The sequence below is a fragment of the Athene noctua genome, chromosome Z (assembly GCF_965140245.1).
Source record: "Athene noctua chromosome Z, bAthNoc1.hap1.1, whole genome shotgun sequence".
NCBI classification, from domain to species: domain Eukaryota; kingdom Metazoa; phylum Chordata; class Aves; order Strigiformes; family Strigidae; genus Athene; species Athene noctua.
Window position 1 is genome coordinate 80,374,098 of NC_134077.1, and position 144,179 is coordinate 80,518,276.

A 144,179-nucleotide genomic window follows, 5' to 3' on the forward strand; every position below is an offset into this window, starting at 1 on the left:
TTATTCTTTAAGACTGTTCTAATATGCCAAACAAGCATTCAAAATGCCAACAAGAAACAAGGTTCACACCACCTCTGAAAGGCAATTAACGTTCCTGAAACTTGCATCACACTCTTCCATTAAAGCATTTTCATTAAAAAGTTCAAAGGGAGTGGTTCTACAAGATGGAATGAGCTGATCCAAAGAGCTCCTCACCACTTTGGTGGAAGGATAGTTTCCCATTGCCCTTGCCTCAGTATTTCTACCTATCATGGTCATGAGCTGCTTATCTTGCACCAGCTCTGGTGCCCATGAGATTTTCCATGTGAAGACTCAATCCTTCAACCTGCCAGCACTCTATGCTAAGTTAAATCAACCAGCTGAAAGAGGGGTTGAAAAGTGCCAGGATCCAGCGCAAAGAAACACATACCTCCTTGAAGAGGAGACAGGACTAAGCAAGCATCCTTTTGACAGCAGCAAGTCATCATGCTGGCTTGTACTGGCTGTGAAAGCACCAGACTCTTTATAAACTGCCTGTGCTTAAAGGAGCAGCTTGGTTCTTTTCATCCTTGCAATAAACTATGTGTTCCTGCTGCTTCCCCAGTGTTGGGAAGGTCATTCACAAGAGAAGGCTGTGACCAGGTTACGACACTGAAAAACCTTTTCAGCCAATTTAGTTGCTCATGAAGTTGCACAGGTGTTAGTGTGGGATGGAAAGAAACATGCCTGCGCTCATTCCTCTCTGGTAGCAGTACAGATGTATTATGGTTACCCACGAAACTGCATCTTAACAGTATATTTAAGTGAAACATCTAATTGTGGCAAACACTACCAAATTATTTTTACATTAGAAAAACATATAAAAACATATTTTAAAGAAAAGTCTAATTGTTTTCAATTGCCAATTAATTTGCAATAAAAATATAGGTCAATATAAAGAGCAGCTTATTCAGTTGAGCAATAGAGTACACCAGACATTATATATTCCAAATTATGCTTCTTTAGATGGTCATCTAAATGAGATAAATTAATCTCATTAAACTTTGTCAATAAAATGGTTATTAAATGTCTAATACATATGACACTATTTCAACAGATACTGTAATGTAACTAACATCCAAAATCAGTATTAATTTTTTGTTACTAGAAATACCTTGAATATGCCAGTATCCAGGTATTGAATGTCTAAAGAGCGCATTTTGATTCCAAAATGCATTCCCTGGTAATTAAACAAAAGCAGCAACATGTGCAGCTACTAAGTGGTAGAAAGTATTAAGGATGGTCTTCTACTAAGCCAACCCTTCCTTTTATTTACAGGACAGAAGTAAAAAAAACACTACTGCTGTAACTCCAGTTGTGGAGAATTTTAGCTTGTTTTCTAACTTAGCATTTATTCAACAGAAGATATCTCTGCATTTTTCAAGAAGGCTGTGAAAAAACTTGGTGTTTTAGAATGTCCAACACTGACTGGCAGCAGGTGCCTTTTTTGGCAACTTGTAGCTAATTTATGGTTTCATTATAAAACCTGGTCCTAAATACATCTATTAGTATTTTGACAGATAAGTTAACTTCAAGGACTTAACATGTATTCTCACTATTTCATATTTAAGTTTATATGCACTGATATAAAAAACCCACAACTGACTTCTTCAGAAAAAAAATAAATTCCAACCTCTTCTGTTTTCAGAAGCTGTCCTAGCTGATTCAGCTCAGGATTCAAATAGGCATCTTAGTGCAGAAGCCAGAGTCTACTATTTTGACAAGCTATGTACTTACAGTTTTTGAAGAAGTTAAGAAAATGTATAACGGCAAGATTTTTACAAATTAGTGTAAATAGTCTGAGTCTACAAATGAGAAAAAACTGTAAATTATGAAATGTTAGACATACGTATTTAATGAAATTTATGATTGACAACAAAAATTTTTTGCTTTCAACTTAAATTTTACTGTCTGCAACAATAACTTACAGCACTAGATAGTTTGTAGGTTTGGCACATGAAAATGCAACTGGTAAGTTTGATGATGATTTCCAGGCAAAATTCTTAGAGGGTACTGCAGAAAATATTTACTAATTGTAAGGATTTACAGCAGCACACCATGGTGAGTGGCATAGATCTTAAGAACAGATTGCGAAGACCAGAATTTACTATCAAAGATAATACAAAAAAAGTATATAAATCAACCATAACCTGAAAGATAATTCAGGTGTCTCAGAACAAGTTCTAGCATATTCAAAAAAAAAGTAAGTATGTGACCTTCTCAAGAAGTATTCATCCTTTCTACCTGACATCACTACAGTTTCATCCAGTAATAATATTGCTTGTGGGATTGAGCTGTAAACTAATGTAGCAATTTCAGGTTAAAAAGACACACACACAGAGAAACACCATTCAGATGGCCACAGTGATCTGTATTACAACCCTCTGTAGAGCTGCCCTGTACCCATACAACCAAATGTGTACTCACTGCAGCACAAAGTGAACTGTGCTGGGACAGGGGACTAAACCAGCTTCAGCAGCTGAAAAGTGATGTCACAGAATTACAGCCTCCGGTCATGACACATGCCTGTACCTATACCTGATACACGATTCAATCATCATCTCCTAAGACAGCTCCCTAGATTTTGCCTTCGCACTGACAGACAACCTACCTGGTAATACAGCAGCCAAAACACAATGAAAGCTCTTTTAAACCCCAAGTTCATCACCTAGTCAACTGGTTTACTTGGTCTAATAAAAGACTAGCAAGGCTTTGAGCATCTTACAATACAGGGAACCATCATCATTAGAAACATGCGACTGCCTTCATATCTTCAATTTGATACAAGTAGGATTTTCAAAAGAATGTACTTTTAACTCTGTTTATTAAAAAAAAAAAACCACACAATAAAACTTTAAATCAAGACATCATAGAATAAATGACCTGCCACAGTCATGTTAAGTCTAAAGCCCTTATTACAAAACTTAGTTTCTTACAACCACAAGATTCTGATTATACTTTTTGTTATTATTTGGATGCTCAATTGAAACATTGTTCCAATTTATAACTTTTGATACCAATACTAAGTTACACACCTACTCATACAATCACAGCATATTTATTAATTATAATATGCCCCCTGGAAGGATATGACGTAAGAGAACTGCTAGAAACTCCTCTGTTTTTACAGGTGGATGACTATGTTATTTCTGAGGCACAAGAACACTGTAAAGGTGCTTTTCAGCATATCAGCATTTATCCAGCCATATAACTGATAAGCCTTCTCAGTCATTGAATGAAAGCAAAACCAAACCCAATAGGAAAATATTCTAGAAGAATGCAAAGAAACTGACACATGACAGTTTTCCTGCAAGCTGAAGTACAATGTGTATATGCTTGGGGATATTCTGGATTGGTAAAGGAAATGACACTTACTTCATCAGTGTCCTCCCATCCCGATTCATAAAGAATCCACACAGAAATTACAGAATTCAAGTTCATGAAGCCTGTTCGTCCAATCTTCTTCTTTCCCAGATAGAGATGAGATATTTTTGAAAACCTTCTTGATGGTGTGGTGACAAGACTGCTATGGTAAAAGGGCTAGCAAGGCCTTGTGTGCTGAAAGTCCACACAAGTTAGCATGGCCTAATTAATGTGTTACAAAATTCTTACTCAGTCTTCCTACAGAGGCTAGAGTCCTACCATGCCCCTAATCTCTCTCCATATATATTTTTCAGTTGGCTACTTCTTAGTTATTCACAGTTTAATTTCAGCTCAGAAACAGTCAGAGCAGTCAAATCCTGCCTACAGTTTCTACCTTGACATTCCTTCTTGTCTGCAGTTTAGACACTTGACAAGCACTTATGTCAGCAGGGATGTCAGCTTCACTGCCTTTATGCCATCACCATTGCTTCAGTTTTCACAGCACAACTGTCTGAGATGAGACAGTTACTTAGAGACAGTAAATGTCCTTACTCACAGTTACCTAAGTGAGATGCTTGCACCAGTTCACTGTGAGGTCTCACAGGCTAATGTGAAGACACAGGCAGCAGAAGTCAGCACAGCTGCCTAGCCTTTCACTGGTAGGCACTTCTTCCAGCACAAAGCTACACTTACAGAAATCAGCACCATAGTTCTGACTGAGTGTCAGAAGTACTGTACCAATTACATGGTGAATGTTCCTTCCTTCAGACCTGTGGAAATGCAAGTAAGTGGAATTGTTCAGCACAAGGACAGCTACCAGTTCAAGGCTGGAACATCCTCCTCTGTTCCCTTACTTATCCCATCATTCTTAACACATTATTGATCCCCTAACATGTTAAGACTGCTTCTTAAACTATAAGACTTCACACCTCTCCTATTATGTAACAAAATCACATAAATAAATCTAATTAAAAATAAATTTAGAAGTGAAGTGATGATATGTAAGGTAAGAGCAGCAGAGCACTTTACAGCTTTATTCTTTATTTATTGAATAGGAATTAGAAAGCAGTTGCTTGGAAAGCATAGTTTGATTTTGGACATTTCTTTAAAAACAGGTACAATGTATAGTGCCAAGTAACCAGTCCAGTAAGGAGCCTCTACAAAGTGCAGCACTCAACGATAGGTTAATAAAACAAATTATTCTTCATGGTCTACTTCCCTGACTAAATAAGGCATGTTATACAACTTCGGACTACAGCAAGTTTTTCCTGCAATTACTTAAGCTGTTCTGTGATTTTTAAGTTTCAGATAGTAATATATTTTAATGAATCTGAATTATATTCAGATATAAAAAAATGCTGCACTCATAGCAAAGAGGTATGTCTGAAAGTCAACAACTCTAGGTTTCTGAAGTCTTTGTGAGTCACAGAGTTGGAAACAGGAAGGTAAGCCAGGTACTCCTTTAAAACACGTCCATTTGTCAAAACTGTGGCAGGTACCTATTCAGCATTACTTCTGGGATGGATGAATCCTATAAACAGCCTTTTAATTTTTAAAAAAGGCTGTAGGTAAACAAAACCACCTTTTTTTCCCCAACTTCCAACTGCAGTTATGTTCTTTCTGTCTTCCTTGCTAGTCAAAATTTCTTCAGTGCAGTTCAAATCATGTATTTGTATTAAAAATAAACTGACCCTAAAAGATTTTGGACACCAGAAGATCTGTCTCAACTGATCAATCATTCAATTTAAAAACATGAACCTACTTTTTTGAACTTACAAATTTTCAGAGCCTTTCAAATTGTCTAAAAAAATTTAACATTCCCATTCTAACTTAACTATAACACTCTAAAACATGTGTCATGTTTTGAATTGTTTGCCTTTTGAGTATTTAATTTTCAGCTTCACGTTTAAGACTTTTCTCCACAACAATGAAAGCCAGAAAGTTATTTAAAAGGAAGATTGATGTTCTCAAATCACATAACTCTAGGACTAAAAGCTGTAAGAATTGCACACAAGTCTGCATCACAAATTATTACTTGAATAAGCTCTTGTCCTAACAGACGAAAGATTTGCATGAAGATCAACAATAGAGTATAACACTTCTATTCACAAGCTGAATTTTCAATTACTACTTAGATTTTCTAGGAGAGTAGTGCTGTATGCAGGAAAAACATGGTCACACCGATGATACCTACAGTTTTTGTCCTTTGTGCCTTATCTGTGTTTTGTTTCCTCCCCAATTCCTCAGCAAAGTTTCTTACCAGTTTCTTACTGCATGACACTTTCTCATGCAATGGTCACTATTCCTCAGTCCAATTCTGCTTCATCTGTTGCAACAATTAGCCACTGTAAGAATCATCCTTTACATTAAAGCCTCAGTATTAATACACTAATTATATAAATGAGGTCAAAGTCATAATCTCTGACTGACTGGAGACTCAGGAGACAGCACAACATTAATATATCCCTATTTTTGCTTACATTCTCCCCTGCATCCAGCAAGTCTACATCTTTTGGTTAAATGAACGCTCCACCTTTTCAGTATATATGAACAACCTCTTCTCCATTCTTATTCCCTCTCCTAAATATCACGTCACATAAAATGAACTTTTCCCTTCAGCTTTAATTCACAATAATATATCCTCTAAAGTTTTCATTTCTTCAAACTCTTAACAGAAAGCACAAGTTAGTTGGCAAAATAATAATTTTCCCTGATCAAAGTACACTGTGATTTGACAGTAACACTGAAATCATTTTATTGTTAAGCATGACTTTAGTTTTAACGTTGCTCTTTTGCTCACAAGCATACAGCCAACTACGTCAGAAATATGATTATGAGAAGAAAACCTATGAAGCACATACAACTCATGTATTTTATTAATATTTAAATCCATGCATCCTGTGTTTTTTAAAATACTAGTAACTAAATGAGTTACCACCTTTGTGCAGTGTACAGTTTTAAATAAGATTGCTTTGGTTAAATGTCAAGTTATTTACACTCTCTAAACACAGTTTTGTTCTAGTTTTTGGATTGTATGTTTTGAGAACTAGGGACGCTGCTGAGACCTGGCTTTTCTTGTCAGGTGTTGTGAGCCCCTCTCCTTATCTTTTAACACTGAAACAACAACTAGTATCATAATAAAAAGCTCCTCTAAGAGCACAACACACAGGGCTATGCTTGTCACAAACATGCACTAAAAATGTCAATTTTGTACAGAGGAATCCTATGGCTCCAAAATAAAATTCACAAAAATAAAATGCTCCTAATGAATCACAGTCTTGTTCCTTGATGATTCTACATCAAGGACAGTATTTATGTTATTACTGTCTAGTCTTCAGCCCTACAGAGAGTAACCATAGCACAGCAAAAACAAGCAAAAGAAAGCTGAGGCAATAGGGGAACACAACAGAGACTGAATGATCTTTGCATTTACATAGAAGTCCCATTAGTGTATATACATATAAATATACACACATACACTTGAGATTTTATACAAAAATTGCCATTACCAGTACCATTAGCAAACCAATTTCCCTACAGAAAGTATGCTATGTGATCCTGCAGATAAGACTTAGCAACAGAGAGTTATTTTCAAGTTACTTTTACATTTTTAAAACATTTAATTTCACTTCCATACATTAGTTTTCCATTTTAGAAAACAAAACTATTGTACATAGATAAACTCTATTTCAGTACATTGAAAGGCATGTATTAGTGGATAAAGCAAGATTGTACAGAATAAAAGGAAATTATAAATACAGCCTTCTTCAGTGACAGACCTAAGTAACAATTCCAAACTAGTGACAATTAAGACAACTCAGTTTCTGAAGCAACAGATAGCCGCTTTTAATCTGGGGAAAAAAATCTGGAAGTGCATAGAATTATAGACACTCATTTGTTTATCAGGAAGTGATGTCTATACTTATTGACTTTTCCTTTAAACACTACTTTAGCTCATGTATTAAGCTGACTTACAAGAACGGACATTATATGTGGTTTTGCCACCTACACCTTCCCTCACACTTTTGTACCCCATCCCTATAAATACTTGATTGTCTGGAGGAGAAAGACCAAGGAAAAAAGTTATCAATTAAAAAGTTAAAAAAACCTAAACAGCGCCAGAGACTGATGTCTGCAGTTTGATCTCATCTTCTGAAACTGACCAGTTTTATAAGCAGAGCAGGCTTTTCTATCCCTTTACCAAGTTTTATTATACAGAAACAAGTTTGCTAGCACTGACAGAAACCAAATGAAAAGCGAACAGATCACTTCAGTCCAAGAAGTTTTCGCCATAGACCTTAAGTTTTGCACTATAGCCTCCACCACACCCCTGGTATTGTACTGTGCACTGAATAACATAACAACAAAATCATTACAGATTTCAAAGTGACTGTGTTTTGGGAAAGGACAGGTAACTGAAACAAGGGGAAGGAACAGACATGATGCTAGAGTAATTTTCCTGGTATCACAAGGCCAGAACAAAGAGTTTATCTGCATACATGGAGCAAGAAATTAGAGACTAGAAAATAGAAACAGGTGTCTTGACAAATTAAAAAAGAATAAGGAAATGAATGCACTATAGTGGGTAGTAAAATTAAAAAAATGAACAACAAAATAGACACAGAAGTAGAACCAGAAAGAAAATCCTAATCAAGCTGAACAAGATACGGAGAAAAATAAGACCTAACAAAACCAAGAAGGATTATGTGCAATTTATGAATTAAACTCGGTCACCTGGCAATGTTACAAGTCAGTAAAATACTCAGATATTACATTCACTTAATTTTCAGTGGTTCTTGGGATCACTGTGGCAACGTGCATTTCATGCTGACTGCCAAACAATACTGTAAGTGTTCGTAGTCTAGAAAATGTTATGGTTAAAAGGCTGAAAGTATACAGAAAAGTAGAATCATTAAGGTTGGAAAAAGACCTTTAAGATATGGGAGTCTTATAAGGTTGAAGCAGAGTTTACATACTTAAATGCAGGCCTTCAAGTATGTTGTCACTCTAGACAAGTGCAAAAACATGCTTTGAATCTTCCCTTTAGAAATGCCTACGACCTTTCCCGAAGCATTGCAGTCTAGGAATCACCCAGTAAGTAAGAATAAAAAGTTGGAGTGATAACTCTTAACCAAATCACTGCAAGGTGCAGTAGAACTGATCTGCAGTGTCTTGCTCTTCATTACATATGGAAGTTATTTCACATCCTTCTCATGTACCACTGCACATGCAGCTACCATGCCACCTAAAGACAAGAAAAAGGTCAGCAGTCCCTAATCTCTCTGCATGATCTGATCCCAAATCAGAAGACATGGTAAAATTTGATTTCAACCTATAGCCAAACTGGTTTTGGATCATCTTTGTTCCCATGATTAATGCAACCTACCTACCAAGAGATAGCAATATTTTGTTTAGATGGTAAGATACAAGTAGGGAGTGCTGATCCTACCATACACTTGTGTGAAGTACGCACACTTACACAGAGTGTAAGTATGCGAACGTTATTTTGATTCCTTGGTTTCTAGTATTCACTATTGAGAAAGAATGATTTGTCCTCTCCTTGTCTTTAAAAGCCACTGTAAACCACCATGTTTCTTAATGAATGGAATGGCAGCAAGTTAAATTTCTTGTGGTATAGTGGGATTTTAAAAGTTAATTGCAAAGATAATGGATTATTGAATCATATGAGCATTAATTCCATTAGCTTTCCCAGGAAATTTAGAGTGTGGTTCCTTGGTCAGTTGAAATTGATCTAAGGGCTGCAGTGAACAGAGGTAATCATGTCATTCCCCACTCTTGTGTTTCCACAGCTCCCCCTGCAGTCACTAACAACTGCAAGGCAGCATGGTACCAGAGTCATTTACTAAACCATTCACACACAATTGCTACACCACGAGGCAGCTGCAGAACTGTGCTGCTGAGGATGGTGCTGCACTTTCGGCAACAGTCCTGAGTTTGAACAACTTCGCTAACAGGGAAATTGGAAGAGCAAGGAAGAGTGGTATCAACAGGAACAGCCAAAATACTTTTTTTCATCTACTCACTCTGCAGCAGTGTCAGAAATGCTGCCTCCTACATCCACAGACCTGAAAAGATAGGCTCTCTTTCCACATGCTGAAATGAGAAGAATACCAAGACTACTCAAATGTAATCTTCAATAAAGGTTAAGCAGCACAAAATGAAATTAAAAGTACAAACGATATACAATGGTCAAAAGAACTAAAAAAAAAAAAAAACAACCACAAAGAGTGCAATTCTGTACAACAGTTCATAAGTGCAAAAGAATTAAGAACTGCACCTTGAAAGAGCAGCTGTAAGCATAGTTTTATTACATAACTAACTCTCATCCTCACGTTTTGACACAATACTGTGTTTAACCAGGATATGTTTTAAAAAAAAGCTCACCTAAACACATTTGTGCTTATCTCTTAATACCTCTAGAGGTGCTTCAGCTAGCACAGGATTAGTTCAGCAGAAAACTTCATAAGTACTCCCTGGTAGGACCCAGCATACTTTTCTGCTTATCTTACCCCCACAGGGTACCTAAGATGAGTGATTTCTTAACTACAAATCAAATAGATAGTAATTTGACAACTGATAAAGAAACATGAGATTGATTTATATTTTGATATTTTCATGTTTCTGATTGTGACAGATGATTCCCATTTCTGATTATACCAGATAGGAACAGTAAATAACTTCATTCAATTAACAGTAAGCTCATAAAGAGGGATAACTTCAATCATACTGGGCCTACATTAGATTTTTTTCACAAGCACACAACTTAAAGTGGGTTATAAACAGATACTGAAGAAGTAACTACAGGAAAATGTGAACCGGGCAATTCTACTCTGTGTAGAATATAAATACGAAAAAAGGTTGTGAGCCGAAGACTTAAGGATAATAATGTTCAAGTGGCTGATGTCTCTTTAAGAGCCTGAACATCATCTTTCAAAATTTAGAAGCCTTGTTAAATGTAAAGATTTACTCTGGTACTGGAGTGGCTGAATTTAACCTGCAAATATAGATTTCTGACATCTTTTAGTAGTGCTGCAGTAGAAACTTCAGTGGGGAAGCAGGTGGACAAGAACACTCTTGTATAAATGCTGATTAACCAAAAAGAAGATAGTATTAGGAAGTCAGAAAAGTTTGGGTCGCACTGCTTTGAGACATCAGGAAGAAAACCAGAAAACTCAAAAAAAGTCTTCCTAACTTCTGTTTCAGAATTCCTGGATTTCAAGTTTTTACAGGTCATGGAGTTAAGAGGATGCATTTTAAGTCAATATCTCCATTTCTGCATGAAGTTAGAAGCACTCTCTTTAGTGATCATTTCCATTTTCATGTATGGTACTGTTATGATAAAAAAATAAGAGAAACACTTAAGTACTTTACTGACATTAGGCATAGTTAGTTTCCTGAGACAGCTGAATTTCCCACCATGGGCAAGCTTCCCAGCCTTTGCATGCTGGAATAACAATAGACAAGACAAAATATACCAGCAATCATAGTTGCACTTTAAAAGTAGTGAGGGAAGTTGGCAGCACACATGATGCACTTGGTTTTATTACTTAGTTTCAAGTTAAGAAACTTTATCAAGACACTACAAAAGACAGTGTACATCAAGCTATACCAGCAACAAGAGCACAGTAAAGGGAGGAACAAAAAGCAGGGAAGAACGCAAAAGGGAACATGAAGCAGAAGGGACCAAGGAGCAGGAGAAGGCAAAGAAACAGAGGGGAGGGAGAAGGCGGAGGAGGAGGGTACAAGATGCAGGAGAAGTGGGAGAAGGGAAACCAAGAAGCAGGAGAGGGGATTAAGAAGGAGAAGAATGAAGGGGGGGGGGGGGGGGGGGGGGGGGGAACAAGAAGCAGAAGACAATATGGACAAGAAAAAAGGAGAAGGGGGCAGCCAGCAACAGGAAGGGGGGAACCATGGAGCTGGAGGAAGATATGACAGGGAAGACAGGGACCATGGGTAGGTGGGAGGAGAAGGGAAAGAGAAGAATGAGAGAGAACAAGAAGTAAAAGCCACTAATAGAAGGGAACAAGACACAGAAGAAGGGGGTAACATGGAGTAGGAGAAAAAAAGGAGAAGGGAACAAAAAGGAGAGGATCCAAGAGAACACAAAGCAGGAGAAGGTGGGAATGAGAAGCAGGAGAATGAGAAGAAGGGAGGTAACATGAAGCAGGATAACAAGAAGTGAACAAAAAGGAGGAGAAGGGAGGAACATGGAGCATGAGAAGAAGGGGAACCAAGAAGCAGGCAAAGGAGAAAGGGGACGGATTAAGAAGCAGGCGAAGAAAGGTGCAGAAGAGGGGCGCGGGGGAGTGGAACCAAGAATCAGGAGCAGAACATGATTAAGAAGGAGAAAAGAACATGAAGGAGGAGAAAAAAAGAAGGGAACCAGAAGCAGGAGAACGGGGGGGGCTAACATGAAGGAGGAGAAAAAAGGAGAACGGGGGGGGTTAATGTAAGGGAGGAGAAAAGAGAAGGGAACAGGGAGCACAAGAACTAGAAGAGAACAAGAAGTAGGAGAAGACAAGGGAAAAACAAAGCAGGAGAAAAGGAGAAGAATGGTATAACAAGAAGAATCCAGGGGAAGGCAAAGGAGGAGAGCCAGGGTGAATAAGAAGGGAATAGAAGCAGTAGGAACAGGATTTAAAAAAAAAAAAAAAAAGGAGCAGGAGGAGCAGGGAACTAGAAAGAGAAGAAGGGGATAACATGAAGCAGGAGAAAAAAGAGATGCAACAAGATGCAGGAAGAGAAGGGGGTAACATAAAGCAGGAGAAAAGAAAGAAGGAAACAAAAAGGAGAAGCCAAGAGAACAAAAAGGAGGAGAAGGTGGAGAATGAGAAGGGAATGAGAAGCATGAGAAAGGGTGGGAGGGAACGTGGAGCAGGGAATGCGGGGCAGGGGAAACAGGGAAGGGAAAGGGACCAAGGAGTAAGAGGAGGAGGAGGTGAATAAGAAGAAGGGAAAGGGAACACAAAGGAGATTGGAGGGGAAAACACGAAGCATGAGAACTAGAAGTGAACACGAAGCAGGAGGAAAAAGGAGAAGGGAACACGAAGTAGAAGGTGTGAACAGGAGGCAGGAGAAGGAGAAAGAGAAAGGGGGGACCAAGAACCAGGGGAAGGAGAAGGGGGAAGGAGAAAGAGAAGGGGGAAGAGGGACCAGGAGAATAAGTGAAAGAGAAAAAATTTAAAAGAGGGAAAAAAATTTAAAAGGAGAAGGATGGAGGGTCACGGAGCAAAAGAGAAGGAAAAGCTTAAAAAGGAGAAGGAGAGGGGGAAAAAGAGAGAAGGAGAGAGGAGGAGAGAGGAGATAAGGTGATAAGGGGGGGAAGACAGAGAAAGAGAAAAAGAAAAGAAAAGAGAAAGAAAGCAGAAGAGACGGTCCTGCCCCGGATACCACAAAGTTTCCCACAAAAGCGCCCTGTGAGTCTCTCAGGTCCGGGTCAGCGACGGCTGCCGGTTTCCAAGAGTACCTGGCGGAGCAGCCCGCAGCAACATCCCCAGGCCGAGCGCGGTCCCGCCGACACCCGCCGTCCCGCCGACACCCGCCGTCCCGCCGACACCCCCGGTCCCGCCGACACCCCCGGTCCCGCCGACACCCCCCTCTCCCCGCGCTCCACCCCCGCCGGGGTCGGCGGCTACCTGCCCCGGCCCCCCCCTACCCACCTCCGTCGCAGCAGCAGTTGAAGCCGTCAGGAGAAAACAACCGCCGCCCAGCCTCGACGCGACCCGCCACCGGGCTGGGAGCGGCGGCGGCAGGTATTCACCCGCCCCTGGGCCAACCAGAGCGGGCGGTGGGCGGGCCGGGGGCGCGGAACCGGGCGCGGATGACAGGGAGCAGCCGTGGGGCGGGGACACCGCCACGGCCCCGCCTCACGGCCCCGCCTCACGGCCCCGCCTCACGGCCCCGCCTCACGGCCCCGCCTCACGGCCCCGCCTCACGGCCCCGCCTCACGGCCCCGCCTCACGGCCCCGCCCCCGCGCCCCCCGCGCGCCCCCTCCCGCCCCAGCTGCGGCGCAGGCGCAGTGAGGAGCGGGGGGCGCGCGCTGCGCCGTCGGCGTCCCCGCTCTGTGTCCCGCGCGCGCGGAGCCGCGCGAGGCGGGCGGAGGGCGGCGGCCCCGTCCGGCCGTCCCGGGGCGGCGCTGAGGGCGGGGAACCGGCACCTGCCGGCCTCGGGTGCCCCAGTGCCCGCCGGCCCCCCAGGCCTGGGGTGCAAGACTGGAGTAATGCGCAGCCCTGCCGGGACACGGACATAGAACCATGGAACCTGGTTTGGTTGGGAGGGACCTTAAAGACCATCTGGTCCCAACCCCCTGCCATGGGCAGGGACACCTTCCACCAGCCCAGGTTGCTCAGAGCCCCGTCCAGCCTGGCCTTGAACACTGCCAGGGAGGGGGCAGCCACAGCCCCTCTGGGCAGCCTGTGCCAGGGCCTCACCACCCTCACAGGGAAGAATGTCTTCTCTATATCTAATCTGAATCCACCCTCCTTCAGTTTAGAACCATTACCCCTCATCCTATCCCTACACTCCCTGATGCAGAGTCCCTCCCCATCTTTCCTGTAACCCCTTTAAGCACTGGAAGGCCGCTATAAGGTCTCCCTGGAGCCTTCTCTTCTCCAGGCTGAACACCCCCAACTCTCTCAGCCTGTCCTCACAGTGGAGGTGCTCCAGCCCCCTGAGCATCTTCATGGCCTCCTCTGGATCTGCTCTAACAGGGCCATGTCCTTCCGATGTTGGGGTCTCAGAGCTGGAGGCAGTAAGGCAGGTGGGGTCTCACAAGAGTGGAGTAGAGGGGGAGAATCTCCTCCCTCGACCTGCTGGCCACAGTTCCCTCGATGCAGCCCAGGACACAGTTGGCTTTCTGGGCTGTGAGCACACATTGCTGGCTCATAGTCAGTTTTCCATCCACTACTATCCCCAAGTCCTTCTCCACAGGCTGCTCTCAATCCACTCATCGCCCAGCCTGTGTCTGTGCTTGGGATTGCCCCAACCCATGTGCAGGACCTTGCACTTGGCCTTGCTGAACTCCACGAGGTTTGCACAGGCCCACCTCTCCAGCCTGTCCAGGTCCCTCTGGATGGCACATCCCTTCCCTGCAATGTGTCAACCACATCACACACACACAGCTTGGTGTTATCGGCAAACTTGCTGAGGGTGCCCTCTGTCCCACTGTTCATGTCACCAACAAATATGTTAAACAGTTCTGGTGCCAACACCGACCCCTGAGGAACACAACTCGTCACTGCTCTCCACTTGGACATGTAGCCGTTGACCACAACTCTTTGAGTGCAACCATCCAGACAATTTCGTATTCACTGAGTGGTCCATCCATCAAATCCATGTCTTTCCAATTCAGAGACAAGGATGTTGTGCTGGACAGTGCCAAAAGCTTTGCACAAGTCCAGGTAGATGATGCCAGTTGCTCTTCCCTTATCCACCAGCGATGTAGCCTCATCCTAGAATGCCTCACAGTTTCCAGAAAGATCTGCTCCATGATCTTGCTGAGCACAAAGGTGAGTCTGGCTGGCCTGTAGTTCTCCAGGTCTTCCTTTTTTCCCTTTTTGGAAATGGGGTTATGTTTCTTCCTTTCCAGTCAGCAGGAACTTAATTGAACAGCCACGACTTCTGAAATGTGATGGATAGTGGCTTAGTGACTCCTTCCTCCACTTTCCTCAGGACCCACAGATGCATCTCACCAGGTCCCATGGACTTGTGCACCTTCAGGTTCCTTAGACGGTCTCAAACCTTATCTATGATATGCGGTTCTTCATTCCCCCAGTGCCTTTACTTTCTGTCACCTGGTTGGTGTGGCTGAAGCCCTTGCTGGTGAAGACTGAGGCAAAAACATTGTTGAGTACCTCAGCTTTCTCGATATCCTGGGTGACCAGGTCTCCCTTTTCCTTCCAGAGAAGGTCTACATTTCTCCTAGTCTTACTTTTATCACCAATGTACCCATAAAATCTTGTTTCTTGCCCTTGACATCCCTGTCCAGATTTAATTCTATCAGGGCTTTGGCCTTCCTAACCTGGTCCCTGGCTGCTCAGACAGAACATTTCTCTCTATTCCTCCTAGGCTATTCGTCCTTGCTTCCACCCTCTGTAGGCTTCCTTTTTGCATTTCAGCTTGTCCAGGAGCTCCTTGTTCATCCATGCAGGACTCCTGACATTCTCACCCAATTTCCTCTTTGTCAGTATGCATCAGTGCTGAGCTTGGAGGAGGTGATCCTTGGGTATCAACCAGCTTTCTCGGGCACCTCTTCCCTCCAGGGCTTTATTCCATGTTACTCTGCCAAGCACACCCCTGAAGAGGTCAAAGTTGGCTCTCCTGTAGTCTGGGGTAATGAGCTTGCTGTGCGCCCTCCTCGCTGCCCTCAGGATCTTGAACTCCACCATTTCATGGTCACTGCAGCCAAGGCTGCCCTTAAACTTCACATTCCCCACCAGCCCCTCCTTCTTGGCGAGAACAAGGTCCAGCAGAGCGCCTCTCTTCGTTGGCTCCTCTATCACTTGGAGAAGGACATTATCATCAATGTATTTCAGGAACCTCTGGGGTTGCTTATGTCCTGCTGTGGGGTCCCTCCAACAGGGACCCATGTGGTTGAAGTCCCCCATGAGGACCAGGGCCTGTGAACATGAGGCAGCTCCTATCTGTCTCTTGAGGGCCTCGTAGGCTCTGTCTTCTTGGTTGGGTGGTCTCTAGCAGACCCAAACTATAACATCCCCTGTCCCTGCCCTCCCTTTAATCCTGACCCATAAGCTCTCAGTCAGCTCCTCATCCATGCCCAGGCAGAGCTCCAGGCACTCCAGCTGGTCACTGACATAGAGGACAACCTCCCCTACTTGTCTTCCCTGCCTGTCCTGCCTAAAGATCCTGTATTCTCCCATTACAACTCTCCAGTGATAGGAACCATCCCATTCCATAGGAGTCATCCCATCCATCCCAGGAGACTGTGTTACCAATAAGATCACAGCCCTGCAGGTGTGTTCACGTCTCTAGCTGCTCTTGTCTATTCCCCGTGCTACATGTGTTTGCACAGAGGCACTTAAGTTGGTCCTGATGAAGCTGACTTACAGCTGGAACTCCTTTGTGCTGCTCTTCAGGTGCTCTCCTGCTGACCTGTGACCCCTCTCCGGGCTCCGGGCAGCTGTTGCTGGCACTGGCATCAGACTGGTAAGAGTGGGATGGATTGAGGTTCCCCTTCCCTGGGAGCTTTAGTTTAAATCTCCCTTCACCAGCTGGGCAAGCCTATGACCGAAGATGCTCTTCCCTTTCTGTGACAGATGGACCCCAGCAGCTCCCATCAGCCCAGGTTTCTCACAGCAAGTACCATGGTCTAAGTAGCTGAACCCCTGGCTGTGGCACCAGTCCCATGACCACCTGTTGATTCCCAGATTCAACTGGCCTTTTCAGACTCCTTTCCTTTGACCAGAAGGACTGATGAAGATACTCCCTGTGCTCCAGAGTCCCTTACTGTCACTCCCAGGGCTCCATAGTCCTTCTTGATCCTCCTCACACTGCTCCGGGCTGTATCCTTGGTGCGCACATGAAACAAGAGCAGTGGGTAACAGCCAGTGGAGTGTACGAGGCTCGGCAGTCTCTCGGTGACACCCTGGACACAAGCCCCCAGTACACATCACACCTCTCTAGAGGGTGTGTCAGGTCAGCAGACAGTGCCTCTGCACCTCGCAGAAGACCGTCGCCCACCACTGGCACCCGTCGCCTGTTGGTAGTGCCGCTGGTTGTTACACGGGAGCAGGCCGGGCTGCCTTACTCAGCTCCAGCGTCTCTCCCGACGTGACAGGCCTCTGCTCTTCAGTCTGCAGAGCAGTGAAGTGGTTCTGCCAGGGCACCTTGGGTTTTGGGGGAAGTCTCTTCCTCCTTCAGGTCTTTGCCATTGCAATCTTCCATTCTTCTACAATACTGGCCCCTTCCCTTCCAGGTGAGGGATTTTTTTGCTGCATGACCATGGGCTGTCGTCCTCTGCAGGCTGTGCTTGGAACCAGCTATCTAACTCCTTCTCAGCCTCCCTGATGCTCCACAGTCTTCTCACTGCCCCCTGCAGCTCAGCCACCTGCTGCAGGAGTTCCTCCACCAGGGCACAGCTTTTTCAGGCAGGTCTGCTGCCTGTCCCTGGCCCAAGAGAAAGGTCTGGACACTTCCTGTGGCACAAGGTCTGTGCTGCAGCCTCTCCTTTCAGCAGCTCCAGCTGGGTGGAGGCATGGTCCACCACTGAATAAATGGTGCAGACTCCCCAGCTGAACCTGCAGCCTTTGCTCTCAGATGAGAGACATGTATCTGATGTGGCTGCATGCAGGGTCAGATGAGTTGCTCCTGCATCCTGTTTCCTCGAAGTAGGAGCCCAAGGGATGGGAGGTAACTATGGAGAGACCAGGCAGTTACCAGGTGAGACACCTGCATTTCAAGAAACTGGGAGGAAATGTGTTACTCTAGTTCATGTCCCATGTAGTGCAGATTTCAAGGACTTGCTTGAACTGATTCCTTTTCTGGGCTGTAACATTAAAGAAATGTGTAGCCTTAGTGAAATGAGTGAGAATCACAAGACAATTCTTGGCATTATCTAAGTCCTGTGACTCTGATAGACTTCAATGAAAAATACAGACCTGACACAGTGTTTGGGATAAAGATCTTTCTGAGTTCTGTCTCTGTAGAAATATGAGGTATGGACATTTCTCTTATCGCTCTTGGTATGTTATATAAGAATATGGGAGAAGAGGCGGCTTCAGTGCAGAAGGGTTGAAAATTCCGTGAGATGCCGGTGCTTCACATGATGTGGAAGTTACAAGTGTGATAATGACAGGAAATATGTATGTGTGAATGTTAGAGGAGGACAGTGGATAGAGAGAGGTGCCATTGGTCTCTGCTAAACCCTTGCTGGGAACAGGAAGAATTAACATGTACAAGAGTTGTCTTCATTTTAAGTGTGGCAGATTGTGACAGTTGCTTATTTGACTGATGCACAAAATCACCTGAAAATAAAAAGTAAAAGGTAGTAAAGCATGATAATATTAGAAGAGGGACAAATCCATATGCTTTCAGAAGTCATTTGCAGGCTGATGCCCTTATAGTGTGAAATCTTTCACACAAAGTGGGAAAAGGCTCTCATTTTTATTTGTTCAGTACCTAACACAGTCATAGTACATGACAGTGCCCTTTACAAGAAACAACAGGATTTGTTATATATTTGCATCTCCTGGAGTTCACCTGGTGCAAGATTTAGCCTGGCACACAGGCTTTTGATGATTAAAATTCCCAATCCTCTCTCTCTTCCGGTAATGAAAATATGTTTGGCGAGTGAACTGCAGGCACTTCCTAACAGATTTCCTATCACCTGTGTCTTATCACCTACCACAGGGTATCTGCATTGAATGTGACAGAACATCTTTTGAGTCCTGCTATAGGGAGAATAAGCAATATGACTGGAGAAGAAGATGGTAGGTAGCAAGTTCACCCAGTACTTGGCCCAATCCCTGCCTGCATCAAGGAGCGCCTAGTAAAATGAGTGCTTTGGAGTTCGTAGAACATACACACCAAAATGGGGCACTGCGTTTGATCAAAAGCTGTAGGTTGAGAGTCCTGTTATCTAAAAATGAAATTAAACTTTTTCAGCTGAAGGTTGTGAAGTCTACAATGGCAAGACACTCCTGTTTCTTATCCTTTTTCTCCTATTTTTTCTCCCAAACATGGTTGCATGCCAGTCTGTCTTTGCTATAACAGTGGCCAATGTGGCCAGCCCATACACCATATTGGGGAATTAACCTGATCTTAAAAATGTTTCTTTTTTTCAACTAGGTAATTTGTCAGCCAGGCTGATCACCTAATTCAAGTCAAAAAGTGTGTCAGTGTGCTGTGTTTCTAGTTTAAGACTGTTAGGACAGAAGGCAAGAAAAGCATCTTGTAGAGAGAGAATTTCATTTTCCCTGTGTACTCCAATTTTTGCTTTTATTGACAGGTGAGGTAAGATTAGAAGTACTTTGATGAGTATTCATTTGAAAAAAAGAAATTTTAGTCATAATACCAGACTCAAAATCAATGCTATTTGAATCATTTTTGAGGATAAAAAGAGGGGCGAATATATATATTATATATATAACTTTATATTAAATATATTCTAATATATAGGCTAATATATTCTAATATACACATCTATGTGAATATACTAATATAGTAAATATTTTCAATATATTAGAATATATTATATATGTTAGTAAATTTATAAATTGTTAATATAAATACAAAATGAAGAATTTTTTTAATCCTTTGAAAGTTCCTTTCTTTAGAGGTCAGATTGCAAAAATACCTTACAGTTTCATCCCTTGACATATATGTTTCTTGTTAGAAGTTAAATATACTATATGATTTTAAAATACTATGAGGGTTCTCCTGTAATTGGTCTGTACACTATGAAAACAGGAATAAGTGTGTTTCACCAATAATCTAGACCATGCTTCTGTTGAAGAATGTTTTTAAATTCATTTCCAACTGCAATTCACAAAGCCAGTAGAAATTTTGATAGATTGTTATGATAGAAAAAGAAAATAAATCCTTTGTGATAGGACCTGCAAGCTGGTCGTTAACACATGCAGAAAACTGCAGAAAGGAAGAAAAATTTAAACATTGCCTCCCTGAGAGGGATGAAGCAAAAGGGAGGTAAAGTTATAAAGATAATGTGAGAGAAAACACTTATGGGAAGCAAGCTTGGTCTTTAGGAGTTATATTTCTACTTTCCCTGTGGCTGTTTTAGTGTGTTGTTTGGGGGTTTTTTTAATTCAACCACTGATTTTACTCATTCTTTTCTGCTTTCTTCCCTGATTGGTTGTGTCTCTTTTTCTCCTTTTCCAGTTGTTTGGTTTTTTGGTTTTTTTTTTTTTAAATTGCATTCTTCTTGGTCCATGTCAAATCCCTGTTTCTTGTAACTTTAGGGAAGTCAGTGCAGTTGTGCTGTCTATAAACTAGGTGTGAGTGATTGTGTTGAACAGATGTGTTGTGTTTCAGCTGCCTCTTTTATAAGGACACGTAAACTGAGTGATAGTTTTGCTTACCTCAAAAAGGTATATGGTGTAATTTAATTTAGTAGAACTTCAAGCAAGAACAGAAGTCTGTATTCACAGACCCAATTATAGCATCAGGGCCTGGGTGCACAATAATTAGCCTACTCAGAATACAAATATGATTAGACAGAATCAGTCAGTGTGATCTATTCTAAACAGATGACGTTTATCTGTTTTCAGCAGCACAACATTTTATTGAAAATTACTTGTCTTTGAGATTATTCATACAAGGTTTAAATAAACTAATACCTACTGTATTTTTCTCATTCGTATCTTATTCCTAAGATATTCCTATTGTCCATATTACTAATACTTTCCCACACTATAAAACAACAACAAAAAGCCCCCTACCCTGGCCTGTCTTTATGTTTTGTAGTTTTGTTCTGTCATATTTATGGCACAAATACCTTTCAGAATTCACTTGACCTGTTTATCACATAGGAAAACTTTTATTAGATTCTCAACACCAAAAATACTTTTTCCTTTCTGATTCAGTCAGTTTTTAATGCTTGCCACAAAATCAATATGTAATCTTGAAGTCATACTGTTCCCATGTGCTGTAACCAGAAAGCAACATTCTGTGTACACTGATTCAGTAGTGAAAGGAGACATAGAACACTCGGTTCCAGACATCTCCATTTCTTCACTGGGTCTGATATGGCATGACTACTTACCATTCTGTGGTTTAGTTTATACATCCATAAGATGGAAACTGTACTTACTATGAAACTCAAGGAAATGAATTTGTCTGAGGAAGCGTATGTTCAATCTTTTCAGTGAACAATTTAACACCATCTTTGCTGTTTTCTTGCCAGATTAACAAGTAAAGAAACATGACTTTCCACCTTTTCCACAAAATCTACTGTTAAGTCATTTTAAACAATACACATAATTAATGTGAATTAGCTTTCATTATTATCTTCCGAATTGTACAGTCATCATAGTAAATTGATAGTTTAGACATCTTTGTTACATTTGCTTCTTATTTTTGCTATCCAGGTATATCAAGTAATTCCTGTATGAGTGCTAACTCATTGGAACAAACTCATTGCCACATGGTTTTAAGAATTCTTTTTTTCTTTTTTTTTTTTTTACATTAATTAGTAGTTGGCAGCTAAAAGGTCTTCTAAACTGCTTTTTATTTAATAGGGGAATATACTATTCTCCATTTAACTTAGTTCCTATTTACTCACAATAATTTTATACATTGTCATCTTTCATGTAATTTTCCTATTAAAACTTCTCAGTTCTTTGTGAAATGTTACACATACATAGTTAGATGTGCCATGTTTCTGGGAATGCAATACAATACAATTTCTAGCAGGAGCTTCTTTGTTTAGTTTCCTGGAAAAAAACCAAGAGATCTCTTATTAGGGTAGTTGTTGACTGAGACATTCAGCTTTGCTCCTACTTGACACCAGAAGTCCTTCACTAGCAACTGTAGCTCAAGAAGTAACAGTCCTAATTAAACCTGACAATTTATTGCAACTTGTCAGCTCCTCAGCTGTTCTGACCAACTACTTGTAAGGTCATTCCACAAACTGGATTATAAAAAGTAACCTGCTCCTCCACCTTTTTGTTGGGGTTAGTTTGGTTGGCTAAAGTGGGGATAGCGATTTCCAGTAGTGGGGCAGAGCAGACATCTGGAGAGAGCAGCCATGGGCCAACCTTGTCTGACTTACCATGCAGGGATACAGCTGGCAGCTACATATCCTGGTAGGATATGGACTCTCCACTAAACGGCCTGCTGTACCCTGGCTCAGCAATACAAGTTGCATCTTTGACTCTGCTAGTTGCTTCTGGAGAGAAACTAAACAAGACACTTTGTATGAGCAAACCAATTCCTTTGAATGAACCACTCAAAGTGACAGTTAGGTATGTGATTTGCCATTCTGTGTCTTTCACAAAAGGGCCTTGTGCATTACAGAAACTGGGTGCAGAATCTTAGCAGAATTTTACTGACAGTGAAGAAAAAGGAGAAATTGTTTTGCTAGGCTACTAAAAGCTGTGTTTATCAAAATACTAAGTTTAATTCAGACTGAAATCATTGTGTGGCCACAGTTTAAGAGCAGCTATTTATTTACATTTTTTTCCTGAGAGATAAACTCGACAAATTTCTATTCTTCTGGTAAGAGTGAAAATGTGTTAAAAAATATGTGTGCTATTGCAATAATCATACATTAGGTTACTGTTAAGGAATTTAGTTATAGCTGCCTCACTGTAAGGTCTGAAATATCTTCACATGGGGAAAATGTTCTTGTACTTAGGACTTGGCTACCATTCAAGGTTATGGTTTCTCTTCTTATTTCAATGTTGAATCATTCTAAGGCCACAGTAAACCTAAACAACATTTGTTGACAAATGGCAACAAATTAATATTTGTCTATCTATGTCATGGAATTGTTAAGAGAATGAACTAACTAAATAATCAGTGACAATGTAGCTAACCTGTTAAATACAGCACCAAGTGGAATGCATTGCACTAATTTAGTCCAGGATTGCCAAGATCTATGCATACTTTGTAGATATCCAAGTCACAGAAGTTGGCAAAAGATCAAGTAAGAACAGTAAAAGGCTTTGGCAGCTTGGATGTAAAGTGTTAGGGAATGTTGTGTGATATTTAGGAATGGCAGAAATTGAAAGATATTTTATCTGTGCCTGTTGATATCAAAGTTTAATTTGTTACCAGAGCATAAAATAAACTTTGAAGCAAGATCTAGCAGACTTGGGATGTAAAATTATGCTCCATGATCAGTGTTTGTGCATGTAAATAGAACTGCCAGAATGTGTAAAATTGTGAACAAACCACCCTCCCAGTGAGGTAAATAAATTCTGATTTTAAAGTAAATATTGGCCATTGGACAGTTCAGAGGAAACTCAGAATGTCACCCTAAATCCAGGTTGAAGTTCAGAGGTAGCCACTTGGATCACAGAGCAGAATATCAGGGGACAGAAGACAGGCACAGTGGAAGAGCGAGACTTGCTGTTTCATGTCTCCGGGTAACCAGTTTTCATTGCTGATAAGATGGTACTAAACACTCCTTGTTGTGTCTTCTGACTGTTCTGAGATACTCTTTGTCCTGTGAGAAAAAATTTACTAGGATCCATCCAGTGAGTATGGCAGCCAAGATCTAATTCTTAATACTTTTCATTGCTCTTTTCCCAGGATCCAGTTGGGATGAATCTTGGGTGTGCATGTAATACATAGCTAATCTGGTGCCTGTTTTGAGGGTGCATGTGAAACTGTGGCATGTTCTCAATCTAATTGAGAACACATGCCTGGAAATGATGAGTGAATAATATACAGTTTCTCATTGAATTTTTATTATGCTGAAGTGAGTTACTCACTGCCATCATTTACAAACCCGTTCAAAGTTACTGGATGTGGCAGAGGGAAGAAGCATTCAAGGACTTTCATTTAGGGGGGCTTCCAGAGGCAGAAGCCCCTGCTCAAGTTGTAAGTACAAGTGGGAGTCTCTTAGCAACCCACGTCTCATTTTTCCATGGGATGGTCAGGTAGCAGTCAGAAGAGGCAGCTCCTGGAAGGAAAGTGAGAGGAGAGCAGCCACAAGGCAGGCAGGCTGTGGCTGCAGCAACAGGGCACAGGGCCATGGCACCAGAGGGAGGTGAGCAGAGCAGAGTGATGGGGCTGCAGCAGCTCCTATTGACAGTCTGGTGAACATCAGGCAAAGAGGAGGTAACACTCTAGGTCCAAGGTGAATCCAGGCGTGATAGGTTTGTGTGTGGTGGGGTTTTGGTAGCAGGGAAGGGGCCCCAGAAGCGGCTCCTGTGAGAAGCTGCTGGAAGCTTCCCTGGCTCCAAGTTGGACCCACCTCTGCCCAAGGCTGAGCCAGTTGGTGATGGTGGTTGTGCCTCTGTGATAACGTTTAAGAAGGGAAACCTGGGAGAAGGAGGAGTGGGGGAAATACCTATGCAAACAGTGGTGTCGGTTGAAGAAAAAGAGGAGGAGGTACACTGGAGCAGAGACTGCCCCGCAGCCCATAGTGAGAGGTCAGGCTGTGCCCCTGCACCCATGGAGGTAACCAGTGGAGCAGATGCCCACCTGCAGCCCATGAAGGACCCCACGCTGGACCAGGTGGTTGCGCCTGAAGAAGGCCTCCGAAGGAAGCCTGCACTCCTGTATTTCATTGCTGGGAGGACTGCAACACATGAGAGGTACCCACACTTGAGCAGTTTCAGAAGAGCTGTAGCCCGTGGTAAGGACTCATGTCAGAGAGAGTTCATGAAGGACTGTCTCCTGTGGGGAGCAGGGGAAGAGTGTGAGCAGTCCTCCCCCTGAGGAGGAAGGACCGGCAGAGATAATGGGTGATGAACCAACCACAACCCCCATCCTCTGCCCCTCTGTGCTGCTTGGAGGGGAGGAGGTAGAGAAATCGGGAGAAAAGCTGAGCCTGGGAAGAAGGGAGGGGTGTGGGGAAGGTGCTTTTAAGATGTGGTTATATTTCTCACTGTCCTACTTTATTTGACTGGTAATTAGCATTGGTAGTGTTCAAATTAAATTGATGTTCTTTCTTCCCAAGTTGAGTTTCTTTTGCCTGTGAGCATAATTGGTGAGTGAGCCCTCCCTGCCTGTGTCTCAGTCTCTGAGTCTTTTGATATATTTTCTCCTCCCCATCCCACCAGGGTGAAGGAGTGTGTGAGAATCTGCTTGGTGTTCAATTGCTCAGCTGCCCTCTGGGCTTAAAGCATGACACCAGGAAATCCAAACAATGATTCAGGTACAGAGCTAGGGGCAAGCATACCTAAGATGTAGCTCAGACAGGGCCTGAAGGCCCAGCCACGAGGTTAAATGAAGACCCCAGTCAGAGGGTATAGGTGAAGGCCCTGGAAGAGGCTTTTCAGGGCAACCAAGGCCTATTTGTCACCTGTATGAACTTTCCTGATGATTCTGTGTAGGTCAGAGGGAGAAAGAAGGTGGGATATCAAGGTGAAGAGAAGCCAGCAGAAAGGTGAAGAAGTGATGAATGGCTATTTGGAGGGAAGATAATGGTCCTTTGAGCAGAATGTCTGTTGGAGAAGCAGATATTGCTTTCGGATGAAGAAATATTCCTACCTTTTATTTGCTTTTTTGTCCCTAGTGGGATACAGAGTGGTGTGAGCATCTTTTATTCAAAAATATCCCCTCAAGCCCTCTGGGTAGCACCAAAACATTCTGGCTCATGTAGTCCCAGATTTAATTGGTTTGACTTTGTGATTTGCTTTGTATTTGAACAGTACTTACTGTCATGAGGTAACTAACAAGAATATCTTGATGCTGTAATAAAACTGGTAATACTAATGAAACTCTGAATGTTCAACATCGTTTGGCCTAGAGTCTCTTAATTGATTTGGTTGTTGACTGAAGAGAAACATGAGGTTTTTTCCTATCTTACCTATTTTAAGCATCCACTTTTCAGGACAGAGACTAATTTATTGTACTTACATCTTGACATTCTGTGACCCAGATTTCTGTTACATCATCTATTCAGTTCAATAAAGTTACAAACGAATTGTATGAAGATTAGTCATTCAGTGTTCAGAGTGCTGCTCTCTCTCTCTTTTGGGTACTCTCTCAAAGTCATGACACCTAAGTTTTCTAAGTTTTTCTTCAACTGAGGCCACTGCTGTGCCTAATAATGGGGAAGTGATCACATCTTTATAGAGAAGCCTTTGTACTTCAACGTGGTGACAGCACCACACAGATATAAAAATCTTGTTAACTCCTCCAGGTGCCTTCCTTTTACAGTTTGACATAACAATACCCTCTAGTGGTAAAGTTTATTTATTTATAGCGTATTTGAAAGTGGCAGGGAAACGGCAGAACTTCCAAGATGGACAATTAGCTGGTGACTGTTATAGTGGAATATCATTATCACACAACACCTTTTTTCTCCATGAAAAATTTCCTTGACATTCTTCCAGTGTTATGGATGAGTTTATGGTAGCAAGTTTCAGTAGCAGACCAAATTTCCCATCAGTACATCTCCCTAGCAAATTGAAACATCTTTATTTTACAGCTCTAACATACTTATTTGTGTTCCTTTTTTTCTTTCCAAATATTTGAAGAATCTATTTTTGGTAGGCAACTGACAATTTCACTTTTCTTAGTACAAAATGCTTTTATATCCATGTTGTATTCTTACAGACTTCGATTAATCTTGCATAGCATTGTGTTCATGACTTGTTTCTTTTACACATTTTTTATTAGTTAGTTGTCCTTTAGGATGCTCCAGAGTGATTTTAGAGTTCAGTCCCACATTATACTTTGCAAATTACTACTTCCAGCTCCACAGGTTTTGTTTCACAACAGATGCAGAAACACTGTCTCACATGAACTTTTTAAGTTAAGAAAGCAACTAAATGTATCAACATACATATTACTGGGTGAGAAGTCCTAGGCGGGGAAACATCTGCTATATGTTTGATTTCTGGACATCTGGAGTAAGGATAATTTGTTACAAATTATCTGCACAGTGTAACTTGTTAATGCAATATCTATATGTATTGCTTCACTACAGTTAACAACTCTGTTCCACAACTTGTTTGCAGAAAATTGTGGAAGAGGTCTGTAAGCACCCTGTATCCATCACCTGAGGAGAAGGGAAGTGCAGGGTTATAAAAAGAAAGGAGCTAAACTATTTGTTTTCTTTGACAATTTTTAGCATCTCTGTCTGGCTGGAGAGAATTCTGCTGCTTGGAAGAAGGGAATTCAGCTTCCAGTGAGCTGGAAGGAAGGATGCTGCACTAAAAAGTTTGAGGTTGTTCTAATGGTTTTGGCTTTTCTTGAAGTGAAAGTAACAATGTGTCTAGAAACACTAAGGAAACTGACCATCAGCCTGTTTGCCTGTGTGGGCCCGAGGTGTTCTGAAGGGTTTAGGTGTGAACCTGAGGGTTTCAGTTTTCTGGGATTCTTGGACACAGCTAGTTTCCACCAGCAGTGGGAACTGGAGGAGCTTGGACAGAGACAAATTCAGTGAACAGACAGCTGAACTTCAGAATCCAAACCTCAAGAAAAAGTTTTATAAAAAACTAAATGGTAGCCCAGGGGGTATGTGTAGAAACCTGAAGTCCAAAAAGTCCCTGATTAGAGGCTGGAAGGTCCTACTGGCTGAGAGTTCAGGAGAGTAGTGCCTTACCAGGAAAGTGGTGAAGGGGTAATTGGGGGTGCTGCCATGCACTATCACAGGCCATACTTGTCAAGTCCCAGATCACAGCTAGTTCCCTGCAGGCAGACTTTTGTGTCTGCACAGTGTCTGACTGAAATCATTGCATAGCCTGAGGCAGTTTTTTGTTATAATAATAGCCACTGGACCCAGTGGATACAGGTTCCCTTTTGGCTTAATAAGGAGTAATATTTTATAGTCCTGTAGTATCAGCTAGGTAACAAAGAAAACTCTTACCAGTTTATCCTGGGTTTGGGGGTTTGTTGAAATTTTCCCCCTTGTTTTAGGTTAGTTTTAGCACCCATTTTATTACCTCTGTTTGCAGACTGATTTTTTTCAACCCAAGCATGCTCACAAATCCCACACTAGTATTTGAAAGCATTGGTTTTGTAACATCCTTATGTATAAGGGTTTGGGTTTATGTTCATGAGGATAATCACTAATATTTGTGTACAGCTGTCTGACTCAGTTTTGATCCTGTGCATCTGACAATGCTTGTCTTTTAAATTTATTATGTTCCAATAAATATTTTACCATAAATAACAGTCATAGACTTAAGTCATTACCCCAAGTATTAGCATCACAGCTTTCTTATTTTGCTGTGTTTCATTGTGACATATTGTTAACTGACTTCCTTTTAAAAAAAAAACAAAAAAAAATTTGGTTTATATTTCACACAGTCCTGCTGGTACTTGATATTATTTCATTGTGCTAGGGCTGCCCTTATGTTCATTCTAACAAGGTTGTGTTATGTTCCCTCGAATTTTTCTTCTCCTGAATTTCTAATTAGATCTTCTTTCAACTCTTGTTTTGGAAAGACTTATTTTGGAGTTTTTTGTTGGTTTGGGTTTCTTCGTTTTTAAAATAATGTTCCGACAACTGTTGCAGTCAGTTTAGGACCAATTCTCACAGTATTTCTTTGAGCTGTTTATTAGAATACCACATCACTCAGAAGATAGTAATTCGAATGTTGGCACGTTTCCCTTCTTTTCCCTTTGATCTATAAAATAACTGCTCTGTAAACTGACCTCTCAGGCAATTTCCTGTAAATAAAGCATGCCTTTCTCCCCAGAGACGTTTCTGCAAGTATCCGAAGGCTGAAGCTTCCTCGCCATGTGGAAGTGTTCCACACCTGAGTTTCCTCTGAAACTATGGCTGGAAGAGGTGACAACTATGTGGATGTGTAGCAGCAGGAAACATTTGGCTCACCCAGCAGTGTTTTGCCTATCACTTTGAGAAGTTTGTCTACTGTTAACAAGATCTCTCATCTTCTCAGTTTGGAAACTCTCACTCCCGGTGAGCCGTTGTTCAGATTCTGCAGGAGAGCTGTGTGGTCCTTTAATGACCGTGGGCACTGCACACACAGCAGTGTGTGTCTCTGTGTGTGTAGAGGGGGCTGTTTTCCTTTGCAGTTGGTTGTTTTCACTCGCTTCCAGGAAAAAGCGGAACTGGTACAGCCACTGCTTCCACTTCCAGATGCCTTACCATGCTAAGATGATTAGCTTTATATGCTTCAGCTTTGCATCCTCAGAATTAAATTAGGTGAGTTATTTCAGTGACGAATGTCAGGATAAATCCTATACTGACCTGTACTTTGTTGAATGGAGTTAATAATGGACTCACTGCTTGGTTTACACAACAATAGGACTACTTAGGATGCCTTTTCAGCACGGATTATTGCTCCAAATTTTTACAGAGTGAGTAGGAACACAACATACATTTATGCATCAAAATAAGAAAGATCTAATGTTTACAATCTGCAGGAGTGCTACAAAGGTGTACCACCATTTGAAAAAATAAGAAAAAAATATGTTAAAGGTTGACTACTTTACCGATCCTGCAGCCTTTACTTGTGCCTTTATTTTTATTCTCCGTCTTATGATTTGGAAGACTCAGATTAACACACACACACACACATATATATAATGGACAGCCTGAAGCCAAATTTTACTTTCTTCCTCACTGAGTCTGATGGATTGTCAAAGTTTGTGGTGGACTTTGTCCTGAAAAATTCTGAGTTTCACTTTCAATGAGGGATTCTCAACAGCTTCCAGGACTGGATCTGAACAGGGCTGAATGGTTTGCTAGCTAGCAAATAGGACCTTTCCTTTTGCAATGTTCCATTTGAAGTATAAGCAACACCATAACTCCATTAATGTAATGGTTACCTGATCCCTGCTGTTGCAACAATATCCTGAGTAAAATGGAAGAAAGAACCTGTATTTTACTATTTGTACAGTGAGTCTGGTATTATCAGTGTAAATCTGCAAAAGTAGAAAGAGACATGAGAAAGGCCAAAACAATAAAGACTGGGTTAATGTAGAAACTAAGACTCTAGCAACAAGTGTTCTCATTCATGGACAACTGACAGGGTTGCTCGGAGTTACTGTGAACATTTGTGTTTAGAGAGTGATTCAGTATCTAGTGGTAAATTGTAAAAGATTGGTGTTCCCTCCTGATGCTCAAGGATTTAACAGCTACACAGGAAAATTCCAGCCCACTTGATGACTATGGCAACTTGTTCTGCCACAGATCTATGCATAATCCTTACATGCCTGTTTTCACTGAGTATTAATTCAACTGACTGGCACACAGACACAGACAGACAAGAGTAGCCAGAATGTGAAGGTGCTACATGGTTCTATATTTATCTCTGTGTATTGCTTCAATTTATGGGACCATATTTCACAGTTAGCAGAGATGCCCTACACTGAGGTGATTTGTGTACAGTATTTTTGCAGCTACCTGTAGAGAATGTTTTTGAAGGGCTGTGTCTGGCATTAGGAAAAATAGAGAAGTGATAGAGCAGTTCAGCGTGCAAGTTGCAAGCCTGAACAAAATACTCAGTATGACTTTAATTTACATTCCCAGTGATGTAAGGGCCAAAAGTCCCAGTGAAAGTGAAATGGAACATGGACTGTGGGCAGCTCTCAAATAAGGGAGCTGTGGTTCAGCTTTAACATTGTGTGCAGTCATTCACATCTGTGTTGGAAGGAAATCTGGAAGGAAATCTGTGTTGGAAGGAAAACTGCTTCAGTAGGGAGCCCCACATGGAGAAGGTAAACTGGGTGGGTTCAACAGCTGCTAGGCAAGCACCAAAATGAAAGTCCCAGATCCTTTCGCAGAAAGGGTGGTCACATAATGAAGTGGGAACCCTTTCATCCATCCAGGCTTAGGAATCACAGCTTACAGGTTGTTAGCAAAATATTTGATTACATTTGAAAGTTGAGATCACTTAATACCTGTCAGAAAGAAGTGATCACAAGGGAGGTTTTTAAAATAAATCATCAGTGTTTGAATGCATGTAACTGAACACAGCTCTTGGAAGCATCCTCCTTGAGGCAACAACTGCCTTTACACTCAGAAAATATGTCTCTACATAAACTTTCATGACCTTTTTTTATTTCAGTAGAAGCAACCTCTTTGTACACCTCTGGTACTAGTGCCTATACTTTGCTCTCTCTTGCCCTGTAAGGCAATTTGTTGCCTTTCTTGCTTGCTCAGTTAGGATGTTCATGGCAGAGATTCTAGACTCTGCTGCCATCTGAACATGTAGAGGTGCCATGTCTCCAGCCACAAACCACGCCAATGTGGCAAGAAAGGGAGAGAGTTCTTCCTACACTAAGAGCAAGGCTGATGAGAGGACGCCTATCATCACAGGCCTGTGGTTTCAAATCAGATGAAATGGACTGATTATGAGAGACCCCTCAACCCCATTGTTGTCTTTTGTGAACACCTGCAGTAACAAATCTGCTACAAAGGAGACACCCAGTATGGATGGTGACCCCAATGGGAGGCATACTTGGATAGACTTGAAAAGCAGCTCTCTTGTCCAGAAGTGTCTTAAAGGGCACCTTCAGGGGCTCCCACCTCTTCTGAAGCACAGCAATGAAATTATCTGTGAGTTTTTAAAAGAAGTGTGACAGAGTAATGTTTTGATTCAATGCATGGACTGTGTGGCAATAAATCCTTTGGCTTTTAGGAACATACTTCATGTAGTAAGTGCGAGAAGAATAACAGCCTGCAGTGTCTTTGATGCATTGTCTTTCAAAGTCCCTCCCTCACCACAAACCACTCAGAATTCATTAACCCTTTCCTTCATTGAAAACCCGTTAACCTCTGAATGACATTTTCTCACCCTCATCCTTTAGCCAAGTGCAAATAGACTAATTAATCCACACATATTTCTATTACCATGCTTATCAAGATTGAATAAACTCTATAGAAGTCCAAAATTAAGAAGAAATGGTGCATTCTATCATGGATAGTAAAGATTCTACATTTTCACCTCCTCCATTGGGGCCAAAGATGTCTGCTGACAGAACAGCTATCTGGGGCTGTGCCATAGCTCTGCTCTTAGCTGAAACTTTAGCTTAATTTCTGACTCTTTATATAATGTTAACTATAGTTTCATTTCAGGGCTATAGCCCTGAATGAAACCAGAATGTAATTCTCAGTCAACTTTCAAAGACAGTGTAATTTATGACAGTAGTGAGACTGATATTGAATACAGTCAGAAAATGTCATAAATAGTAGCATTACTGAAAGTTAGATAGTTTTAAAAACAATTGGTAAATCCAGCAATATTTCTTGTACATGACATTTTACAGATTATTTGCATTGCTCCTTCTTTTCTAGCCCATGATTAAATCTGTCTGCTACCTGTAAAATCTGAATTAGTTTTCTTAAGGAGACAAGTTAAAGCTTTAAGGCAGCAATTAGGTAGGTATCTCTGGTTTTGATGATGGAAATCCTGCACAGACAGGATTTTGCTTTCAGTACCCCTGCTTAACAGCTTGGAACTTGCCGCAGCATCACTGTAGAAATAAATTACCAGCTAGCTAAAGAAACAGTGGATAACATATAGTCTCTCTTCAGTTCTAGCTTTTAACCTGATTTTGTCTTATTTTAAATAAACTAATCATAATATATTCCTTTTGAAATATTTGTGCTTCATAAGACATATTCTAATTGTGGTTCTTACCCATACTTTGGCTATATTAGCCCCACATAATACTAATTAATTCTGTACTCTGATAACTATTTTCTCTACTGCTGTGAAATGTACACTGTTGAATTTTTGTTATCAGCTCCTAAGACATGAGAAGCTTTGCTTTTAGAGTTATCAAAGAGAAAACCACACACAGAACCTTTAATGAATTAAATACTTATATTTGCTGCCTGTGGTTAGGATGCATATTCAGATCCCATTATAACTTATCTCTCAAAATTTTCACACAGAGGTCAGATAGTCTTAATCTTTTTGCCAAGGAATGAGGGAGGGAAGCATTGTACCCTCCTCCCTGCGTACCTGCCTGAAGATGCAGCAACCTTGATGGCATAACACTGGCAGTTCATTCAAAAATTTCAACAAAGGAGTTTTTTTTTAAATAGGCTGTAATTTTAAGATGTGAGTGGAATGTTTTGAAGAGAGAAAATAGCCTTCCCTCACCCTCTCACTCCCTCACTTGGATTTTCTCTCTGACTTAGCCAACAGCTATGCTTTTGTATGAAAGGCAAGGAACAGATGAGGTAAAGCAGGAAACTGGAACTCTGCGTCCAAGATTCACCTTTATATAACAAGTATGAATGACAGAAAATATATGCAGTATGAACCTGTACCAGAGGTTCCTGGGAACAGCAGTGGGCCAAGTTGTACTTTGCCTGTTTTCATGAGTAAACAGCCTTCCAGGTGACACAGACTGCAGCAACCAGAACAAAGTCAATTGTGGCCAAGCGCTATCTTTGTTAATACAGTTCATATATCACAAAAATTTCTTGCCATACATTTCAGTCAGAAACATTCTGTTATGCAGCACATTTTTACAATCCATTTGCCTAATGGAACTGCAATACTGTTATGAAATAGCCTAATGGGGTTGCATAGGAAATGGCAATGGTTAATGCTTTTTCAAAATATAACAGAAGAATATAACACATATGAATTCATCAAATCTGTAGGAGATATAGTTGTCAAGTTTCTAAGTTTTAAGTCTGATAGCGATTTTTGTCCTAGTACAATTCCTAAGAACCAAGTAGTTCCATCATATTTGTGAAGTGTTTCTTTATTCATATTATTCAAAAGCTAAACACTTTATTAATCCTTCTAGTGTCTGTGAGATGTTTGAAAGCATTGGAAGAAAAGATGTACTTAAGTGTCTGCAGGATTAGACATGATGAAGGTAGTCTTCAGTAATCTGTACAACTTTTCTTGTTTACTCTGTCAAAACAGAAAATACTTATTTAAATGTTTTAATCTGAAATTATCTTGTATGATTCTTTCCTTACAGGTTTCATGGTTTTAGCCTATTAAAACAAGAGCCAAACCCAAATACTTATCAGTATATCTTGCTTAAAACTTTCTCTTGGCTTCAGACTAATCTCTAATACATGCTGAATGAACATAACAAGATGTAACCGAAAGGAATACACATCTTACATATTCACCACTGCTTCAGGATCATACTCTGGAGCTCCTGAATGTAATACTCATCTCGTGACTTCAAGTTAGTAATAATTTTGAAATAAATGCTTTCCTTTGTCTACTGATTAGTAAGGAACAAGGAAGAGACTGATGTCCTCCCATTGGAATTGTTGTAATATTTTAGCTTAAGCCTTCTGACCTGATTTGTAAGTGTTGAAGTCAAGAAGGATTACAATTTTCTCATAACTGAAAAAAACAGTTCCCTACCAATAGCTCCTTTTGAGAGTCTTATCTTCAAGGTCAGGTAAAAATGTCACAGGATTAGAAATATGCTTTTTCTGTGAGATAGCTCAAGATGACCTTGCAGTATTCTCCCACACAAAAAAGTTTGGTTATTTCTTCTTAATGTAAACAATTTAGGCTTAGAAGAAAACAGCACAGCCTCCAGCAGCTTTAAAACTGATGGACGTTACTTAATTTTCAAGAATCTTTCACTTCTTTCTTTGATGAGTTTTAATAGCTAGTATCTTTGCAGTGTGCTGTTGCTCCAGAGCAGCTTTCTCTGCCTGTTACAGATTTTTTAGATTTTCATGTCTGTGAGCGATTTGCAAGATTCACTTTCTGTTTTCCTTAAGAAATCAAGGATGATACCTTCTGCAAATTAGTTCTCTGACATAGCATTGTTCTCATTATACTAGCTGTTAAGGGGACATTTCCTTTTTGCAGCAGTACACACGTGAAAGTAAGGTCTTCAGGGCATCTTTCTCTGTATCATGGACTGGCATTCCTAAGCTAACTCCTAATGAAATCAGGCTGTGCACGCTGATTCTTTTGCACTGTTCGCTTTTTTAAAATTATTTTTATTATTTTATCCAAGTGATCTTTCACCTTGCTGTCGTAGTTAAATGTCCTTCTGGCCTGACACAGTGACTACTTTTTGAGCATGAGGTTATTACATGTTCTTTTTAGAATGCATATAGAGAAATACAGTATGGTGTTTATTTCCACCAAATGCTAGGTGAAGTCAGTGGAAAAACCTACACAGATTACAGTGGGTTTTATCTGCGAGTGTTTTTCTCCCCAAAATACTTTGTCAACTGCCTCATCCTTACTATTCACACACACTCCTGTGTGGGCAAATTCTTATCATTCCCCTCTCCTGGTTTTCTAGAGTAAACTACAGAGAACAGAAGTGTCTTGTCCCACTGTGTCAGTCTCTAAAACATGGAGATGATCTGTGATGAAAAAAATATATTTAAATAGTACAAATCTCTCAGTAATGTGCTTCATATCTCCAGGCTGATGCTGAGCTTCAAAGGTTTTATAAATTCCTGTAACTATCTTGACTTGCACATCATAACTGAACTAGAAGAGTATAAGAAAAAGGGTCTTGCCTGTCAGCAGTGCAGTCATGCTTTAAAAAGGAAAATTGGAGCAGTTAGCCTTAAAGAGACACTGATTTTGAAATCCATTCGAGAAGAGATAAAATTATTTGCAAAGGTGTATTACTAACGCATAATTTCATTTGGTGAGGGAAACTATTTCATGCCAGGTTAGGCTTGTGCATTTTAGTTGTGGCTATGATAGTCTTTACATACCAGACTGTACCACACCACACCATATATTCTCTGTTCACACCGTTAAGGAGATAACTGCTAGAATGATAGCAAAAGCTGTAATGAGGTTTGCTGCAGTCCCCATTTTACAGCTCTTCAGTCTTCTATCAGTTTCTGAAGCTTTCATACATCACTATGAAAATTCATTTCCCTCAATCATCATTCTTTTGACAGACTCAGACTTCAGAGTATAGAATGTGTAAAAAGATGTTTCCTTTGCCACAAAATTACTGCAGTCCTTTTTTAAGGATTTTAAAATTGCTTATAATTGGGAGTGAAGTATCTTGCAGTAGAAAATGTGGTCTTTAGCTAGATAAATAATTCTGACAGAATTCTGTATTTCAGCTGTACTTATCCTAACTCAGGATACATGTGAGTCCACATTTTTGTTTGCACACTAATAATCAGAGGACACTTGCAAATAAGCCAACTGTTTCCGAGCAAAAAATAACTGACCTTTGTTCTAATCATTCTTGTACAACAATATCCAAGTCAGCTGCATAGTTGAGTGACGCATCATGGACAGTGCTGCAGGTTAGAGGTCTTCAGAACAAACATCTGAACTGTGAAGCAGAGGGAGACACCCAAAGGTGGTAGGTGGTAAGAATGTTCTAGGACACAGCAAATCCTACAGAGTGAAATGTTTTATCCACATAGTTTCATTTGCCTGTTAAGAGTCAAATCTTACATGGCTAGCAAAAAGTAAGGACTTCTTTGCCAACTTCAGATTAATCAGAACCACAAATTGAAGGAATTACTTAAAATAATGTAGTGGTGTGTTTCGCCAGTTATTAGGCCTAGCATAAAGGACACAGCCAGCATAAAGATGAACCAATAACCAAATTGTATTTGATACAAAAGGGTCAGTACATGGGTGAGTGCTGGGGGTACAAACAAGTCAGTCAGATTATACATAATCAACATCAATCCCACTGACCCCAACAACGACACCACACGACCAACAATGGGTGGAATAAATGGTGAGATGCAGTCTCCCATAGAAGGACCAGGAGACAACCGAGCCAACAGGCCAAAGACATAAGACCAAGGAAGCCACACACTGAATCTCTACACAGCCCGCCTTTACACAAGCCAGACCTGACTGGAGCCCAGTCCCAGGGAGGCGGGAGGTCCTTCCCCAACAGGGAACTCTGCACAGGGCACCCACCTCACAGACAGACACTGCCCCTGCCTGCAAGGGGTCCCAGCTTTTATCCCTCAGTGGGACACCTGACCTTGGGTTACTCAATGCGGGACACCCAGGGCTCATCTACCCAATGGCTCTGTCTGCCAGGCCGGCCGCACCCTGGAGGGAAGCCTGAAGGCAAACTCACCCCCCCTTTGTGAAGGGCTGTGGGAATCACCCATATGTCAACCTTAATTTGGGGCTTGGGGTTGAAACTCCAGCATTTCACTCGGCCCTTTGGCATATGGGTGGACCACAGCCCTCACACCATCTCCAAGTGTGACATCTTTGTCTTGTATTTGGCTACAGGCACTGCCACACTCATCTCAGCTGTTTCTTCATATCCTTCACTGCTGTGGTCCTTTTCACTGGAAGATCAGTGTGACTGTGGATCTGAAGCTGATGTCACCTGCTCAGCACAGTTCAGCGTCAACTTGTATTCCAGCCTGTACGCTGCCCATTCGGGTCAAATACATTTGTCACAGGAGTGATTTCATATTCCCGGCGGTGCCATGCAAGATTTAGAAGACAAAACCTTAGACCATCGTTATTCCCACAAATAACATTTATTTGAGGGAACATGTTGCCATTTTTTCTGCCCAGGCTTCACGATTAGGATGGTGTTATCTTTTCCTACAGCTATTACTCAGCTGGCTCAGGGGGGCCACTCGGCCCTTGGACCCATACTTTTGCCCCATTACTAAAGTTGGTGGATCCAAATCCTTTGTCTCCATGATCAGTAGTGACATGGGGTGGGTCCCCCTTCCTCACCACTGTTTTCAAAATTGGTAATATTGATAGCTGTGCTACTCTGTCATTGGGTTGAATAACTAAATCTTGTTCGCCATTATTCAGCAGGATTACTTTGATCTCTCCCTGGTAGTCTGCATCAATCACTCCTCCCATTACATGAACGCCTTTTAGGGCTAGGTTTGAGTGAGCAGTTATTAAGCCAAAGTGTCTTGGGGGAATTTGGATTCCTATGCTGGTGTTCATCACCCTTGTCTGGCCTCGATTTATCTCTACCAGTTCTAATGCATAAAGATCTAGCCCAGCAGCCTCAGGAGTGGCCTGGTAGGGGGCCATTGCACCTGGAACCATTTCCCAGTAGGTTAAAGTTTCAGTCACCATTAGAGGCTTTATTTGCAGATTGGACGTAGTCATACGCATCAAGGGTGTCTCCATCTCCCCGATGGCTCTGTTGTTGAGGGTGTGGAGTGCATCTGTGACGTTAGATCTCCATCGGGATAGGTTTCCCTTTCCCAGATTTTTTTAACTGCTCCTTTAAAAGCGTTCAATTAATCCTGCAGCCTGTGGATAGTATGGGATATGGAAGATCCACTGAACGTTATGCTGCTCTGCATATTGCTGTACAAATTTATTTTGGAAATGGGACCCGTTATCAGTTTGTATTTGTAAGGGGATGCCATAGTATAGGATTGTTGTATCTATGGTAGAGGTAGTACCATGGTGCGTGGCTTTTCCGGAAGGATAAGCAATCAAGTATCCTGAATATGTGTCAACTGCTGTGCAGATGTATTTGCACCCTCGGTCCTGGGGTAAAGGGCTGATATAGTCCATCTGCCAGATTTGTCCTGGCAATTTCCCTCTTCCCAATGCTCCTTCTACGATGTTTGGTACCAGGCACTTATGAGTATGCTGGCACACAGGGCATTGGGCAATTATTGTTTTGATCATATCCAGTGACATAACTATGCCACGCTCTTGGGTCCACTTATAAGTGGCCTTTTCCCTAAGATGGCCTGTTGAAGAATGGCTCGCAGAGCAAGGCCGTGGGTCTGTGCAGGAGCTGATTGCAGCCACCTGCGGTAAACAGAGGAGAAGACCCAGGGTACAGTTATGCTAACAAGGAAGGAGATTCAGGGCTCAGTTATGCTAACAAGGACTGTTATGATAACAAAGAGAGAAACTGAGGTACATAATGGCCTTGAGTGTAATGGAAAAACAGGATGGAAAAACAGCCTTGGGAAAGAAAGCAAGTCTGAGGAAGAAAGGTGTTTATGCATACCTGAAATATCACAAGGGGTTGGGATATTATAATGTAACCTTTTAGATGTATCCAATGGCTGAGATATTATAATGTAGCCTTTTAAATGTATCCAATAGATTTGTGAGTAGTGTATTGTAGAAAGTTTATATAAGGTGTGATTTATTTCAGTAAAATGGAAGCTTGCTCTATCATTCACATTGAATCGGCTGCTTGCTTCCTCCGTCCTCCGCAATGGCCACATTTCTGGTGTGCCCATTTTGCCAAGCCTTCATGGTCTCCTTCCTGAGGGAACTCCAGTCCAGCTTGGGAAACCTTTGCCCGGTTATCAGTGACAGAATTGTAAAGACACTCAAGTGAATTTATATTACTATGAGCATTTACATGGAATACTGTCACCTTGGTTCTTTAAACCAATTGCCAAATATCTTTCCATATTGCCTTTCCCCAGACCGTTTTAGAATAAATTTTCCAATCTTTGGCTACCCATGTTGGCAACCAAGTAGCCAATCCATTTGCCACTGACCAAGAATCGGTGTATAGGTGACATTCCCCTAAATCCTCTTGATTTAAAGCCATATATGCTGCATATAACTCAGCATATTGGCTACTTTCCCCTTCTCCTGCGGTCTCCAGAAATTTCCCTGAATGAGGATGATAAGCCACTGCCTTCCAAAACCTTTTCCCTCTCATATATTTAGCTGACCCACATGTAAACCCTGCGTGTTCCCTTTCAAGAGGGAGCAGCTGATCCAGGGTCTTCCCCCATCGCACAGGGGATTGCTGTTCAGCTATAGGATCAGGCTTTATCTCTTGATCCTGCATGGGGGCAGCCACTACTTGCTCACGGAGAGCAGCCACACCACCAGGTCCCACCTTTGCTCTGTCCTGGATGTACCATTTCTATTTAATAATGCTCAGTTCTTGCGCATGCCCTATTCAGGGAGCTTTTAACCCACTGCATAATAGGGATTTCGGGGCGCAGGGCCACCTCGTGGCCTATCGTGAGCTGGTCGGTTTCTACCAAGGCTCAATAAGAGGCTAACAGTTGTTTCTCAAAGGGTGTGTAATTATGCCCTGCCTCTGGGAACTTTCTTCCCCAAAATCCTAAGGGGACTCGTATCTTCCCTTGTTTCTGCCAGAGGCTCCAATTAGCATATGACCCATTTACAGATAGATTCAACTCTACTTCACCATCCCGCATGGGCCAGAAGTCCAAAGCCCTTTGAATAGCCTCTTTTGACAATTCAAAGGCAGCCTGCTGCTCATTTCCCCACTTGGATTCATGCTTTTTGCGAGTTACATTATAGAATGGGGCCAGAATTTGTCCTAAATGGGGAATATGTTGTCTCCAGAAACCAAAGAACCCGATAAATCTCTGTGCTTCCTTCTTATTCTGTGGTATAGCAAAGTCAAGAATCTTTTGCCAAGCTTTAGGTAGTCTTTCTCGATGACCACAGTTCCCATGTATTCCTAGGAATTTAACTGTCTGAGATAGCCCTTGGATCTTAGTAGGATTCATCTCCCAACCTTTCTGCCTCATATGGTTTAGTAGCACTTGGAGCATTTGTTGTAATTCACCCTTATTGGCCCCCTGAATCAGGATGTCATCAATATAATGGATCATTTGCATATGAGAAGGGAGCTGTACCTCATCCAGGTGCTCAGCCACTGTTCCATGGCAAATAGTCGGACTATGCACCCATCCTTGAGGGAACCTGAAAAAGCTGTACTGCCATCCTTGCCATGTAAATGCAAATTGATCCCAATGCTCTTCTGCAATCGGAATCATAAAATATGCATTGGCCAGGTCAGTAACAGCGTACCACGTGCCAAGATGCCTCTGAACTCTTTCTATTAAAGTGATCATGTCAGGTACAGCTGTCGCAAGAGGTGAGGTGCTCTTGTTCAGTTCTCTATAATCCACAGTCATTCTCCAGGATCCATCAGCCTTTTGACTGGCCAGATTTGGACTGTTCCACATTGTGGTACTCAGTTTTAAAACCCCTGCAGCCAGTAAATCTTTGATTGTTTGGGAAATTTCTTAATGAGCGCCTGGAATCCTGTACTGTTTCATGATTACTACTTTGGTTGCTGTTGGGATCTGAACCAGAGGCATCTTTATCTTCCCTACTAAAACTGCTCGGTTAGTGATACAACTCTTTACCCCAAATTGATAACGACCATCAAGAAGATTCAAAGTAAGTCTCGTTAGAATATCTATTCTGATTATATACTCCAGGATCGAAACAATCATGACTGTATATTGTTGTTTTGGAAGATTTCCAATTTTCATATCAATTTGGGTTTTACCGCTTCAATTTGTTTTCCACCCAGTCCTGTAATCATCACAGACTAACCTTTAAATTTCTTCGGATTTCCATAAATCAAGAAGGCCTCCGCTCTGGTATCTACTAAAGCCTTTACTATTTGAGAGGACTGGTTTTTCCAGAATATTTGTAGCTCCACATGGGGTCGATGGTCCTCCCACACCCAATGTACCGGAGTTTGCCAATATTTCAGTATGGATTACAGTACCTACTGTCTCTTGAGGGGTACAGGTCAGAATACTGCTGCCATTTGTGGTTCTTCCCCAGAACAACTGAACTGCTCCCGGAGGGCCCACCGTGAGCAAAGGCGGGATCCCGTTGAGGATCCAGAGTGGATGCTGTAGGCTGAACAGTTTCTGACCAGTGTGCTTGATAATTCTGCACTTTTCTATGGGGTTTCTGTAACCCTCTCTGTTTGTACAGCCTCCATAATTCACTGGTGTCAAGACCATCAATTTTAGCAAGAGGTACGCCATCTTTCAATAAAGCTTTAAACAACTGTCCTTGAGACAGCCGATGTCTGGTATTTTTACCACGTCGGGTGTCTCGGTTCTGTGTATACTCCCAGGGGCTCCACTGACGTCAGAATTCTCGATAGCCCTGATGCTCCCGAGGAGTCCATTCTCCAAGGTCACCTAGCTGATGCATTTTCTCGAGTACATCTCTAATGGGATTTCCTGTTTCACTCAGTAAGAGAGTTACAAGAACATTCTTATAAGCCGGTGGAGCAGTTCTAATGATTGCATTTCTCATAGGCACAGACAATCGAAGTTGCATCAATACATCCACATGGCCTACATGAATGGCCAGTTTCACTCCTTCCTTCGACTGGTGTATACCATCCCGCAGAGTATACCATGGCCGGTCAGAATCTGGCCAGGAATTCTCTATGGGGTATTTTGCCTTGGACCCCACAGCCGCTAAAGCCAAAAGATTAGTACTGTCATCATTAGTCCGAAACGCTTCCTGCATCAGAGGGTCTGAACTCAGAGTTACAAACTTTCTGCAGTCAAAATTATCCAGGCTAACCCCTGATACTCCCTGATCATATAAACGTACCATCCAGGCAAGCAGGGGCTCTCCTGGTCTCTGACTGAACCATGCAAGGATATCACTGATTTCTTGCTGTGTGAAATCTTTCATTGTAGGTCTATTTACTGGTGGCTCACCCTCAGAAAATTCCACCTTCCTCCTGATGACTGGTCTCACATCTGCAGAGTCATCTGAGGCACCAGCCGCATCGGACTCTGAAGGGAACCAGATATCATCATCCAAGTCATCAGGGTTACGGTGTACATCCACCTGTATAACCTCTCAGTGGACCTTCTTATGACTACATTGTCACCGTCTCTTCCCACGTTTACACTGGGCAACTTGTAGTGTATCCTTCTCGGGTACAGTTAGAGAAGTGTCTAGTTTATCAGTAAGTAGCTTGTTTACAGATTCTAATGTCATAATCTGAGCTTGCATAAGGGAGCATTCAGCCAGTAAGTGATCTTTTTGCTGGTGCTGTTTCTTTTTTGGTATTAACAGGATCCATCCCTGCCTCCCAAAGGTTACAGCATCCTGTGCCTTACTGGAGAATTTTTGAATGTTTTCTAATACATCCTGCAGTTCAGCCTCCGCCAAATGCTTCTCCCACTGTTCACATGGTCCCCCAAATTTAATCCATTCGAGGGCTTGTGAACTACACACAGGATCTTCCCAACCAGGAACTTCAGACGGAGCCATCCTTGTCACCAATTTTGTTTCGCCAGTTATTAGGCCTAGCATAAAGGACACAGCAAGCATGAAGATGAACCAATAACCAAATTGTATTTGATACAAAAGGGTCAGTACATGGGTGAGCGCTGGGGGTACAAATAAGTCAGTCAGATTATACCTAATCAACATCAATCCCACTGACCCCAACAATGACACCGCACGACCAGCAATGGGTGAGATAAATGGTGAGATGCAGTCTCCCATAGAAGGGACGGGAGACAACCAAGTCAACAAGCCAAATACATAAGACCAAGGAAGCCACACACTGAATCTCTACACAGCCTGCGTTTACAAAAGCCAGACCTGACTGGAGCCCAGTCCCAGGGAGGCGGGAGGTCCTTCCCCTGTGGGAATCACCCATATGTCAATCTTATTTTGGGGCTTGGGGTTGAAACCCCAGCATTTCACGGTGTTAGTGTTAAAGGGGTGTGAATTCACACTATACTCTCTGTTCTGCACAAGGATCCATGCATGGCCAGCTTTATATATCCATCTTCTATTTTTTGTTTCCTACAGTTATGGAACAAAATTTAACTGTGTTTCTCTAGGGGTAACTGGTTGGTTTTCTTTGTTTAGATTTTGGTGTGGTTTTTTTACTGTGAACAAAGTTGCAGAATTCGTATGGCTTAACTTCAAAGAGAAAGATTTCTCTTGTTACATTTCCTATTCTGGTTCATAGCAGTACCAGCACAGCTGAGACAGCAGGACAGAGAAGAAAATGTGGGAGGGGCTGGAACCGCTTCAGCTGGCAATGGAGGTTTTTTTCTGCTTGTAGTTTGCCTGTTCATCTTAAACACGGAGGAGTGGGGAGCTTAGCTAACAAGATCACAGGGTGCAGCCCTGGCACATGAGAACATTGACACAATCCCTAAAAAGTGTCCCATTCTTTTGTTTTATTTGCTTGTGCAGATCACAGCACCCCAGATCATGTTCTCCTGGAGATCTCCAGAAATCTACAGGTCTCTCTGAGCCCGTAAGTATTCTTTCCATGCCAGAAAGGTCCTCATAATGCTCTGAGTAACACCACAAGAGCACCTGACGGTGGTGCTTTGTGCCTTCTTCTCTAAGCTACCTCATATTTTCACCTCTACCCCATGTGATGAATAACTAAGGGCTGCCAGAGGCTGTGTTTGCCTGTGTGTAAAACAGGTTACTCCCCTTTGTGAGAGCATTAAACTGTTGTGTTGGGGATGCACACGCAGAGCAATGGAGATCACAGATAGTAAAAAGTAGCTGATAATGATACGCACTGGGATTAGTTTGGCTATGCTTTGACATGCTTAACCAGAACTAAGTTAATATAGGGGCTGGGGAGACACTGTAGCTCTGTGTAATACATTCAAAGGTTCCCTTCCACACAGAAACATTTATTTTGAAAAGTCAAAATTGAAGCTGCATTAAATGAAGAAAAAAATAATCTAGATGTTTCATTGAGGAAGGGTGAATAATTTTGAGACATCTGATAAAATTCAACCTCAGTAAACCAGTTTTACAGTAAACTAGTTAAACTGAAGTGATCATGGAGATACATATTAAAGCTGTCTTCCCATGGATCTGGTCTATGTTATTTATAATCTACACTGTAAGAGATTTTTGTTTATTAGACATATAAATGCAAAATACAGTGCTCTTCCCTCTGCTCCAAAGGAACTGGGTCATTACATTTTTTGGCAAATCTAATTGCATGAAATATTCCTCACACAATACTCACAATTAATGTTTCCAAAAGAACAGCTAAACTATAAGAGGAGAGCTGATACTAATATACATTTGATTAAATATAATCAGTGACTATAAAAGAGGGTCCTCATGTAAGGGAGCTCAAAACATATTTAAGCTGACAGATTCCTTCCTCCTCTATTCTGAAAGAACATTCAGATCTGTCAATGATATTGAAATACCCTGGACTTTTCCAGGAAATGTTGGAGTATGGTGTATAGGCAAAAGAGAGAGAAAGGAGAATCTCAGAGAACACACAGTTGACTAATGGTGGTGCAAAATGTGAAAAAAATACAGGGCCACAAGCAAGGGAACAGAGATCAGTTATTTGAGCCATCAGTAGGGCAAGATTTCAAACATACTTTTTTTAAAAATGCAACTGTGATTAAATAGGATCTTCACTGTAGGAGCTTCTCTAAGGTAAAACAATTGGAAAGATGCAAATGGTTGATATGGAACTAGTCTCCTGCCTGTACTTACATCACTACTAAGAAATCCTAAAAAGAAATACTAAAATGAATCCAAATAAACTCTTTGGTAATAAAATAAATGTGCTAGTAGGTAACTTACTGCAACTTTCCACTTTGTTTTTTTCCCTTTTGGTAACAGACATAAAGCTTTACAATATGCAGTACAAGTCTTTAACATTTTAGATACTATGAGCTGAAAATGCAGTCTTGCTGTGTTAAACAGCTAGGTGATGTAGCAAATAATGCTGTCTACAGAAATAGATGTTCCACAGAAGATGCTCCAGAGGTAGACCTTTGGCTGTTTAAAACACTGATAGAAGAATGTATTGCATTTTGCCAGTTCTAAAAAAACCCTGTAATTTTCTATAATTCAGTTAGAAGTCCCAAAACCGAACTAACAAGAGTTGTGCCAGTCAATTAATTTCTCCATTGCCTGCTGCTGAATCCTCTCTCCCAAAACTGCTGTGGAGGGGCTCACGGAGCTCACTGAAAAGCACCTGGAACATCCCCAGAGTAGCTTTTGTGCTGAAGGGACTGAATACATTTCCATGTCCTCCAGAGCAGCTGTAAGCCTGCACTATACACTCAGTGTGTTTGGTGTAATGTCTCCTAAACAGAGGAGAAATATTTCCAACTGAATGAGCCTATGTAAGTTTACACCATGAGAAAAAACCATCTCTTACATGGAAAAGAAATTAAGTAACTGAATTCCCTCTTCCTTCCTGAAAAAAGCACACTCCCAAGACAGTTGATTCAATGGCAAGGTGAGAGGAAGATTTCTGTGGGAGCAACAGTGTCCAAAATACAGTCAAAATCTACTATTCCAAAGAGACACATACATAAACAGTGTGAGATAGTGAATAAACATTTCTTGTAACATTTAATGGAACTGAGGCAGGGGAAGCATGTGGGGGACTTATGAAATGCACTACTCAAACACACAGGACAGGGCCAGTACCCTGGAGGCTGGAAGAGCAGAAGCAAGTTTTTTGGGCTTGTCAGACAGAGGACACACAGTGACTTCAGAGCCAGTCGCTGACCTGGAAGATTTTCTCACTGTCTTGAGGACACTCAGGGCCCAGCAGCGTCTCTCACTAGAACCATTCTTGCTACCTCCTTCTGAAAGGCTGCATTTTCCTCATCACCTTCCTCAGGTGAACCCAGGTCAGGCACGAGTGAAGGCTGGTGAGTGAGAAACAGCTGGCAGAGCAGGGTACTCGCAGAGACCCCAAAGGCTGGGGGAGCAGGGACAGCCAGGAAGGTGTTGCTGCAATGCCACAGCAGCGCTTGCGTAACTTAAAAGGCTGTCGGGGAAAAGACGTGACCCTACAAAGATAAAGAAGTCACTTTCGAGACAGGAGGGCATAGCATGTTCTCCCGGGAGCTGCCGTGGGGGTCAGGAGCTCCCTCTGCTCCAGGGTGAATGCTGCACCGTCAGAGGGGAGGGCAGTTTGGGGGGTTGCCTGCCCCACCGCAGGATTGCGGACACAAACGCGGGGTGCTCTGCCCGTGCTAAACCTGTGCTCCCCTGCTGCTTGGCACCCGAGTGAGGGGGAGCTGTGGGGCTAATGCGCAGGCATCAGCAAAACTGCAGAAAGCTACGCGCGAACCTTCCAGCTTCTGTAGCGCCTGTTCAAATGTCCTCCGCTCCCCACGCTAAAAAAGCTCCCGGGAGGTAAACTGCCCCTCCCGCTATAAAAAAAGCCCCATCGCTCCATTTCCCCTATCAAATACTGGAGAGAAAAAATCCCCTTGAGGGGAAGAAGGCTGAACGTGATGCCTGGGGGCTTCCCCTGCAGGTACTTCTGTGCCTGGCTGAAGACAGCAGCTCCCTGCACAGGCACCATGGCTCACTGACAGGGAGCTCATTGCAGGCACGAGGATTACGATCCTGGCACGGAGCTGTCACAGTCAAGCCCTGCGTCCCTCCTTGCTTGGGCTGAGTGGCTGGAGAGAGGCTGACGGAGCGTCCTGCCTGAAGAAGATCTTCTCAGCAAAGCGCGTTTGCTTCCATCTGTGCAGGGTGCCAACCCTGGGAAAGAAAGCGCCACGGAGGGTGTTCCAGCTGGAAAGGGTTCAGACAGCCCTTGGCCCCTTCGGCTCGGTCACGCGTCGTTCCTACAGGAGCCTGCAGCTCTGTGACAATGGCAACTGCAGTGACAGTAGAACCACCACCGTCACTGCACCAACACACAAGGACCAGCGCATCTGCTTGAGTGGCTCAACTGCATTTCTGTTGGTCAGTAAAACCGTCCGTGCCAATTCTTACAGTGGGTTCAGCCCCACCGAGCAATTTACCCCTCTGGCATCAATCAGCTCACTGGGCAATTGAATCCCTCTCAGGGTGTTGCGCAGGATCTCTGCGTGAAAGCTGAAGCGGGGAACGATGGGCCAAAGCGGGGAGCTGACAGAAGATCTGCCAACCGACAGGACGACCTGCTGACTGGATGAGGGAAAGGCTGCGGATGTAATTTACCTTGACTTTAGCAAGGCCTTTGACACAGTTTCCCACAGCATTCTCCTGGCAAAAATGACTGCTTGAGGTTTGGACAGTCGCACACCTTGCTGGGTAAAAAACTGTCTGGACAACTGGGCCCAGAGAGTTGTGGTGAATGGAGTTAAATCCAGGTGGCAGCCGGTCACGAGTGGTGTCCCCCAGGGCTGGGTGTTGGGGCCACTCCTGTTTAACATCTTTATTGATGATCCAGACGAGGGGATCGAGTGCACCCTCAGTCAGTTTGCAGGTGACACCCAGTTGGGTGGGAGTGTTGATCTGCTCGAGGGTAGGGAGCTCTGCAGAGAGACCTGGACAGGCTGGAGCCATGGGCTGAGCCCAACTGGGGGAGTTTCACTAAGGGCAAATGCCGGGGGCTGCCCTTGGGCCACAACAACCCCCAGCAGCGCTACAGGCTTGGGGAGGAGTGGCTGGAGAGCTGCCAGTCAGAGAGGGACCTGGGGGGGTTGATTGACAGCCGGCTGAACAGGAGCCAGCAGTGTGCCCAGGGGGCCAAGAAGGCCAATGGCATCCTGGCTTGTGTCAGCACTAGCGTGGCCAGCAGGGACAGGGAAGGGATCTGACCCCTGTACTCGGCACTGGTGAGGCTGCACCTCGATGTCTGGGTTCAGTTTTGGGCCCCTCACTCCAAAAAGGACATTGAATGACTCGAGCGTGTCCAGAGAAGGGCAACGGAGCTGGTGCAGGGTCTGGAGCACAGGTCTGCTGGGGAGCGGCTGAGGGAACTGGGGGGGTTTAGTCTGGAGAAGAGGAGGCTGAGGGGAGACCTCATCGCCCTCTACAGCTCCCTGAAAGGAGGGTGCAGAGAGCTGGGGATGAGCCTCTATAGCCTAGTAGAAAGCAAAGGACAAGAGGGAATGGCCTTAAGTTGCGCCAGGAAAAGTTCAGACTAGATATTAGGAAGCATTTCTTTCCAGAAGGGGTTGTTAGGTGTTGGAATGGGCTGCCCAGGGAGGTGGTGGAGTCCCCATCCCTGGAGGTGTTCAAGAGCAGGGTCGATCTAGAGCTTAAGGATATGCTGTAGGTGGGAACTGTGCTAGGCGAACGGTTGGACTAGATGATCTCCAGGGTCCTTTCCAACCTAGATGATTCTGTGATTCTGTGTGAACTGCAGGGGCAGCACGGCAAGGGCAGGAGGAGGTCAGAGCCACAGAGGGAGGGGGAGATGATGCAGGAAGAGTTACATGCAGATGTGTGGTGCAGGATGTGGAGGCGAGGGCCGACCTCAGGTACCGTGAAGTAAGAGAGGGACGAGGGGAGGAGGTGAAGGAGGGGACTGGTATGGTTGGGTGAGCAGAACACAGATGATCCTGCCACAGGCATTGTGATCAACTGTGGAGGCAGAAGGTGAGATGGAGGCAAAGCTCCAGTGTTTCAAGCAGGACTGGGAACGGAGTTCAGCTTGAAGCAACATTTTGCACATCCAGCAGGGAACCCAGGGATGCTTGTTGGAAAGCACTTGACTCCACAGAAGATGATAAATGAGCAACTAGACACATTCAAAGACCAACAGGCTTGAACAGCATCTTTGAAAATAAAATTCATCCTGTGTTACAGGCGAATGTTGTTCCTGAGAGTTACTTTACTGCTTTGTTTTTCAAGATTAAAAGGCTTCATATTTGGGAAAAGGGTGTAGTCCAACACCTCAACACCCTGCGAGATCCTCAAGATGAGATATTCAGTTTTGCTCCTATTAGTTGTTTCCCAGCATGCCATTCTGAGTAAGGCCAGCAACAAAGTCCTCATTTTGTGTAGGTGTAGGCCTAGGACCTGAATAATAATCCCTGACACAAAGCTGACCTCCAGATGAACCTCACAACCAAATATTACCAAATAGCAGATACCAAATTAGTATCTGCTAATTAGTAAAATCTGTATTACCATTAGTTTATTATTAGTATCTGAACATTAAAGAAATACATATGCTCACTAGCTGAAGATGTAGCTTAGAGAAAATATAATCAGTAGTGAGGACAAAATGCTGACAGAATGTATGCAACTTCCCTTGTTTAGCCTTGTTCAAGGCTGAGAACCCAAGTGTTCGGCCTTATTAGAAACCCTCTTGGTTCTCCTCCCCAGGCCCTGGCCAGGCTTTAGGTGGAACCCAACAGGAGGATGAAACCAGATGTTTCCACTCAAAGAAAAGTGCAAATCATTTTGACCTGTTGATTTTTGGTATGTAAGTCTGGACCCACTCACAGCGACTTTGGAAGCCTCACCTACAGCTTCCACTGCGTAGGAATTTCCCCCTTGCCGGGACAGGCTCTCCCAACCCTTGCTGTGACCGGGGCTGCCCAGCCACTGCGGGTCTGCAAGATGGTAACGTATGCAAGTGGTGATGGATCTTTCCTAATCACTATTCTCCCCATCATGTAGTGATAATTAGGTGCATTATCTTGCTTATTCTTATTTTCTATAATTAACTGTATGTAGTAATAATTAAGTGTACTATTCTGTATTTTTCTTATTTCTTACTTTCTGGATTACTTGGTTATATCCTTTAATTATTAACAGTAAAATATGCCTACTCTTTTCACTCTGGTGTCTAAGTTTAATTGACATCATCAATCAGCAAAACAGTAGGACCCTATCTAATCTCAGGCTGGCTTATGACCCAGCCACCCCTGCTCTCCTCACATCTGGGGTGTCCTCCTCCCCCACCATACCCACCTGTACCTGGGGCTGCCCCAGTCTGCCGCCATCCCGCTGGGACAGCAGCGGCACATGCACCAGTTCACAGGAAATAGTGTGAGACACTTTCTCCATGTTCTTAGCTGTGGGATCTGGTAGCATCATCCCTTCAGACTGTACCTCCCCAAAGGTTCTGTCTCTAGCACTCGCCATTCAGTCGTCTACCTCAAATCCAGGCCAGAACAAGTCACAGCTGACAGTTGCTTTCTCCAGATCTAATACCCAAAGCAGTCTTGAGGCATTATTTGCTCTTTTTTTTCCTTTGTTTCTGCTTCATAGAGAGGCAGAGCATACACACTTCATTGTATTGCAGGAGCCAGTAGTATGCGTGCATTATGGCACCATCAGTTCAGACATTCCGTCTCCTCCAGAGGACTCTGGTTTCCAGTGCTGGATCTTCTTTCCTTCCTATTCCACCTGCAGCTTTTGCCTCCAGGTCCCGCTGCACGCCAGTGCTCCTGCTCTCCTTCAGCCGGAAGGACTGTGCAGGCTGACAGTGCTCTGGAGGCAGCAGGTCAGCAGTCAGGAACAGAGCGGTTACCAACCCAGACACCAAGATGGGGGTGAGAAGCAGACCCTGCCATGGAGACCAAAACCTTTGGTCAGGGTGCCCTGGGATGAGCAGCACTGGCAGCAGGGGTGGAGAAAGCAGTTAGGGCTGCACAGCGGGCACACGGACCATGCAGGGAGCCCTGGGCTGACAGCCATGCTGGTGGCTGAGCCGAGCACAGCTTGCTGCCCGGTGAGGATGAGCATGCTGCTGAGCGCAGCCCAGTGTGGGTGTGCTGGACTGGGAAGAGCCACACAGCCCAACAGTGCTGCCTGCTCCCGCTGGGGCAGCCCTCACCCCTGCTGCCATGCTGCCCAACACAGGTAGGCCACATCCTCCCGCTGCACACCCAGCCCCTCGTGCGTGGTGAGAGAGGAGCCTGCCTTCATTTTTTTTCAAGATCCCTGAGACTGCAGGGCACAGTGGTGAATCTGACATCTTCTATCTTATTACCAGAATTCAACTGCGATGGAAGCAATAAAGATGCAACCTTCACAGTACAGGTCATAAGCAAATTTAGACAAGCACATGCTTTAAAAACTTGTAAATACTGGGCTGCTAAGTGAATTAAGAAATAAATCCTAAGTTATGCAAGCTTCTCGGCTTGCTTAGAAGAGTAAAATGTTCTAGATACTGGTAAGTTCTTTTGGGGGTACTGAATAAATATTTAAAGAGGTGGGTGCATCTGGCTTTGCAGAGGCTGTCACACGAAGTTGTATTTGTACACAGAGTGGGGACATGCATGCTTATACTGGTGAGCTTCAGCCTTTACCAGCCAAAGGAAAGGAAGGGGAAGTGGCTGGCTGCAGTGATATATTTAATCCTCATAATGCTACGCGAAGGTACTGTGGAAGGCAGCACCTTGCCTGTAGCAGTCAGGGACAGAGGAGTGTGCATACCTTTGCACAAAACGAAAACTTGTGCACTTGTGCATCACTCATTTCTGCATAGCCTAACTCAGTGCAGTATAGAGGTATGAGAACTAGTGTAGGTAATAAACTCAGGAAAGCCAAAAAAACCCAATTAATGAGATATTAATTTACCAAGGGTAATTAGGGCTCTGCTAACCTGCCCACACTGCCTCCAAATCTAAACCAGCTCAGGTATCCCTACATGGCACTTCTATCAAAGAAACAGATCTGTAGGGTGACAATTGCTCCCCTCATCTTTTTTATGGGACACGTGTGCAAGCAGCTATGTGGGAAAAAACTCACTTCAGGTGTCCTGCATTGAACCAGAGGAACAGAAGTAAAGAAAACACCTGCAAACTCCTACATGTATTCTTGAAAAGGAATTCATTTAATCACAGATGAATACCTTCTATTAATCAGACAGTTATTTCTTCTCTAAAAATCTCCCATTTTATCCATACTTATTATATTGCATCAGAGAAAAATCACGACTACCATTTTAAATCAGCATCATTTATATAAGAAAGGCCACTGTTTTGCTAGTAAAAGTTTCTCCTCAAAGTTTAGAGTTAAGCTGTGTCAGCATCTTCTCGAGCTTTATTGCTAGTGTCATGTTACCTTTAATCCTTAATTTCCCTGACATGAAGGCCAGGGTTGGCTTCAGTTTACCTAAAAAGAAAAACGGAACCATCAGAACATGAAAAGGAATTGGAGAGAGCCTGTACACAGGAAAATATAATGCCACTGCAGTGAGACCTAGCAGCTATATTGCTACCAAGTTTTGCTATTCAGATGTGCAGAACAGAAGTCCAGCAGCTTGACAGGATTCTTTCTGAAGCTACACTCACCGATAGGATTTCAATACCTACTAAATAAAAGCAGTGTAAGCTCTAGTGCTCTCCCTGTTCACGGAAAAGTTCAGAAAAACCCAAGGAGTTCTAGCCTACACTCCCACTTGAGCCACACAATGCCAAAAGCTCCTCCATCCCAGGATCACAAAGCGAGGAGGCTGTCTATCTGACCACCAGCAGCACGTTTTCTGGGCACCAGCACCTGTGATTGTCCTGGCGAATGCCTCTGTCACTCACCTGTGAACATCTTCACAAAGTCGGCACTCGACATGCTCATAACCACATCAGCCGCCACAGAAGGCTTCCCAAAACCAGCGCTCCCACCCTTGGTTTTCAGGTCAATATACCAAGTGCCTCCTTCGTCACCTGAATGGACAGTGAGCAGAGGTGACAAGGCAGCAAAGAGCACAGCGCTCTCCCTATTCCCCTGCTCAGGTGGCCACTGCTGGGTCTGTCTGGAGCAGTTATGTGGCACTACACACGCTGGTGGTGCTCTGCAGGAGGTTACCACTTGCCCCATGTTCTGCTGGCAGGCAAAGCCAGCCTCTGGCAGACGCCTCGTAGCACCAGGTGTCAGGGACACGGGCAGAAGGGCCCAAAGGAGAGCTATGCTGACAGGGCTCGTGGCAGCTGGCACTTTTAACGTGTCCCTGCGAGCCTGCCTGCCTGGCACTAACCCTGTGCTAACCCTGGGCCGTAGGGCCGGCGCGCTGGCAAAGCCTGCCCGCGTAGGCCAGCAGTGGCAGCACCCACCTGCATGTGCTGAAGCTGGTCCTGAGAAGGAGCATCACACAGGACGGAACAAAGGGTGCTCTGTTTTGGGATCAGCTTGGAAAGGTGGGTGTTTTTCTTGGAAAACATCGAGCACCTTTTGCTAGTGAGTGTGTGAAGCTTTTACAAGTGATGGTCTTACCAGATAATTCAAACTGAAAGACACCCTGAGTAGTTCTCACATACTCTTCACTCATGGCTCCCTGAATAACTCTGAATGTTTCTGCAACAGGACTCAATGACTTGGCTGGAGCAGATTCTAGTCCTTCATGCTGAGAGCTGCTTAATTTCTTCTCCTCTTTGAATGTTTGGGAAGCACCTACAAGAAAGATTATTTTTATCTTTCAACTACAGAACACTTTAAAATTGCATTTAGAAACATGCATACAGAACTCTGTTTGAAAAGATTTATGCTTCACAGTACGGAAAATTATTATATTCCCATTTCAGTATTAATACCAATAAAAGATGTTTTTTGCACCCGGGAATCCAAACAGGTGTACACCACTAAAGGTAATTCTGCAATATACTTCACTTCCTAATACAACAAAAAATAAAAGTGAAATTAAAACCACAGAAAAATTCTAATTCTGGGCATTCCCAGTTCATTATGAATGATTACACAGCACATTGTTTTCTAATGCAATCTATACAGTCCTGACAACACTCACATAAAACAGATCAGGGTCTTGAATAAACAACACTTTCACCTCAAAATACTTCTGTCTTGTCTATCTTGCTAAGAACATGGATATTTTCATTACTTTTTCTGCAAAGGCTTCTAAGCTGTAAACCAATTCACTGCTTTAATCAGCATTTTATTACACTGCAGTGAACATGTACATCTAGCAATGAAGTACCGCACTTGCAATTTACAAGGCTGATCAGGTTGAACAGCCTCTAAAAATGTTGTAGGAAGTCTCCTAGGTGTCTTAAGTACCAAAAATTAGTTAGGACTCTTCTGTGAGTCCCTACTAAATAACCAGTGTTGTGAGGCCCAGGGAACTAACACCGTCCGTTCCTGGCAGAACAGTCCTGGTGTGATTGCTCAAATGGCATTTTCAAAGGAAGGGCACTCTGCTCAACCTGTGTCTCCTCTGCTCTTCTCTTTTGGTGCTCCCATGAAACCTGCTCGGCATTCTCAGTTGTCCTCCAACTTGATATACAATAATTGTGAAAAATCAAACCTGATGCTTTTCTAAAAATATAAATTTCTCCAGTTCATCTAAGAGATATTTACGGTGTAATTTGTGCAAGTTTCATCTGAGAATCAATGGAGGCGCTACCTTGCGTTCTTATGTATGAATTCACCAATGCAAATTAAATTCCTGCAAAATGTGCTCTTTGCTATTTAATTTCTTTTTCCAGCAGTATTTACCTGTGACCTTTATACTACCACAATTCAGATGGTTAAAAAAGAATTCTGCAAAATAAAGCACTGATTTTATACCATGAAAGTCCTACAGATGGGAACATTCTTTCCCTAGCTTTAAGCACAGACACTTCCATAAATCATACCCTCCAAATGAGAAAAACGGTTTTGCCAATTATCTTGAGTGGCATCTGAACTCTCAGAGAAAAGAAAAAAAACACTTGAAATAGAGAGGGTGTTCATTATCATCAGAAATTTTCAACTTCTACACACAGCGTTGTCCATACCATATTGTTCTTGTTTCCTGTCTGTCACATCAGTTTCAGCATCCAAGAAGAAGTCAGGCATCAGGGGGTGACCTAAAAGGGAGAAAAAACATGATAGTAAATCCAAGTAAACCTGGACAGCACAAACAGTAAAACAATTTCTATGAAATTACAGCCAAGTTTGTAAGTAAATAAACTATAATTTGAAGGAAAGACATAGCAAGAAATAACATGTTCAGAGTTTGGTTCATTTAAAATCTGACCTAGAAGCCTCTTAAGGTTTCTGAAGAAAAAAAAAAATAATCTCACTAGCCGGTAAATAGTAATATATGCATCTACAGTGCAGGTATATTTTCTTTTCATTAAAGTATTTTTTTTAATCTAACAGGCACTTGACAATTACAACCTCAGTGGACTTGATGCATGTGCTTTCCAGGAAGGCATGTTCTGCAAGCTGAGGGAAAGCAACTTTTTACAAACTAATTTAAGAGCCCCTTGAAACAGAACAATATTAATATTCTCCATACTGCTTCCCCTCCTTCCTCAACTTATTTCTCACCTTAAAGATCTGCTTTACCTGGTGCAATTGCATAAACATCAAAATCCTTAACTCCTTCTTCTCTCAGTAGAACTTCATCAATAATGAAGTTTCCAGTGAAACTTTTTGGTTTTGTTAAAATGCAATATGCAGCATCTGCAAGGATGTCTGTCTTCCTGCACTGTTTCTCTATTCCATGTCCTCCAAGCATATCCATTGCAGCTGTATGTATGGCTATAATATTTGGAGAGTAAGAAAACAAAGCTTTAATACTGGTGACGTGAAATTCCCATTTCTCTGGCAAGCACACAAACTTTGCTTTCCTTTCATGAAAAAGGAAGACAAAGATGTGAAATACTAATAACCAACAAATATCTACAAGCACTAGTGGAATAATGGACAGGACTTTATATTTACATCCCCCTATCAGTGGCCCCATCCCCCTCCATGCATTTTCTCCACGTTGTTTGGGAAATGAAAAACTAACAGGAGAATCATTTTTCTCAAAGTGAATGTATGATACATCAGTCATTAAGAAGTATTTCCTTTGGTAATTATCACACTGAAAATCCTTGTAGTAACTCCCACGAGATACCAAAGTGTCTTTCCTAAGTTAATGACAAACCAAATAGCAAAAGCTCAAATAACTTGTTCAATATTCCACAGAAAGGCTGTGTTAGAATAGAAGCCAGATCTCCTAAGCTTCTGGTTGTTTGATTAACCAATTCTACTGACTTCTGCACCATTCTGTTAGTCTCCTTTGTGCTTCCCCCAAGGGAGCTACTAACACTGTGGCATGTTCCAGTTAAAGTCTGTAATTTGCTCTTCCAGGCTGAGGTATCTATTCCATTTTTCTTTCATCCTGTTCCACAGAGAAGCTGTTTGGTCACAGCTTTTGACATCTGCCATGTAACTGTTTTCCCCTCATACAGTTCTGCTTCTGACTTTTTTCCATCTAGACTCAACACTCTGCCCCCAAGTTTTTGGGATAGATTTGCAAATCCTCTCCTACACCTGAGGCTGGCAGATGCTGGAGGTGGAAGGATAAACCTGATTTTAAATCACCTTTGTCCTCCTTTCACAGAAAGTAACAGCAGCTTTGATGCAGAAATTATCCCAACATCCCTTAAAAAGCAAAGGAAAGGCACTGTGCAAGACACATCTATCTAAGCTAGATCATGCACCTTCCAGAGTAGGAACTGGGAAAAAAGACTTCAGTCTTCAATGCTGGCCAGGGAGATCCTGTGTAAGTGTCATCTACAAAAGGGCAAGAGTGGGTAGATATCTTTGTTGACTCTCTTATTTCACTCTTCTGTGGTGAGGATTAGCCCCTAGGTTTCATTTACCTTTGACCAACCTCAGCTTCTTTTTTTCAGTTCAACTGAACTGCTATAAATATGCACCTGAATAAAAAACTGGCAGATATACTGTACAAACACCTAGGTCTCTCTAGGTCTTTTTTCTCATTTTTAATGATAAGAAATAAATTTGCCTTTCTTTGATCCTCTGAAGTTCAACCTGTCCTACAAGTTTGTTTTTTTTTAAATAACTACCAACAGTTCAGAGAATGTTTCTGTCAAATTTTCTCATTAGATTTGCCAGATTTTGTTGACCTGAATATATTCCACTATTCTGAGGATTCATTAACCTGTTCACTTTTTCTGGCTCATGCCTTTGCCAATTCTCTGTGTCTACAATTACTCTTCCAAGCACAGCAAGCCTATGTGCACAGACTGAAGCAAAAGGTTTTAAGCAGGTACTGCCTAATAGTCTGGCTGCACATTATTCCACCTATTTCATACAGAGTGCTGCTGGTTTTCCCATAATGCACACAAAGAGTCTTCCAGTTCTGTCCCAGGATACCTCTATTATTCATGTGCAGTCTTAGTGACAGGATTGCTCCTTGACCTTTAGGTAGTCTGTTTCACTTTTAGATAAATGAAGAGCTCCTGGCATCTTATTACCCGCATACTTTCACGTGTTTAAAGAGTCGAATTAATCAACAAGATACTGGCATCCATACTAGCACTGAGGCTAATCATATTTGTAAGAGATTATAGCAGATTTTTTAATTAAAAACTTTGCAACTGTATTTTAGATACTGTGTAAGTCTGTAACTCTGTATCTCAGGTGACCACATGAAAGTAGTTAACTTTCTCACTTTTGGAAGATAACCCTTTTGAAAGAACATTTTTTTGTACTGGAGAATTTGCATATTATTATTCTTTTTTATACTTGAGTGCACATCAGTTTTCACGGAGGTATCACTGATATATACAAATTTTGAGAGCTCATCAAATGTTTCTAACAGTCTTAAACTGAATGGGCAAGAATTAATTCAATAAATACAAAGCTCTGTCTACATACCTTTAATTTTACAGAAAGCCTAATGACTATTTAAATTACTTTGCAGCATCTCAGAGAGAAATCTTTATTTTAAAAAAGCATTTGTGTTGTCATTTGTAAACTGAATCTTCCTGCACTTGCAAGTCTCATGTTCTGCAGGTTCCTGAGTGGAACAGATACTAGCTGCACTCTGTAACAAGGGCCAGCTTCTGCAGCGTTACCCTCTTACTTATTTTAGCAGGTATGTTACGAAGGACACAGTGCCACTCCAATGCACAAGAGAAAGATACTGCTTTCTTTGGTTTGGGTTTCCTCCCCAGTAAGAAGGTCAGATTTTGTAGAAGTGTAGTTAATATCATCACAGACATCCTTTAACACCAGAACATATCTGGGACACTGGTACTATTATTGACATTTGGAGCGCTACACATGTGCAAACACTGCAAAGAAATAATATATTCAGCTGTGCAACATAAGACTTAATATAACTTCTGCCTGTAAAGTTAGCCATCTCTGAAAAACTTTTTTATCATGAGTCGGTGGACAAATTCTCCCAGGTTCTGTCTTCCCTTGCCATGAAAAATAAGAGGTCGAATTACTCAGATGGGTGGGGAAAGACACCTATATTGCAAATTAAAAACCTAGTATAACCAGCTGGTCTCTGCAGGAATAATTCTTTAGCTTCCAACAGTACGTTGGGACCCACAAAACCACCAACTCATTTCCACAACAGGTAGTGGATGTTTTCTCCAGCATATCCAGAATCATAGAGAGAAGGTGTTGAAGAATCAGAAAGCTGTGGAGGGTGCACATAATGTGCCTATGCAGTGTGTAAATTTACAAGACACAGGTAATCTTGTAACACCTTTTGCATGAGAAAATAAGTCAAATTAGTAATGTCTGCAGCTTGATACCATGCCTCTCTGTCTGAATTAGATACTCTGGATTAATTCTTTCACTGGCCCTAACTCTCACAATTTACACAGCTTGAACAGTCAGTGACCAAAACCCACAAAACAGTAGATAAAAAATCAACTCTGCTAATGGAAAAGCAAATTACTCTTACATATAGGATTCCGAGGAGATACAAAACCCATTTAGTAGTGGCATTTTAGGGACAAGCCAGGCAGGAAAAGCATGAGGTCTAGGGAGCTAAAGGCTTTAAGAACCAAGTTTCATGGCTCTGTTCCAGACAGCAAAGATAGATCCTGGGAAATCTCCATTGAAATTTTTCTGAGGTTTCCCTGGAGCACTCAGGAAGCAAGTATGTGGAAACAAGTGCATGTTTCTTCTAACTCCTTCAGAAATAAAAAAATACATTAGAGACCCAAAACCTGAAAGATAAACTTTCACTCCACTGCCAGGAAGGCAATCCGAACCCTGAAATTACATGTGTGTTATCTTCAGTACATCAAAGATGAAGAGCTTATCCTCCACAAAATAGTACAATTTTGTGATGATAATTATATAATTATCATTCAAAAAGTCAATCCCTGATGAAAATATTTTTGTGGATAAAACTCATAGTGTGAGCAGAATTGTGAGACATCTATTTACTATGAAGCCTAGTCAGCATGGGTTTATGAAAGGCAGGTCCTGCCTGACAAACCTGATCTCCTTCTACGACAGGGTGACCCGCTCATAGGATGAGAGGAAGGCTGTGGATGTACTTTCACCTTGACTTCAGTAAGGCCTTTGCCAGTCAGAGAGGGACCTGGGGGTGTTGATTGACAGCCAGCTGAACAGGAGCCAGCAGTGTGCCCAGGGGGCCAAGAAGGCCAATGGCATCCTGGCTTGTGTCAGCACTAGCGTGGCCAGCAGGGACAGGGAAGGGATCTGACCCCTGTACTCGGCACTGGTGAGGCCGCACCTCGATGACTGGGTTCAGTTTTGGGCCCCTCACTCCAAAAAGGACATTGAATGACTCGAGCGTGTCCAGAGAAGGGCAACGGAGCTGGTGCAGGGTCTGGAGCACAGGTCTGATGGGGAGCGGCTGAGGGAACTGGGGGTGTTTAGTCTGGAGAAGAGGAGGCTGGGGGGAGACCTTATCACCCTCTACAGCTCCCTGAAAGGAGGGTGCAGAGAGCTGGGGATGAGTCTCTTTAACCAAGTAACAAGTGATAGGACAAGAGGGAATGGCCTCAAGTTGCACCAGGGAAGGTTTAGGCTGGATATTAGGAAGCATTTCTTTCCAGAAGGGGTTGTTAGACGTTGGAATGGGCTGCCCAGGGCAGTGGTGGAGTCCCCATCCCCGGAGGTGTTTAAGAGTCGGGCCAACATAGTGCTTGGGGATCTGGTGTAGTTGGGAACTGTCAGTGTTAGGTTAACGGTTGGACCTGATGATCTTCAAGGTCTTTTCCAACCTAGGTGATTCTGTGATACTGTGAGAATTTACAATGCAAGCATCCAGACCAACGATAAAGGACCAGGTCTGTCAGACATACTAACCCAACAACTGAGTATCACCTGGAGGTGCAAAGAAACTCAGTTGATTTTGTCTGAAATAATTAAGTTTTGCTTATATTCCTCACTTTAGAGAAAGAAAATCAGAAAGTCCTAGTTCACACTAGAACTTAAAAGGGGACTGCAACTCCTAACAGGAAGATGTTGGAAAGTGTCTGAGTACAAACCCTTCATACACTGCACCACTAGTCCCAGAAGAGGATCTTGGTTCATATTTTTATTTTCTTTTCCTTCTTCCCTCCCTTAACTTATTAAGGGAATAAACTCTTCTGCTGTAATGTTTCATAACACAATGAATGAGCTCACACCATTAAAGGGTAGCATTACCCACTGTCTTTTCTGATTTCAACATCAGTATCATTTCTGCACATAGACGTATTTGGGGTGAATAGACAGGCCTCTTTGGCGAACAGCTGACCAAGACATCCAACAGCAGCCTTGATCCTTACTGACCCACAGACAACAAACTGAACTTAATACCATGTGGGAGCACTGAGTTGTTTTTCTTCCACAGAGCTCTATTTTCCTATAACTTGCAAGCAGATGGTTCTGTGAATAATCATTTGTTGGCCTGCTGTGCCACAACTTCTATGAAAAAGGGGGGTTTTTTTAATTATTTCTGCATTTACAGAGATATATATCTTGTCAGTTCCATCTACACTCTGGCAATTTAGCAAGGAATTCTAAATAGCACTACATGCACAGGCATTTAACACCTACTAATGAAAGTATGCTAATACTTTTGTGATTCTGTCCAAACCAAAACTCTGGGTGCATGAGAAAGAGCACAGACAAGCCAAAACTACACAGATGCTTCAGCCACCTGAAAGGGTTGAGTGGCTTGCAAACTAGCTGAAGATGAGTTTCGATAACAGTGGCAACAGTCTAGTGGGATCTAGGAATGAAAACTATCACCATGAGGGATTGAGGGATGAATGCTTGGTCTCTTGAATCAATTCCAGAAGAAGTCTAAAATATATTCAAAGTCAAATAAAACAGGCCGTAGAAGAAAATATACAGAAAGTCATTATTTCAGTACCATTAAAAAAAAAAAAAAAAAAATCACCTGTTTTAGGCCACAAAGCATTGACAGCAACTTCTCCTTTAAATTCTTCTGCCATTCCCAAGACACACATGGACATCCCATATTTAGAAATGGTATAAGCTAAGACAAGAAGTAGGAAAAAAGATTAAAATTTGCACTCTATCAACAGAACTTTAATTATGAAGGAAAGTAAAACCAAATTATTTGTTCATAAGAAAAGATTTTGGGGGAGAAACTGGTTATCTTCCTAGAGTCAAAATCTCCCCCTTCTCCCCAACAGCCCCAGCAGATACAAACTGTAGTTTTCCATCTGTACATTACAGATAAAATGAGCTACATGTTTTGACAAAAACAATGACTGAAGCCTAGCTATATGGTGGTTTTGTTGTGCTTTTTATACACAGCATCACAAGAATGCTCAGTTTTTTCAAGAGACCTAAGGTATACTATGCAACCAAACTAGTATTCTGCAGAAATAGTGACCAAACTAGTATTCTACAGAAAACAAAAAAGGGAACAAAAAAATAGAAAAGGAAATTCTAAATCCTCTACCTATTCTGAGAAGGGTCATCTACCTATTTCGAGAAGGGAAACTTTTGGGGTAAGAACTGGGACTTGCTGGAGGAGTTTAACATGACAACAGTCCAATATTGAAAGGTTTTTTTACAGTTTTAAAATGAGCAACGTTAACCTCAAGACAAAATGGGGTCCCTTTCCCACCTCAAAATTCATTTCCATTTTAAAAAACAACATTGAGCTTTATCTCTATTAAATCAAATGTGAAGCTGAATTGATAAGAAAATGGGTTTCAATCTCCATTTGGAACAGAAAATACTTTGTAGTCTTAATGATTTCCATGAAACAGCACAGACTCTTACCTTGAAAACATTCTTGTAAACATAAAGGACGTATTAGGGTATGAAACCTGCTCTATGTTTTCCCACAAAACAATTTCTTTTAGGTTAGGTACAAAACACTCTGGGGAACCATTAGTGCCAGTTTGTACATAGTGCTAAAGATACAATATCTGGCATTCTGGGCTGGCACTCCAGCATATTTCACCACATATTTAAATGGTTCTCAAAAAATAACAACAAAGAGTCTCAATGCTACTCACCACAGTGATTTTTGAACCACATAGGATTCAGATTCACAGGTGGGCTGAGGTTCAGGATATGGGGGTTCCTACTCTTCCTCAAGTGGGGAAGGCATGTTTTTGACCTGAAAGACAGATTCAGACAAATCAGTCACCTCTTATTTTAAGGAAGACCTATAATTAATATAAAAAACCATACTAGCAGACCAGTATTTTCATTTTCATGAAAGTCTAACACTAAGCTGGGACCCGGACCTTGTATCAATTAGTTAATTCATATAAAGAACAAAAGAAACTAAAATCTGTCCTAGCTCATTTATCTCAGGCCTAGTACTCATTCTGGCTAATTGAACCACATTCTCCAAATAGTGCAGCAGCATCTCCCAAAGCTGATTTTTCAGATGCTCAGAAGCCATAGTCTCCTTGTAATAGTTCTAGTAGGGCAACAAAACACTGTGAGGCAACAAGTGAAATTAACAGTGCAGAGGGCATCATCTAGTTGTAAATATTTTCTCTTCTGATTTCGTATCTATTTCTTCTTTAAAACCATGTTAAAGAAATAATACTGTTGAGTGAAAGACTATTACAAATATTCCAAGCAAAACTGAAAACCTATTCTCTGCTGACTGGATGAGTCACTACTTCATTCAGCTTAGAATTCACACATATTTGTAAATCATTACTTTTACTTCATAGAAACCACCATCTGACTTCACTTCTAGCACTAGGATACAGTTTACATTTGATCTCCACTGGATAATTTTTAAACAAGCTTCACATGGAACAGTACCACAGTGGACTATACCACCAACCTACTTATTCACACATTTTAACAGGACCTATGCATACTGTTAGCCACAGAAGGGACACTTCCAACTGCAAAATCATCAAAGTAGTAAATTATCACCTGCTTAAATGTCCTGGGGTCTCAACTCTTTCCAGTGGCAGTTGCAAGATTCACTATCAAATATCTCCATTTCTTAATACACAGGACCCAAGAATATGTCAAGGGGTATACTCAATAAAATGCAATATCCTCCCTACCTCCTCCACAGACAAGAAGTCCACACCATTTTTTTTTCTAGCTTTTGTAACTTTCTGATTATTAAATTGAAAACAGATGTCTACAAATTACAAACAGAAGCAACATACAAAGCAAGGGGAAGAAAAGGCTAAAATGCTTGACTAGGTCTTCCCAATTGACAGTTATAACAGCAATGACAAAGACCATTTGTAACTTCCCCTGAGAAGCCCTAATCTTTCAAATGATCTTCCATTCACAGAATCTGCTTTTTAATCTTTTTAAAGCAGAGTAGCACCCAAAGGAAAGATGACTAAAAATTCTCCATTAATTTGTAATAGCTAGATGTACCATCAAGAAGGTGATTGTTGCTGTTGCGTGGTGAGGGGGAAATAAAGCTTGCCGCTGGCAATAGTGGAAGTCAGAAATTTAACAAGAGATATCCACAGAGTGTTTTCTGGAATGCCAAGCTCCAAAACCAACTCTCCTTTCTGAGTGCAAAACCACTTACACTTACAGCCATTCAAAAGCAGACATCACAGTGTGGAAGCACAGAAATCCCACTCCACAAGCAGTCTTTCTTTCTTCCACCCTCTTCTCTCCATGCTATCTCCATGCTGTGCACATGTCTCTAATTCAGAAAGCTGCTATTCATGTGTGTTTTTACACTATTTTAACGGAAAATCCCTTCACTGATTCTTAGCAAAAGAACATTAAGGAATATAATCATAATATCTGATAACTAGTTTCATCTGCACAAAGGAGAAGCACTGACACTATTCTAGATAAAGCTTTGATACCAAAGTTCCTGATCACATCAAGCAATAACTGAATTAGAGAATCTGCATCACCCTGAGGGCTTTTTGTTTGTTTGTTTTAAACACAACCCCATCAAAACAGAAGTTTTTCTTTTAAAACAGAGCAACTTTAAATGACATCCTGTAAATCTGATTCCACCTGCTGAATCCATTTCCAAAAAATGAACAAAATAAGGACCACAGAAATTCTGAAATCAAGTCTTATTATGTTAATTTACATAGAACTGAGGTACTGAAAGTAGGTGGAGAACACTTTAGATTGTTAAGGTACATCTTTACATTTCTCTTTCAATTGTGCTATGTTATATAATGTCTCTAAAGGTGAGAAAGAAGTTTATGAGAAGGAAGCTGACAAAAAAGATGTACTTGATGCATGCAAGAGTTAGTCATTTTGCCTGAAATGAAAGGACAGCATTTAGCAAAGCCAAGCAGGAACTCTGTCTGAAATAAACTGGTTTCTGCTTCCTATCTGCATGGAAGGGCTTGTGAACGTTTAATGACTACAGTAATAAGGTTCCTGTTTACTCCAACTGGCAATTAACCCCTGCAAATATTAATTTCAAATCAGTTGTCCAATAACTGAGCAATTTCCTGCAAGCACATGTAGAACACTTGGCACTCCAACTCTAGGGCAGCAAGACAGCTACACAACTTCTCAGAAAAACTGAGATAACATTTTGTTACAATGTTAAATTTTGCTACAATTACTTTGCTCCCTTCTCTCAGCACTTACGTAATGTAGGTTCCTCGTACATTGACTTCCATCATAAGATTGACCTTCTTCATTTCTGTTTCCAAAGTGCCAGTCAAAGAGATGGCGCTTGCATTGTTCACCAAAATATCAATCCCTGGTTTTAAAATAAGCCATTTCATATTAGCATTTAAAGACACAAAACATTAGAAAGGCTGTTCTTTTCTGGTTTTGTTTTAACAATCTGTTAACCTCTACCCAACACTTTAGCATACCTCCAAAAGTCTTCACAGCTTTCTCCACAGCATCAATAACTTGCTGTTCTTCCCTCACATTAACGACGCATGGCAAAGCCTTTCCTCCAGCTGCTTCAACTGCACAATCACAAAATTAAACATTTAGAAATTTAGTCTTGGAATCAACAGCATGAACCTACTGAGAATCTCTCATTCAGTGACATGCTTCAAGAAGGCACGGAGAACTGCACTCTCAAATGGTGACCTTTCTACATGTTGCATAAAGAAAAGGGAAGCCAAAATCAAATCCTAACACTGAGAATGTGTACGGTACACACATACATCCCAAATTAACATAGCATTTCCACAGCTGTACACACATACAACTTCATTACAGTAGTATTTTGATACCTCCCAGCATTCCTGGGAGGCAAGAGAAGCACTAAGCTTACTTTACTAAATGTGAATTGGAGCTAAGAGAGCCTATGCAGTTTTCCACTCAGGTATGACAATTAAGCTAGGGCATACATCCAGCCTAGCATCTGAAGCCCACCCTTACTTATTAAAACTTACTCTCTGCTGCAGCAGTGTAGATAGTCCCTGGAAGAGTACGATGAGGCTCAGCTGTCTTGGCAGCTATCACAATGTTTGCACCATCCTTGGCAGCTTTCAAAGCAATGGCTTTGCCAATGCCCCGGCTTGCACCCGTGATGAAGAGAGTGCATCCTGCTAGTTTCCTAAAGGTGAAGGGGGAAAGGGAGGGTAAAGAAGATGGAGAACAATGCAAAACATGTAAATCACTGACCTTTAGCACTCTTTAAAGGCAAAAGTTATTAGCGCAGTCTTTCAACCAGACAAGTGCCTTCACCATTTTACTAAGAAAGCCGACCCTAATTACCAAAGAAATGGCTACAGCTACAGCAAAGTACAGTACCATCAAAGGTAAGACCACTCTCCAAACCTGCAAACACTACAAAGCATAGAGCTTAGGTCACCAAATTACATTTCTCCATTTTTGTAAAGTGATCCAACACACTATTTACAACAAAGCTGCCACCTTCTCCAACAATGGAAAAGGACAAAACGTAAAAACAAATGCCAGTTTCTAATGAGATAACACACCTACACAACTCCTTGTAATTTACTAGTCACAGCCCTCTAAACACAAAAAACCTGCTGCCTCAACATGGTATAAAGTTCAAGTCCATAACCATAATGACAATGCAGGGTGCCACATGCAAGTGCCAAAAACCTGATTTTCAGAAATGGCAATTATTTCTCTTAAGTGTTATGCTAAAGTCAACAGTTTCCCAGTAACTACATTTAATTCAATAGGTCCCCCCCCAAAAAATGAGTCCAATTGAAACCTCTGGAGAAACTACCAAGTTTTAGAGTGTCAGAAAGATGTCTGGCTTACACAAACAATGTCACTGACTTTCTGAAAAGGAAAATATCAACTCCAGTTTACAGCATATTTGACAATAAAGCCTCTTAAACCACAGGTTTTCCATATGAAGGAATGTGGACTTCAGTGTAATGCATAAAGCTTGTGTTGCTTTCCATAACTCTGTGGAAAACACCAAGAGGGTGAAGTTTTCAACCCCAGTTAGAGAATGCACATGAACCATGTGCTACAGCAACTTCACTTTTCACTCACATCACAAATGTTACACATCAGCTCCCAAGCTTGCATTAATTTTCCTGTCAGTCTGGGTCAGACTTGACTTACTACTGTTTCTCCAGGTCTTGTTTTCCCTCCAGCCTAAGAGCAACCCTCTCCCAAACACTCTCTAGGAGGTTGCTTACTTTCAGTAGGCGAAAATTGGGATGGGGCAGAGAGGGATCTTCTGCTACAGTGGCATCTGCAGGGTCCCAGGGAGTCAATGAAGCCCTGCAGGTGCCATTTCAAACAGCCTTCCTCTGCAAAACGAGGTCCTAGAGGGGCACAAGAAGAATAATCTCAAAACAGCACAGCAAATCACAAAAAACTGCTGCCAGGAGTCACACACAGTGAGGGAAGTCCATCTGTGGAATACACAGACTGTAAAACTCAGTCAAAGAAGGCCAGAATTCGACTTTCTACCCAACCAATATGAGGTCAACGGACTCTACCTTAGACATGGAAGATGTAAATGGGTCCATCAGGAGGCAGCCCTTCAGGAGAAAGAAGCTGAGGAAAGGTGGCAGGGCTTTAATCCCCTCCAGGGGCAAGAGTGGTCCATTCAAGAAGTAGATGTACCAGGAGACCAGCATGGCTACACAGAGAACTCATGACTCAGCTCCCATGTACAGAGGTGTCATATGGGGATCAGGAGCAAGGACAGGCCACAAATAAGAATCAGAAATATCAGCTGGGCTTGGGGGGTGGTGTCAGGAAAACCAAAGTTCACCTGCAGCTGAGGCTTGTGAAGGACATTAAGGGCACGGGGGCTTCTGCTTGCTACACTGGTATGAAAACAGGTCCTCTGCTCAGTGCGGTGGGTGAAAGCAAGGTTTTCAATGCCATCTCACAGTATTTTTGCATCCAATTTAAGATATTATGGTCTGGATGGGTGCACAACTTGAAGGGTAAAAAACTAGTTGGTTGATCAGGCTCAGAGGGTGGTGGTTAATAAGTCATACTCTGTCCAAAGACTGGTAACAACTGGGGTACCACTTCTGCTCCTGGACCAGTTCTGTTCAACAACTTTATCAGCAACCTGAAGAAGATGACAAAATGACCTGGAGTTGGACAACAACTGCTCACAAGCTTGAGGACTGGGCTGCTATAAAGAGGGTCCCCAACAGGCTAGATGAACAGGAGCCACATGAGATTCTACAAGGACAGATACATAGTCCTGCACCTGGGAAGAAAAAGTCCTGCAACGACAAAGGCTGGGGGCTGAATGGCCAGAGAGCACTCTCCTGAAAAGGCCTTGAGGGACCTAGCAAAGAGCAAGCTGTGCATGAGCCAGCAGTGTGCCTGGCAACAGAGGCCAGCTGCATCCTGGGCTACAAGAATACCATAACCACCTGATCGAAGGAAGGGGTTATGCCCCTCTGTTTGTCACTCATGATACCACACTTAACATCCTGTGATGAGTTCTGGGTCCCTCAAGAGAAGGTATGTGTTGACAAATGGGAGCAAGTTCCACGAAGAGAGACAGAGATGGCTAAAGGCTCAGTACCTTTAGAGGACCACTTCAGCCTGGAGAAGAGCTTGGTGGTGACCTAGCAGCAAACCACCACAATACCTATGCAGTAATAGATCAGATGGAGCCAAGCGTACATGCTGTGCTGCAGCACAGCAGGATGAGACTGCAGGCTTTCAAACTTTCAAAACTGAAAGTAAAAAGGTTCAGACTGTCCTCCCCAAGACAACAGTCAGAAACAGAGCAGGAAACTGAGCTGTTTGCAGCCTTGGAGGTTTTCAAAATCCAAATGGACAGCACCCTGAACAACCCTGTCTGATCTCCTAACTGACCTGGCCTGGAGACCTCTCAAGAGTCCTTCCAACCTGAACTATCCAGTGATCCAGTCTGGAAGAGTCCCAGCCGCAGATTCAATTCCTCTCCCCAAATTATTATTCTATTAAAAATGTCAGGAAACATATTGTATTCACTCTGGTTACACTCTCTCTAGTTTTCCCCTTCAACCTTTTCTACATTGGCCATCACCCTCAAGTCTTCTTTTTTTCTCAGCACAACTGCACCACACACCTACATAAACCTTCTTACTCTTCCTAGGCTTACAACCACCACTGACTACATTTGTTCTCTGGACTCTCCTTCCTTCAATTCTGGCCCCACAATCTCAAATTCTGTCCCTACAGCCCACAGAAGTAGCGCTCACCAAAATTAGCAAACCCCTACCAACAAGAAAAATTCATTTTCACTTCATCTCTGAAACACTGAGCTGACAATATTACCTCTCACACTCCTTTTATGTCCCTTTTTTTTTTTTTTCCAATCATTCTTGCTTCTTTCTTGACTTCTGTGTCTCACTCAAGAAGTTTCATTTATCCTCTGTGGGCAGCAACCACAAAGCCACATGCACCAACCTCCTGAAATGTTTATTCAGTGTTCCCAAAATAACTTACCAGAATTTAGAACATCTTGCTTTGATAAGCAAGCTGAAAAGCTTGCAAGACTCTGGATTTACTTCTTAATTCACTTAGCAGTCCAGTAGTTTACAAGATTTTAAAGCATGTGCTTGACTAAAATTGCTTATGACCTGTGTTGTGAAGGTTAAATCTTTATTGTTTCCATTGCAGTTGAATTCTGGTAATAAGATAGAAAATGTCAAATACACCACTGTGCCCTGAAGTCTCAGGGATCTTGAAAAAATTAAGATAGGTTCTTTTCTCACCAAGACTACTAATACAGAAACCTGTAGGTCATGTTAGGGACACTTTTTACAGCTTGCTTACACATACTTTAGAAATTTAATGAATACTCCTGTTTATAACATACAGAAACAAATAATACCAACATTATCTTCCCAGCTGTTGGCAGTGCTGGCTCTGAAGAAAAGCAGAGTGTCTCTAAATTAGGATCCTATACTACAAAAAAAGTCATTGCCAGGTAAGAAAGTATGGGCTTGGAGTAAGCCAGAGAAAATTGTTTAATATATATATAATTACAAATATGCTACCCAATTTAGATTAAAGATCTCCAATAACAGTTTTCATTGCAAAACACTCAAGAACATTGACTAATGATCCTCACAAAGATTTCCACTGCCTCTGCCTGCCCCCACCTACCCCCTTATGTTCTGGACTTGCTTCAAACCTCTCTGCTATGGGGAAACTCCTCAACCCAGACTGATATCACCACACCTTGCTCAAGCACAGGCAGGTGATCCCACGGCTGGTGGGACAGTAGAACCACCACCGTCATTACACCAACACACAAGGACCAGCGCATCTGCTTGAGTGGCTTAATTGCATTTTTGTTGGTCAGTAAAACCGTCCGTGCCAATTCTTACAGCGGGTTCAGCCCCACCGAGCAATTTACCCCTCTGGCATCAATCAGCTCACTGGGCAACGCGAATCCCTCTCGGGGTGTTGCGCAGGATCTCTGCGTGAAAGCTGAAGCGGGGAACGGCGGGCCAAGGGGGGAAGCTGATGGATCTGCCAACCGCAGGGGCAGCACGGCGAGGGCAGGAGGGCGGCGTGACCCGCGGGGCAGGCCCAGCCCCGGTGGCGAGCACCCTGCGTGGAGGGCAGCGCTGCCCCCAGCCGGGAACGCCAGCCACTGCGGCCGCGCTCGTACCCTCCGGTACGAGAGTTCACCTTCACAGCAGCGCTCTCCTGCGCGACCCGCCCCAGGGGAACGCGAGCCGGCGGCGCAGTGAGCGCCCACCAGTGCACGCCGGCACCACGAACAGCCGCCGGCCGAAGCCCACCTCGCCCCCGCCCCGAGCGGCCGCCGGCGGCCGAGAGCCACGGCTCCTCCCTCAACCTCGGCCCCGGCCCGGCCCCGGCCCGGCCCCGGCGCTCTGCCCGCCGCCGCCGCCAGAGGAGCGGGACGCGGCGGCCTGGGGCGAGGGGAGTGGGGTGTCTGCGCCGGCGGGGGGGGCGCGGAAGGAGACGGGAGGGCCGCGGCGGCTTACCCGGTGTTGGGCAGCATGGCGGCGCGGGACGCGGACGGGAAGGGCGCTGGGGCCGCCGCGCTGCGCGCAGCCGCCGCGGCGAAGAGGGGTGGAGCGGAGGGGAAGGCCCCGCTCCCGCCGCCTGCCTCCCCCGGCCGCCCTGCCGTGTTTGGGGGCGGCGGGGGCTGAGCGGCGGCCGCCGGGCTCTGCCCGCCGCGGGAGGCGGCCCCTGGGTACAGGCGGCGCTGGCGGGCAGCGCGCCCGGCTCCGTGAGGGAAGCTGCGAGTAGAGCAGGAGGCCTGGCCGCGGATTTAGGCTAGCCTGAGAGCAGATCGGGGCCTACACGGGATGAAAAAAGCAGAGTCAGTACTTTCCAGCATCCCTGGGTTCCCTGCTGGATGTGCAAAATGTTGCTTCAAGCTGAACTCTGCTCCCAGTCCTGCTTGAAACACTGGAGCTTTGCCTCCACCTCACCTTCTGCCTCCCCAGTTGATCACAATGCCTGTGGCAGGATCATCTGTGTTCTGCTCACCCAACCATACCCGTCCCCTCCTTCACCTCCTCCCCTCGTCCCTCTCTTACTTCACGGTACCTGAGGTCGGCCCTCGCCTCCACATCCTGCACCAACACATCTGCATGTAACTCTTCCCGCATCATCTCCCCCTCCCTCTGTGGCCTGATGGAGGCTCTGACCTCCTCCTGCCCTCGCCGTGCTGCCCCTGCGGTTGGCAGATCCATCAGCTCCCCCCCTTGGCCCACCGTTCCCCGCTTCAGCTTTCACGCAGAGATCCTGCGCAACACCCTGAGAGGGATTCAATTGCCCAGTGAGCTGATTGATGCCAGAGGGGTAAATTGCTCGGTGGGGCTGAACCCACTGTAAGAATTGGCACGGACGGTTTTACTGACCAACAGAAATGCAGTTGAGCCACTCAAGCAGATGCGCTGGTCCTTGTGTGTTGGTGCAGTGACGGTGGTGGTTCTACTGTCACTGCAGTTGCCATTGTCACAGAGCTGCAGGCTCCTGTAGGAACGACGCGTGACCGAGCCGAAGGGGCCAAGGGCTGTCTGAACCCTTTCCAGCTGGAACACCCTCCGTGGCGCTTTCTTTCCCAGGGTTGGCACCCTGCACAGATGGAAGCAAACGCGCTTTGCTGAGAAGATCTTCTTCAGGCAGGACGCTCCGTCAGCCTCTCTCCAGCCACTCAGCCCAAGCAAGGAGGGACGCAGGGCTTGACTGTGACAGCTCCGTGCCAGGATCGTAATCCTCGTGCCTGCAATGAGCTCCCTGTCAGTGAGCCATGGTGCCTGTGCAGGGAGCTGCTGTCTTCAGCCAGGCACAGAAGTACCTGCAGGGGAAGCCCCCAGGCATCACGTTCAGCCTTCTTCCCCTCAAGGGGATTTTTTCTCTCCAGTATTTGATAGGGGAAATGGAGCGATGGGGCTTTTTTTATAGCGGGAGGGGCAGTTTACCTCCCGGGAGCTTTTTTAGCGTGGGGAGCGGAGGATATTTGAACAGGCACTACAGAAGCTGGAAGGCTGGAAGGGTGCTAGGTGGTAATTCCACAAAGCTAGCAGGCTACACAAAGGAGCTACAGCCTATTTATCCTGTTACATGATTACTAAAAGCCTACTATTATTAAAAGTTAACACCCATTGGTCCGTAATTACCATTCCACCTGCTGTTGGTTAGTTCTACTTAAATTAGCCTCACTTGCCATGTAAATTAGCATGCATGCTCCTTGGAGGTGGGGGGGCAAGTTTTTCACTCTTGAATTGAGATGGTGGGTCATGATCTCCCCCTGCCACCTTTACTTCTTCCCCAGTTTCCAGAGAGTTTTGCTGACTTCATGCTTCTTGAGCAATCACTCAGCTTCTGGGGCAGGATGCTCACCTCTTATCAGTCCTTTATGACTTCTTCGGTGGCAAAGTTTTTAGCAAGGAAGGCCTGGATCGTACCAGACTTCCACAGTGGAGCCAGTGATTACTGGTCAAACATTGGTACGGCCTACAAGGCTACAGGAACATCTGATTTTTCAAGTGGAAGGTGAGGCAAGCTGAGGAAAACCACTTTTCTAAGATCACCCAGCACGTCAGGAGCATGTATCACTGACATTCCTGTCCCATGGCCTGTATAGTATTGTTTCTTCCATCTGTTCACTGCCAACTAATGTACACCCCAATGAACAGTGCTGTGATTTCAACATATTAAGAAGATAATTTTTAGCAGAAGAGTCATTATATTTAAAATATTCACCTTAAACACTTACTATGTCATTGGAATATTAAGTAATATTTGTATACCTAACAAAAAAGGCTAAGAACATTTCTGGGCACACTGCTACTAGAAACAATTCCTGAATTTGGCTCAAACTTTAAGAATTTATTAGAAGTAATTAAGTAGGGTGGAGGAGAAGTATGCAGAGAGGAGTTGAGGTGTGTTTTTCTAGTTTTCATTTGTTTTTATTTCTTAATAAAAATTATTACATATTTACATTAATTGATAACATATTAAATTTATTTAAATTCCTCAACCCAAAACTAGCTTTTTTCTTGCCTGGAACAATGTATATATTACTACATGCCAGCTGATGACACGGTTTCTCATCTTCAAATGTTTTTCATTGCAACTTTAAAAGGCTTCTAGTTTTGATGGTAGCAGTGAATATGTGGTAGGAAAAGCACTGTGTATACAAGTTGATCATTTCTGGTCATAATGAATGCCCTCTGCATTTCAAGTTGTTTGGGGTTTTTTTTCTCCCAAGAACTTGGACTCCATCCAAGCTATTTGACAAAACCCCTTTTCTCATTCAGAGGGTTAGATTTATGGAAGTGGCTTTGGAGCCTCTGTACTTAAATCTAGAGAAAGAATGTTACCTCTTACAGGACTTTGAAATTTTCATGGTTTATAACCAGTGCCTTAGTTTGAAGAATCCATTTTTATACTGAAGGTCATGGGTAATTTTTTTTTGAAAAATAAATTAAGCAGCAAACAGGACATTTTGCAGGCATGTCATATGTTTTATAAAATTAATACAAAGCCCAATTTCTGTTCCCTCCTAGATGAACTTGTATAATTTGCAATCTCTTAGATGATATACAGAAATATTTTTTTAAAAAAACATCACTTTTGCTTTTTCAGAATTATAGTATATCAAGTTGGAGGACAACTAAGAATGCTGAGCAGGTTTCATGGGAGCACCAAAAGAGAAGAGCAGAGGAGACACAGGTTGAGCAGAGTGCCCTTCCTTTGAAAATGCCATTTGAGCAATCACACCAGGACTGTTCTGCCAGGAACGGACGGTGTTAGTTCCCTGGGCCTCACAACGCTGGTTATTTAGTAGGGACTCACAGAAGAGTCCTAACTAATTTTTGGTACTTAAGACACCTAGGAGACTTCCTACAACATTTTTAGAGGCTGTTCAACCTGATCAGCCTTGTAAATTGCAAGTGCGGTACTTCATTGCTAGATGTACATGTTCACTGCAGTGTAATAAAATGCTGATTAAAGCAGTGAATTGGTTTACAACTTAGAAGCCCTCGCAGAAAAATTGATTTCTTAGGTGCTTCCCAAGCATTCAAAGAGGAAAAGAAATTAAGCAGCTCTCAGCATGAAGGACTAGAATCTGCTCCAGCCAAGTCATTGAGTCCTGTTGCAGAAACATTCAGAGTTATTCAGGGAGCCATGAGTGAAGAGTATGTGAGAACTACTCAGGGTGTCTTTCAGTTTGAATTATCTGGTAAGACCATCACTTGTAAAAGCTTCACACACTCACTAGCAAAAGGTGCTCGATGTTTTCCAAGAAAAACACCCACCTTTCCAAGCTGATCCCAAAACAGAGCACCCTTTGTTCCGTCCTGTGTGATGCTCCTTCTCAGGACCAGCTTCAGCACGTGCAGGTGGGTGCTGCCACTGCTGGCCTACGCGGGCAGGCTTTGCCAGCGCGCCGGCCCTACGGTGTGGGAGAACTGAGCATGCACACGACCAATGTGATCAAGCAATGCCCGTTTATTACAACTAAGAAAGCCCTTTTATGATGTTTTCTCGCACACATGAGTAACATGCAGTACAAGTCCTCAAGATTGGACAGTTAACTTAGCCCGCGCTTTAAACCTTCTTATGATTGGATAAAAAGTGCCACATCAGCCTTGCCAGGCTTCCTGCCTCGTGTAACTTTCTCTTCCGTCCCAGCCCCTTCCGGGGATTGTTTGTATCATCAAGTTTCTACCCCTCATTCAGGGTCACATCCTTATTGCATTCTTGCTCAGGCTGAGGCTCTTATCAGTCTTGTTCTTGCACAGGATTGCTCACATGTCCATTCTCTCACAGAAAGTCCTCTAGAATCCCAACACTACAGCCCAGCGTTAGCACAGGGTTAGCTGTGACAAAGGAGGCACTTGGTATATTGACCTGAAAACCAAGGGTGGGAGCGCTGGTTTTGGGAAGCCTTCTGTGGCGGCTGATGTGGTTATGAGCATGTCGAGTGCCGACTTTGTGAAGATGTTCACAGGTGAGTGACAGAGGCATTCGCCAGGACAAACACAGGTGCTGGTGCCCAGAAAACGTGCTGCTGGTGGTCAGATAGACAGCCTCCTTGCTTTGTGATCCTGGGATGGAGGAGCTTTTGGCATTGTGTGGCTCAAGTGGGAGTGTAGGCTAGAACTCCTTGGGTTTTTCTGAACTTTTCCGTGAACAGGGAGAGCACTAGAGCTTACACTGCTTTTATTTAGTAGGTATTGAAATCCTATCGGTGAGTGTAGCTTCAGAAAGAATCCTGTCAAGCTGCTGGACTTCTGTTCTGCACATCTGAACTGCGTTTCCTAAATATGCACTGCTTTTACAGCAAAACTTGGTAGGAAAGTAACCTGGTTTTTTTCTTCTCCTCTGAGAGACCTGAGTTATTATATATGGTCTTGTCTCGTTTAAAATCAGTGATAACCTAATTTTCTTAAGTACCTGCATAGAATCACAGAATCACAGAATTGTTTGGATTGGAAGAAACCTTAAAGACCATCTGGTCCCAACCCCCCTGCCATGGGCAGGGACACCTTCCACCAGCCCAGGTTGCCCAAAGCCCCATCCAGCCTGGCCTTGAACACTGCCAGGGAGGGGGCAGCCACAGCTTCTCTGGGCAGCCTGTGCCAGTGTCTCACCACCCTCACAGTGAAGAATTTCTTCCTTACATCTTATCTGAATCTACCCTCTTTCAGTTTAAAACTGTTCCCCCTCATCCTATCCCTACACTCCGTGATCAAGAGTCCCTCCCCATGTTTCCTGTAGCCCCTTTAAGTACTCGAGGGCTCCTATAAGATCTCCCCTGAGCCTTCTCTTCTCCAGGCAGGTATATAACATCTGATACAATCAGGCCCTCTTACTAATTTTTTTCTGGCTCCAGAAAAGAGTTTTACTGGTGAAGTATTTGTTGGACAAGAGGCAATGTCACAACTTTCATAATGTTAAATTGTTGCACTGCTTTGTAAGTGTGATTTCCGCATTCATTGCTATTCAGAAGAGTTCTGAACCTTCTTTAGCAAAACTTCAAAATGGAGCCAGAAAAGAATAGATTAATCATGAAAAAATAGCTTGTCCATTAAGTCAGTTAATCACTATAATCAATTCCTCAGAAAATACCTTTTAAACCTGGACTGGAAAAGCAAAGTCTATTTCAATTAATCAGCCTCCTCCTTTTTAGCATAGTGCTTCAATATTGTAAGATATTTATAGTTATAGAGATACAGATATATGGAAATACTCTGTTAGACTGAGATATTTGAATGGTATGAGATTAATTGCAGAGTCTGATTTAGTATTTTTTACAATGTGGATAAAAATATGAAATATATACCTAAGAGGAATTTCTAAAGAACTCGAAGGTCTTACTCTAGCAGTATTACTATTTCCTGCTCACAGCCAGTATCCAGTTCCTTCTCATTTTCTGATGACTCCATTTCTTCTTTTTCGATAAGCTAAAGCTTTATGGCTTTCATGTCAGGAAAATGAAGTGTTAAAGGTGACATTGTGCTAGGAATGAATCTGGAAAAGACACTGCCACAGTTCATTTTTGAACCCTATCAGAACACTGGACTTTCATATATAACTACAATGCTGTTTTAAAATATGATACTAGTTCTCATTTTTCTTTGATGCAGTGTAAGCATCAATGAAATTTGTAACTGTTAGAAAAGACACAACTCTGATTGTAGTACCTAACAACAAACACATTTCTCTTAACAACTTGCTATAATGATCAAAACAAAAACGATGCCCCAAAATTCTGTTGTTTCGAGAATAATTTATTTTCATTCTCACTTTTTTCTCTGATTGTATTCTGTCTTCTGTTACTGTGAGATGTAGACTAAGAGAACTTTATTTCTTATACTGTTATCTTGTCTTTGAATTACCTGATGTCTAGTGAGGAGTGAGTTCTGATCCCAGGATTAGGGGGTGCACAACATGTTTCTGGTGTACTGTAAGAGTTGAACTTGGCACTAACATTTCCTCTGACTGAGAGACAAACAGCATTTTTCTCTCCTGTACTGGTTTCACAAAGCTTGTAGGAACTGACCATCTCTATCATATGTTATTAAAAAAGGCTGATGATCTCAAGCTATTGGAAACCACAATGTATGTACTTGTGTGCAACATATGATCGCATAAATTTTGTTTCTTTAGGGAGCCCTCTTAAAATATGAAACATCCTTTGAATCCTACAGATACTAGAAAATGTTTTACAGGAGAATGTACATATTTGAAGTACATTTCCAAACACTATCATGTAACACTGCAAGAACTAAAGCAGATTAAAGAACTTGGGTATGGGGAGCAAGGTTGCTTAATTTCATACCTATTTCACATGAGCCCCATGCCTTTGCAGTTTTTCCTTCTGTTTAACTTACTTTTCTGCCAAAACGGTGTTTTTTTGCAGGATTGTAGGGGTGGAGTGGAAAGGTATGTAGCATCCTGTTGCGGTAGAGACGGACACGACAACATTTTTCAGCAGAATAACCATCTTCATTGCTCCCCCCATCTCTTATATACTTTATCCTTTTATCCATACACCATTCTCATTTGTTACATGGCTGTTTGTCTGTTACTTTATTGGCTACTTAAAATCCCCTCACTGTTCGGGTATCTGACAAGCACAGTATTTTTCTTCTTTCTTCTTATCTTCAGTTCCTTTCTCAGGCATACACTCCTCGGAGACTTTTCCAGCTGCTCAGGGGTACACAACAAGCTGGTTAAGGTCAAACTGTTCTCTCTCTGTCAGGCATTTAGCAGGCCCACTGCCTCCCCCAACAATTTCCCCTTTTTGTCTTTGTGCTAAGAATATTGCATTGGCAGTCTTCTGCAGGGTCCTTTGCAGGAGACTGATGAGACATGGCAACATTAAAAGCACAGTTACTATGATCAGGAAAACTACCCCTACAGTTTTGTCCAGAGATATCAACCATCCAGACAGCCCCCCAACCTTTGAACATCCTTGTCAGCCAATCTAAGCCATCACCTTCTGTTAAACACTTAACCCCATCTTTTAACTGTTGTATGCTCTTATGGATCAATTCAGAATGATCTGCAGTTGCTGTGGAACCCTGGCTACAGTGAGGATTTAGAGTACCTTTCCATGTAAGTTGGAAATCCTACGCGATGCATCCATCCATAGGTGAGGCATCAAAAGTCGCTGCAAGCAGGTCCAGCCTCCAAATCAACAGGCCAAAATATCTGGCAATTTTCTTTGCATAGAAACATCTCATTTCATCCTCCTGTTGGGTTCCACCCAGAGCCTGGCCAGCACTCAAGGGGGATAACCAAAGGAGTTTCTAATAAGGTTAAACACTTGAGTTCTTAATTCTTGATATTGCTGAACAAGTAAGTTGAATACACACACTCTTACAGAATTTCATCCTTATTAATAACTACCATTAAGGAGTTGCAATCACTGTTAGCATTTTCTCTTAGAAGAGTTGACAATCATAGTGTGATTAAGAACAGAGATAGTCTCCTTTGTCCTATTGCAGTAGCAAGCCTTACCCAGACGTTCTGCTTAAATGATCAGTTCAAAAGACTGCAAACTGTCGGTACAGGGGCATCCACAGCACCCACAGCCGGCTCCTGAGTGTCCAAGGAAAGCTGCATCTTATGCCTCAGGTGTGGTCGCACACACCTTGCTGGTAACCATCGGGGACCGTGTCCTGTGGAGACAAAAGCATAACCTCTTCCCCAGGTTAATAACACGTATGGTCCACTCCACTGGCCAGTAACTAAATCTTTAACATGTACTTTGATGCCCTTTTGCAAATTCTGTTTTGAAAAAGAGAAGAAAACTGTTGAAAAAGAGGAGGCAAAGAATTAGCCCCATAATGGAGAAAGTTAAGAACATAAACTGCTTTATCCGAACATGTCTGTAGTGGTTCCCCAACCGTTTCCCCTTTTTGTTTTTTGAAGCTGTTGCTTCAACATACCATGTGCACGCTCAACAATTGCTAGTCCTTTTGGGGAATGAGGAATACCTGTAACATGAGTAATACCCCACAGATTAAAAAATGTTTGAACTTTCTTTGAAACATATGCTGGGCCATTGTCTGTTTTAATTTGGTGTGGTACCCCAAGCATAGTAAAAGCCTTCTTCAAATGTTGAATCATATCTTTTCTTGTTTTTCCATTATGTGCTGTTGTTACCAAAGCATGAGAATAAGTATCAATAGAAACATGAACATACTTCTGTCAGCCAAACTTATTTACATGAGTAACATCATTTTGCCAAATCTGTAAGGCCTGCATACCTCGGGGATTAGTACGAAAATACACTGGAGTGTGAGTTCCTCGATAATCAGGGCAAGTAGCTACTATAGAGTGAGATTCAGTATGGGACAAACTAAACTGGTGTCATAAAGCTTGAAAACTTTGATGAAAAAATTGATGTGATAATACAGCTTGTTGCTTCATGTTAGGAACAGTACTCAGGGCCATAGCAGAAACAAGGGCATCCACTTTGGCATTACCTTCCGTATAAAACCCTGGTAAGGTAGTATGACTATGAATGTGCATGATAAAATAAGGATTTGTTTGTAGCTGAATACTCTCCTAGAGTTCTAAAAGCATATTAGTTGTCTGACATAATCTGAAGTACTTTGTCTAGTCAAGAAACTAAGCTAGCTACATATGCTGAGTCAGTTACAATATTTACAGGAGTAGAAAAAATGGAAAAAAACCCCAGCCATTGCACGCAGCTCTACTACTTGTCGAGAACTTTTTTGATATGCTACTTTGTTGTTCCAGTTGTTGTTTTCATACCATACTACTGCTGATTTTCCTGAGACATCTGTAAAGACAGTGGGGCCTGATACAGGTTCTGGCTGGCTTAAATTTTTCTGACCAAATGGTATTTTTTGAACAAATTTCAGTAGCAGGTGCGATGGTAGGTGATACGATATCTGTCCGGGAAAACCCGCCATGGCCACTTGTAGCTTGTAATTATTTGCCAGACACCATTCAAAATACCAGTTTTGAACAGGTCAAACTATCGTAGCTGGATCACGCCCTGTTAGTTCTAAACATTGTTTCCTGGCTTTTATGATTACATCAGCAATAAATTCAGACAATCCAGGAGCAGTTTTTCATGGCTGGAATAATAAACTCATCGATTCTAAAATATGTAATGGGTCATCCCACTCAGGATTCCACTGCAGCAAAGCACCAAATGGCACAGATCTATTTGAGAAAGAAGTTTCTCATATATAGATTGTTCCACCATGTGAATTACACTTAATGCTTCCTTATTTAATATTCTGGGTTCTGGTGGATCATTGGAATTTTTTAATAATTCCAATAATGGTTGCAACTGCTAATTGGTCTGTCCAAGAGAGGGCCTGATCCAATTCAAGGATCCCATCAGTTTCTGTACATCATTAAGTGTTTTAACCTCAAGGCTGAGTTTCACAGGTTGGGGCACCACCTGCCTGCTTGTAAATGTCATTCCCAAATATTTCCAGGATTCTACCTTTTGTGCCTTTTCTGGGGCAATAACCAATCTATATTGTTGTAATGAATCTCTGGCCAAATTCTTCATGTCGTTCAACTGCTCCTTGCTGTTTGATGCTAACAGGGTGTCATCCATGTAATGGTAACAATAACTAGGAGGAAATTTTTCCGTTACAGGTGACAAAGCTTATGCTACAAACCACTGACAAATTGTTGATGAATTTTTCATACCTTGTGGTAAAACCTTCCATTGATACCTGTTTGAAGGTTCCGCATGATTTAAAGAATGCACAGAAAATGCAAAAAAAAATTTTTTCTTTTTTTATCGTGGGATGCCAATGGGATAGTAAAAAACCCAATCTTTTAAATTCATCACAATGATTTCCCAATCTACACGGATCATGGCAGGAGAGGGTAGGCCTGGTTGTAGGGTTCCCTTTGTAGCCATGACAGCATTAATTTGCTGTAGGTCATGTAAAAATCACCGTTTTCCTGATTTGGTTGGTCGGTTGGTTGGTTCGTTTGGGGTTTTTTTTGTTTTGGTTTGGTTTGGTTTTTTTATTACAAACACCAGGGTATTCCATGGGCTATGAGAAGGTTCAATATGTCCAACAGCCAGCTGTTCTGCCACCAATTCCTGCAGGGCCTTTAATTTTTCAATTGGCAGGGGCCACTGATCTACCCACACAGGGTTATTTGTTAACCAGGTTAATGCAAGTGTGGGTTGTTTAACACCCTGCAACACAGTGACCCCCGTCAAAAAATCCGTGGTAATTTTCACTCCTCACTGTAACAAGCAGTCCCTTCCCCACAGATCTGGGGCGGAGGGGGGTGGCTGTCATCACATAGGGTTTGACAGTCACCTGTTGACCCTCAGGGTTGGTGATCAGAATTGGCACAGCTGCTACTCCTGCTTGCGTTGACCCTCACAGTCCTACTACTCCCATTCCCATATTTTCTGTTGGCCAGGTGGATGGCCATGATAATGAGATATAATGGTTACATCAGCTCCTGTGTCCAGAAGTCCGGTGTTACTGTCACTGGCAATTGTCTTCTGTTGGATAGTGTACAGGTCATCTGTGGTCTTGATGATGAAACAGTCTGTGACCAGAAGACTTGCAGAGGTCCTGTAGAGCCTAATCCTCCATCATGTCGCAACCTTTGTTCTGATTTAGAAACACAACTTAAAAAAGGTACAAGTTGAGCAATGCAAGTGCCTTTTGGAATGGTTACTGGTGGATAAGGAGTAGAAATCACAGCACAAATCTGTCCAATAAAATCGGCATCAATAATCCCCACATGCACAATTAATCCATTCAAAGTGCTGCTAGATCTCCTGATTAGCAGCACGCTCAATCCTCGTCCTTTAGGTCCTTTCGCATCAGGTGGGACTTTAACAATGTCTTTTTATTTATACTTGCGCTTGGACGTCCCCTTATCTTCTTCCAGTGTTCTAAAATACAGCCTAGGGGACTCTTTTTGACTATTCTCCCACTCTGGCTGCTTTCTATTTTGCCTACTTTACCTTAAATCACTACTTAAGTAAGTTGACAATATTCAGATAGTACAGAGGTGCACTCTCCCCATAGAGTATGCACCGAAATTCAAGACAATGAACCCAGAATTACTGCCTCCTGCTAGAGGAGATATTTCACTTGTGACACTTAAAACACTGAGCCCCAACAAAGAGGCAGCACCAGTGACCCAGCGGGTGGGCACTAGGGCTCTGTACTAAGGAATGTTCACTCTAACTCTGCAGCTGGGCTGCGTCTCACACACACAGAACAATCACACAACCACACAAAGAGGCCTCTTACACTGGTTACTCACACAACATAAAATGACAAATGCTACAATCAGTAAAACACCCTTAAGAATATCTAAAGCCATTGTTTGTTGATGATGTGGTGTTGACAGACAAGGGATGCCACATCACAGTGTCACACCTGCTGTACAAACTGCCACTTTTGGTGTTCGGGAGGGCAGGCGTGGGCTGAGAGCGTGGGGCCAGAGGCCGCAGGCGGCCGCCCCGCGGCCGGGGGGCTCGGGGAGGCCCCAGGCTGCCACCGCCAGCTCCGTGCCTGCAGGTAGGGGGGCGTGAATGCTGAGCACAGCCGTGAGCGATCGCCTCCAGTATAGCTGTTGTAAATGAGTTTTGAAGTCCGTCCTCATTAATGCTTTTCTGTAGTTCTTTAATAACAGGGGAATGCCGTCCTTATCAGCAGGTAGTGGATGTGTGGAAGGGCTGGCGGCTCTTCTGGAGGTGTTTCAGACACAACTGTAGGATCCGCCTGAGAATCGGATCCACTAGGTGACATGGCACCAGCTGCAGCTGCGGTGGTAGTCCGGTCACTTTTTAACTGTTTCAGGGGTTGATGTATCTGTTGCCATGCAGTTAAAAATGATGCAGCGATGGCATTCTTCCTTACAGCTGCCTTGAATAAGGCAATCCCTGCCTCTTTCCATGTTTCGAGATCAAAAACAGACAGTGCATCAGCAGGGACCGCATTCATTTTGCACCAAATAAGCAAAGTGCACAGGGCTTTCTCCTCATCAGAGGGAGGTGGCGGAGCAGAGGGCTGCACGATGGGAGGTGGAGGGGGCACTGCCTGAGGGGCTTTCTGCTCATTCGGTCTTTGTGGAGGAAACAACTCATCTTGTGCTTCTTCATCAGAGTCCTCATAGAATCCCCTCACCCTCAACCGCAGTCTACATTTAGGACAGGCTCCCCCCGCTCTTTTTGATGTGGGTTTATCAGAGAAGTGCAAAGTTTGCATAGCAGCACTTAATTCTCCTTCTCCATCACTCTCATTATCACTCTCACTTTCCTGCTCTGCATTTCCCTCCTTGGTCAGTTCTTCCCCCTCCTTGGGGGGTGCTGAAGGGTTTACCCATTCTACTGCTTCACCCCCTGACACCATATGCCAATCTCCACCCTGTAAATAATTTGGAGGAGGAGGAGGAGGAGGAGGCTGAGATCAGGGCTGCAATCTTATTTTTCCTGTAAGGGGTTTTCTTCCTGCGACAGCCAGCATTCTAGTGTTAGCACCGCTTATTCCTTCCCTGTTGTCTTTTACTTTTGCTATATTTCTTTTGTCTTTTTCCTCACACTCCACCTTCCATTCCTTTAGAGTCTCACTTAGCAGTTGCCAGGTAGTAACCAAATCTGCTGCTTCTCTTGACCTTTTAGAAATTGCATTCCATAGTTTTTGTCCTACTTCTTGCCAGGCAGTCACACTGAATGCAGTGGCTGCCATAGCTTCAAATCCTTGCATTTTGCTCCATGTCAAAATCCTTTTTAAACTATGCTTGGTGGTTTTAACACCCTTTTTCTTTATCAGGGCTTTCCATGTGGCCAATATCGTTTCTTCTTTAGTTATTTGTTGCCCCATAATTACAGTCCTGTTCCCAGTGGCTCACGTTATCAGGTGTCAAAGTTCAGATCCGGACCAGGCAGACTCCCTCTGCTCTCAGCGACACCGGGCTTCGTCCCCGCTGCACCTCAACCTGCAGCTACACAGAATTTCTCTGATCCCGCCTTTGTTGCAATCATGTTGGCTCGATCACGTTGGCTTGATCGCATTGGCTCGATCACGTCGGGGTCACCAATTGTCACGGTAGAGACAGACACGACAATGTTTTTTCAGCAGAATAGCCATCTTTATTGCTCCCCCCATATCTTATATACTTTATCCTTTATCCATACACCATTCTCATTTGTTAGATGTCAGTTTGTCTATTCTTTATTGGCTACTTTTCTTAAAATCCCCCACTGTTTGGGTATCTGACAAACACAGTATTTTTCTTCTTTCTCCTTATCTTCAGTTCCTTTCTCAGGCTGACACAGCACTCCTCCAAGACTTTTCCAGCTGTTCAGGGGTACACAACAAGCTGGTTAAGATCAAACTGTTCTCTGTCAGGCATTCGGCAGGCCCACTGCCTCCCCCAACAGCATCCAATTCAATATTAACTACATCCTGGCACCTGAGGACAGAACATGCTTATTTGCTTCCCTGCCTGGGTCTATAGTTCATGGTGTGTGTCTTTCTTGTGTAGACAGTAATATGGCTCTTGCACAAAATGGTTGATAGTTGTGAACGTCATTTGGTGATGGACTGTGATGCCTGTGTAATCCTAGAGAAAGGTGTCATCTTTAGAAGAAAAGTGGTTTTGTTGGAGATGGATCCAGAGCAGCACAACCCGTCTCCAGCTGGCCACTGTGCTTCTTCTCTCTCTAGTACATTAGTAGAGTTGCTTGATGATGGAAGAGTGATCTGGCTGGCAGCCAGATCAGAGCTGCGCCTGACCACTGATGCAGTTTTATGAATGCTAGGGAGAGAAGGGCAGGAACTATCACATCCCACACTTTGATTGGTATAACCAGCTATGGATTCATGCCCAACAGGACAAGCAATTCATTAGCAAGAAAAAGGAAAACCAGAAAATTTGATCTCTGTTTTTCAATTAAATGTACTTACCCTATGCTACATGACCCAGCATGAGCATGTGTCCCGCAGGCAGCATCATGAGCATGTGGGTAGGTATCCCACTGCCTTCCCCTCAGAGTCCTTGGGATAAGTGGTGTGGCGGCTATGCCATGGGATGCGTACTGTGGGACCTAATGAATACTTGGTTCTCGCATTCCGAATGTTCATATTATGGCATTCCTGGGGTTTCCACTGTAAAGAGACATGTCTGGAAAACATGCCAGTCTGCTGTGCACTGTTAGGATGAGACCTGCAACCGGTACTGTGATGGAGGAATTACTGCAGGTATTTGCATTCTGCAGAGGATTTTTACATGAGGGCAGAAATGTATTGCTTTTTAACCAGTTGCACAGCTGTTGAGATCCATAAAAATGAAGCGACTGAACAAACAGTGACTGTTCTGTGAATGCAAGTAACTGGAGAGAAACCTGCAGGTTCTTTGGGTGATGGCTCCAGCTGATAAATGAGGAAAACAGCTCCAAGACCCGTGTAAAACAGATCCTATCTGCAGCCTGCTGACAGTAATGAACAGGGCTGCCAGCTCATCAGACTTCGAAGAAATGCATGCTCAGGCCTCATGTGCCCAAGGGCTCTGCCTCAACATCTCTCCCACCTCATCAGCACAGTTCCAGCTCCTCCACTTACGTTTTTCTCCCTGTGGAGAGCCAGGGGTTAGAGTTAGGGTTAGGGTTAGGGGTTAGGGGTTAGGGTTAGTGTTTTCATGGATCTGGGACAGATAGGGTGCCAGCAGAGGAGGAGCAGGCGCAGGGGACCATGTCCAGGCCCCAGGGCCCCGCAATGTCCTGATGTGCTGCCAGGATGGCCACCAGCTTCTAAAGGGCCAAGTCTGATAATGTGCACCGATATCTTTTTCTACTCTTAGTAGGGTTCAAAAGCGGGAAAGGATGGGATAAGCAGGTTTGCAGTAACAGCAAATTATGTATCTGTGCCCTGCAGCCTCTCACCTCCATTCTCTCTCCTCTGGTGCAGAGTCCCTGCTCCAGAGGACTGAGGGAGTGCTTCTCAGTGACAGAGCACCAGGACTTGTCATACTTATTTGTCCCACCAAAATAATCAGTGAGACCCTAATGTTTTGTTGTCAGGGAGAGACTTGGTTTGGAAAAACTTTAGCCGAATTCTTAAGACTTTGACAGAAATTAAAACTACTGAATCTGAGTCCTTATAATGGAGCATTGCTTAGTGATAGTTCTGTGTAGCATTCTATCCAAGAGTAAGGTATTAACATGGCAAAGTTAAGCAATAACTATATATAACTAGATCAAGCAATAACACATAGAGTCAGTATTTTTTACGGGGGTGTAACTGCTGCTCTGTAGCTCTCTTCCCACCATTCCCACAGGGAGCTGATGCTGAAGGAAGAGGAGGGGACCTTGCCAACTGTATGGGGGACAGCGTCATTGCACCTCTTGAGACAGGTTTACCTTTACAGAGTTTTATCAGTGGGGTCCACACACCAACTTGAAGTTACCATAGGGAAAAAAGAGTGAAAAGAGAAGGAAGAGGAAAACTTCCCCATGGCCTGCCAAGAAGCAAAGCAATGGGGCCCTCAGAAAGTCCTTTCCAGTGTCAGCAAGTGGTGAGGATGAGGAAGATGATTATAACTTTTCTTGTCAGGCTTTTTCCTTTGTTAGCTCTGTGCTTGGCATTAGGACCCAGCCAAGCTCCTCTTTCTTGTTCCTGTATATGATGCTGCCAGTGCTGACAGGATCATAATTAATCAGTCATAGGTGTTGAATACTGTTCAATTCAATTTGTGCATGTTTATGGCTGGTAAGGCTTATGGGATATTTACATGATTATTATTTACTTTTCTATTTGCTAACTCTTGTTTTTCCCCTAATGTTAACTAAAGCTACAAAACAAGTAGAAAATGCAGGGAGAAGAAAGCAGGGGACTCCTGGGCTGTTAGCAATTGCTTTCCATGAGAACCTATTATGATACTGAGATTTGCAGGTGGAAGGCCATGAGGATAACAGCACAAAGGCAACACCATGGGAAGGAGAAGGGAAAAAGACTGATGCAGCAGTCCAGGCAGGAGGCTACAGAGCTGCAAGGGAAAGACTGGCTGCAGAAGTGCTCACAGAAAGCCCCTGGCATTTTAAAGGTGAAGGCACTTGTCCATGTGTATGTGCAGCAGTTGACATGTCTAGCATCTGCTGTTCACTGCTAGAAGAGGGTTTATACAATTAAATTGTGGCTGCAGGTTTGGACTTGGAGGCCCTCACATCAGAACTTCACAACCAAGGAGGCAGGAAAGTGAACACACTGTTTCTGCATGGCATGGCTAAACTCAAGTGTATGGTTAAGCTCAGTCTCTATGCAAGAAAGAAAAAGTGAGTTATATTAAATTTCTTAAATGTGAACTGTAATTTTGTGCTTCTTTTCCTGTTCTTACTTTCTCTCATTGATAGCAACCCATGGCATGAGCATCAACTCTCAAAACATAACTTTCCATCAATGGTTAAAGTTTTACCAGGGTGAGGGATAACTACTGTACAATTATTTTCAGTTGTAATTTTTGTCCTTGTGGTGTGTGAGTAAGTGTGAGCTATGGTATTTGGAGAATAAATAGCATAGCACTAGTGTACAGGGTTCTGGATTTTTTCCCTAGAAATATAATTCATACTCCTTAAAAAATATTTTGTCCAGAAGGATGTTGTCAGTTATTTCTTCATAAGCTAACAGCTTACTATTTCTGCTAAACAATCCAACATGATACAGGGGAATTGTGTGATCTTTACTATAAAAGCAGAATGCCCGACGTCACATCTATTCACTCAGATCTCTCAAACTTCTAAGTTTACCAGGCCAGAAATGGAGGGAATAAAAGAATAATATGGTTGACTTAGGAAACAAACCCAGCTGGCTCACCTGTTTTTTTGGTGGGTTTTTTTTGCCAGATGAATAAATGCTCCTGTGATGGTGATAGCTGAATACAACCTCAGCTAATAATGCCCCATCTTCATGTTTACTACCTTGACTGATGTTATTTTCTTTTCTTTGAAAAAAAGAAGAACCACCAAAGGCATGACATAGAAGACACTGTTGTCGGCCTTCTACAGGTGGGCAACTGCACCAAAGGCTGGAAATGGCTCCAAGATTTCTGTGGCAGAACTGAAAATCAGCTCCCACACCAGTCCAGCTGTCATTGCAACACTCTTCCCCAACCTCCACTGTTTTGTGGTTGCACTGTGAGCTCTGTAAGGCATCCTGTAAAAAAGTAGGTCTGCACTCACAGACCAGTGTTAAGAGAGGAATAGAAATGGACATCCTGTGGGTCAGCTATAGCCTTCATATGTCGCTACCCCTTTGCTGAACTCAGAAACTCACAGCTAGCAATGCAAGGGGGTGAAAAACACAACCTGTTGTGTTTTAAAGCCACTCTCTGTGTTGTGAAGCACATTAGGGAACAACTTGAGGCCACAGGCTTGAGACCAAAGTGACATGGCTTCTTAGACATAGAAACGGCCTACTGTCCTTATCTTCTATGTGAAAATTACACACTGTACATTCTTACTAATATTAGTCAAATCTCCATCCTATAATTAGCTCATACTTATACTGCCAAGTCCCCTTCTTTCTTTCAAGTGGGTTTCTTGTTGAGCTGTTATAATACATTTTTACCATACTCATTATTCAGGCTCTGCTTTACCTATGTATTTCTGTCATGCAACAGCTGACACTCACCTGCTATTGCCATAGACATATCCTGTTCCACCAAAACCCCAGGTGTCTCTCGCATCATTATGAGTCTTCTGAAAACAAACAGGGAGCTGCTATCAAGTTGAAGAGGAAATGGAGAACTCCAGTCCTGTCCTTTTCTGTTTCAGCCCTTTGTGGCAGACAGGTACTCTGGGGAAGCTGTACAATGTGTACAGTCCATCAGTGCTTTCTCTGACTCTGTTTTTTATTTTTCACATTAGTCTTTTTTTGCCTGTAAGACATTTATGTTATTCGCCTAAAGCAGAAGTAATTTTCAATACTGAAAGAAGCTCATTAATTTTATTTTTAAAACATTTTTGTAAGAGCTCCATCTTCCAAGCAATCATTGAAGAAATCAGAAGCTTTTCCATATTGCAGCAGTTCATATTCTGTCTGATTTACTCACAGAGGGCACTGTCAGCCTCATTTGTCCTTCCATGAGAAAAAAGTGACTCAAATGGCTTCACGTGTAGTAAAAGTGTAATGAGCAGTGAAAATGAGACTTCTTAGACTCTCTGAAGCCATATCAGACAAGACAAGCCTGTAAAGTGAAGTAAATTAAAATCCACAGGAATTTCATACAAAGCAGAGTTGTGCTGTGGCAACTCTACAAACACACAGGCTGGATTCTCAAGGATATTTCAGGCCTCTGGTAAAGTAGCGTAGGATTTTCAAAAGCATCTCAGGGACAGATCTTCATATGCTTTTTTTCTATATTAGTAAAAATTGTTAGTTGCAGTCTAGGAACAAATCTAACAAAGAAAGGACCAGCAGGAAGTTAGTTCTGCTCTGATATGCTTGACTGTGAATGCAAAGTAGCCTCATGACACCCACGATGACAAGATTTTTTTGCCGTGTGTCTCCTACAGCACCATGAACACATGAAGGAAAGGTGACGTCTGAACATGACAGTCTGAGGTCCTGGTCAGGAGAAAACTCACAGGTACCTCTGTCAGATTGTTAGCTACTTCAGATGGGGCAAGAAGAAAATCTAGAGCTGACCCAAAGGCTGCGTGTTTTTCCTGAGCACTACCATCTCTCTGTAGGCTTTTGTAAGCTGTTACCATTTTGTGTTTTGTCAATACACACTCTTACTCACTGTGGTCTTAACTCTGACAATGCTAGGCATTCTGCTTTTTTTTTTTTTCTTTCTTTTAAAGTTGATGGCTAACTGCCATGTTAACAGATCCAGTCACTGTGAGTTGAGTGGTCTTTAGTGTTGGTACTTATTCCCCCATGTTCCCTCAGGATGTCCAAAGGAAAACGGGAGTGCCCCCATGTGTGCCATAGGCTGGATTGTGAATCTCCAAATAGAGTGTGGGAAGGGCAGGAGTCTTCTGTTATTCAGTGATTACTGGGAAAAGACAAAACCTTTGCAGTGCATTATCATGGCTGAATCCCTCTTCCTCAGATTGTCCCAACTGCCTTCTATTTAGGAAACAAGCTCATGACACTCCTTGCCTGATCACCCTTTTCAGTTCAGCCTGTTTTTTCCTACAGGACCAGAAAGACGTCTGCTTGAGCACTTGCTTAAGTCTGCCCTGCCCGGGTCAGACAGAGCAGTATTTGCAACAACTAATCATAACAATCTGCTGCAGGCAGCTGGAGCAGAAGACCATTCTCCTCAAGCTTCCCTGTTTGAAACAGGGTCATTGTGGGCTTCTATCCTCTGTTACTAACACAGACGGGAGGATGTCTTCCTCTCTTGTGGATCTCTTTAGCTCTCTGTGCCTGAAATGCTGGAGTTTCAACCCCAAGCCCCAAATTAAGGTTGACATATGGGTGATTCCCACAGCCCTTCCCAAAGGAGGGTGAGTTTGCCTTCAGGCTTCCCTCCAGGGTGCGGCCGGCCTGGCAGACAGAGCCATTGGGTAGATGAGCCCTGGGTGTCCCGCATTGAGTAACCCAAGGTCAGGTGTCCCACTGAGGGATAAAAGCTGGGACCCCTTGCAGGAGGGGCAGTGTCTGTCTGTGAGGTGGATGCCCTGTGCAGAGTTCCCTGTAGGGGAAGGACCTCCCGCCTCCCTGGGACTGGGCTCCAGTCAGGTCTGGCTTGTGTAAAGGCGGGCTGTGTAGAGATTCAGTGTGTGGCTTCCTTGGTCTTATGTCTTTGGCCTGTTGGCTCGGTTGTCTCCTGGTCCTTCTATGGGAGACTGCATCTCACCATTTATTCCACCCATTGTTGGTCGTGTGGTGTCGTTGTTGGGGTCAGTGGGATTGATGTGGATTATGTATAATCTGACTGACTTGTTTGTACCCCCAGCGCTCACCCATGTACTGACCCTTTTGTATCAAATACAATTTGGTTATTGGTTCATCTTTATGCTGGCTGTCACGTCCCGCTCCGACGAGGGGGACAAGTGACTCAGATTCGCAAATCCCCAATTGGAGCGGACAACAAGTCTCCAAGTTCAAGCATTTATTAACTACCTACAATGTACTAATTGAACACATGATAATTGGCTAAGTACAGAGCAAGTTGTGGTGAGCAATATAATATGCTTTGCATTTCTTAATAGAAAAAGGAAAAGAGGGAGATAGAGGGAATGGGGGGATACAGATCACCGGTCTGGGTTCCTGCGCTGATCCCGCCGGCGAGGGTTCCAGGAGGCGGCCGTCTTCTTCGCTGGCATTCGTCTTCTTCGCTTCACTGCTTTCTCCAGACGGTCAGGGGGGCAGGGAGAGGGGCAGAGAGAGAGAGAGAGCCCTTTCTTCCCCCCTTTGATTTATACCCATTTTCCTTGGGTCCGTCCCCTAGGTCGACCCACATAGCTACGTATCCCATGTACAGGGAGGGGTAAGGTGTTTCATGGGATGATGTCATTAGCATGATCATGACAGCCCTCGTTAGCATATTGAGGGGTGTCAACTTTAATATGCATTTTGTGGATAATGAAGCAAAGTTCATTCACCGGACACATGGCCCTTGAAATCTGCCCAGGTGCCCCAGAGGAGAGCCGTCCTGTCTCCACAGGGCTCTCTCCCCCAGCTACATCGGGCAGCGTTATCAGCTTGGGCCTTCACAGAATGCACCCTGTGACTCATAGTTTTGTCTTGCGAGTGTTTGAGGCATTTCTTCAATCAGCCTCAACTTTTGCTTTCCCAGGTTGTTTGTCTTAGTTTCTCACAGGCCTGGTTTCTCGTCTCTCACACTGGCTGTGTCCTTTATGCTAGGCCTGATAACTGACAAAACAGTGCCCTGGTTTCTGACCTGTGGAGAAGGGATGTAGAGTCAGTATTAAAAGCAGCATTGCAAGTGCTGAAGTACTGTTGAGCAGGGAGCAACAAGATGCTGTGGTGAAGGTATGACAGAGCTGAAGGGCCACAGTCTACCAAAGGTGAATTTGTTCTGAAATCATCTCCAGAAGTGACAGAAATCTTACGGCAACATACAGTGGCCCCACAAGTAATTTTTTTGACTGGCAGGTAAGTGAAGGGTAGATTAACTGGCAGTGCTTTGCTTTGAAATATTGTCTGTATTTAACTACAAGTGATGTTCCAGGAATATGGATGTAATACTTCACAGACTCAGTTTTAAAAATGTTCCTTACATAAAGAGAAGGTGTGGGTGTGAGGGAGAAGTTGTCTGCTTGCTGTTCCTCTTTAAGGATCACTCTTAAGCAAATGGGTCATGTTGTGAATCTGTTTTGCGGTGCCTTGGTAAACTAATTGACCTTTCAAACATTAAATTTCAAACATTTTGTACAGGAAACCTAAAACCACCCCAACAGAAAAACAAGTTAGTCATTACTGTATTCTGTTCTCTTTATAAGCAGTTTTCTAAGGAAGTTCCCAATAGCAGCATCTCTATCATGTCCTGTGCTTTACTCCTTGACAGTGCCAGACAGCTGATGTCTACAGAGGTGCTCTCAGCCCGCTTGATGGTTTTTATTCTGGTTGTGCCTACACCACTGTAGCTCTGCTACACTACTACTGAAAATGCAGGTATACAAAGCCCTCTGCATAAGCCATGAGAGGACTCTGCCTCCTTATTTGCTAACCCCCAGCATGGCACTTGTCCACTTGTCACACTGGTTGTCTGCATAACCTCCACTTGTCACACTGGTTGTCTTCAAGTCAGACCACTTGTCTTCCTGCGGATGGGGAGGAAACTGCCACCCACCTTGCTGTTGTTGACTTCCAGTCCTCATGGTTGTGTGTCTGGAAGCTGTACCTGCCCCACAGACCCACCCCTTGCTCTGCACTTCCAGAGCATTGATGTCCCACCAGGGACCCTTTGTCCAACCCATTACTACTGACTTGCAGGCACCTGTCTCTCAGCAAGCCCTTTTCCCCAGAGAGGCATGTGAACAAAGACTGAGTGGGTCTACCTCGTGCTTAGTCCTCTGAGAGGTGACTGGAGGAGTGCTCCAGACTGACACATGGACGTTTGGAGTGGGAAGCTGGGTCTCTGGATTTTCTGTGCTTATGTCTTTGACTCAGGTGGAGGCAGTCTCAGTGAAGATCCAGCTGTCTGCCTGCGTGCTGGAAGGCTGCCTAAAACAGGCTCCCCTAGCAGCGGTACAGAGGAGGTAGTGTTGGACACCACAAGGTTCTGCTGGCTTTGCAGCTCTTCTGGGACCTTCTGGGACTCCCAGATATGGCTCCAGCTGACTGACAAGGTCAAATCTTGCTTGGGTCACAGCAAATGAAGACTAAAAAGGAAGATGTTTCTTTTAACTCACACTGCTGTCTCAGGGGGCTGCCTTTTACAAGCTACTGGCTGTGCAAGGAATTCTTCCTGACTCAAAAGTGGTTCTAGCTTAACTTCTTGCACTGCAGGAACTAGTTTGGCACGCATTCTTCTGAGGAACATACCTCTGAAAAACACAGCAGTGTATTCCTTCTGTGATAAGACACTGATTCGTGATCTGCATTTGGCTGGTACCAGCCACGATCAGCAGGCCTTGGAGGAGACAGGGCTGGTGTGGCGGTGGCCTGATCCTGCCCCTCTTCCTGTGATGCAGCCAGTCCTGATCAAAACCTATGTGTGGTCAAAAGTGTCATTCTTGGCCTTTCTTGTCTTTCTTATCCCAGCTGCTCTTGTCATAAGTCCTTAGCATACGGCCAACCTTCTGCTAAAAACAGAAGTATTTTCTGATTGCCCCTCTCTCCTTCCCAGCCTGTTCAGAATCTCCCGGGGCAGCTTTCCTCCTGCTGGGAGAGCTGGGGGATTTCACAGGGGTGCTGTTTCATCTTTGTGTTTCAGCTGGCAAAACTTCTGGCACAGGATCAGGCTCATGACCACTGGTGGGGGCTGATGGAGAGCATATGTGCACACTGGTACACACTGCTCAACTGGGCAGGAGCAAGCAAGCATGGCCAGGGCACAGACTGTAGGGCCCTGACTCATTGATTGCTTCCTTGCTGTCTGGGTCAAATGCAGGGCAGACCTAGGCAGCAGAATCAAACCTCTCAGCATGAATCTCAACTCACCTGCCAGTCGGGCACAAACAGGAAGCAGCCCTTGCCCGTTCCACTGATATGAGTCAGCACTTGTCTCTTCTCACAGAGGATGTCCCTAGAAAAAGCCAAGCTCTGCTTGTTACTGCTTGAAGATATGAGGTCACTGGTTGTCCATGCATTTTCTGTGAAGTGGTGACATCTGTGCTCTCATGTAGCTGTAATCTGGTGTGACTGTGGGACCTCTCTTCAAGTAGACAAACAGGTGTTTCCAAACAGGAGGACAGGGATTCCTTTCCCTCCTGTTTGACAACTTGTGCACCTTGTTTAACAGTCTGCTGGCCCAGCCAATCTTTCTCTGTGGAAGACTCAGTTCTTGGAACATTTGGGATGCTTTTGCCTTTGGCCACTGGTTTTGTCCTGCTGGTGGCACTAGTGTTAATGGGATGACAGGCAATCCAGCAGGCTGCCTAGTGGTTCAGGAGGGGAGAGCATGAGCTTCAGCTGAGCACCATGAGCAGTAGTTTCCCAGGCACTGTGGTCTGGAATGAGCAAATCCCACCTTGTCACACAGCCTGATGGGGCTGATAAATGGTCATAGCACAGACAGGTAAAAAGAGGTTAGCAGGTGGCCCGGTGTCACAGAATAAATTTTACATTAGTTCTTGGATGAGGATGTGATATATCTTCTTCCTCAGTCTACTGCATTAATGACAGGATCCTGCTGCCTCATCTGAGCATGTGGACCATCTATGAGGAGATGCTTAGCACGTCCTGCAGGTGTGCATGCCAACAGTCAGGGCTCTGCCTCCGTATGTTTTATGCCAAGTGGGGAATAGGCGGAGAAATGATCAGCAATAACACCACCTCACCATGGCAGTCCCTCAGCTATGCAGAGGCAGGGCAGTCTGTCCATCTGCCCAACCTGTAGCGACCAGCACAGTCCTGTCGAGTCAATACCAGCAGTTCTCCTTCCCAGAGAAAACCTTGCTTTCACAGGAACATGGGTGCACCCTGCTCGCTGCCCTTCCAGTGCCATTACTAACACAGGCAGGGAGCTAAAATGAGTTTGTCTAAAATTGCAGTTCTTTGCTGAAGTGCTGGTGACATCACTAGGCTAGCTGAGCTCTTTGGCAGTGCATATGATGAGAACCAGAAACCTCTGATGCTACAGCCCTGTGTACAACACTGCGATGATAATGGGGCACAATAGTCAAGCAACCGCGTCAGAGGGTTAAGCATTTTCAAACCCTCTTTTTAATTAATGAGTGCATATACAACATTGACCTGGGGCTGTTCTTAACAATGAAGAAGTGAAGAAACAGGCAGGGGGAAGAAGGTGGGAGGAGTGTGGGTTTGAACACTACTTTGTTCTGTTGCACAGAAATGCATGAGAGAAAAGGAGAAAAGCAAAGAAACAAAGAAAAGGAGTTGGGAGAAAGGAAGGAGGAAAAGAAATGAGAATGAAGAAGCCACTTAAGACAGGTAATGGCTTCCAAACTGTGACTTGTAGACTGCTTCCAAGTGGTCTGCAAAGTCAACTGCACAAAGCAAGTCCATATGCAATTCACCAGTCTACATAGAATTTATGGCCAGCAGAGTCAGCTCTTCCACTGTAGAAAGGACACAAGCAGCAGGATTGAAGACCATCATTGAAGAGTAAGCCCCTTCTGTTGCCTGACTGCACATGATGTGCCTGGTTTTAATGCCCACAGGGTGTTTGTTTAGAGGCAGTTTTCCAAGAATTCCTTTGTGACAAAATTTGTGAAAATGTAACTATTTGATCTTCAAAAGAGCATGCAGCAGCCCCAACTCAAGAGGAAAGTAGAGCACTGGTTTGAACCCTATGACCTGTGCAGCCTCTGCCCTGGAGGGGTTTGGTGGCCCGAGGGGTGCTGTGGGGGCATATCTCTGAATGCCCAGCCCCTGGCAGGAGCCTGTGGACACAGCAGAGTCCAGGAAGGTGCTGGTCTCATCCTCAGTGTTTCCAGTGCTTTGACTCCAGGTCCCTGAACTAAAAGTGAGATGTGGAAGCAGGGTGTCACGTGTTTGACCAATATGGATAGAGGCAGACTCTCCCTTTACTCCCGGGAGTAAATACTTCTTCCATTTAGGGGTCTCCATCTTTAGGAGTCTAACACTGAACTCTTAATTTTAAAGTATGAAAGACCTCTGCTGAGTTGCAATGACATGACAATGATATCTTACTGAAAATAACAATAGCAGAAGGGATGGCAATCTTCCCCAGGCAAAGTTAACGCTGCTACCAAATTCCCCTGCTGCATCACAGGCAAACCCGGAAAGAACATTACTTTTGGCACGAATACACTTCCAGATTGCCTCCATTATACTCTTGCGTAAGCATTGTTGCCATCGTAGCTAGTACCATGTGTTAGCCCATTCAAGTTTTGCAAATGTTGGCATAAGGAAAATGAGGAAAGGAAACCTCTGGGGCATGAAGCAGTCAACTTGGAAGGCTGATATTCTCCCAGCAGCAGCCAGGTCTGTCTCCTTCTGGAGTGATGCAACAAGGCAGGGAAAAAATGCCCAAATGAGGAGACGAGCAGAGTTTGCTTTGGCTTTGGCGTGCACCTCACTTACTGTGGGAGAACCAACACCCAGAGAAAATGCTTCAAGCACATGGTGAGCCCTCCCACGATTAACTGCAAAAAAATGCTGATACGAGTAATGATGCTGTTGAGGTCTATAGTTGTGGACAGATCAAAAAACTCACCGTTTTCACAACAGATAAATCGCAATTCTTGTTGGCCTATATATAGGCATAGGAGGGGTGCGCATATATGTATGCGTATGTATATACCCCACATAGCAAACACACGGTGCTGTACCTGCGATCTCACGCAAAAAAAGCGAAAGAACAATAAATTGTGTGTCTGTCCATCTGCGCAAAACAGCTGAGTAGCTGTCGTTTGGACACAGATGCTTTGAGTAGCCCAGCCAGAGTGAGCCGTCAGATCTCCATCGGAACAATTGGCGTTACATTATTTTATGCTGTTTGAGAGCGTGTTCCTCAGGGTTCGTGAGACAGCCCCGGCTTGGCGCGCACGCGTCTCCCTCCCTGTTTCTCGAGGCAGGCACTAGCCCTGGCGATGCCGAGGACATCCCCATCGGCCCGTCCTCACCCCGCGCCGCCCGGCCGCCGCCCCCCCGGCGGGTTTTTGCCGCACGGTGTGTGCCCTGCGGGAGCCTTTGCCCCCGTTCGCCTTCCCGGCGGCCCTGCGGCGGCGGCGCGGGGCCGGGGGCGCGGGGGGCGGCGGGGGTGCCATTGCACACTTCCTGCGGTGTGTGTGACCGGCGGCCGCTTCCGGTGGCTGACAGGAGCCGGAGGCCGCCTCGGCCTCCTCCGGCGGGGAGCACCGCCGCGCACCGACACGCACACACGCACACGCGCACGCACACACAGGGAGGGGGCTGGGGGCGGAGGAGGAGGGCGGGGGACCGGAGCAGCCCTCCCTCCCCAGCCTCCAGCAATTACCGCCGTAATCACCCCCATGCAATATCAGCGGGATTGCGCAGCCTCCCCGCCCCGCACTCCCGCGGACCCGCACCTGCAGGTACGTGACCCGTCCGGAGGCACCGCGGGGGTGGGGGGTGTGCCTGGGTTTGCGCATCCAGCGCTGCCCGCCGCGGGGCCGGGCGCTGTTCCCCGTATCTGCCTTTGTGCGCAGGACTCTCGGGGAAGCTTTCCCGGGCAGACAGACCCTCCTCGCCCCGACGCCCCCTGCCTTCCCGCGGGGCAGGGGTCGGTGCGCGCCCCCGCGCTGCGCGGGAGGTGCCGCTGCGGGTCGGAGGGGGGCGGGGTTGGGGTAGGGCTACCCGAGGGTCCGTGTTTGGCACAACCCCCGGCCGCATCCTTCTACGAGAAGAAAAAGCGACCCTTCCTGCCCGCCCTCTCTGAGCTGGAATAGAGGTGGGAGGGGGGCAGCCGGCGAGGCTGTGGTCTGGGGACTCTGGGGTCTGGCGGCCGCGCCGAGCCGCGGGCAGAGGGCTTGTGCCTGGCCGTGTGGTTTGGGCCCCTCCCGGGGGAGTTCAGCCCCCGACCCCCGCCCCTTCCCACGGGAGGGCCGGGGGCTCTCGCTCCCAGCTCGAGCAGGCGGTGGGGTGCGTGCTGGGAAAGGCACCCCCTTGGAAACTTGGCTTGGCACTGAGACGAGGCAGGAGTGATAAGGAGAGACAGGAGTGATAAGGAAAGCCAGAAATCTGTGAAACCAGCTTGGAAAAGATGGTTAAGTGCAAAGGAAAAGAGTGAAAACGGTGGAGAGATCTATTGAGCCTTCTGCAACTTAATTCCAGCTGTCAGAGCTGCTTTCCAGCCGAAGGAATAACTATGTCACATACGTTAAAACTCACCTTCCATCTACGGTGTTAATGGTTATAAATACCCTCTGAACGCAGCTGTTATTCGGTAGTACTAGTAGAGTAAGGCTGCTTCCATTCGAGCGAATGAAGATCTGTCATAGAAAGAAAACAATATACCAGGTAAAAATGAAGTCCTTGTATATGCCTGGCTTTCAACATTTGAGTAGTTAATGTGTGAAGTTTGCTTTTGCCTGCCTGCTCTGCCATTCCCCCACTGTCCTTCTCAGAACTACAACCTCCGCAAGTAGCGCTGCAATGCTAAAGCTGGGATAGATGCTAAGGTTCACTGTGAACTGCTAGGGACAGTGATGGCTTTCCTTTTTTTCTGTTGACTTGAAGAGAAACGGGACCAAGCCATTAGTGTGCTTGTTAGCAGCAGTGAAAACTTGTATCAATGAATGATTACATTCATTTGATGTGTCCTAGATGGCAACTTTGCAGGTCAGGGACTAGACATGTTTTTCTTAACTTTGTTTCCTCTTTAAACAGAGTAACCCCAAAAGGTCTTTTCAGGTCAGGAGTGACCAATTCCTGTGTTCCCCCCCCCCCCCCACCCCGGTGGCTGTTTCTGTTCCTCTCCATATAGTTCAGAGCTCAGACCCACAGGGCTGTACTCATGTGGTACCGCAGTTAACCTAGTAAATCCAGCCAGCACCCTGCTGGGGATGCTTGCCCGACCCACAGCACATGTGTCTCTGTTCAGATGGCTTCTGACTGACATTACCAGGAGACCACTGAAATCCCCTTGGGGGTCAGAACTGCCACTTGTCTCAGGATAATTTTTCAAATGTCATTTCAGGCTTGTCTAAACCTATTTTTGGCTATTTCTAAAGCCACACAAATCAAAGTTGGAAGTCATGCAGTTCATGTGCTTCCCTGCTGTGCTGAGCCATGCACAGGACCTGGCTAAGTGGTACCCACAGCTCTTCTTCCTCTTTCACCTGTGGCTTTCACCAAAAAGCTATTTTTCAACCTTATCCTCCAGTTTATCAGCTCTTTGAAATCCTTTAGAGGTAAACTAACAAACCAAACTGATTAAAAACCTTGCACCCAAATGAGTAATAAAGAGGTAAGAATTGTCAAAAAGATACTGTGTGAACTAATATTAACAGAAAGTGTTTGCAGAGATAATAGATGATCTTGCATGCAGTGTAAAGCTTGTTGTGAGAGAGATATGCCGTGGAGTTACTCTTTCTGGTGTTGTCAGTAACTCAGGAGTATAACATGGGTCTTCTCTGTATTCCACTAAAATAGCTAGGTTTCCAGGAGGTAGCCTGAAACTTATAGAAAAACTTTAACAGCTCGAGTACTTCTCTAGCCATTGTTAGCAAGTTGGTGTTTTGTTTTTTAGGCAAATATATTTTGATGTTGCTCCTGTACTGATGATGCATTTATGCAATGTTAGTCCCTGTACTACACCAGGAAGTTTCATATAACTTCGTATAATTTCAAAAGTACAGTATAATTCTCTTTCTTTCATGCAATGAAAATGAGTTTATGGTCAGCGAGTTCCCAAAAAGGTAGCAGTTTGCTTTGTTAGCAGCTCACATCTGTCAGTCACCAGGTGAACCTTCATTAAGTGGCCACTGAACCTTGCCTTGGTGCCAGAGAAAGTGTCTACACACCTGAGCTCAGTGGATACTGTTGGAGTTTCACCAATACCATCTTTTGGTATTTTCAGTCTCCTGACCTTATGCCTCTCAGCCTCTTTTCCCTGATAGTTATAAAATGCAGACAGAAGAGGTCTGAATGTCTTAAGTGTGGCCAGACCTGTAATCCCAACCTTGGCACTCCTTTCCAAAGTGCCACTGTTTTTCCAAATCTTCACTCTGGGAGTGATAACCCATCCATTCACAGCTCACAGAGGTGGTGTGAAAATTAACTACTGTTTGTTTGTAAGGCACTTCACAGAAATGTATATGACAATTAGTCCTCTTGAGGATTGTTATACATCTGGTAATTCAAGTGTAACTAGCTGAACATAAGGCTCTGCTTTCAAAGGTTATTGCTGCACACCTTTCTGCAAAGTAAAGTGGGTGAGATGAAGGTTAGTGGCTTAAAGTAGTGCAAACTTTTATCAGCCTTTCCAGTTCATTTTCTGTGAAAAATACTCAAAAACGAGTGTTAATTTGAGTCAAATATTTCTGTGATGGAGCTGTATAATAGTTCAAAGGAACTTGAAAGACTTACACCTTAGCAGTATTAATAATGAAGGCGACCTGTGAGGCACGGCTGCTTCATCTTCACTTACTTAACCTTGGCTATGATATGTTGCTTTGTGAACTTTATTTACTAGCAGGGTTGGTGAATTCTTTTGCAAGACAGAAATTACAGCGTGCCGGCCCTCTTTTGTTTCTGTGGTAACAAGTACAAGGCACAGATTCTCTAATGAGACCCTTGGCTGGCCACTGATTCTGTGTTTTTCTGGTTTGTTAATTCTGGGCTCTGAAGTAAATGAAAGGTCTTGTCCATCTGACTGTCAGAACTCAAGGAGTCAAAATGGAAACAGAAATAAAAGAATAGATGACTTCAGCATGGTGAGAATGTACTATAATTTAGCCTTGGCCATACACACATGGATGGGATAACTTTCAGTATTGTGTTTTCTTCTGAGAAGGCTATGGTGAAAAAGTTTCATCCCAGATCTTGGGTTTGGTTTGAGCTTTTAGTTTGACCTCTTCTGTGACTGACTGATATGTGTGCAAAGTAAGTTATTTTGCATCACCTGGGGGCTATTCTCAGTTACAGGTGTTCCGTATTTTCTGGTCTGCCAGATTTTATCACAGTCCTTGTATTACTGGACAGTTTCTTCATATTGCTCCATTCCCTTATATATAGTTTAGCAACAGGCAGGATCTGCAGACTTGTTCACCTGACTGATGTTAGGTCAGAGACATCACATGAGTCCTGTTGGACCCAGGCATCTTAGGGTTTTAGTCTTGTGAAGAGTTACAGGAACAAAAGGGTTTTTTGTAGTGCAAAAATCGGAGGGTTAGATTCATGGTATTCACAGAGTAAGCACTGTGACCTTCTGCAAGTTTTTATTTCCACTGTAAGAGTTCAAAGTAATTATTTTCCAAAACCAGTCACTGTACCTAAAATATTTTATGTGTATGGTTTATAGAGAGTACCTAAGATAACTGGAAGAGATAAGGGGAGGGAAGAGGTGCCTCTTCCTTTTTCTCTACAGCTTTGTTTAATTTTCCCACCCTTTTTTGTATGGTCTGCCCTGTTATTTTCCTCTGATCTTCAGTAAAGTGAGAGTCTTTGGTCAGTGTGGACAATCATGCAAAAAACCCCTCCAAAATATTTTTTAAACCCAGGAACATAAACATATAGCTGTGGGCAAACATCCAAACACACATGTTGCTTAGCTTTGGCAACTGGGCTAGTTAAGCAGTTTTCTTGAATCACCAGTGCTATAGCTTGAAAGCTTTATTGTTTAGTGCTTTTGCCTATGAACAGCTGCATCGTAATGAAAGCAATAGACAAGAAAGGTATCCGTGATGTAATTATCTTCTGCAGCAGTTTTATTCAAAATATGTGTAAAGTTGCTGGCAACTGAATTTAGTAATTTCAAATTTCAGTGGCTATCCTGTCACAGGTTAAGGCTGGTACACATTGAGTTTACATTGAAATCTCTTCTCCTCCCTGCCAGAAGCAGCCTCTAAGTGTACTTAACTGCTATTAACCCATCCTGCCTTAAAAATTGCTGATTGGTAAAACAGAATAAAACTCACTGGGACAGGTGGTGGGTTAGAAATCCACCTTAAAGGGGAAGCTGTGAACTGACTAATAGACACCACACACATTGTATTTAGGCTCCTGATTGTGTTCTTTAGAGGTAGCAGTATTTTAAAGCAGTGTTTTCTCCTGTGTAGAAGTGTGCTGACTTGTGAACAAGGGAACTGGGGTTGAAAGCTGTTGTTGGCTCTGTTTTGGCTGCCAGTGTCAAATGCCATCCCCTGCCCCTGTACACACCCTCCCCAAAAAAGCAGAGTTTCTAATATGTCTCTGCTGAACCCAGCCATTTGTATTGTGGGTGTAAATTTCCACATGGTCAAGGGCTGTGGTTTATGAAGTTGTTTTGGGAAGTCACTTAAGAGTTTGCCCAGTAGTAACCCAAAATGAAGTGCTATCATATTTTATAAATATGTAAAGATGTGTCCTATAGAAATATTAATTAGATACTAATATAAAATTATGTTTATAAACATGTAATATGTACATATATTTGTACTGCATATATTTTATTTTATATTGGATTATGTATTCTAGATTTAATATACTATATAATACCTAATATTAACAGGTTATATATTTTAAATTATACATTATTTTCATATTCTGTAGTCAGATGAGAGAGAAAAGATAGGTCTCACAGAGAAGGTGTCTGATTTATGTGGTCAGAGTGCTGTGTTTCTGCTGGGATCTGTCTGTTCCTGGTCGTATCCAATACTTTCCCAAATGATACAATAGAAAGAATAATGCACCTCCCTCCGTATTGCACCTGTGCAGAGCATGAGGCTGGAAGGAGCCGCAAAGATGTGGGAGCACAGAATCATATTTCAAAATTATCTCAATAGGTTGGAAATCTGGGCTGGAGACGACAGGGTGTGAGTTGTAAAACACAGGGTTCTACTCTGTGGTAGGATTAGAGAAATGCTGAAATTACAAGATGGGTAGCAATTTTTTAGCCAATTTTTTTTTTTTTTTAGCAGAAATGCTCTGCAAAAGTACAGGGAGTTACTTTGCTCCATGGCCAAGGCGAATGGGACAGGAAACAATACTTTTCAGTAAGAGGTAAGGTCAGGGCTAGGCATCAATGTGTGCTCTCTAAGGAAAAAAGGCTCACAAAGCTCTGGGGTAACTTGTGAGGATGCTGCTGTGGGAGGTCCTCACAATGAGGTTAAATGTCTGTCAGTGGGGGGAGAGGAACTGTGAGCCTGCTTAGAAGGAGTCCTAATTTTTTAGTGATTTTTCTTTCCTGACTAAACCCTTTGTATGTGGGATGTTTTCTCTAAAACAAGAGTATAATGGACATTTCCCAACAGGGCTGAAGACAGACAATCAGAAACTTTTTTAGTGGGAAATTGGAAGAAGATGGGAGAAAGGGTGCCTATCTGAAGTTGTGACTGCAAAGCATTACTTTGTAATGTGTGATGTGTGGAGGGATGGCAGTGACATGAAGAGGGAAATGCCATGGCAAAATCAAAACTTTCCAGTTGGTGCATTTTCAGCCTTGTCCTTATCATGGTACCAATGTCTTCCTAGAAGTAGTCCTGGTGCAGGAAAGCACTTGAACAGTTAGCAGCCTCTTCCCTTTTTTGAGCAGCATGCTAGTATGGTGTTTACATCTTAGCTGGGCTACAATCAGGTGTTCCCATGTAATTGTGCACAGCAAGTTTCTCGAATGATAGCTGAAATTAGGAAAAGATGAGCTCTTGATATGTGCCTGGTGTGGCAGTGTTTTAACTTTGTTTATCTCCTCTTGTCAAATCTGAAGCTGCAAACTGTAATTTCTATATTTGTGGTGTCTCTGCAGTCTAAGTATGGAGGGGAGAGGATGTATTTATGTTCTTTGCTAAGTGTTCTCCTGAAGCTGTAGAGAAAACCCTCATTGCCCTGTGATAGTTTGCAAAATCCACTGCAACACACCATAAGGAGTCAGCATATTTTAGCTGGTAACACTCCAAATGTCATAGCTTAAAATTTGCAAAATATTGCAGGATGGAAAAAAATAAATGAACTATCCTCAAAATGACACTTTTTTAAAATCTGAGATTTTGATCCTTGCTGTTGAGCTGGTTTTGCACAGATGTACTTGCTTGGTGGAACAGTTTCCATTCTCCAAGTGGATTGTCCCCTATAGCACTCTGTAGTCATCCCAGGTCATGCCACTCTACATTGTGAGGTTAGATATCTGCTCGTTTTTTATTGTAACTGAAAGCTTCTTACAGAGTCTTTTTTTGGTGTATTTAACTAGGTAAGTGAGTATTTCCTGTCTTAAATTTAGATTTCATGCTGTCTTTTAGCTCTGTTAAGGAGAAAAATCATATTTGGCTTTTTTCTTTTTTAGTAAAAACATATTTTAACCTTCTTTTCTATAACTGTAAAATCAAAGGTGCCTTTTTAAAAACTGAGCTCCTACTCATAGACTCAGCGTTAAATTTTAGACCCAAGAGGCAAACATTTACTGTGCAACCAGTAAACTACAATTGAAACTGTTCTGTAAAGTACTTGACATAGTCTCTGCCAGATGCGTGAATCCTAGCAATTTTAACAGACTTGATGAGTGTTGATGACAATTTTAAACCATTCAGGTTTAACACTTCCAAAAATACAGATAACTGTTATGGAACTAAACCAGTTAAGAATTGTAGTCTTTATGACAGATGAATGAACATTAAATATCAACCAACAGGCTGATAACTTCCCAATCCTAATACATTTTGATGTAGAATCTCCTTACAAGTTTTAAAATTTGTGCCCACAAGTCAAGGTACGCAAATGTCTTGTGTCCAAAACCTCTTCCAGTTAAATCATGTTTTCTGCACACGGCTTCATTTCATAGCAAGGTATAGCTAAGAACCCCATAAATGGCATATTTTTGCTGAACTGAACATTATGAATTAAGCAACGTAGGAGACTGCACTCACTTTGTCTGGCCTGGTGCCTGGCATCAGCTTAACAATCAGGCACAGTACTTTGCTGAACAGACAGTGTAATTTCATTGAAATACCGGTGACTGAAGACTGTTTTGGCTGGGAAGAGGTGGGTCAGATATTTTGAGTTTACAAATCTGTCTTGATCTGAGGGAGAGAAGATATTTATTGTGCAGGTGAGTGAAGAAAGCCAGAAATTTACATATGAAATATATATAAATCCACAGTACATAGATTTTTTTTTTTCCTCTGTCTTGCTATAAATAATCTTAAGGTTTCAGTCCCATAATGTATTAGGCATTATAGTGCAATTCAGCAAAACACAGGTGAATCATCCTTCCAGAAACAGAAGCACTAGTCAATTAATGATCAGAAATTTTATTTAGTTCCATGCTTCCTGCCCCCCCCCCCCCCCCCCCTATTTTTTCCCATATTGTTGGTGAGCATATTTTTCTTTCGGCTAGCGCTTTTGTCTGGTTAGATAATCTATTCTGAAATAATGAGACTGATTTCAGTATGGAAATGTACAACAGCCCTTCTTAGTAATGCATTCGCATGTGTGAAAAAAGACTGTGGCAGAGAAAAACCAAAAAATTTGTAAACTTGGATTTACAGTTTCTTTTGGACTGCAAGAGAATACATTATATCGAGCATTGCAAGTAAGTTGTGTTTTGGAACAGCTCCACAAGATAGTAGAACATTACTGGAATAAAGCATCAGGCAGTTCATATGGAGGGTGGTTATTCACCCAGCTCTTTATTTGCAAGAAACATTCCACACTTTGAGTTCTCTTAAATATGCTGCATCTGCTTTAATACACTGTGTTTGCTCCATGCGTTTGAGCAGTCTCATAAAGACGGTTAAAATTGGCTTTGGTCTAGCCAGCAGTCAAGGAGAAATAGTGGGCTGGAGCCATATAGGGAAGATATGCACTATTAACCATTGCAGTTTAATTTTTTGCCTCTGTGTGTGTTAACATTTGATACTTTACTGTTGGGTAGTTAACTCTGTAAAGCTAAGTGCCCTCTTTCCAGTCAGGCATCTCTAAAACTGTCTTCACCTCTGCTGACCTCCTAGATACTGATTAAACTGTTCAGCTGTGTTTGATTAGCTTAGTTTACAGACCATTTGACTGGTACAGAAGTATTTACATGGGATAATACTGTGAAGATTAGGATGGAGGAAGTAAAAATCTGGAACCACTTCAGCAGGTTTTATGAAACAAAAGAGGTATGAATACAGTGTGTGTGTGTGCATTTTAAAATTTCAGGGCTTGCCTTTTAGGTTCAATGATTTATTTTTCTTCTGGAGAAGAAGCTGGTCTTGCTCCCTCAGTGGAAGGCAATGATTTGCCTCATGGATGTATCCTGATGCCAGTGTTGTGCCCATGTTTGTGAGATTCATACTGGGCATGAGGGATACACTTTTAAGTAAGATGAGAGCAGAGTAGATTGCTCTGTGCTTAGTTAGGTATTGATGCACTGCCACTGTCCTAGCACAATTAAAAAGTGAGAAGTTTGAGTGAAGACATCTAGGCATCAACTGTTCAGTGTCTTTCCTTGGCTGCTTCTACCTGTGAATTTCATTACTTGCCTACACTGGGCAGTGTTGAAAGACAGGTTTTCTTGTTCCCACTGGAATAGCTGGGGTAAATTTGTAATATTATATCTGTCCTTTTCATCAAGTGCCCTTTCTTCCACTACTAATGGCTACTGGGCAGGGATCTTCACTGATGTGTTCCAAGGGAGTTGCCAGTCTTTTTTTTTTTTTTTATTCCTCTCTTGGGTTTTTTGACAGATTGTAGCTCTTTGGAAGAAATTGGGATGACCAGTTCATGGTCATCTCAATGCATTTCTTACCCAGATTGTTCATCAGGAAGGACTTCATTGTGCCTCTCAGTGAGGAGATGGATGAGCATTTGTGGGTGGCTTTTGAGACTCCTGTGTGGAGGAGGGAGCTGGAGTTTTTGCTCAAATGTGGTTTTGCCTTGGCCCCCACAGATAACATTGGCAGGGCTTTGGGACTGGGTTGGCAAGTCAGTAGGAAGGCCTGAAGGACACACTTGGTTGCCTTGATGGTATTATACAAATCTTCCTGTAAAATGAAGACAGCCTTTGGTAACCTTGAGGAGGTCAACAGGTGGAGGATATCCTGACTGTGCAGAGGGACCAGGACTTTTGTGCGGATGAGCCTACCATTTCTCTGGGTTTTGTGAGGGTTGTCCATCTTGCATAGTGCACAGCTTGGAGATGCAGTGAGTTTCCTGCAGTCTTGCATGGGCTTTTTGTGCAGGGCTGACATCCCAGGTCATTGTGTTTCTGGGGCTGGGTTAAGCAGAGGTCTGCAGTGCTGGCAGGTGTAAAAGCCTCTTCCCAGCTAAGTGGTGACTGGAAAGTTGAAACCAGGCCCCTGTGACTAATGCCAGATCCTTCTGTCAGCAAGGTCCTTCTCTCATGGTGGGAAGGTCTGCTGTTCCCATTGCATGCAGCTTTTATGTGAATTAATACTTACTGTCTAAGGCATGAAGTATCTTGTTGAAGCTTTAGTGAAGGTCAGGTAAAATAAGTTGTATAGGTCATTTTCATCAGCTTGATTCACCTTTCCTCTATTTAATGACTACTTTGAAAAACTCTCACAGCCATCAGGGGTCTAGAAGCTTTCCCTTATTACTGCTGCAGAAGTGTAATCCTATCCAGTTGGATTTAAGTGCAGCACTACTTTTTAATCATGCTCTGCTTGTGCAAGACACTTTCTCAAAAATAATAGAAGTGTATCACTTTTGCTGCATTTATACTATAAGGAATTCAGAAGGATGTCGAAGTAAAATTTTTGCTGATATGACATGCTATTTGAGAAACAATGTTTTTGTGTGGGTTTTTTTTTTTCTGGTTTCAGGGGACTGACAGAAGAAGACAGCATTACCATTTTTTGCATGGTTTGACCCATTAGATTGTTTGGTAGAAAATATTTGAGTAGGTGGCAAATTGAATTGCTTTTACATTTTCGAGACACTTAAGATAGAAAATAGGGAAGACAGCACTAGATAAACATGCTGCATATATAATAATATTACTGTCAAGGAAATTTAATTCTGTCTTCAGTGATGGGTTTGGGCAGATGTGTTGCCTTCAGCTAGAGATAAGGTAATGCATTCAGTGCAGTCTCAAGTAAGTAGGAACAGAATGAAACTGATATATTTGCATTAGTTGTGTATTATTTATTGTATCTGACAGTGTACAGCAGACACCTGATACTACCACCATCTGCCTGGTATCAGGTACTGGATCTGCATGTGGAAAAGAAAAGGTGGTGCTGTCTGGACTTTCTGTACAAGAGTTGCCTCAAAAGCTTTTATTTTGTAAACAACTACTTTGCTCGTGCTTTTCTGGGTAATTTGCTTTCTTTTCTAGGGCTGTAGTTCTGTCATTAAAAATAAATATTTCCATTAGTGGTTGGCCACTAGTGTGCAATGGTCCCAGTATTTTATCTCAAGACAGTGGAAAGCAGTGTTTATGATCAGCTGCTGTAAGAAACCAATACTCCTGTGGCCCGAGGGTAGGATACTAAAGGAAGGCAGTTTTGGGGTATTCTGCTATTAGAATATACTGTGAAGGGAAAGCAAGACTCAAGTTCGGTAAGAGTACTTTGCCTGAGTGCTCTCAAGAAACAGATGTCAGTAATATCCTTAGAATGAGAGAAGGAATAAAATAACATGAAAAATGCAGGGAAGCTTCCAGATAACCACGAGGTTATCTGGTACACCAGGTTATGTGCCTTGGTGCTGTTCAGCTGGAAAATGAGGTGGGACTCTCAAACTTGAGTTTGCCTCAGTAGTCACATAAGACTGGTGCTTCCAGAAAGAGCTTACTATATTTTTGGTATAAATCTCTCAAAGGAAAAACAAGTTTTGAATCAAATTCTCATGCAGGACACTACAGTTCCCTCTGAAAGGGTGTGGTCAGCAATGGTCTGCCTTCGTCCTGTCCACTCTCCATCCAGCTGCCCCTGATGATCCCCAAGGAAGGCCATTGGGGGCTGTTCACAATGCACTACCTTTTGCACTACAAAAATGTGATTCCCATTTTACAGAAGGAGAAACTCAGTCTAAGAGACCTCAGCTAAAAGGTGTTTTGTTGCTAAAGGGCATTATATGCAGTCAGACCACTGAGCTCCTGACTGCTCCAAGGTGGAAAACACCTCCAGGGCAATAAGCAGGGGTTGCTTTGCTTTTCCTGAGAGTGCTGACAGCTACAGTGATTTTTCCTTACTGCCTGTGAAGGGATGAGCTTCAGAGGGCGAAGGGAGGATGTTGCGGTGTTGGGCTTGAGCTATGCTATTCTGCTGCGTGTGTCTGCCTTGAGTTTAGAAATGCTTGTGTTTGAACAGACCACCTTCCCCCAAGGCTGGATGCAAGGGTAAGGCCTCTGTTTCTTAGGCTTTTTTCCCAACCATAAAGCTGGATTTTCAGCTAGCCCGGTAGTGTCAGATTTATAATTAGAGGAAACAGCTTGTTTGGCACTGCCACCCCATTGCTCCAAAAGCAGGGTTGTTTCCAGAGTGCAAAACCAGTGATCCAGTCTGGGAAGAAGGGGAGCCGCAAGTCTGGTGGTCTAACGGGTCACAGGGGCACAAAATGAGGATAATAACTTCTGTCTTCCCACCCGTACCACTGAGAGCAGCTATGTCCTTAAAAATCATCTGGAAATTACTACTTCTGAGGGGCAAGTGTATGCAAGAGGCTTGCTCAGCTACAAGGTGGGTAAAAATAATGAGCAATGTGTTTTGGCAAATACATGGCTCCACTGAGAAGTGTCACGTGCTGCAGTCCTGGTGAAATCTGCACTTCTTCAGGTGGAGGGGAGAAGTGCTCAAGAAGGAAGGTGCATAATGGTTTGTGGTCTTAATGAGTGCCTGAGCCACTTCAGTGGCCTTTCAGGCAGTGCCCAAGGCCAGGAGTAGGTGGTTCCCTGCTGGGTTGATGCTCTTGAACTGTGTGGTGGAGGACATGTGCAATAATAAGAATAAATTATATGAATGAACAATCGCAAAACAACCGGCACCTGGACAGCACCATGAGCTGTCCTGGCAGTTTAGTGGTAACCTGTTCCTGTTGTTTTCTTGGCTCTCATGTCAGAAAGGACTGGGATTGTGGTAGATCTGACACAAAACATCCTCTCCACAGACAGGGTCAAAGCAGTAAGTTTATCTGGGAAGAGGGGGGAACAATATTCAGCAGTGCCTTTTGGGACTGATACATTAGCCAGTGATGCCTTGAGGAGAAAGGGTCTCAAGAGGCAATGAAAGAGCTATCCTGGTGCTTGTCAGAAAAGGCAGCTCGCTGTGTGTGGTGCATGTGGACCTCATGTTCCACTGCACCTGCAGTATGAAAGCCATCAGGCTTCTCTGCAAAGTAATATGCCTGAGTCTTGCTGACAGAAATGGAAAGGTTTTTTTTTTCTTTGTTGTGGGATGCATTTGCTTGTAATTCTAGGGGAGCGTGGAGTAACCTGGGCAGACAGATGGAATCACCATGCATACCCTCTGGGAAGACACAGTGCTCTTTCTGACAAAATTCTATTTTATTCTGGTTTGGTTTGTGTTTGTAAAGGCCTCTGCAGTGCATGCTGGGGACCGAGTGGGCTGGGAGTGGGAAGTTGCAGACTGCTGGGGAGAGCAGTTTTTCAGGACTTTTGCTGCTGTAAATGAAACCCATGGTCTGTCTGGTTGCCAGCTGCTTCACAGTTAAGAGAAGGTTGTCTAGAAACTGCCATAAGGAGAAATCCTTGATTTTTATGTGGTAAGGGTAGTTGGGAGAGGATTTACAGGTGGTGTGAATTTAATTTTACAGGCATCTGTGCATGCACAGCTCACTGAGTGTCCTAACTGCTCCCTCTCTCCTGTGTGGCATGGAAGGCACATGCTGCTCCAGCTCTTGCACCCTGACCAAAATCCCCCCGACTTGAAGGCTGTGCAGATTATTACTCTAGTGAGATACATCTCACTTATATTAACTTCAATGCCTAAGTTTATTGTGGTGTGAAAGGGGAGGTGCAAGGAAAATCAAGTCAGTGTCCTTGTGGTGCATTACTCAGGATCTGGCTTATGACTGGCAACTGGGAATCCCGGTTGGCTGTGACATACATGGCAGCAGCATGTGCTGTGAAGGTGAAGGGTCTGGATGGAGCTGATGAAGTTGAGCCAGACATGAAACCTTCACCTTACCTTCCAGCAGTTCCCCTGGATGGGCCTAATTGTCTTGCATATTCCTCTGTGCCTCTATGTGTAATGGTAGAACTACTAGCACTGTTGGGGCGGTAGGATGCTGTGAGGAAGCATTAAGGAAGTCACAGGCATATGTAAACCTTGCTGAAACTGGCAGTGAGTATTTGAGTTAGTTGGATAACAAGTGAATTTCTTAATATTAATTAATAAAGTCAGTCTTCAGCTGAAGCTAAAGCACTTCCAACTGAAGCTGGAAACACTTGTTAAAGCAGAGGCAGGTGACAGTGTCGCTCTGTTTCACTTAATAGTTTAGTCCGATAACATTACTACTTGTGTTCTTCACGGACATTTGTATAAAGTATATCTGTGTTTTGGTTTTGGGGGCTTTTTGCTGACATTCATTTCTTAAGTGAATCTCATCTTAAGTGCTGGTGTCATAGACATTGTATGTTACTGACATAAAAAATATTCCATAGGTAGCAGAAGTGAGCTGGTGGTTTCTAAAGTATGAAACTAATAAATGCAGAATGACACCAAATTGGGGAGCCCTGAATGATGCTGCTCCAGCTGAGCCCAACATTGCATGTTGCAGAGCTTTGGCTGTGGTCCAGATTTGCACCATGTTCCAGTGATAAACACCCAACACTTGCAGCCACCACCTGCCCAGTGGTGAGGTAGTCTCTGGTGCTGTCTCCCTCTCTCACACCTCGGCCTGAATGGTCTCCATATATTGAAGAGCGATGGGGGAGAGTGAGTTTCTTCTGCATGGCTTGTATCTGCACAGGGTTGTGTCAAATATCACTTTTAGTTGCTGGCACAGAACCAGTGCTGTCTGCCAAGTGATGTATTTGTCCCAAACAGTGCTCTCCCACCCCCCACCCTGCCCCACCCTTCTTCCCATGTCCATTGGATTGGACTTCAAATGTGAACAACCAGAAGTTTTACCTTTAAATAACTTTTTATAATGGGTAGTTACCAAACAGAGAGCTCTTAGCTATTAAATGTTTAATTTGAGCAGCTGTGATGCAAAGAGAAATCTTTTGACTGTTCTTTCCCTATCTATTATCTTTCAAAAGTGTACAGCCTAGGGATTTTAATTTCTTGCCTATTTGTCTTTGGCAGACTTATTTTTGTGCTCCACAGCTGTTCTAAACACAAGCCTTTTAAAATGCTCTGTGAGGCTTTATTTTTGTTTGTATTGGTTTTAGAAGTATTCCTAGGTCTATTTGTTCCAATTTGGCAGACAGTAAGTAGGTTAAATTTCCCCTGACATCCCTGGGTGTGCTGCTTGTTTTAGCAACCATAGGACTAGACTCCACTGTAGTGTGATGCTGATGCAGCTTGAAATGAAACCTGATTTTAACAAGGGTGGATGCACCTCTGAAGTCCAAACTGAAGACCATACTTTAACTGATCAAAGAGCATATCAATAAAAGATGTTTAAAGAGGGAACAGAACTGGTCAGTTTTATCTCCTGCTTCTGGGCTTTATGAAGCTGATAATGTGGAGCTTGCCCTTTGCAAATATGATTTAGAATGCCTGAACTTCTCGGATGTACTCTCTTTTGTAAAGCCTTTGAGTGCTTTGTTTCACTGCAGTTCTTTTCATGGATGTTGGCTCTTGTAATTTGGTTACAAACAGGCATGGTTACAGAAGTGATGGCATTCATGCCCCATCAGAAGCAGCATTTCAGCACTTGCTTTTCCAGGCTAGTGAAATGGTTAAATGTGAAAAGCTGATTGCAGAGAGATCAGCTTGTCTGCAGAGAGATCAGCTTGTCAATATTGTAGATGGCATAAGGAAAAACATGTATGTCTGTCCTGTAAGACTAAATGTGTTCATCTGGGTGTGGCAGCATTTCTTATTTCTATGACTACAGCAAAGTGTGGGTCAGAAATTGCTTCCAACCTTTTGCCTAGACAGGGCAGGGGCATGTTCTGTCCCCACAGTACAGTAAGTGAAATGTGCCCTTTCATCTGGTACTCCAGCAAAGTCCCCCACTTAGGGGTCTGGTTTGCAGTATTGTTGGCTTTTGTACATGTAATGGGACTCTGACGGGAGGTGCCAGCTTGCTCTGACCCTTCAATGTAATCTCTGTAGATAGATGCTATTGAAACCTTATGCTACTAATGCTGCTAGTCCAGTCTTAGGAAGCTGAACATAGCAGGGACACTGACGCTAATTTAATTATTTCAGTGATAATAATCTGCATTTCCATCCTTCTCTTTGGTGCCAGCATATACCTTTTACTTACAACTGAGCAGGTGGAAGTTGGGTGGGAGGACAGGGTTTCCCCTTCAAATCTGGTGGATCTTGTTTTCTCCTTTCTTGCATGTGATACAGTAGCTCTTGAGATGCATGCAGGTAAAGGTGAAGTGCTGTCAGTGCAGAGCAGGGATGAAAATCAGCTGAAAGCTTGTATCTGGTGTAAGGCAGGGGTGAATTGGTCCTCTGGCTTAGGTTTCTCCAGCACTGAGTGTGGATATGTGCAGCAGGGTGAAAGGACATCTGCCTTGGCAAAGTCAGGCAGGATAAGTACTATCCAGAGAGGTGCCAACAAAATCACTGCTGAGTGTGGTAGTCGTAACTTTCACTGCTCCCCCATCAACTCTCTCTCACTGGTAATGGTTTGCAAGTGGAGGAAGCCAGTCATGTTTGTAAACACCTGAACAATGGTGCGAGGCATTAATATAAGAATACACAATACAGAAGTTTTTGGTTTGAACTCACTATAATAATTAATGAGCAGCTCTTTCTGAGAGAAAGGGAGATGAAGCTGTCCAAGTGTATTGCCAAAGAAGTCCTTTTGGAAAAATGTCAGCAGAAATTCAAGAAGGCTGGTCAGGGCAGTTCTATATATTTAGCCCCTGTATTAGTGTCAGCATGTTCTTCACCTTTCTACTTTTTGTTTGTTTTTTAACTTCTAACTAGGAAATCATTCATCAGTTTCATTCCAAAATACCCCTTCTAGGTTCTGCTTTATTCCTCCAAACAAGACATGTCCAAATATCTGCTGAATCTGCATCAATAGTTATGTGTAAGAGACCTGACTGGCTTCAAATTGAAATACACTCTATGACATGGTTGGGTGAATGGGTATCTAATGTGTACATGTCCTTGCAGAAAATTACAAAAATTAGATTAGTAATTACATATGTTAGTCTCCTCTGTGTTACCTAGACTGTGATCTTCAGTTATTCTTGGCATGTTTTCCAGTGTTTGTTATTAATTACTAATAGATTATTTGTATCTGGAGAGAACTAGAAGGAATTGAATATTGATATCAATGTCCCTGGAATGACTCTAGGGTATGAGACTTCTGCTCATATTTATGGGATAAAGGTTTCTTTCTTTTTTTCTGAATGAGCAATGGCTGTATATTTTCTAACTCTTTTCAAAGGCTGAAATAAATGCAACCACCAGAAAAAATTAGTTGGAAACGCTGTCAAGTTAATGTAATAAAATATCTTCTGATGTGTTTGAAACCTACTGTGTTAAGAAATATTTTGGTTTATTTTGTCTTTTAATTGGCAAGTGAAGAGAGTCTGGAGTACTGCAGATTGAAAGCTTTATATTTTTTAAGGGTTTCTTGTGTTATCTTTGGAGAGACTAAGAAGTTTATTTGGATGCATTTCTTGAAGAGACTTAGTGGTGTGTTTTTGAAGTCTGTATCTTAAGTAATTACAAGCAGGATAGTAATTTATCTTCAGCTGTGTTTACTAGTATGGATTTTGTCACTCTAATCATGAAATGAACCAGTATGAACAGAAATAGGTAATTTTGGAAGGAACTTCCTCATCTGTTTGGTGCAATAGATGCAGTACTAATGAAGAATAGCATGAACACACTTTAATGAAGATGTGCAATGCAACAATATATTGTTTTTTCTTTTACACCCCCTTCTGTATTACTGGTCACATGATATATAGTCTTATTTTTATTTGGTCTGCCAAACATTCAGCAGTGTAAGTAGCATGTTGTTCTGAACTCCAGTTGTCCGAAGGCTGCATTTCTGGTTTTGAATCTCCAAGGAATAAGTGAGGGTTCTTGAGACTCTTCAGAGTCCTCCAGTATAGATGAGCTCTTCTTCCAAACTTGTATTTTGTGTGTCAGCTGCCAGTGTAAAACATGAGTATTTCTCTCTGTTTCTTAATCATGCACCATCCCTAAATCTCCATGCTGTACATGCCAGATCTTGCACCACTGTTAATAAAAACTATGCTTGCTTAAGAACACTAATTTAGCTCTTGGCCAAAGCTTTGGAACTTGCCTGGATAAAGCTTTCACAGATTTTTAGACACTCAGGGTGAGATTTTACAGATGTTTAAATGCCTACAGGGACCTCTGAAAATCCCACTCAGTGTTTGTTCATCCTTTTGATTAGATAAATGCCTCTGAGAACTGGGGTCTGGGTTGACTGAGCCAGACAAGGTCAAAGGGACCTTTTCCATGTGCAAACATATAAGCCTCTGTTGCTCCAGTCCCACTGAACTCAGACCTGCAGGCTTTGAAATGCCATACAGAATGGCCTAGGTAGGCTCTGTCCCTGAGATCCCTACCTCACACTGTGGCCTGCTTCCTGCTTTCTCCATCAAGAGCAACAGCAGGTCAGGCTGGTCACCCTGTGGCTTTGTTACCAACGCCTCACCTTTGTGTAGCTACAACATCATGTGGCTTCGATCTCTTTGGGCACTTCCAGGAAATCCATCTCAGTAATCTTAAAATGTAACTGTTTTAAACCTTGTTTTAAATTTTAAGATGATCTGAACTGATCAATTGTATGAAGTTAGAGGCACACACCTAGAAATGTTTCCTGGAATTATTGAAAAATTGGTGCATGGCTGGGTGAAGCATTTCTTATTTTTCTATCCACTGGCTGCTGAGTACTGGATGTTACCCATTATTTCTAACTGGCTTACATCTGAATGCGAATCCTTACTTTTCCTGGCTCATCTCTAGGGCAGCTTTCATGTTACTGTTTTTTTCTACATCGTTAAAGTCATGTCTAGGAACTTTTTTAGGGGACTCAGCTGCATCTTATCTGTTATGCACAGTTGGATACAAGCTTGTTCATGGAATAATCTGCTGTCTTTATTTCTTGTGTTTTTTTCTCAAGTCTCTTGCAACTCTGCAGTTTTTGTGTTTGGTTTTTTTTAAGGTTTTAGAGAGCAACTGCAGGGTAGGACCTCAGTCTGATACCAGTAGTTTAATGATAAGGATAATGGTTGATACTTCAAAAAGTGCATTGTAAAGACAGTTTTACAGTTGTTTTCTAGCTGAAAATTAAGTCCTTAGAAAATCACTTAACATCCAAAACCATCTCTGTGTTTAGGTTTTTCCTTTTTTTTTTTAAACCCTTACATTGTGGTATAGAAAGTGGAATTTCATCCTCACACAGAAATGCCAAGTTGTGGTGATTTTTATATTTTTCTACAGAAAACAACCCTTCTGTTTTGTGTAGATAGTTAATAGCATTTTTTTGCTGCCACTATGTAGCTAAATAGTGCATGTTTTCAATATTGCCATGGTTGCATTATTTCAATTTCCCTTAGTTTAGAAAAGCCCTGAAGTGAAAGAAATCCTACAAATAAATACAAACTGAATCTGACACAGTAAAATCTTTCATCAACAGAAACTGCTTGTGTTTGCTTCTGAGGAGTGGCATGGTATAGTTAAGTTGTCTGGGCTGGAACTGAAGGCACTGGTTTTCCATTAAGATGATGTGAGAGCTTTGTCTTCATAATTTGTGTATAAGTCAACATTAATATTCCAGGTGATTTTTTTAGTAAATTATGTGCAGATTTTCTCTTGATACAACTTCTAGGAAAATGAAAGAGTAGGGAAAACATCTTGTCTTTAAGATGTGTCCTTCATTCTTCACACTGTAATTCTAAAATTAGTGTACATACACTTCACTGTAAACTCAGGAAATAATATTTTTTAAAGATTTGCTAAACGTGGTGCAATTTCTCCATGAAAGTATGATTATGAACTGCAAGCTGAGGCAAATGCTAGGGTCTTTGATATAGTGCAGTCTCATACTCAAATCATCCTGAGAAATGGTGTGAAGAAAGATGTTATTTTGAAACAGATTTTAATTAAACACAGAATAACCAAGCCATGATACATAAGTTCCCTGGTAGCTAAGTAAAAGCTAGGCTTTTTTTCAAGCACTCAGCACTTTAAAATCTTATTGTTGGTATACTTCTCAGAAATTATTTACTAAAAATGTGTTCTTTCCTTAAAAATGTACTTTGCTGAATACAGAAATAGTAAAATGAGAGATGGCCAAGACTGACTTGAGGCTACAGTAAAACTGCTTGCCATGTTTTACTAATCCTGATGCACAGGTGTATTAAGTAGTCCTCTGAGCTGTCCCACTGGTTGCATGGTGTAGCAGTGTACACTGATGTCACCATCATATTTATGCTGACATGGCTTGTGGAAATGCTGTGAATATCAGATCTTCACCCAGGCACTGTTTCAGCAGACGTGTTTAACTCTTAAGGTGTTGGCTGGATGCAGAGTTCCCTGTCACTGTCATTTCTGCCTCCTCCTGAGAGCAGCTTTTATCCCAGCAGGTCTGCACTGAGTACTAGAGGTACCTGAGAGTCCCTGCTTGGTTATTGTAAGATCCCTGTCTGGCAAAATCAAACCAGGAACACATCGCATTTGCTCTGGAAAGCTGTGTTGCTGTTGTCACCCCTTCTATAGCTTGCTCTGAGGGAGGGTGCCAGCTCCTGTATGAAGCATAGCTTGCAGTCATTAAAAGTGGAGGTAAGTGTTTCTAGCACTTAAAGAGATTCTGGATTGAGAAAAATGAAGCAAGTGGTCTTATTCTTGCTTTGTGGAGGCTTGACCCTGTTACCACATTTCAGCCCTGCTTTGACTGCTATAGCAATGACTTTGGGCTCTCATGAACAGTTGGAAATTCCTGGGTAAAATCTGAGCCTGGACCAGAAACCAAACAGCTCTAAAAATGCTGTTTTCCAGAGCTGTAACACACCTCTGTTTCAGCACAGCCCATGTAATTGTACAGGACTCGCGAAGCTCTGAAAGGAGCTTTAGAGAAAAACCCATGAACAGGCACTGCTGTATGTGGGATTACCCACTCAAGCTGAATTCCTCAGCAAATGTTGTTGGAACCAGAGCCCTGTAAATCGCTTGCCCTGCTGTTGTTTCGGTTTGTTTTTTATATTAAATTTGGGTAGACAAAATGTGAACTCAAAGCAAGAGAACCTGGCTTACTACAGGGATCAAAGGACTGGTGACTTAGCTAAAACAATGCTATTATTAAACATAATGATTGAAGAATTACGAGTGTGGAGGCATACTTGAATCAGTTCTGGCTCCTCAAGAACAGATCAAACTTCACCCATCTAGGGAAGTGACTGCACGGACATTATTCCTTGGGCAAGCCCAGACTCATAAAATAGATGTTTGGGCCTGATTCAGTGACCACTGAGTTCAATGACCAATGAGTTTGGTGGGTATTAGATCAAGCTCTCCTAAGCAAATTTGATGGGGGATAGTTTGGCTGTACCACGACAGCTGTTTGTTTCTGTGCAGCAGTGGTCCTACCTATATTAAAGGAATAAGCAACCATGCAGTAATAATGTCAGAGCTGGAAACCTTCATTTTGATTTTACTGTAGAAAGATGCTTTATGAAAAAGATGGATTGGGTTTGGAGATATGGAAAAATTCAGTGTCAGACCCATTACAACCTCAAAGGAATATAGAGCCAATTCGAACAAGTGGTAGTTCCACAGCTTTCAATGGGCTTTTATATCCAGGATGGATTTTGCCCTGGTCCTCTTTCTTGCTATATCTTCTCCACTGTTGCTAGTGGAGAAAGCCATGAGTGCGACTGGAAATGTTTGCTCTCTCCGTGCTTTTGCTCTGCAGACATTTCCACCATTGTAGGAACAAATAGTGGAGTGAACAGTGAGTAATCATTGTTTCTTCTAGGATGATGGAGTATTATGTTTTTAAAAGCAGAATTTGAGCTGGGCCAGTTAGTGTATTTTTATTTTGAAGGTTCTATTTCATATAGAAGCATTCCTAACATCTCTGTGTGTTGGATCATATATATATATATATATGGTCATTTTTTGCCACTGCAACAAGTAGCATTCTGAAATGTAAATGTAAATTTGATAGTAGCTCAGAGGGGAGACAGAGCTAGATTCATCCTAGCTGCAGGAGGAGTCTGACACTTTAGCAGTTCAGTAATGTCGGACTTGACTTGCGGGTTTAGTTCAAGTACATTCAAAACCAATGGTGTTTTCCCTCTATCAAAACTCTGACTTTTTTAAAAGTGCATCAAAAATTGTTATATGGGAGCAAACTTCTGAAAACTGGTTGGTAACATAATGAAGACTTGAAATCTACTCCTTTTCCCTTTCCACACTTGGTATTTAAGATTATAGCCAGAAATAAATACACATATGTGCATTGAGCACATGTGTGTTCATTCAGTGGCACATAGGTATGGAAAAAAAAAAAAACAACAAAAAACAAGCCCCAAGCAGTTTTGCAAGAGGGTGCTTATTCATTAAATTTTGACATGGAGATACAACTTGAACTGGAGTGCTAAGACTGATTGCACAGAGGTGGGACAGGTGAGCTAGATGTCATTGGTGATGCAAGCAGCTACAAATGCTGCCCAGCATTGCATGTTGGTGAGGTGAAACACCAAATGTGAATGCAGCTCACTGAGCGTGCAGGGGGAACTTATTTCCATGTTAGGTCCCTGCAGTTCCCCTCAGCCTATGTCACTGACCTGGGGGCACACAATGCTTGTCAGATAGTTCATCTAACAGTCTCTAAGCGTGCAGAACTGTTTGCTTTCATTGTCAGCCTGAAGAAACACAGCTTTCAAGCGAGGACTTAGAATCCATCTTGTCTCTCAGGTCTTTGCAGACTATGGTGAGAACAAATTAACAAAATGAGTTACCCTTCATTGAGGCTTTGAGAGAAAGTTTCAAGGAGTGTGCACTTGCTAAATACTGAGTTGAACAAATAGGATTTCTCTGTCTTCTGTATTTTAAACTATTCAAGTGCTTTCAAAATCCTAAAATCTTTTCTGAGTTCGTCTGTACCCTGCTCAGTTGTAAGCAGTGTGAAGGATTAATATTTTACAGGATTACTTTAGTGCTATAGAGCTTCTGGGAAGAACATGGTGGAACATGTCCTTTATGGGATATGCAAGGTAAAAACAAATGAAGTGTAGTACTACCAAGTGCTTTAACTTCTTGGAGGTGGAGGTGCTCAGCAACTTTGCAGATACATTCATGAACTGTAGAAAGCTCATTTGCCTTTTTGACATGTTCCTTGGAAGGAAGATCCTTCCTCATCACGAAGCAGCACTCCCATGCATTTCTGTACTGTTCTCTGATGATCCTACTGAAACACAGAAATTGACTCAACAGCAAAGTTTTTTACTGTTAAGTAGGTATTTTTTATTAGCAGTGCTGAGGTTGCCCTGGGGATTCTCCACCATAAGGGCTCCCAAGAGTTAGTAAGGGACATGAGTTAATATACGTAAAAATCATGCATATTCATTAGATTTCCTGGAAAGAGTGGTCTTGTATTAATGAGTTCTTGGAATTAATTTATATAAATTGACACCCCTTTGAGCATGTGTCTTAAATTCTATTGGGGGTCTTAGGTGGTCCAGAGAATTAGTCTTCCTCACGGTGTTTGCTAGTTTACTTTCTTTCCAGAGCATGTGCTGTGAATTAGAGTCCCTGTGTTTTCTACCTGAATCAGCACAAATCATCCTCCCTACTACAGGGTCTCTGTATCCTTTTGTTTGAATCCCTCTTAGTTTGTACATTTCAGCAATTGCCCAAGTGTCCATTGAAGATCCTGAGCCTCTGTTATCAGGAAGCCTAACAAGCATTTTAATCCTACCTAAACAAAGAGGCCTGGGTAAACAGTTAAGGAGTCCTTGGGAAACAGATACACAAGGTAGGCTTCCATATATCACAGTTTAGTCCTAATCAAGGACTGTCAGGAATTCATTTGTTTGAGCCTCTTCCACTACTTACTGCAAATGAGGATAATGAAATCAGGCTTCTGTTCCTGAGGTCTGGAGCTCAGGACTGGGAAGCACCAGCAGAGGGTGTGACTTGGTAGAGGATTCATGATAAGGCATTAACATGTCTGAGCAGTTATCCAGAGTTGGAGTGAGCTGGGGGGAATGGAGTGAGGAATGGGTCTGTTTCAGGAAGATTAAACTGAAACATTGACATCTGGATGAGGAGAGGTTTTTGGTGCTCTTTTAAAGGCCTCTCTGTAACCCTTCAGGCATGCTGTGCAAGAGCAAGACTCACATAGCTCCTGTTTAGTAGCCGCTGAGGAAAAAAAAATAGAAGCAGTGGTGTTTGTAGCATTACATTTGGATTAAGGATCAATCCCCCAAAGAGTTCCTCTGTTCTGCTGTCAATGGATAGATCATTTCATTTTGTGAATGAGGCAGGCTCTTGGGAGATTCATAATTCTGTGGTAGTCTTCCATGTGAAAAGGCAAGGAAACTCTCAAATGGCATCCCTGCAAATCCTCCTCTTTCTCAGACAGCTGAAGGTATTTCACCAGCAAAAGGGTTTTGCTTCTTTCCTCAGTCTTGCTGTGCTGATGGCTTCAGTTGAAAGCATGTCACACTTAGCAAGGAGAGCCTCCCTGAAGACTAACCATCAGCTGAGGAGGAGCTGCAGTCTTGTGGAGCAAGTGTGACTTTCCTGTCACTTTTGGGATTTTTCTGAATGGAGACCAGCACTACTTGCCCAGAAAGATGTAAATTTTTTTGTTCCTACGTCCCCCTGCACCCCCATCTCAAGAAAGTGTTCTTTGTGCTGCTCATTGATGATAAGATTGATAACTGTGGTTCATCATGGATGAAACCCTGACCTGATTAATCTATAGCAGAGCTCCTACTGACTTCAGAAGGCCTGAGATACAAGCACAGAAGCTCTGAGACACAAAAAAGGGAAGGCACTTGTTGCACATAAATGACTGAATTGATACAAAATTTGGGATAAGCCCAGAATTGTAGAGGTGGAAAACTAGCATGATGGTTTTGTTTTGCTCCTACTGTACATCCTTATTTCTAAATCAATTCTGACAGAGCTATAGTTCTTCCCTTGAAGACCCCAGCTGCAGACTTTAAAAAAGTTGTAAGGAAACAGTATCAAATGAACATAGCTGGAGGAATTATTCTCTAATTTAAGGATACATGACATTGACAAACCATCTCATGGGCTTGCAAAGCTTGCAAGAATTTGTAAGCCTTTCCTCTCTCATTTATACCCCTTTGTTTCTTAGAGACTTTCAATTAAAAACATGTTTTCCTAACTAAAGGGAACCATGTACAGTTTGCATGGAGTTTGTACAGATGGAGGTCTGCCCCACAATGGTAAAGTAGGAAATCTAGTTGATTTATATCTTGCCTATAAGATGTCATTTATTTTCTACATGTTTGCTTTTTCTCTCTGCTGCTTCTTGCTTCATAGTCTTTCTTTTGAGCAGAAAGTAAATTGAATAATATTTGAGTTGACGTAGAAGTTTTGTACTGCTGAAATCTAAAATTAGAGAAAATTCACTGACCTGTTGCTAAGCCCTTCCAGTTCACTGGCCTGTTTCGAATGAGTGGTTGTCCATCCCAGTCCTTTGACAAGACAATGGCATCCTTAGCAATATCCATGAAGAAATTAAAACACTGGGGCAAAGAGGTCAAGTTTTAACTTAACTTTTTAACAGTCCCCTTGTAGGAGATAGCAGGGAAGGTAATTAGCAGCAGCATGATTTTGGGTGCTCTGTTGTATGGCTGGGGGCTCTGACAGTTGAAGAGTGCTCTTTGGGGAGGCAGCAGTTCCTGCTGAATCTGCTTCAGCCTCTTACTTTGAGAAGGAGAAATACTGCCTTCAAGCCTGGATTGATGGCTAGCAGGGCCTATGGGACTGCAGCAGAACCTTGTGGTGACCTCAGTACTGCTCTGCCTTCTCTGAGGAATGGACACTTGGATTTCTGCTGTTGTTGACTTCAATCCTTTAGCAATGTTAAGCATTTGGCTTAAGAAATTATTAGGTTTCTTTTATTCTTATATTGTCCATTGGCTAAAATCTTGAATGAGATAGGTACTTACACCACAGTGGCCAAACTTTTAATTCACAGTACTCTCAATGTGTTAGCTAGCAACTGAGTTTCCTTACTTCCACATGGAAAACAAAGTCTTCAAAACGAATCAGTGTTTCCCCTTCACATGGTGATGAGTAACAGCCCAGTATATTTGGCCAGAGCAGAGAAGCTGAAAACAAAGAGGATTTACAATATTCTGAGCTTCTTTTGCTAGTGTGAGAAAGCAAACAAAGATTTGGGGACTCTGAATGTAGAAGCTGATAAAACAGTGCTGCTCCCTGAAAACACCTAGAAGTCAGGTTTCAGCTGTTGTAAGATTGGTTTGAATCCATGCTATGTAACATGACTAAATTCAGGGGCTTTATGCTTGCCTTTTAGGATTCATATTTTAGTATTTATGCAGCTGTGAGATTAGAAAGATTACTTTTTATTATTCACAAAAGTAATTCTTGCATCGTAGTCTTAATTAAGAATCTTGGGCTTTTAAGAAATTCTCAGTAATATCAACCTTGGGATCATGTTCCAAGAGCTGGTTAATATACCCATGGTTATACTGTGCCCTTGGACAAAAATCATCTTGGAAGTTCCTGAAATGCTAGAACATGGAAGAGGGGTGCTCTTTACAGGGTTGCTATATTTCATTACCATTTGGTCAATAGGGTAGATCTCTCCTATGGCAAAACCCTGGTTCTGGATACAGAAAATACTTCCTTTCTCAGATCGAATGATGTTCCAGTTGATGCGTTAATGGATCTCAATGAATGGTTTTGCAATAATAGTGCTTTCTGGTATAGTATGTATTCTGTACACATTAGTTACTAGACTGACATGTAAGTTAGGTCATAAAAGCAAAATGAGCCATAAAATCAGATTCTTAATTTAGGGTCCAGATAACTGCAGTGAATTTCCAGCACCTAATTTACCTGAATTAGATATTTCTAGGCTCTGAACTGCAGAACAGTGCTGGGGATGGTTAAGGCTTTGCCATCTGTAATGCAGTTAAAGTATCAGTGTTAATCATACTGAAGCTATAGCATGTTTTTGCCAGCTACTGTGTGATTTCAGAGTATACATGTTAGCAGGTTATTAAGCATGAGTCATCTTAAGGAATCTTGCCGGTCTGAATAAAGGACTTACATAATCTTTAGAATATGATTTAACAAATAAGCAGACTGTCAGCCAGCAGCATGTTGTCTGACTGAACGGACAAGGTCCCTCTTCAGTAAACTGGGTAGATAAAGATGGATTTTCTGCGCTTTCTACAGGGTGAGTCCCTCCCTGCCAAAGTGTCATTGTCAACTTACACTGCAGTTGACAAACTGAAGACACAGTGCTTCTGGATAACTGATACTTTTGGATTTTCAGCCCTGCACAAACAATCTAGACTGTGGTAGTTGACCTGATATAATTTCCCTGTGGGAAAAATGGTTCTTGAGCCAAATGGGGCTTTGTATCTTCCCAAAATACATCCCTGGTCGTGCAGCAACTGAGCAGCTCCAAGTTTTCCCATGGGTTTGCACTGATGTATCTTCTGACTATATTCCTGACTAGCTCTCCCTCCTTTTCCCTACTCACTTTCCATATTGTACTGTTCTCTTTGTTTGAATATGGTGTTACTCCTTCAGTCTTTTGGTGCTTTTGTGAGGAGGGACATTGTAAGCCTGTATCTTTGAATACAGCAGTCAGAAGAAATTTGGATGCCCTGGGGGTTTTTGACCCCTGTCAAGACTGACAGCATATCTTTAAAATGTTTAAAAAAAAAAAAAAAGAGCTTCTAGATGTTTAAAAGCTGTATGTTTGAAAGGGGGAGACTTCTTCAGTGCCTAAAAGGGTTGCAAGGTGGGGACCTACTGCATATACTATACTGCACAGAGGCAGTGGTCATGCAAGGAGCTTTGTGTTGCAGGTGATGCTGTGAGATCTGCTGGGGCTTCATGTGGGCAATAACAGGTTTGAATTTGAGTTATTGTAGCAGTTGTTCTCTGTGCATGTACCTTGGCTTGAACTACTGCAAAACTAAGCTTAAATCTTACACCATTTTAACTGTGTCCTGATGATGTTCATCCATTATTAAGGACTTCCTTCCATGTCATGCTTAATTTTAAAGATGTTGGAAAAATACCTAGAAGCTTGCAAAATGTCTAGAAATTCCCATGCTGCCTCCATTCTCGACCCCACCAGTGAGGCACAGTGCCTGACTGGGGAGGAAAGACCCATGGTGGCCCTTATGGAGGGATTTGTGTGTAGTACTGGTCCGTCCTGTTTCCAGTTTGGGTTTGCACAGCCCACCTTTTGTCTCATCCACAGGAGTGGGTGGGCAGGGATACACAGACTGCAAAGCCATTGAAACACAGCCTCATCACCTCCCTTGGCTCAGAACAAACAGGGTTATCTGCAGCTAGCTGGCAGGTGGCTTTGAAGAGTGAGTGACTAGGCAGGTAGTAATTTGTGTTGATTTTAGGGAAAGCTTTCTCCAGGGGCAGTTAGCTACTGTGTAGCTGTCTTCTTGAGCCATAGTAAAGTTCATTTTGCATCTCAAAATGCTGGTGGAGAAGAGGGCAGGGGACAAAATGAGGTGTGACATTGGCATGAATACTGCGTTTCAGTTGGGAAAAATGTGAAGGGCTTTTCTGCCTATATGGAAATGTGAGATGAAAAACAATGGGAGCTCTAAGTCTTGCAACTCACAAGGCACAGAAGAGAGAAGGTTAGGAAGAGCATTCAAACAGGTCTGTGGAATTGAGCAGAAGTTCCCAGTCACTTGTAGCTGTCAGAGTCACTGGAGGTGACTTCTCTGTTACCAGGTGTCTACAAGGAGAGACACTCAAGAGTTTGCTATCATCTGACAGTGACACAGGTTTTTTGGTATCCCTTGGTTACTTTAAGGAAAAAAGTTCCATTTAGGTGATTTACCAAACTGAAATTATATTAGATGTGATCCCTTATTTGAAAAAGTGACCTCTAGCAGGTAACAGCTTGTGAGATAGGAAACATGGATATCGTTAGAGAAATATAAGCATACATTTAATCTTTATTAATTTAGCTGAGCAGTAACCTCAAAACATTCTCAGCCCAGACTGTGCCCAGCAACCATGAGATTTTGAGCTCTTATTACTGATCTTCAGCAAGTCAAATAACCTTTATTTTTTAAAGACAATAAAGTAAGACAACAAAGACTTACAGAACTGAACAGTCTTTCTTTTATTAATAACAGTGGTGACCCTGGGTGAGGACTATATGTTGAGGTCCATCTGTGAAGAGCTGACTTTCTTACAGACCTCTGGGAGTCCAAGTAACCTGGTTGTGTTGAAGTCACCTAGACCTTCACAGTTGACTTTGACCTATTTAATCCACAGTCCTTGAGGATCTTTACAGTAGGGGGTAATAACTTCCCACCTCAAACTGAGGAGTCCAGAGTCCCAACAGTGGGATCTGTGTGAAAACTCGTTTGTGCCATCTTTCTCAATGCGATCATTATTCTAGGATTACATAGACATTTGTCTATCTCATTTGGTTAAGGGGAAAAAAAAAAATGTTATTGCAGTAGTTAAGTAATACAATACCTGGATAACAGGAAAATGGGCATTGGCTGCAGCTTAAATCTGGAAATATGTGGAATATAGGACACTTGGATAAAAAATAATTATTAATAGCAAATGTTCCTGTGAATAACTGCTTACAGTAACAGATAATGTAGATACAATACAAGAGGCCAACAGATATATACAGGCTTAGCATTCCCACTGCAAGCTTAATTTTTTGCCCCAAGGACACCTGTGGGTGTTAATAGGACTGCTTAGCCTGCCCTAGGACCCCCAATCACCCCCTGCCCATGGCCCAGGAGCCTTGTTTCAGCTCAGCCTGGGTCTGTCAGTCCAGTGCCCAGTGCCTGGGGCTGCCACAGCTGCCTGTCCCTCAGCCCCAGCAGTGCACTGTTTGAAGCAGTAACTAAGCCCTGTGTCATTAATTCCAGAGATACCTTATAGCCATGCTTATATACAGAAGGTTACTAATCAGATTGTTGAATTTTGATACAAGATACCTTGGTAAACCACTCACAGAAAAGAAAGCTACAGTCTAAGAAGTTACCTGTAAACAATTTCACTATTTAGCTGAGCTGTGTTACAATTCCTTGATCTTCTTTGTTTATTGAAAGAATGGTTGATCTTCAAATTTACTTTCTCTCTTCCTACTTTTCCCCTCTGTTTACTTAAACAAAGGAAGCATCTCCTGCATCATGTTTCATTGTCTTTTTTTTTTTTTATGGTGATAAAGGAAATGTGGATCAGAGAAACAGCTGCAAGATCTCCTAGAAAGTCCTAGCACTGAAGTCCTGAGAAGTTGAGGTCTTGCAGTCTTGTGTGGGATGAGACCTTGTGGTCCATGCCTTGTGCTGCAAATTTTTAAATAGTTCCGATGAAAATGGCAAGTGTTTGTCTTGAAGAGAATTGTGATTTAGGTCTGGGAAAATAGACAGTGTGATAAAAGAGCAAAAGGTTAACTCTCAGATTTAAGGAAGGTTATGACTTAAACCTTGCAGGTGCCTTAAGCTTCTCTTAAGCCTTTGGACAACTGATGACTCAGTATAGCACAGTGAAGGGTGAACTTGATTGTTTTTTCCTCAAGTTGAAAACTAAAGTTTCTGGCCTTCATTTTGATGCCTCTCGAATTCAGTTGAAGAGGAGATATTTGCTACACTTGAGAAAGGTGCATAAATGATGTAAAATGTGAAAGTTTCATCAGGTGCAGAAGGAATGTCTTGAGTTGGTGCTTGATTACCACCCTGGTGTTCAAAATGAATTGTATGCTTTAAGATTTTTATTTGATTTTGATTTCCCAAATATGAAGACATAATCACTGTCTTTTAGGCTACATTTGCATTTTGTCAGATTTAAGTTTGAAATAATTTTGTCACTTATATTGAACTGGATTGTTTAAAAAGCTGTTTTATCTTTTTAGTTGTGTATTGCAGTGATATTCCTTTCCTTGGGTTTAAAGGCAGTTTATTTGCAGGCAGAATGAGGAATGAGGCCACTTAAAAGCAGATACTGTTTTGAGAAATGTGTTTTGGAATGCATGAGATGAGTGAAATGGGTTTTAGTTGAGCTTACAATGTTTCACTTGCCCGTGCAAATGTGGTCTTACTTTGGGAGTGCTGAAGAGCAGGGTTTTGCTCTCTGTTTGCAGGCGAGTCAAGCTCATGCGTGCTGCAGCACGTGCCAGTTGAGTGCCAGGACCCTATCTGTGATCTGAACCGTGTCTTCAGCTGAATTTCCAGTGGCGAGGCACTGTTGATCCTGTACCATGGAGTACTGCCTTCACACCTCCTCTGAAAATCTCTCCAAGCTGGTGAGCTGGGCCCACAGCCACGGGACCATCTGCAGCCTCATCCCCAACCTCAAGCACCTGCTCTCTGTGGGGAACCATGGCAACCTGACAGCCATGTGGAGCTGTAGTGCCGGCCATGCCTACCACTGGCCCTTGGGTGCCACTTGCCGGGCCAGCTCCCACGAGCGCATCTGCTTCCAGGACAGCCGCAGCTTCACCTCTGACAGCTCCAGCATAATGGGGGTGCCCTCAGAAACACAGACCAGCTCCCTGGAGCGCTACCCAAGCCGGCTGGGGAAGACCAAACTGGAATATACCTGCATTCGTGAGTCCTGTGACTACTCCTTCAGTGAGCCGTCGGAGATGGGTGAGCCTGGAGAGGAGTGTGAGGATGAGTCCACTGTCTTTGACATGGTCTGCGAGTCCTCTGTCACCGATGAGGACAGCGACTTTGAGCCGCACCCCCAGCAGGCTCCCACTGGCTCCTGCAAGCGGCTGGCCAGTAGCGTGCCCACCAAAGGCCAGGCCCAGGCTACTGACGAGAGTGATAGCGAGACATTCACCAAAAAGATCAAGCAAGAGCTCCCCGAAGACTACTACATAGTGGCCAATGCTGAGCTGACAGCTGGTGCCCATGGGCCAGCCCTGGCCCTGATACAGATGCCCACATCCAAGCCGCAGGCCCAGGCTGGGCCTTCCTGCCCAGGCACTGCTAGGGCCCTGCCCCAGCCCGCCATGGGCCCCGACCCTGACCCGCAGCACCGCTCTGCCTCCCCCACCACCTTGCCCCTGCCGACAGCACAAATGCTGTCCCGGGGGCCCCTGGCCTCCCTGGCACGGGGTGTGTGTGGTGGCCCTGTGGCTGCCCTGCAGGTGCCAGCTACCAGCTCCAACACTGCCGTTGCTGCCGGGAAACCCATCAGCATCCCCCTTTCAGCCCTGCAGCTGCCCGGTCAGGAGGAGCCACCGGCCACTGAGGACACCCTCCCACCTGCCCCACAACCGCTCCTGGGCAGCGAGGCGGACAGCTCGCCCTCGGTGAGCACTGAGCCTGAGGTCAGCTCCAGTCAGCAGCAGCCCCATGCTGCCTCCACCACCACCACCGAGTCAGTGGTGCAGTCGATGCCAGGTAGGATGCTGGGCGGGAGTTAAGGGGTGGTGGTGTTTTGTGGGTGGCCCCCTGGGCACAGTTTGGCAGGGGGTCAGCCAGGAAGGAGGTGCTGCATTGCAGGAGGGTGCCATGATCCTGCTGACTTGTAAGTCAGTAGATAGAGAAACCACCCTCCAATTGTAAGAGTAGTTGAAAGGCCTCAACTGGGCAAGGGCCAGGAGCGCTCCCCATGAGAAAATGTACTGCTGCCATAGGGAAAGCACTTCTTTAGGACAGGTTTATGGGTCTAGTTTTGGGTGCAGTTGTGTCATGGGAGGGGCCATACAGCCACCTTGCTATGTGCATGTGGCGGGGAGGACATGAAAGCCAGCTGTGCACTCTTTTGATGAACCAGCAGCAAATGGTCTCAGCCAGTGGAGCCTAGAGTTGAGTTGTTTGTTGCCTTCACCCTGTCGAAAGTGATGTCTGACACAGAGGGGCACAAGGAGAGCACCTGGAGAGAGGCTTGCACTTCTAGAAATCTTTATTAAGCACTTTCCCTGACCTGTAAATCGGAACAGCCTGCACATATGAGAAGAACCATAACCTTAACCATGAAATTGATAACACTTAAACTTTAATACAAGAGACAAAATTGATTTTTTTTTTCCCCCTGTTATCAGTGGAAGTTCTCATATCCTGCATCCATTTTTTCATTTCCCACTGCTGCCAAAGCACTGAGAATTGGCACAAACAGATCAACATTATTGGATAAAGAGCATGTTAAAGCAGCATACTTCTGAATGATTATTCTACGTGCAGAATAACTCAGTGTTGGATGTAGGTCTTCTGGAGGGGGAGGAAATCTTGTTTCTTGAGCAGACTCACCAGCTCCATCTGGACTTGAGTGCAGACAGTGCTGGTTTTGCTCTTCTAGCCGGTGTGTGGTGCCATGTGAGGAGGCTAGGGCAGGAGTCAGTTCTCCATCTGCTCCTTTGCTGGCTCAACCTAGGAGTGTCTAGTCAGAGCAGAGCCAGATAGTGGAGGGGGGAATGAATTACCTATATGCAGTCCCTGTGACAGTTACTGTAAGTGCTAAAACCAATGACTTTAACAGCCTGGATGATACTTCAACCTAGATACCCTGAAACCTGGTTGAACATTAGTAAATCCATTAATTGACAAGAGCCTACAGATCTTGTTGCCAGATAAAACAGTGGGCAAAGTTAAATACCCAGTTTTTCTAAGTAAAGCCCCACTAAGCATTAGAAAGGATGATAATTGTCTTAGTTACAGCAAAGCAAATTCTCTTTTGGGACCTGTTTCTGCATGGCTGCATCTTTGAGATGTCACTTTACAGTAGTCCTGTCACATATCATCCCTCATGGAAACTCCCTTGCCAAACTCCATCTGGTTTAGAACTGACTCTAGTCAACTAAATGAGGGCGATGGGATGCCTGATGTTAATCCATTTTGCATGGTAAACCTACTTATTCTACATTCCTCAGTTTATAGCATGTTACTCCTGTATATACTAGAGCTGGTTTCTACCAACCTGCCCCTGCAACTTGCTCAGTCTCAGACTTGCAAGGTGGGACAATGGAATACAAATCTAGGCAGAATTTATCCATGTAGGTGTGTATTATCTAGGAGAGTGATTTGCTTTCAACATATTAAAAAACCCAAAGCCTTTCAAACTGTTTTTGCCAGGTCTTCAAAAGCCTAACTAACAAGGTTAGTACTTGTTACTGCTTAGGGTTATACCTTATAAAAATGGACACAGCACCACATTTTCACATTTCCATAGTTTCCAGAGCAGGGTTGGTCATGTCTAGCATCTCACTGTGAGGACAAAGTGGGATTGCATCAAGATTTACACCTACTGTGTAAATCAACCCTCAAAACCTCCTGTTCTCAATACTTATTTCTCAGTGTTGTTCTCAGTGTTACGCAGTTCCTCTCCTCAGCCTAGTATAGTGTTGTAATACGCTGTTGCTGTACTTGGAGGTAGCTACATTTTAACTAGGGTAAAATGATTGACATATGACTAAAACTTGATATTCACTTCAGTAAAGTCTCTGATTTCCATAGAGCCTGCTCCTTTGGGAAAGCAGTACTAGCATTAATAAATCTTGAAATTGCAGTGAAGTGGGCAATATTGGCAAGTGAATTTATTACAGATGCATAGTTCTGCACAGCAGATTCTTGCAGATAAAATGTGGAGGTCAGATTAAAGACTAGAGTAGGATGATTACTCATGTACAGTGATTTTATTGCATTGTCTCTTAACAAAGACTAATGTACTGGAAGTGGTGAATGATACATAAAATTTGAGCAATATTGAAGTACAAGAGGATGTTTATCTGTCTTATGTTAAAATGTTTCTGTCCTAAATGGAGAGAAAGAAGGTTGAGTATAATTCTTATGTAGAAAAAAAAAGGCAGAAAATAATTATACCAAGGAGCCTAGAGCTTTTGTTAGTTTGTAGATTCAGTGGATGCTTGACAAACACACAAAGGTACAGCTGAAATTAAGCAGGGAATTTAAATTCTGCCTTATCCCCTACAAAGTGTTGCTTTAAAATAGGTGAAACCTAGCTCCTGGTCCCATTAGAACTGGTTGTATGTTTGAGATCTTTGCAGGACTAAGACCTTAAATGGTAAGTTTTATGATTAAAGGGTGCAATCCAACCAGCAAGAAATACTACTTCTGAGTTTTAGCATAAGTCACACGGCCTTTCATTTGTATCAGACACAGCTGATAGTTTCTATGTGTGATGATCTCATAGGTCATGAAAGTTTGAGATTTTCCATTAAATAAAAAATCTTGATGGTACGTTAGCTTAGGCCAATTTAAGCCACATGATACTTTTGGATGAGTTTCTTTTTCAAACACTACTTTCTTTTTTTCATTTTTACTCTTTAACTGTGGCAAGTGAACGTGTAAGCAGGGAAAAAGGTTTTAGTGTCATAAAAGTGAAGTGGCATCCCTGTGAAGATTCAGTGAAGTTAGCCACTGATTTCTTTTAAGTTCAGGTCTCCATCTAAGCATTGTGGAATATACTGAATTATTTTTTGTTAAACTTCATCCCTAATAAGTGGATATTCACCTGTGAACTTTCAGATTGTTCTTATTAACAAAACCTTCAAGACTGAACAAATTAGCTGAAAATCAAGCTGAAAAAATCAGAGGACCTACATCTGATAAGAGAGATTTTTTGCAGTGGTGGAGAGCAGGGAATTTCTGCAATTTCTACTTCCCAAACACCCTCTTTCGGCTTTCTGTTGTGCTAATACTTGGTCTGTTTTTTGTCAGAACCAGAAAGGGCAAGGTATGTCACACCAGTGAAGATGGAAGGTAAGAAACATGTTACTTTAGATTGCAGTACAGTGCATCCTAGAGAAATTAGTGACATCTGAACATCTGAAATCATGAATGGGAAAGATCTGGTGTTACAGCAGAAAGGTATGGAGGAGGACTATGGCTCAAAGCAGGATAGAGCTTACTGTGTAGGAAGGCAAGCTTTGATTCTGAGCGGTAGGACTTACTTTGTAGAGCAGAACTGCTGAAGTACTTATGAAGAATACTCACTTTCCCCTGAACACTAAGGGTGAAGATGTACTTTGGATTAACAAGATGCTGCAGCAAGACATCTCTGGTCCAACACTATAAACACAGGGGCAAAGAGTTCCATAAGGATACACTAAAAATGTCAAATACACATGTACAAAATGTACAGAATGCAAGGACTAATGAGTAGAAATGCAAAATAAAAAAAGTCCTGTAAATGAAGTGATTAGGGTTGTTGTTTCTGTCAGATGTGCCAAATCATATTCCGTGGGTACCATCACAATGCCATCATGCATATCTGTTGCTGAATTTGCCAGGCTGCTGCATTATGTCTTATGTGTATAGGCATTGCAGAGTGTGGAAGGGAAACACATTGTCCCCAGGCACCACTGCTTTCTTAGTATGCTGCACACTGTCCCTCTGCCGTGGTTATCGAACGGTGCTAGCAGCTGAATTCGTGCTGTGATGGATGGTGCCCTGGTCTGTGCTGAGAGCAGTATGTAGCCTTGTTGACTCTCATGTCTCTGCTCTGAGATCCCCCGTTATTTTCTTTTCTGTAGCTGGTATGTCAGGATCCCAATTCAGTGATCACCTTAGCCTGGTGACGTGGGCAAAGATCCTAGTTCTGGTCCTATGCTCTCATCATGGGAATGTGTGAACAGCGATTGCAGCTTTTCATGATTGGCACCCAAAATGGGTTCACTCTTGCCTGCTTGCAGTGTGGACATCCCTGTAGATTCCAGGTCTGAACATGACCATTATAAAATGCAGTGCATCTGGGGGTTGTCTGATATTGATGTAGAGCTTTTATGTGGGATATTTTAAGTATTTTTCTGCAATCAAAAGACCTAGGACCCCTCCCTTCACCACCACCCCTCACAATTGTGTGGGGTTAAGTGAGAGCTGAGATCCTCATGTGATTGTAAGACTCAGTTTAGGAGCTGTTAGATGAGCATCAAAATGTTACAAGAGTGAGGAGAAAGAAGTCCCCCACACCTCATGAATTGCCAGTTTTGACTAGGTTTAGCTTAAATTCCTAAATCACTGTTTATGCTGCAAGGGGAAAAAAAAGTGTCAGCTAGCACATTTCAAAGAAGTGCAAAAAAATGTCTTTTTTTAGGGGTATATAAAGCATCAGCCATACATACAGAAAGGCCAGATTAATCCCTGCTCTAATTCTTCCAAGTCCAGTGGAACTGTGCGAGGAATGAATGTAACAAGGCAAGCAATCATGTTAAAAGTAAGTTAGAAATACTCAAATAATTGCTGATTGGTCTGTGTATTTGTAATTAACATACAAAGATTGATGACCTCTGAAGCCTGCCTCCAGGGACATATGCTGCTGCATGTGGTCAAGCAAACAGTTTATGTAGGGGTAAAACAATCTCTTTGTGTTGGACTGAAGTTCAGAGTCCACTGGTGACTCTTTAGGTCCCATAATTGGCATCTATACTTGCTCTAGAAGCTGAACTAAAAATATTAAGTGCTGAGATACATAAATACAAAAAGCATAGTCCTTTTTTTATGTGTCAAGGGCTGTCTTATTTAGAAGCATAGAATTAGATTATAGTTTTAAACAGTAAAAAGGAAGCTAGTAAATTCATTAAGCACCTCCTGCACTGCCACTGCCTTCTGATCTTGCAGCATTGATTTCCCAGCCCACTCCCACCCTTAATTATCTGTGTCCAAATGCTGTTGAATTATAAACTAATGTTATGGGAGCTTTATTCTAGAAGTTCTATAATGTGGCTCATATTACTTACCTTTACAATACTGTAAGGGCGTTCTGTTTAAATGCAGGACAGCTTCATAAAAAGGATAAATTCAGCCTTGGCAAAATACATTTTTATCATCTGGGTATATAGCATGACAATCCAAAAAAAAAAGAAACCATAGTACTAATAATTGTAATACAAGAGTGTGTTTTATGAAGCTGTTCCTACAAGAAGCATTTATCAAGCTACTAATTCTTTCAGGAGAACACTGAAATGAAGGCTTATCAAGTATTGCTACATCTTTAGATTGTCACTGTACTTCAAAATGTATCTATCACCATTTCAGTGATCCACATGTGTTTTCTTCAGTGGAAATTCCTTCCAGATACAAAAGGCTTGTGCCAGCTTCTTTGCAATCTTGAAGACCAGCAGTGAATTTCTCACGTAGAGGGTGATCTTGATGTCCTAACTATTAAGTATTTATCAAAGCAGCTGTCCACACAAGAGATTAGGCTGCTGCCCTTCTTGATGCCAGGGCTTCTTGCCTCAGTTCACTATGGACTTCTCTGAGTGGAACTACCTCCAGCACACAGATCTCTTTTAGTAGCAGTGGTACTGGATATATACACATATTTTGGAGGAACCTGTTCATGGGTATTCACGCTGAAAGTAGTCTGGTGTGGGAGACATTTGGGGGTGGGCTTGGAGCTGTATTCCTGCAATAAAAGCTGCCTGGGCCCATTGATCCTCTGTAATAGGTGAGGAATGGTAGTTTCCATGCAGCCTGTGGGAGTTGCTTGCCTGTAGCTAGGAAGGAGTTGAATCTGTACCCTCAAAGATCTATTGCAGCCAGGCCCCAGCATTTTGTAAGGCTTAAACAGACTACTGTTCCATGCAAAGTGTTGTGTTTTCTGATAAAGGAAGTAAATAAGGACTCTGCTGGTTCTAGCTGTCCTGAAAACCTATGAAAGCAACAAAAGAAACTGGACAAGTCTGTACTGAACATCACTATTTTTAGGAAATAGAAGGTTACTATTTAACATGGTGTTTTTATCAGTGATCTGTTTTTTTTGTGTGGTCTTTGCAATTGCTTTATTTAATTTTGGAGCTATTTTCATCTTATGATTTGTGAGTTTCTAAGTAAGAAAAGAGGCAAGGCATGATGAGATTACGATTTGCCAAGGAGATGCAGCCCAGTGGCCAAGAGACACAGACCCTGGAAAGGCCTCAGACATGCACTTTCCTTTGGCGCTTTGGATGGGTGAAGGGATGGAAAGGGATGTTTTAGGTCAGGATTCTTTCTGAGATTCAGAAACTTTCTGAGACTCAGAAAGAGTTCTGAGATTCACTTTGGGTGAAGCTGGTACTTCAGTAAATATATCTACAGATCTATTTCATGTTATGTATTCAAGGTTGAAGCTTTTAGTAGCGGCAGTAAACTCCTGAGGAACAGGTTTTTTGTCTGTGTCCATGATGGGGACATGCCAGTTTTGCATAAACTGTTCTGCGAAGCTAGCACACAGTGTCTTCTAATTTCTCCCATCTTCCTTATACGTAAATTATTTCCTTTTTAGCGAGCCTTGTTCTGTCATGCCATATTTTTGTGCTTGCAGTGAACTTAGAACTTGCTTGATCATGAAACAAATCAGTACAAATTTCTGTATATTTTCTGTCTATCTAAGCAAGATAACAATTTTGAATACAAATTTTTGTTTTAATTTTTCCAGAAAAAATATAATCATGGTGGTAGATTTTTAATTGTGGCTGGCACGGCACAGAGAAGTCCTTGCTGAAATATCTGATCCTGGAAGAAAAACATGCTGAAATCTGGCTTTATTTAGGCATACTTTATCATAGAAAGCCTATGCTCATACTGTTTGCATAAAGTTTTGAACCTCACCGTTACATCAGAGACTCGAGAGAAAGTGAAATGCCTGCTTTCCCTGATGAATCTTTCTTGCTGGGTCACTACATGGACTGGTCACACAAAAGCTATTTGTGATTGTTTTGAACAGCTTGAATGTGGCTAGTGGTCTCTGGGATGTATGGGCAGGCAGAACTGTTTTTGTTTCCCAAATGAGTACACATTTGTCTAGAGCCAAGCAATGCTGCTGTGCAAAAATGGCAGGATGATGCTGATAACATGAATGTTGTGTTAAAGGCAGCAGTTCCCAGGTCCTGAATTGCACTGACCCCTGCCCCTGGTAGGAGTCAGGAACAGGGCTTCCTGCATGTATGATATGTAAAAAGTGATGCTGAGGACCTTGTTGAGTCTGAAAGCTGTTATGTTTTTAATTATGATAATAATAATTGACCATTAATGCAGCATTGGCTTCTGACATATACCTGTTGCTCCCATTAACTGTAATTAAACAGTAAGTGCACACACACACACAAAGAAATACTGTATGTGTTTCTGTTGACTGAACTCAGGATTCTCTTCAGATTCACAGTGACACTGGGGTCTGTTGCTTTTCGTTAACTAGGTCTTCATGATGAAAAACATCACTTGAAACCATACAGCTATGGATTAGTAATACTTAATAGCTTGCTGATTTGTCCTTGGCGGGGGGGGGGGGGTAGAAAAAAGATGGCCTTCTGTTTTGTTCAAAGAGTAAAAAAAAATTATTCCAAGGTATTCTGACTCGGGTCCTACCACCCCAGTTCAAAAACTGAATGTTCTGTTTTACTGAATTGTTTCAAGCAGGACATACCTGTACCCGAAGATCAAGCCTGTGAAAGAGAAGGACGTTCATCTCTGATTTTTGAATAGCCTGCTTCAGTTTTCTGTTTCTCTTTTAAGTGGGTATCTGCCTAATCTCTGCGTTACTACTGTGACTGTTCAAGGATAGAGTATGAATGAGTCACAGAAGCATGGATATTTTTGTATGGAAATAATTTAATTCTGTCCACAACTTGGAGGACTTCTGGTTGTGGTGAGCTCTGTCCTTCAGACATGTGGATTTGTTAGGTCATGGGGATTTTTTTGTCACTGACTCTTGGGAAATGGAGTACTGCAATTGTTTGAGACTTAATTTGTTTTCTTGGATGTATAGTCAGTAACAGACAAAAGAACTATTCTTGGCATTACAGTGCAGCATTCACACCTGTATGCTGATGTAAGTCTGAGCAAAAAGCAAAGCTTATATTTCTTTTTTCTCTCTGGATAAAGAAGTGTCTTTTTGCCTGTGTTTCCTCTCCCCTGATTTCAGATAGCCCTCAAAACTTAGTTTGACAAATAACTTGTCCCTTTTACTAGTCACTTATACAATTGTTACATACATCAAGATTTATTGTACTAGTGCATAATAGTAATATATGTACAACATACATCCATAATTGTATCCATTAACTTATACCCCATGTTACCTCTTACATGAGTAAGTTGCTGTTGGTTTTGGTATAAACTCATTCAGTAGCAGGACAACTGATTGTTCATATCCTATATAGAAAAGCAAATTATTTTTATGGAAATAACACTGCAATCCTGACAGGAAAATTTTGATAACATAATTACAGAAGAGAAATACTAGCAGTATTCTGAGCAGCAGAGTTGTGTGTGTGTGTGTATGCTCTCTGTATGTGTACATAGCTAGAAAAAATTTGAAATCCCTCAGTTTGTTTAAAAATACTTGTGTAGAGCTGCAAAATGTGACTAAATGTCCAATTAAATTATGATAAAGTTTAAACAGGTATTCAAGGACAGAAATAAACAAGTTCAGCAGCTCTGGTTGTGATGTGTGTGTCTTATTTCTTCATCTCCTCTCTGTGCAGAATTTCTATCACCTCCTGTGCCTCTTGGGTGTCCTTGTCCTGGCATTTGCCAGGACATGCTGTGGCTAGTCTGGAAAAAAGTTTGTGTTCTTTGGTCAGCAGCATGTGAGCAGCTGCCTAGCAGAGTATCTAACACCTGAGGTCTGTGGCCTCTCTACAGCTTGGGATGTATTCATGTCCCTGGCCTCTGCCCAGCTGTTGAGTCTCCTCCAACCTTGTAGGACCTTCACATGTTTGAATTTCCACCCCTTCCCAATATAGTGGGAGTTGTGTTTGCAAAGGTTAAAGTGAAGTTCAAAGTAATAATTTTTGCTGGAGTGTGAGGAGGAGAGGACACTTAGCACAGGCTCAAAACAGAAAAGCAGACTGAAAAAATCAACTTTAGGAGCTGTTTCACTTAGTGTTGCACTTCATCCTCTCTGGAGAGTTGTATAAAGAACTGGTCCTTAAATTGTGCTCTCTGACCTAGTGAAGATAAAGGAAATAAGTGTGTAAGTGTGCATTGAAACTAGTTAGGCAAGGTTGTAAATTGCAAGCTCTTCATAGAGTTTGTGCCCTCTATAGCTCACTTCACTTGTGCTGGAGAATATACAGTGTGGAAAGGTAAAAGCAAATTGGTCTGGTTGGGCAAAATCAGAAATAAAACTGCAAGCTCAGTAACAAGGCAGTTCGAGTAGTTTCCGAAATTAAAGTTGGGGGTGGGAGAAAAGGTGAAATGCAGTTCTTTGGGATGCGTGTGCTGCAGTCTGTGTTACCACAAGTCAATGGCACATGCTTCTCACATGTTTTCTATTACATCTGTAGGGGATAGTTCAGCCAGAACAGAAGAGGGTATCTTTTGATTCACTACCAATGGTACTTTAACAAAATAGAGGGAGAAATGTCTGCAGTCTCTAATAAGCAATATATCAAGTAAGCCTTCTCAGCCTGTGTAGAGTGTTCCACAGCATGATTTATTATGTTAATTACAGTCATGTGGGCCTCACACTCTTAGGTCTGAAACTGCTCACATTCTCAGCTTGATTTAAGAACGCGCCTTGGCCAAGACTTAAAGTGCAGCTTATTATGATTAATGTAATAAAATATTTATTACATACTCCTTTATTTGTTTCACTGCTTGTTGCCCCAGTTAGACTGCCTCATTCTGAAAGTGACATAAATCGTATTTCAGATGATGAGGATCCTCATCTGGTTTTAGTCTCTCTTCATTGCTGTTCTTTTTTTCACATCCCTTTGTTCTGATTTCTCTTCTCCCCCTCTCGTCTTTATTTCCCTCCCATATTTCCCAACTCTGCTTCTTAGCTGCTCTCTGGAGGGTATCAAAAGCAGGCAAACTTCATAGCCTTGTCTCATCCCTTCAAGACCTCTTGCATTGCCTTTCTCAACTAGGCTTATTAAAGTTAGATCTTAAATGAAATGACATTAAAACTTGCGGTAGGCTGTAGCTGAGAACACACTGAATGGGGCATGTAAAGAGAAGACTAAACTGCAAAAGGATACACATTTGTGTCCTGTTTCTCATTATTCTTCCACAGGGCTTGCTGCTGCATACGGGCACAAAATTCCACTGTGTCAAATTTTCCAAAATGCTGTATAAATATGTATCTGATTTTGTGCAAACCAGCCCACTAGTTAAGTTGCTGGCTGAGCAATCCATGCTTGGAGGATCTGTTTACACATGTAAATCTGTCTTTCTCTGTATGAGCATTTAAAGGTGGAAACCTTATGGAAAATGCAGCAGCTTGTTTTATTGTAAGATAAATGGGTTTTTCCCTAATGCTTCATTAATTTTTAAGTTATAAGTTTAATTCAGTAAAGGATATGTTTCTCAGTTCTTTACAGTTTTTTCTCAATTTTGATTAGTTCTGCTTGTTTTTTTCTCTTGGCAACTTTTGAATCAGGTCATGTTATCCATATAAATGTTATTCACTTGTGCCTCTCTTCCACCTTCTAAACATACAGTCCAGTTGATTGATTTCTACCTTTCTACATAAGCATATACTTAAATACAGGGACCCCAATCCAGAATTCACTCAAAATATGCTTTGCTGAATTGGAAACTTATTTGGCAGAGAAATAGATATTCTGCTGAGGATGTGTGCAACACTTTCTGGACTGGTGCCAAGTCCTCCTGGAAAATGAGTGCATCACTTCTGCTGTGCATCATCCAGCTTCCTCTTCTCAGGGTAGGTTAGACAATCACTGACATACTCCTTTGACTTCTTCTACCACAGACCATGAAGTAAATAACATGCTTTGAAAGGGCAACATTTCATTGTGTTGCTAAAAACTCCTGTGTAAAAAAGAATTCTATTTTCCAGAATTAAGTATTTAACCCGAAGAAAATCATCGGCAAAAACCATCTCTTTCTTTAGCCTTAAACTGAATTAGTACTCTGAGTTTTGTAAGTGGAGCTAGCCATAAATTAGTTGGAAATTATTAGATTATATGACTTTGAATACAAAAATGCATGCTCAACAGAAAGCTGACATTGCTTCACATTCTAGGTAGTGTTTTGCCACTTGTCAACTCCAGCAGCTTACCACTTTACCTGATTTTTTTTTTAACCTGACATCTAAAAGAGGAGCAATGATGTGTTAAAGTGAACATAACTGATTAAACTTTCTTCAACTGTTTTGCAAAGGGAGGGGTTTCATGGGGTTTTTTTAAGTTTTCTAATGTTTTTAGGTTTTTGGTATAGAAAACTCCAAGCGTGGCTTTTATATCCTCCACCTCTATGAAGAGTTGGGTTCTTGAACCGCAGTCAGTTATATAAGGGTCCTACTGTAAAGTTAATAACCAAAATGGGAATAAGAGAGATGAGGTAGAGCAGGTAGACCTGGAGCTGGTTCCAGGCTTGATTATAATCCAGATGACTGACTCAGAACAGAGCATCTAAAATGACAGACCCCAGTCCAGCTGTGAGCTTAGTAAATTTTCCCTGGGTATCACCTAAGTACCAGATATATGTTTCTCCAGTGGTCTTGCAGTATATCTTCTGTTTCTGCTCTCCTCTGTGCTGTGCCACAGGGAGCAGCTATAGTGTCCTGCTGTGGTGCTGGGCAGGCCTGAGAGAGCTGGAGTTGGTGTATTTGTTCATGCCAAAGGGAGGTGGGATCAGGGTAAATATGAACTGAGTAGCCCTACTGTTGGGATACAGAGGAAATGCATCCCGTTTCACATTGCAGCAATTCACACCAGTGCATCACAGAACGGCTTCAAACAGAGGTAGGAAACGATACAGTCACATACCCAGAAATACCTGTAAATGTTCAGTGGAAGAAGTGAAATGTGAGTTATAACTAAAGCGACTACTTCTCCACTATCTCTGACAAAACCAAAACCAGACTAGGTGGAGATCATACTTTGAACACGTTAAGACTACTTTGATTTAGAAAAGGCGTTTTTAGAACCTTTGGGTTGAAATATCTCAGATGTCATATACAGTTAGGTGGAGAAGGAAGGGAACCTTGTACAAATCAAAGTCCCTAGAGTGCTGCTGTTTTACACCATTCATTAGTGATTGCTAGTCTCTACTTTGTAAAAGGCTGATGCAGTCAGTTATAGGAGGCCATAAATTCTTAATACCTTGTCATGGCTACAAATTTTCTGTCATCTGAGGATTGTGCAGTAGTCCTATTAATATTAATGTGAATTTTATTGTTGACTTTGCCAGCAGCCAAATTACACTTCATATCTTTTCAGGCTGTTGCGGTGAGTAAGTAGTGAAAGTGAATGCACATTGAAAACCAACACTAGTGTCTGAGTGAGCATCCATCCTTCCTGCTGAGAGCCCACCCTTTCATTGCATTATCCTGCCTGTCCAGTGTCTCTCTTAGTTGTCCTGTATCCATTTTGCTAAGGTTCCTCACTTCAGTTCCCCCCTTTCTTTTCCTAGTAGTAAATTCTTTTACTACAATAGCTATTCTTTAACATCTTGCTAGAATACTTATTTGATTGGAGCTTATGTCTAAGTTGATGGTTTTTCTCCAATTTACATAAACGTCCCCAGTGTTTTGACATCACTAAAAGAAATTTAATGAATGTTGCAAAAAGAAAAATAATTATAATCAATAGCACACCAATTATAAAAAGCTGTTTTAACCAGGCAAAGTTCAGTAACTAAGATGTGAGGTTTTCCCAAATCTGAAAAAATCCCTAGGATGGATTATTTTGGGCTACTTCATGTGAAATCTCTGTCTGTTTCCAAATTTGAGATAAATCCTTTTTAGTGGGGTTTTTTTCCTGATTGACCTCTTTCCTTAGCAAATAATAAATCTAGCCCAAGTCTCTTTTGGCATCTAAGAGAAGATATGGTTGCTGGAACCCCAAAGTGTGGTATTACCATCCCACTGAGTCCTGAAGCTCTGTGAAGCACCTTTTTGATAAATTACCAGCTATAACAACAAAATGGTTACCAACTTTTGAGTCAGAGCTTTAGAGGGGCTTCCTTCTGGGATGTCCATGGTGTTGGAGCTTACTTAATTCATGGAAAGTGTATCCAGGGGTCCTTGCCGTTTAATTTAACAACAGTGAATGTTGTCAGCAAAATCTGATATGGTCCTTTCCATTTTTCCTGCAGTGGCTCAGATGTCCAAGATTTGAGATAGACCCAATTCCCTGGCTGGAAGGAATGAGCTGGTGAATCAAGATTTAAAGATCTATTCAATACCACAGATTTATTTACTTCCTGTATAACTTTTCCTAAGAGAATTTTTTTAATTGGATACATCACTTTCCCCCTGGATTTGCATTTCCCCAGGCAAACCTGGGATTTAATAGGGCCACCTGTAAAGAAGTTCATATGGG

General features: G+C 42.8%; 2 protein-coding genes across 3 annotated transcripts in view; one reads left to right on the forward strand and one right to left on the reverse strand.

Moving 5' to 3' along the window:
• Nucleotides 1–52,180: 52,180 nt before the first annotated feature.
• On the reverse strand, nucleotides 52,181–71,056 carry HSDL2 (hydroxysteroid dehydrogenase like 2). 2 transcript variants are annotated; one of them, XM_074931660.1, is made up of 11 exons: nucleotides 70,920–71,055; nucleotides 65,901–66,064; nucleotides 65,367–65,465; nucleotides 65,134–65,248; nucleotides 62,583–62,686; nucleotides 61,487–61,585; nucleotides 55,651–55,845; nucleotides 55,095–55,166; nucleotides 53,578–53,754; nucleotides 52,902–53,030; nucleotides 52,181–52,482 (listed from the first exon to the last, which is right to left on the reverse strand). In XM_074931660.1, the coding sequence occupies exons 1-11, from the start codon at nucleotides 70,934–70,936 to the stop codon at nucleotides 52,370–52,372; spliced, it is 1,284 nt and encodes a 427-aa protein (XP_074787761.1). In that variant the 5' UTR covers nucleotides 70,937–71,055; the 3' UTR covers nucleotides 52,181–52,369. The 2 variants fall into 2 exon arrangements, with proteins under 2 accessions (XP_074787761.1, XP_074787762.1); XM_074931661.1 differs by lacking the exons at nucleotides 62,583–62,686; nucleotides 65,134–65,248 and having other exon boundaries at nucleotides 70,920–71,056.
• Nucleotides 71,057–97,965: 26,909 nt separating this feature from the next.
• KIAA1958 (KIAA1958 ortholog) overlaps nucleotides 97,966–144,179 on the forward strand; it is a 58,637-nt gene continuing 12,423 nt past the window's right edge. Inside the window, exons 1-2 of the mRNA XM_074932195.1 lie at nucleotides 97,966–98,062; nucleotides 129,081–130,350. Coding sequence (XP_074788296.1) covers nucleotides 129,198–130,350 — 1,153 coding nt within the window. The 5' untranslated portion in view covers nucleotides 97,966–98,062; nucleotides 129,081–129,197. The remainder of the gene's footprint in view (nucleotides 98,063–129,080; nucleotides 130,351–144,179) is intronic.

Bases quoted from the DNA above. Each gene is read 5' to 3' on its own strand.
- HSDL2 (XM_074931660.1), bottom strand. The intron at 65,466-65,900 runs GTAAGTTTTAAT...GTGATTGTGCAG, and splicing joins CTACACTGCTGCAGCAGAGA to TTGAAGCAGCTGGAGGAAAG. The intron at 62,687-65,133 runs GTAAGTGCTGAG...TCTGTCTTTCAG, and splicing joins GTACGAGGAACCTACATTAC to GTCAAAAACATGCCTTCCCC.